The 144,179-nt window shown below is 37.0% G+C and overlaps 2 protein-coding genes and 1 pseudogene across 2 annotated transcripts; 2 read left to right on the top strand and 1 right to left on the bottom strand.

Moving 5' to 3' along the window:
• Positions 1-34,040: 34,040 nt before the first annotated feature.
• PSMD14 (proteasome 26S subunit, non-ATPase 14) lies at positions 34,041-129,081 on the top strand. The gene is made up of 12 exons (XM_030852629.3): positions 34,041-34,383; positions 40,757-40,885; positions 43,156-43,207; positions 88,310-88,381; positions 88,597-88,716; positions 91,262-91,332; positions 92,324-92,474; positions 106,256-106,363; positions 113,028-113,102; positions 116,282-116,407; positions 126,168-126,230; positions 128,669-129,081. Exons 3-12 carry the CDS (start codon positions 43,160-43,162, stop codon positions 128,765-128,767), a joined length of 933 nt encoding a protein of 310 aa, XP_030708489.1. The 5' UTR covers positions 34,041-34,383; positions 40,757-40,885; positions 43,156-43,159; the 3' UTR covers positions 128,768-129,081.
• LOC115851021 (AP-3 complex subunit sigma-1 pseudogene) lies at positions 44,691-45,872 on the bottom strand (annotated as a pseudogene).
• Positions 129,082-133,220: 4,139 nt separating the features above from the next.
• Positions 133,221-143,218, top strand: TBR1 (T-box brain transcription factor 1). Its single transcript, XM_030849778.2, has 6 exons — positions 133,221-134,613; positions 135,175-135,329; positions 135,684-135,805; positions 136,436-136,594; positions 137,553-137,614; positions 140,675-143,218. Exons 1-6 carry the CDS (start codon positions 133,922-133,924, stop codon positions 141,528-141,530), a joined length of 2,046 nt encoding a protein of 681 aa, XP_030705638.1. The 5' UTR covers positions 133,221-133,921; the 3' UTR covers positions 141,531-143,218.
• Positions 143,219-144,179: the final 961 nt, after the last annotated feature.

Below are 144,179 nucleotides of genomic sequence, written 5' to 3'. Positions count from 1 at the left end.
ATACGTATACATATATCCCCATATCCTCTCCCTCTTGCATCTCCCTCCCACCCTCCCTATCCCACCCCTCTAGGTGGTCACAGAGCACCGAGCTGATCTCCCTGTGCTATGCGGCTGCTTCCCACTAGCTATCTATTTTACATTTGGTAGTGTATGTATGTCCATGCCACTCTCTCACTTCATCCCAGCTTACCCTTCCCCCTCCCTGTGTCCTCAAGGCCATTCTCTAGGAGGCATTGGATTATTTTACCCAACACTTTTTGCCGTGACCAACACACGGTTACTTTCTGTACTAGACTGTTACATGCCTTTCATGGTCTAATTTTATAGGTTCTGAGGAATGGGACTTCCACTACTTTCCTGGGAAGACAGTTCTCCAGTGCAGTCCCTCTAATTATTTAAGGTAGGTCTTCATTTCTTTAAAAGAGCCGAGTTATTCAAGTTGGAAAAGCAGCTACTACGTAAGCAGCCTGACTTAAACTGACAAAAGCAAGGAAATTCTGGATCCATAATTCACCTTCCACCCCTTGACCTCGCAAGCCGCCATATTAGTGTGATCACACCAAAATACCAGCTTGTGTTTACAGTTTCATTCCTCCTGATGGCGGACGGGCGCGTGTACACGAGCACTCGCTCTGTGTGCACTGAATAGGATCACGATCCGGAGAGCTGAAAATGTAAACACAAGCTGGTATTATGGTGTGACTGGCGGTTTGTGGTTCTTTGTTTGAATACTTTAAAAATGGGCACCCTGGCAAGAACAAAAGAGGCAGAAAGCAGAACTGCTCTGAAATGTCTTCTCTCATCTTTGTCCCTCCTCAGGTACACCCAAAATAACTTATCCACTTGACGGGGTCTCCAGCAACCATTTGTTTTTGCCTAGTTGGCTACACTTCAACGCAACAGTTTTGTTTTCAAAGCCAGGCCGTTCATTCTTTGCCTTTCGTAATTTTAAATTAGCTTCTGAGTATTTGCAAGCACTATACTTCTGTAGTCATTCTTTGCATCAAAATCTTCCACGTGGCAATTTCATGGCAAGGTTTGATGGGTTTAAGCAAGAACCTAAATGTCTTCTGTGGCCTTGTTTTCGTATGTGCAAATCAGCAGTGGTTCTTTTACCTCAAATGAGGATTGGCATCAACATAACCCTATCAGACAACATATCTACCTACTGTTCTTGCTTATGCTACTTTAGTCATTGATTTTGAAGTGCAGAAGTTGACCTTAAGAGAAATGTAAAGGGTAGAAAAAAACCCAAAATTATAAACTTTATTTTAGCATAACATCTACTTGCATTGGTGGACCTTTAGTTTTCTCTGCAGTCTTTGTCATTTCTCCATTTTTACACTAAATATGTTCAATCATTGGCTCTCCGCTGTGCACTTTGATTCTGAAATAGATTTACTTGTGGGATGAAGAGATGATCGTATCATTTCAGAGAGAAAATTAAGACATATAAAGAAGGAAGGCTGAAAAAAACTCATTTCCTGAAAAATGTCAAGGTAGCTCATGATATGCTTGGTAAAGTACACTATCTTGTTTTTTAAAAAACAAAACTTTCTCTTTGGAATTAGGTATACCATCACTACCAAAAATCGGTAAGCAAAGGAACAGTGGATAGTGTGGCAGGTCCCTTTTCTTAAATAAAAATTACAAAATCTGATTTTACACCTATTGATGCAGCATTCGCCACTGTAAACTTATTTCTGACAACTGTTTCTTTTGGAATCTAATAAGTAATTGAAAAACAAAAGTGATTTTCTCAATATAATCGAAAGGCAGTTAATGCAAAGACGTAAACACAAACGACTCATGGTTGTAGACAGTTTTGATGTAGACTGCAATACTTAATAAAAGAATAAGAGGGATCCTAGCTTGGGATTTTTAATGAAATGCCACTCAAATGGAAGCAAGTGATTTCAGAAGTGTTGTCAGTCACTTTAGACTGAAAAGAAATAATAAGAAATAGCTTTTAAGATATCAAATAATTTGCACTCAAATACTGTACTATAGCACCTTGCCTTTGAATAAGCCAACAATTTGCCTTGTTTGTTTAAAACTTATTGTATTTGATCACTTCACGAAACTGCACAACTTGACTGACCTTTGCCATCTTGTATCTTTCTTATCTCTCTCCATGTGAGAATGCTCACCAAGAGCGCTTGCAAGCATTCCACAAATTATAACAAGTGAACCATCTACATATACACCAATACTGACAGATCTGGATCATCTTATTTTCACCTGATATATGTTCAGGCTCAATTGAAAACTAAATTATGGAATGAATAGATATACTGGAAGAGTGAGTTTGGCCTTATCTTACACATATGTTTTGAGAACAGCTGTATGAAGCTATTTTGGAGGTTCAATATCTATGGTAATATGTTCAGATATACAAATAATTAATGTACAAAGCATTGACATTTTCACAGATTTTATCCCCAATATCATATAATTTCATATCTTGTGAGCTGTATTTCATATTCTGGAGGGAAAAGTCTGTGCTACAGGATTTCATAGCTTTAAACTTGAGCTTTTAGTTTTATAGTTTTTTTTTAATTCTTTTTTTCAAATATACGATTGTAATTTACAGAAAGTTCAAAACGTCTTTGAGCCTGTAAACATTCTTATTACTCCTCATAATTTGTGTTGGCCCATCTACTTGCTAATGCGATCACTTTCCTTAGCTACCTCATGCTACTAGTATCTGTTGATAGTAAATACAAACAAACGCAGCCTTTAGGTTAGAAGGCCTTTGGCAAATTTATCTTGTGGAAGCCAGCTAAGGAAGGGAAAATGGGGGTCAGAAAAGCTGCAGCAATGGTCCAATTCTGTATCTGTAGCAATAAGGGTTAAAAAAAAAAACAGGATGGATGGTTGAAGATGGATGGTGGTCATGACTGTTCAACAACGTGAATGTACTTAATGCTACTGAACTCTACACTTAAAAATGGCTAAAATGGTGAATTTTATATTGTGTATTTTACCACAATAAAAAAGTAGAGGTTAAAATTGACTCTAATGAGAAATTAGGGACTGACTCTAAGAACCTACTTGCCCAATAAAAAAGCAATTTTACTGCGGAAAAGACATATGAAAGCAGGAAAACCAAACTTTTCGTTCCCATTCATTGTAGCAAACACTTAAGAATTCTTTGCCATTGGAGTTTATTCAAACACAAATTATCATGTAAAATAGCCAAAAGTTGATATTAAAGTAAGACAAAGTTTATCAAATATTCTTTAGTCCCTATTCTATATTTTTTACAACTGGCCATCTTTTTTTTCCAGGTTATTTTATTTTATTTATTTATTTTTTGTGTGCGGTACGCGGGCCTCTCACTGTTGTGGCCTCTCCCGTTGTAGAGCACAGGCTCCGGATGCGCAGGCTCAGCGGCCATGGCTCACGGGCCCAGCCGCTGCGCAGCATGTGGGATCTTCCCGGACCGGGGCATGAACCCGTGTCCCCTGCATGGCAGGCGGACTCTCAACCACTGCGCCACCAGCGAAGCCCTCCAGGTTATTTTTTTAAAGCCCATGCACATAAGCATATAACTTATCTGTATGACTATTTATAAAAATGAAAAGGAATGAAGTTAAAAAAAGTGAAAAATAACACTGCCTTAAATACTAATGAATTTTAAGTAGTTGAAATATTTAAAAGTAAACTATAAGTCATACTGTAGGGCCTACTTTCCTAACTTTTAATAGATTTCTAAAAAAAATTCAAACCTTGAAGTGCATGCAATTAGAAACCTGCAACAGTGAGGCTAGGCTTAGTCACAGTACTATTTCAATGCAAACTGCTTCTATTTTTGGTGTCCTACAGAGAAATAGAATTAGAATGTTCTAACCTCTGCTCATTCTGTAGGTGAGAGTATAAAGCTGACTGCTTAGAAAATTGGGGTGGGGGGAGTCCTTTCTAACCAATTCTTTCTCATGTTTTATGTATTAGGTGATTGTTTTACTATGATGTGGACGATTAAGGACAAACGATTAATTTTGCATGCATAATCAACTCCAAACTCTCCTGGACAGATTGCCATGAATATGGCCTATCTATGAACATCAGAACATGGTTGATTCTTCATATTTGTACTATCCTGCTGTTTTTTTGCCCTGCTGTATGGTTTTTAAGGCTAAAACAGAGCAGTGTTACATAAATTTATAGAATCTTAGGGTTGGATGAATTTCAAATTCATCCAGTTCAAGCACCCAGAGAGTTCACGCACTCTCTTCAAGTACTTACACAGCCTTAGCATTAATAATTCTAGTGATGGTAATGCTTACTTCCACTGGAGCATATATAATTGAGAGCAGGAAAACTAAGAAGTCAGGAATAAATTACAATTTCTTCATCTGTAGAAGATATATACAACTGAGGATTAAATGAAATAACCTATATGATCAGGCCTAGCACAGTGCTAGAAATATAATACATACTAAAAAATAGTTATATTTAAATTTATTTATATCACTACTCTTTATGTTTCAAGTGTCTAGTGCTTGGTAATGTCACATAATTTGGGGGGGGTGGTACCTGGTTGTCTGTTATTATGTTAGGGTCACTGAAGTGTCATTAGACTAATATTATGATATAGAACCAGGTCACAATTTTTTTAACATGAGAAAACTAAAGATACTTCTACTATACACTGGATTCTTGTTGTGTTAGGGTAATGGCTGTGTCATGTTATATTTACATAAATATTTACCTGTTCACTTAATTTACCTTACCACTCACTCACTAATGCTAAAATTTCATCATGAGATTTCAAGTTCACCAGAAATTTTATAATAGCCTCCATAATGCTTTTCTTCACAAATACAAGGTTGTTTTTTTTGCTTCATTCACGTCTTGACTGACTAGATATTGAGGAGTACAAAAACCTACTAACTTCTACATCTAAAATATCTCAGATGTCTGTTTCTTAATTTTATATTCAGATATTTTAAAAACCCACAAAACTGCCCTCTGGTAAAATTGCATTCAACTACCTATTATCGTCTTTGAGCTATGTTTTTATTATTTTTTTAAAAATTTATTTATTTTATTTATTTATTTTTTGGCTGTGTTGGGTCTTCATTGCTGCGCGCGGGCTTTCTCTAGTGGTGGTGAGTGGGGGCTACTCTTCGTTGCAGTGCGCGGGCTTCTCATTGCGGTGGCTTCTTTTGTTGCCGAGCACAGGCTCCAGGCGTGCGGGCCTCAGTAGTTATGGCTCGCACGCAGGCTCTAGAGCGCAGGCTCAGTAGTTGTGGCGCATGGGCTTAGTTGCTCTGCGGTATGTGGGATCTTCCCGGACCAGGGCTCGAACCCGTGTCCCCTGCATTGGCAGGTGGATTCCTAACCACTGGGTCACCCCCTTGCTATGTTTTTAAATGTTCCTAAAATTTTCTAGTTCTATGATTATGATTATTATTATTAAAGCAATCTAGGTATAAGCAGTTTGTTGACGATAAATTAATTTAAATTATGAATATGTAACCTAAAATTTCTTAAGTAATTAGCAGCTCTGGTTTACCTGAAAGATACAGTTATCAGGAGCATGTAGTTTAATATCAGCACATCTCTAATATCGATGTTATTTAAAGCCATACATTAAGAGTCATAAGCATCTGTAGTGACAGAAGAAGCATGCAACAAAGTACTGAAAAACTGGAATAGAATTAATTGGTTTTGGTCTACCCACTTCAAATTAGAAAATAGCAACAGAAAAAAAAATTAAACACTAAATGTATTCGTTAGGCAGGATCAGCAATCATGCTGCCCACACATGATCTGCAATTAATTTGTAAATAAGAAGATTCATCACCTGGAGGATAATAAACTCTAGTTTTATGGCCCAAAACACTAGAGTAAAAACCACTAATGAATGTATTATATAAACACAGGGGCAAGAATGTACATTGGTTGAGCAAGTGAGGATAACAAGGACACTTTGTTTTGTTATTAAAGTAGGACCAAAAGATACATGACACATATCTGGAGATTTTTCTGAAGTGTTAACACTGCTCAAAACAGGGTCACTTAAGAGACATGGAAAAGTGTTACTACAAGGTAAGAAGGGAAAGAGTTGATTTTTAGAAAGAGCATTTTTTAAAAAAGTAAAGATCAGTGTTTAAAATACCCTGAGATCATTACGTTAATATTAATTACTTTTTCATAACTGCATATTAGAAAGTCTTACTAATAAATAATAATCTGAAGTGATTCTAGTTTAGATCTTAGTTTAGATTTTAGCTTAGATTTAGTTTAGATCTTCAAATGTGACTTGGACTATGAAGAGATGTCTTCAAACACTATTTATTGAGAAAATAAGTATTAAATGGAAATTCCAGTATTGCCCTATTTTGGAAGAGGCTTTGATGTGAAAACTAATTTCCTTCCTGTAAGTTACAATTGTATAACACACCTTAATTTTGAATGCAAAATAAAACACTCAAGATTACATCCATTCAAATGAGAATTTCTTCTTTAGTGCCAGCTGAGAACTCTGAAAAACACAGAGCGGTAAAAGAATCAGTTGGGATGTTTATTTAAAATACAGAGTCCTGGTCTCCACCTCATACCAACTGAAATACGATCTCTGGAAGTGGGGACTTGGAATCTGTGTACAATCGTAGCAAAATCTCTAGTTGATTCTGATGCATACTAAAGTTTAAGAATGACTTTATTGTTAGTAAATATTTATTATCATCAAATATTTCCTTTTCATAAACAAGATTATTTTTTCAATAGGCATATGAAAATACTTTTCCAAATAGTAAAAACTAGACCTGAAATTACTTTTATGAAATAAGTTCTCAGACCTGGAGTCACCTTAATGGGATCAATAATATTATTAGTGCTAAAATTAAAAGGAGAAAGAAGTCAAGGGAAGTGTTATTATAGTAAATAGCATTCAAATTTTTGAATGCTCTACAACTCAACTATTAGTTATAAATATAATCAATATATTAAGATATATCACTTATTAACCTGCTTCAACTATCAAAACATCTCAGTACTCAAAACAGATGTCATAGACTATTCAAAATAGATGCCGTAAAACATACTAAGGTCTATGTAATTCATCAATAGCATTTATATTTGACCCAATTCTAATAATTTTATCTATCTGGTTTATTTGATCATAAAACATTAGCTATATTTCAAAACAAAGTTTGAGGAAAGGAGACACTTGCTGCTAGCAATTACTTTTAAGAAGTAGTATCTGGAATAAAGAAGACTAAAAGGCTTATTAAAAATTAAGCCCACCAAATACCAGACTATACAAAAATACTGTGAAAAATGATCTCAAAAAGTATAGTTATCTGAGACCATTTAATATAGGGTTAAAACTAGAATAATCTGTATATGCTTGTGTAGTACTGTAACTGATGTTTATGATGATCACTGTCAATCATCAGGAAACAGCTTTATATGTTCTAGTTTAAGAAAGGAGAGAAATGTATAGCCCATTTTAGAAAGATTTTAATCTGGGTTGTTTAAAATGAACAATTCTTTAAATCTTAGATGAATTTCACCTAACATGAAAATTCACTAGTGGGATTTACCTCAAAGGAAGACAAGGTTTTTTCCAAATAGTTAAACTTAAAGAATAGATATTGTTACTTAGACATAGGCGCCATCTAGTGGCAAAAGACGGTAGTTTCAGGGTAATTGTTTTGTCATTGGATTAGGACAATATGGAACTGGCTACATATACAGGTTTTGTTAAAGGTTTAAAAAATGTCTTAAATTGTGGAGATTAAACTGAAAATTATTTATTTAATTTCAAAAGAATTCAGACTAGTGAAATCACGGAGTCAGGAAGAGGTTGAAGATGATGAAAGTCGTGTCAACATAAACAGTAAAGATATAGGAATATAAAATGGAAAATCAACACAAATAGAGTTTAAGAAAAAACTTTATTGAATATTGATTATAGATATATTATTTATTATATATATACATTTTATGAAAAATGGTCTTCTTACATTCCGAGCTCTTTTTAAAAATTATTAATATGGAGTGGAATTCTCTTTTCTCTGATGAAAGTGGTTACAAGCAGCATCATTATACATTCCAAAATTAGCCCATTGTGAGGAAAACTGGATTTTCTGATTAATTATAATTAACCAACAAATATTTATTAAATAGGTATTCTACATAACTAAACACGATCTGGGGAATTAATGAGATTGAAAAAATATATAGCCTCTGTTTATAATCTAACAAAATACAGCTGAAATGACAAGAGATTAATTACAACAGCAAATATTTAGTAGGGAAATTAATTTTTAAAAGGCATTTAAAACCTGTAACCACTGTACAATCAAAGTTCAAGAAAGGGCATACCTGCTTTTTCTGGTGCTTTGTGCCAGCCCAAGAGAGAACATCTCTATTAAAAGTTTATTGTGTGTGTTCATTACTTGGTCTGACATATATTTCTATAATTTCTTCTACTGGTATGTTCAAACGTAAATACTATATTCTCTTCTATAAAGAATTAATAATGCCAATTAAGTGAAACCATATATAATATTTCCTGGCTATGGTAGATATACAGTTCCTTTAATTCTTTGACACTTTAATACAGATAGGCAAGGCTAGTTGATAGTAAAAACTGAACAAGTACTGAAAGGAAATGTTTTACATGGGGTATGATTAGACAAGGAAAGATTTAAGAAGTTTTGAGTAAGATCTAGAACAGAGTGATAAGTAAAAAATGACAAAGAGGGAGCAAAAAGGCATATGAACTAGGAGCATAAAATTGAAAGTTAATATGATGTATTGACGTAGAGGTGCATGTAGATGTAGAGGTCAATGGGGAAAGTAAAAAGAAATAAAACAAGAATGTCATTAGGGTCATGGGAATTCTGTCTTAAAGACTTACTTTATATGATAGGCAGTAGGGGAAACTGTGCTGGATATTAGGGTTATAAAGACTGATAAGATTAGGTCTCTGTACTGAAAGAGCACATAATAAACTAAACGTTTGCTGGGTATCCAAAATTATTTTGAATTTTATTCAGTTTATTCATAAACATATCCATTTGATGTTTTTATTTCTCGTGTTAATTTTTAGATTCTCGTGCAGTAATCACAGGGAAAGTGTGTGTAGTTCTTTCGGTTGAATATCCCAGGGTGGTCCCTAATGTCAGCGCATTTTTCCTGATCCTTATAACTTTCAAGATGCAGTTTGACCATGAACGTACTCCTTAGATGTCATTGTTTTTTGGGTTTTTTTTTTGCGGCACGTGGGCCTCTCACTGTTGTGGCCTCTCCCGTTGCGGAGCACAGGCTCCGGACGCGCAGGCTCAGCAGCCATGGCTCACGGGCCCAGCCGCTCTGCGGCATGTGGGATCCTCCCGGATCGGGGCACGAACCGTGTCCCCTGCAGGCGGACTCTCAACCACTGCGCCACCAGGGAAGCCCCAGATGTCATTGTTAATTCAGTATCCTACAGCAAGATATGCAATGACTTGATGAGGCTTGTGCTGGATATTTTCTGCTCTTCATCCTCTTCACCCTGCTCTCTGCCCTGGGAGACAGGCTCCTGAGGACTGAATCATCTGGAAGCCCGTCTTAGTCTGAGAATGCCTGGATTCCCCTAAGGCCATAGCTCCTGTCTGGTGGCTCCTCCCCACAGCTAAAGCTCTCAGCTCAGCTCTGGTTACTACCACCTCCCTCCCTTCCCCTCAAGTTTAGGGAGAGTAATGGCTTCATGTTGGCAGGTGCTTCAATCGAGTGCCTTTAAACTGGCCCACGTCTCTAATTAAACTGTCGTTTAATGATATCTTTTGAATGTGTCTCTGTTTCCTGCTGGGATTCTGACTGGTATAAGGCTTCTAGTCAGAGTCCCAGCAAGAAGATTATAAAAAAGGAATATACACTAAGCGGAAGAGACTAGGCAGAAGAGGCTAGGTTTATGTTGTGGTAACGAACAAGAACTAAAATCTTGGTGGTTTCACACATAAAATATTACTTCTCTGTCACTCATAGATCACTCTCATTGACGCAGTTCTTCAGGGCAGCTGTCATTCGTGTGTCACGTAGCAATCTCATCTTCTCTGATTTTCTGGCTCCAACTTCTTACCACAAGACATCCACATTTGCCGCTGCAGGGGAAAAGGGAACTGGAAAATTGCACGGTGGCTTTTTACTGCCTCAGCCCAGAAGCAAAACACATCACTTCTCTTAGTCTATTGACCGGAAGTATCAGATTGTCCTGGCCAACTCCTACAGGGCTGGGAACTATGGTCTTCTGCGAGCTCAGGAAGGAAAAAGGACATTGAATACCTGCCACTGCGGTATAATAAGCAATATATTTGGCCTTTGTCCATGGTTCCTGGCACAAGATTCCTAAAACCCATGTAATTTTCTGAGTGCTAGGAGTGACCTTTGTCATTCATCATAAGCCCCTTTTGGTCACACTTGAGTTTATGCCAATGAGATAACTTAGAGTAGGTCCCTAGATAGCCTCAGGATGGGACTGGTCACCAGAAAGGCCAAGTGATTAGAGGGTAGGAACTTTCACCCCCATGCACTGACCCCCAGGGAGGGGAGAGGGGCTGGATATTGAGCTCTTTAAAACTCCTGAACAATGAGGTTCAGGGAGCTTCCAGATCGATGAACAGATTAAGGTGCTGGGAGGGTGGCATACCTGGAGAGGGCATGGAAGCTCTGGGCCCTCCCTACCCTATGTACATCATCTGCCTGTTCTTTTGTATCCTTCATAATAAACTGGAATAATAAGCATATCATTTTCTTGAGTTCTGTGAGTCATTGTAGCAAATTATCAAACTTTGGAGGAAGAAGTGGTTATAGGAACCCTGGAATTTGTAGCCAAGTTAGAAGTATAGATAACCTGAGAACCTGGTATTGGGCCTGATGTGAGTGAGGGCAGTCTTATGAGACTTAGCAGTCTTATGAGACTGAGCCCTTAAACCTGTGAAGTCTGACACTAACTCTGGGTAGTTAGTATCAGAATAGGATTGAATTATAGGACACCCAGATGGTGTCAGAGAATCAGAGAGTTGGAGAAGTAGTGTTGGAAAGACTAAATGTAGACATTAAGTTAAATAGTCATGTTAAAATTTAAGGGTAGCAACTAAAAAAAGATAAAATATCATGTACAAACTAGGTCAATTGATTTATAGGTCATTTGCAATAACTATAATAATAATAATTAACAAACACGTAATGTTTACCAAGTGCGTTACAAATATTAAGTCATTTAATCCTCACAACAAGCCTATTTAACAAGTAGCATAATTGTCCCCATTCTGGCTCTAGAATTCATGCTCTCAACCACTAATGCTAATGTTTTATATATGTCTTTATTTGATTACAATTGCAATAGATGTCAACATATTTTACACAGGCGACAAAGAATAGTAAATGTGGCATGAAAAGATATACAAAATGCTAACAATTGGTATATGAAACTGTAAGTCTTCATAGTTTAAAAAAAAAAAAGGCAACCAATTGTTCTTGGCAATCGGTGGAGGATGGAGAGAGCTAGAAGCATCCCTAAAACTAAAGTACTGGATAATAGAAATAGATTTGATGATATGTGAGAACTTATCACAGGAGAAGGGTGGCACTTCAAATCAGTAGGATAAAGACAAATTACTTAATAAACAGAGGAACAATTAGGTAGTAATCCTGAGAAATGAGAATTTAGAGACCTACTTTACTCCATACACAAAAATGAAATCCAGATAGATGAACAATTTAAATGTAAAAGTCTCTGAAGAAGGAAGATATGATTGTTTAAAATTTTTTTATGCTGTGAAATCCTTTTCTGAGTATATGCAGCCCAGAAGCAAAAGCAAAGTCAGCAAACTTTTCTTGAAAGTTTTATACAGCGAAAAATATAAATCTGCAGAGGGCTCCAGGTTTTCCCACCCACCACAACAGAGCAGTTCTGCATTTATCTGTTTTATATATTGGTGCTCCATGTAAGGTTCCATCTGACAAAATGTTCTATTGCTAGAATAAGAAAAAGAAGAGGAAGAAGCTGAAAACCAGTCTCTAGTTGTGCACACTGAGGCCCAGAGCAGTTAAAGTCTCACAAAGTTAGCAGCATAATCTGGTCTAGACTTGGGCTGTTTTGTTGTTTGTTTTGTTTTCTTCTTTTTGCTATCCTTCTGTTAAGATTAACGAAACACTATATAGCCATGGAAATAAATTCTCTTTTGCAGTAATTAAATAGCCTATTGACTTTTTCCTTTCTTTAAAAATAAATTTATTTATTTATTTTTGGCTGCGTTGGGTCTTCGTTGCTGCACGCAGCCTTTCTCTAGTTGCGGGGAGCAGGGGCTACTTTTTGTTGCGGTGCCAGCTTCTCATTGTGGTGGCTTCTCTTGTTGCGGAGCACAGACTCTAGGCGCGCAGACTTCAGTAGTTGTGGCTCATGGGCTTAGTTGCTCCGCAGCATGTGGGATCTTCCTGGACCAGGGCTTGAACACGTATCCCCTGCATTGGCAGGAGGATTCCCTGTGCCAGCAGTGAAGCCCCTATTGACTTTTTCAGTTTGTTTAGTTCGTAGTAGTTTTGACTAGTTTTGAATCTTTCGCATGTGTCCCATTATTGATTATTTAATTACTTATTAGCACTGTCTAATAAGTAATTAAATAATCTAAAAATTATGCAGATTAGAAAAAATTGAATAGACTTTTCAAAGAAATATATAAAGTGCTTGTTCCAAACAATGAAAAATTGATTAAAACTGCCTTAAAACCCCTTTTATGGTGTAAGCAAAATCCTGTGGACTCTGTTAAGGTTATCTTTTTCCTGTGCAGTTGTCAAGTGCGCGAGAGAACTACCTGTGATTATTTGGAGTTTATCTTCCTAACAAATGCACTTCATTACAAAAAAATTCATTAGAAACACTTACAACCTAATGAAATTGGCATAATGCCAAATGTCCAAAGTATCTTATTATAAAAAGGTGTCACCTTCAAGGCAATTCCACAGCACAGATACCATGGTTAGTATTACAACTCCAGCAAGCTTTTTTTTTTTTCAGCAAGCTTTTTTTACATGCTAGTCTCATAAAATTACTTCATATAAATACATATAAAATAGAATTTATATTGATATATATGTATATATATATATGATTTGATGTGTTGCATGTGAATATTATTTTCAAAATTTTTTTGGTCAGAATGATTAATAGTTCACTTGTAAGTATTGATAGTCCAATCATGTTTTGAAGCATAAAATTAAAAGTTATCTCTCAGTAAGGAAAAATAATCTGCCTTTATTTAATTCTTAATCAAATTATTTGCACTCTCAAAATTACCACTTTTGAAACTTGCACTCAATGGCTGAGGTTTATTTAGAATGTTACCATCTACCTATAGAGAATTCTTGTCATTTGTGAATGAATATTAAATCCTTTTCATGAATGAGCTCATTTTCACCCGAATTGTTTGAAATTCATCTATTACACTAACATTTTAAAGCATTAAGGTTATTGCTTAATTTATTAAATACACAATAATTATAGAAAGCTATCACAAAATGCTAAGAAAACTAATATAAAGATTAATAGGATTTATAGTGAACTAATCTGCAAGTCAAATAAGTTCATTATGAAAATAGTTATACTCTAATAAAAGGACTCTTTATAGTACCAATTAATATCATCCAACAAAGATTATCTTGTATAAGCTACCTCATTAGAGGCTAAGAAAGCTTTTGAAGTGTAAATGGAGCTATATTTTCTCATATTTAACACATTTTTAATTTAATTATCCTATTTATAGGTGGATCAAGTTTATTTTATAAAAAGTTCAGAGCTTTATGTAAGTCCTAACCAACAATTCACTAATATTTTTACTCTTAAAATAGGAGCTAAGTGTCAGTTTCGGGATTTTATAAAATTAAGAAAAAATTTTTTTTCTAATTCTTAAGAATAGAATGAATTTTATGCAAACAATATTCTGCACATTGGAACAAATAACAAATGACAATACTATGCTTCTTGAATCCTGGGATAGAAAAGTGGTTGAGTCTTTAGTAGTGATCTGATATAGCCAATTGCCTTAAGCGAGAATACACATATATAGTGTCAAAAAAAGGTCATAATCTAGAGATACTAAGCCATTAAGGTCTTCACTCTTCTACTGTATTTTGGGCACTCTGTACCCTAACAATTTTAGGAGAGGAACTTTAGTTTCTTTCATTTACCAGCTCCCCAAGTAGTAAATGGAAGATAGGACATTATCAGTCAAAACATTGGGTACCTCCCTGTGCATCTTATTTTAAAGCTCTCAAGAACTTGAAATATTTGATACTATCCTTACAGATGATAAAGCCTTCTTTGATTATGGCTAATAAAGCTGTTCAAAATTGTCATTCTATGTCTTATATGGAATAGAGAACATTCAATATTTTTCTCAAAATAACATTCAATTGAATTCATCCGTTAGTTTTATTTTCTAGGTTAAAAACCCCAAATTACTCTCATCTTTATTCACTCATTTTTCTATTATTAAAACAATTATTATTGTTGTTTGTTCTTTTTCTTAAAATGTGAATAAAAGCTAGATATAGGATTCTAAAAGGGGCCTAGTCAATGCCAAAAATAGGAAGAAATTACTTCTGTGCACGTGCTTATTTGAACAAGAATGGGGAGGGGAGTTTAAGAAGTATATAAATGAAAAAGATGGAAGTTTTGGTGAGTTTCATAACTGTAGGTAGATGTAAGGAGCGAGCAATACATCCTAAGCACTGAATGTGCCCATGAAAATGGCCAGAAGTAGAACATTGTGTGGAAAGGGGCAGCTGAGAGAAAACATGATGAAGATGAATCCACCAAAATGGAAATTAAATTTTTGAAGATTAAAATTAAGTTTATTATTTATCAGCCATTATACATTATGAATCAGCTTTTAACTGGATTACCATAGTCATTTTTCCTGAGTATACTGGCAGAATTACATTACATGCCAGTTTCAACATCATTGGAAAAAGTCAAAATTTGGGAATATTTATACAAAGTTAATAACACAAAACAAGATAGGACATGAAAACTTTGAAGTAAAAAACAATGAAGAGATTTAAAAAATTGACCCGGGACTATGTAAAACCATTAAAAGGGGGTCAGGTAGTTTGGATAATGGTTTTAAGGATTTTCTTGGGGGCATTTGTGTTGGGCATTTGAAGTATGATAAGCAGGATTCTATTTATTTATTTATTTATTTATTTTTTCTTGCTACAAAGTGAAAGGTGCAGACTCTGGAGATATTGTGAAATAGTGCTCACTAGATATTTAAATTTGAAATTCTTATAGACTAAATTCTATGCAAAATAACTCAATGTCATGCTAAATTTTAAAATAGATCATTTGCTTACACTTGTGTATTCAGCTTATAGACCACCATGGCTATTCTAAATATACTATTCTGAAACTAGAGCTTTTTCTTATAATTAATACTATCTATCACTTGAATTTGGGATTATTAGAAGTAAATTATTTTTTATTTATTTATTTATTTGGCTGTGCTGGGTCTTAGTTGCAGCACACGGGACCTTTTAGTTGAGGCACGCAGGACGTTTTAGTTGCGGCACGCAGGATCTAGTTCCCTGACTAGGAATCGAACTCGGGCCCCTGCATTGGGAGCACAGAGTCTTAACCCCTGGACCACCAGGGAAGTCCCAATGTTAAGGTATCCTAAAGCCAAAGTATTTGAGAATAAGAGAGAAGGTGTGAATCACTAGATAAGAATGACCTGGGCTTGAAACTTGGGTTCTCTAAATTCCATGCTCATCATTTGAAAAGTGATGGTGTTGAACTTTTGATAATATCTAAAGTTCTTTTAATTATATGGTTAACTATTTACTTGTTAACTCTTTGCTTGAGATAGTTGAAGCTCAATTTCGTTCTAAGGCCCTAAGTATACAGTGATAATCAAAACGGATATAGTCCCTGTCTTATAGAGCTTGGGGCTGAGTGGATAAGAAAAGCTGACATTCTTTATACAGGCCCAGTACTGTGCTAAGTGCATCATATGCACTATTTCATTTAGTCACATAATCCTACCAGATTGTTACTATTTTGATTTTACAGATAAGAGATCTGAAATTTACAGAGATTAGGTGACTTGCCCAAGGTAAGTAAGAGGTGGAACTAGGATTTGATTCTAGAACTGTCGAATACCACAGGCTGGATTATTGGAGTTGTATATTAAGTCTTAGAGTCAGGTAGTTTAAGTCCTTTACCTTTTTTTTTTTTTTCAAAGTTGTTCTGGTTATTTTAAGTGCTTTGCATTTCCATATGAATTTTATTTTTTTATTTTAATTTTTTAATAAATTTATTTATTTTATTTATTTATTTTTGGCTGTGTTGGGTCTTCGTCACCGTGCGTGGGCTTTCTCTAGTTGCGGCAAGCGGGGGCTAGTCTTCGTTGCGGTGCGCGGGCTTCTCATTGCGGTGGCTTCTCTTGCTGCGGAGCACCGGCTCTAGGCGCATGGGCTTCAGTAGTTGCAGCACGCGGGCTCAGTAGTTGTGGCTCACGGGCTCTAGAGCGCAGGTTCAATAGTTGTGGTGCACGGGCTTAGTTGCTCCACCTCTTGTGGGATCCTCCCGGTCCAAGGATCGAACCCGTGTCCCCTGCATTGGCAGGTGGATTCTCAGCCACTGTGCCACCAGGGAAGCACCTCCATATGAATTTTAGAATCAGCTTGGGGAGAATTGATATCCCAGCATTAAATCTGCTCAGTTACTTAGAAGTACTTTGATCCTTTGGACCTACTTTTAGTGTATGGTTAATTATTCCCCATTACTGAAGCATACCATTCTTGGTGCTCTTACTGATGCTGCTTTAATTATGAGGTTTTTTCCAAGTCTAGCTCTTGGGAACAGGCATTATTATTGGCCCTTACGAACGGGTCACCCTTCCTTCTAATGCTTTCACATGGTTCTTTCCCGAGCCACACGCATGCACTGATCTCCAATCAACTGAATATTCAGGACAGTCTCTCTGTAGATCTCTGGTGTTCTCCCTGTGCATCTCTCTCTCCTTTCTGGTTCTCTGCCCTGTTAACTCTAACAGCCTGGTTTCTCCAGACTCCCACACCTGTCTCTTCAATTCAGGTAGGCCTCTGGGTTCTGCCTACGTTCTCCCTTCCTGTGCTGAGGCTTGGAAATTTTCTCCGGACGGTAAGCTGGAACAACTGGGGGAACTAGAGGGCTCCCTTCACTTGTTTTCCATCTCTCAGGGTTCATTGTCTTTTGTTGCTTGATGTCCATTGTCTTAAGTTCCATTGTTTCCTTCCTTCCCACTAGAGATGATAGTCTCTTTAGCCAAGTGTAAACAAAAGTGATATGTGTAAGTTCTCATTCAAGCTCTTAACCAAAAGCTGCTTGCCCCCCTAATTCCTCTTTCCCCTTCCCACATGCTGTAATATGAGAGGATGGCGGCACAGCTGGGTAGAAGGACCCCAGGCTTCTCAGAATCTCATGGAGCAGTGCCACTCTGACCCCCTCACCACCTTGATCTTCATGTGAGATAGAAAGAAATGTTATAACCTGTTTAAGCCATTACTATTTTGGCCTTTGCTAAAGCAACTAATATATTAACCAATACAGCCAAGGAAAGTAAATAACTTGCCACGTTCACACACATAGGAAGTAATGCAGTCAATTTATAAACCCAGATTTGTCTGTGATCATAATCATTGTCCAGTGTTTCCCAAATTTTGGTCATTTACGTGCCTTTTTCACAATTTTTCCCATCCACTTACTATTTGCGTTATTGTTTACTTAATATTTTCCTTAAAGAGGTGCTTTTAAAAGAAACTGAGTGTTATCTTAAGCAATAATAGCCATTAAATTAAAGGTCTGATATGCTGTTTATATATTTTTCTAGTATACATTAAAATAAGTACATACCTATTAATGTAAAAAATGTCCACAGACTGTCCAAAATCATCTTGGGTACCACCTGTGGTATTGCTGATAAACGATGAGAAATACACTGTATTTTGATTTTACCTCTCAGTCACTTTTTTTTTTTTAATTAATTTATTTATTTATTTTTGGCTGTGTTGGGTCTTCGTTTCTGTGCGAGGGCTTTCTCTAGTGCGGCGAGCGGGAGCCACTCTTCATCACGGTGCATGGGCCTCTCACTGTCGCGGCCTTCTCTTGTTGCAGAGCACAGGCTCCAGACGCGCAGGCTCAGTGGCTGTGGCGCACGGGCTTAGTTGCTCCGCGGCATGTGGGATCTTCCCAAACCAGGGCTCGAACCCGTGTCCCCTGCATTGGCAGGCAGATTCTCAAGTACTGCACCACCAGGCAAGCCCTACCTCTCAGTCACTTTAAACAACGAGTAGGTAGATCACAATGAGTAGAAAGATCAGCCTCATCTGGGGGTCTTTATTACACTACACACTTCCCTCATTCTATCCCCAAAATTTGAGTTTCCAGGATAGTTGTTAACCAATTTCCTATGCTACTTGCAATTATAATGAACAGACCTATAACTTTTCAAGTTTCACTGTTGGGTGTAGCCTCCTTGGAGCAGCATTCCAATCTCAGTGGACTGCTAAACCCATATATCTGCCTGGCTTAGAAAGGAGGTAGTCACATACAGTCTAAAGTATCATAGAAATCTTATATTATATTTGTTTCTACTTTAGAAAAATAAAATGATAACATAGAAGGAAATCACATTAGTTGCACATCAGTTGCTTTTCCACCAAAAAAATAAATCACTGGTTACTGTGAATTTGACCCTGCTACTTACTAGCTACATGACCTTTCCCATGCAGGGTACCCTCTTTGGGTTTCATTTTACTGAAGTGCAAAATGAAGAGTTTGAAAGTATGCAAAACAATAAGAAGAAGAAGAACTTCACAGTAAAGAATGTGACAGTCATGAATTGGCACTTCAGAAAAGAGTAAATATAAATGGACAACAAACATTTGAAAGATGTTCAACCTTATTAGTAATCAGGAACATGCAAATTAAAGCAAAGTGATATATCATTTTATTCTCATTAGATTGACAAAAATTAAGAAGTCCAACAAAATTAAATGAGAGTGATGATTTAGAGCAACAAGAAAGTTTGAACATTATATTGGATTACAATTTGGTATTATCAAGTAAAATTGACAACATGCATGCCTTAGAACCCATCAATTTTACTTCTAGGTAGATACTCTTGAGAATCTCTTGGTCAGATAGACCAGGGAATACATAGAATGTTTGTAGCAGTGTTGTTCATAATAGCAAAAAACTGAAAACAAAAAACTGGAAACGACCCAAATGTCCATCAACTGGAGAATGGATAAATAGTGATATAGTCATACAACAATGAAAAACCTGGAGAAGAGATATGTTCAGACAACAGAAGTTTGCAAGTCTTCAGAATGTACATGGTAATTAAAATTTTCAGCCTGAATAAAATCATATATAAAGCCCTATAGAATGAAAAGAGAAATGGGTGGAGAATGGCAGAGGAAAAGGGATCAACAAATTCTCTTTTCAAAAGGCAGAGGAAACAAAGGCATATAAAACCTTTGTTTTAATTCTCATCTAATACCAATTTCCTTTTCCCATTATAGATTGTAATGCTATTTTCTGTGTCTTCCATATAGTTTCGTTCATTAGAAACTTCTTTTATTGTGCAAAATTATTTTGTAATATAAATAATTACCCATTAAAAAAACATATATATATATATATATATTTTGGCCCAGCAGCACAGCTTGTGGAATCTTAGTTTCCCCACCAGGGATTGAACCCGGGGCCCCTGCAGTGGAAGCATGGAGTTCTAACCACTGGACCGCCGGGGAATTCTCTCTCTCTTTTTTTAAATCTTTAGAATATACTGGGTTTCTGAACTTAAGGCACATCAGTTTGGAATCATTTGAGTTACTCTGTATATTTTACTTACTTTGCTAGAATACAGTAAATTAAATTTTAGAGGCCTCTTGGAAACAGAGGTTATGCTTTTTTTACCCAGGAGTAACTTGAATATAGATTCTGGATTCTGATTTATCCTCTTTTTTTTTTTTTTTTTTTTGCGGTACGCGGGCCTCTCACTGCTGCGGCCTCTCCCGTTGCGGAGCACAGGCTCCGGACGCGCAGGCTCAGCGGCCATGGCTCACGGGCCCAGCCGCTCCACGGCATGTGGGATCTTCCCGAACCGGGGCACGAACCCGCGTCCCCTGCATCGGCAGGCGGACTCTCAACCACTGCGCCACCAGGGAAGCCCTATTCTCTTTTTTTTTTTTAATAATGTGGTAACATGCCCATTACTTTTTTTTTTGGCTGCGTTTGGTCTTCATTGCTGTGCACAGGCTTTCTCTAGTTGCAGTGAGTAGGGGCTGATCTTTGTTGCAGAGGGCAGACTTCTCATTGTGGTACCTACTCTGTTCGTGGAGCACGGGCTCTAGGTGCGCAGGCTTCAGTAGTTGTGATGCATGGGCTCAGTAGTTGTGGTGCATGGGCTTATCTTCCTGGACCAGGGATTGAACCCGTGTCCCCTGCATTGGCAGGCAGATTCTTAACCACTCCACAACCAGGGAAGTCCCTGATTTATCCTCTTTATGGCATCTTTTCTTTATAGATGCTAAAAAAATTCTTTGTTGAATTATTTGCTCAAAGAGCAATAAGGAAATTACTTGAGAAAATTAAATTTTATTGACACCAAGGATACTTAGGCCACATCACCAAAAAAAATTTATGGCAATATCAGTAGTGCCTTTTAAATTAAATGACAAATTGGAAGTGTTTAACAACATATGGTCCCTTTTTCTTGACATATATGATTAAGAATATATCTTTTTATCAAAATGTAAAATACCATCTGGCAGAAGTAACGATTATCCTATTGGCTTTATACATTAAATTAAATCACTGTACTTTAAAAAGTAAATATTTTCCTATTTTTCTTTTTTCTTGTACTAGATCTATATTTATAATATTCAAAAACTGCATAATTCAAAAACTATAAGTAGGTATAACAATTAAAACTGATTTTGAACAGAAAACAATGTGTTTCTTAAATTTTTTCCAAACACTTCTTTAAAATTCAAATGGCAATAGCTGTTTTCTAATATTCATAATTATAAAGTTAGGCTATCTGAAAACCTACTGTTATAATTTCTTGTTAGACACATAGTTAGACATTGTATGAATGGAGTTATATGTATATGCATGGATTGCTCTTTACAAAAAGGAAGGGATTTTTATAATAAGGTTGATGCATTTTGAACAGGTATGTATTCATGCTAATTGCCAGAGTTATTCATTCATTTGACGAACCTGTCAGGTTCAGAAGATACCAAATGAGCAGGAAAGTTTCTCTCTGACACATGTATATTATGTATTTAATAAGGTGAACTTTTTGGCAACTTATGATTTTAGGAAACATATCAAACAATTCACAATTCTGTGCATATAGTGTTCTCCAAAGCCACATTGGGACTAACCCAAACAATGAATGTTTTAGATATTAGATGTAATATTCATATCAGGTATGTGGCCTGAATTCTATAAATTTTGTTGTTTGTTTAACTTTAAAGAAGTGATTATTTCAAGAGGGACTGTATCTGCATTTTAAATGTTTCTGATCCTTTTGAGTATTCTTAGTAAGCAAAGTACTTGAACAAATATTACTCCAATATTCAACAACAATTTTTAGCACCTGCTATGGCTAGGCCGTATCCACTGCTCTCAAGAAGCTTAACATTTAGATGCAAAGGCAGACAAGTAAAACAGGGATGATAGAGTAGGATTGTAGGGTAAGCAACATGACTAGTATTAACACTCCAAAACACTGGGGTACAGTGTGTGGATGGGAGACGGAAGGAAGTACATTTCAGACAGGAGTCATACTTTGATATGACTAAGGAAAGTAATAAACTAACAAATGTGAGGATTTTTTTCTTCTTTTAAATCAACTACATGGTAGTATAAATTATATACAATAAAATGTACCTGTTTTAACTGTACAGTTTGATGAATTTTGATAAATCACAATAAAGAAATAGAACATTTCTGACAATCCAAAAAGTTCTTTCCCACCCCATGCAGTCAATCCTCCCACATAACTCCACTTTGAACCGCCAAGATAATCACTGACCTGCTTTCCATAACTATTATATATATTTGATTTCATTTGTTTAGAATTTCATTAAAATGGTATTATACAGTATGTACTCTTTTGTATCTCACTTCTTTTCATCAGCATGATGTTTTTGCCATTGTTTTTGTTTTTTTTTTTTTTTTTTGCGGTACGCGGGCCTCTCACTGCCGTAGTCTCTCCCGTTGCGGAGCACAGGCTCCGGACGCGCAGGCTCAGCGGCCATGGCCCACGGGCCCAGCCACTCCGCGGCACGTGGGATCCTCCCGGACCGGGGCACGAACCCGTGTCCCCTGCATCGGCAGGCGGACCCTCAACCACTGTGCCAGCAGGGAAGCCCCAGCATGATGTTTTTGAAAGTCATCCATGTTGTTGCATATATAAGTAGTTTCCTATTTATTGCTGAGCGTTATTTCATTGTAGGGACATACCACACTTTACCCATTTATCAGTTGGGAAACATTTGGATTAATTCCACTTTGGGGCTATTGTTAATAAAGCTACTATGAGCTATCATGTTTAAGTCTTGGTGTGGACATATGTTGTTTTTTTGTTTTTGCTGTACGCGGGCCTCTCACTGTTGTGGCCTCTCCCGTTGCGGAGCACAGGCTCCGGAAGCACAGGCTCAGCGGCCATGGCTCACGGGCTCCGCGGCATGTGGGATCTTCCCAGACCGGGGCACAAACCTGTGTCCCCTGCATCGGCAGGCGGACTCTCAACCCCTGCGCCACCAGGGAAGCCCATGGACATATGTTTTATTTACTTTTGGTAAATATATAAAGTGGAATTACTGGGTCAAATGGCAATTTTATTATTATTATTACTATTATTATTATTATTATTTTGGCCGTGACGTGTGGCTTATGGGATCTTAGTTCCCTGATCAAGGATTGAACCTGAGCTATGACAGTGAAATTGCCGAATCCTAACCACTGGACCACGAGGTAATACCCTGGTAACTGTATTTTCTTTTTTGAATTTTATTTTATTTATTTTTCATATATCAGGTTCTTATTAGATATCTATTTATGTATATTAGTGTATATATGTCAATACCAATCTCCCAATTCATCCCACCACCACCACCCCCCGCCACTTTCCCCCCTTGGTGTCCATATGTTTGTTTTCTACACCTGTGTCTCTATTTCTGCCCTGCAAACCGGTTCATCTGTACCATTTTTCTAGGTTCCACATATATATGTTAATATACAATATTTGTTTTTCTCTTTCTGACTTACTTCACTCTGTGTGACAGACTCTAGATCCATCCACACCTCTACAAATGACCCAATTTTGTTCCTTTTTATGGCTGAGTAATATTCCATCGTATGTATGTACAACATCTTTTTTACCCATTCGTCTGTCGATGGACATTTAGGTTGCTTCCATGACCTAGATATTGTAAATAGTGATGCAATGAACATTGGGGTGCATGTGTCTTTTTGAATTATGGTTTTCTCTGGGTATATGCCCAGTAGTGGGATTGCTGGGTCATATGGTAATTCTATTTTTAGTTTTTTAAGGAACCTCCATACTGTTCTCCATAGTGGTTGTATCAATTTACATTCCCACCAACAGTGCAAGAAGGTTCCCTTTTCTCCACACCTTCTCCAGCATTTGTTGTTTGTAGATTTTCTGATGATGCCTATTCTAACTGGTGTGAGGTGATACCTCATTGTAGTTTTGATTTGCATTTCTCTAATAACTAGTGATGTTGAGCAGCTTTTCATATGCTTCTTGGCCATCTGTATGTCTTCTTTGGAGAAATGTCTGTTTAGGTCTTCTGCCCATTTTTTGATTGGGTTGTTTGTTTTTTTTAATATTGAGCTGCATGAGCTGTTTATATATTTTGGATATTAATCCTTTGTCCATTGATTTTTTTGCAAATATTTTCTCCCATTCTGAGGGTTGTCTTTTCATCTTGTTTGTAGTTTCCTTTGCTTTGCAAAAGATTTTAAGTTTCATTAGGTCCCATTTGTTTATTTTTGGTTTTATTTCCATTAATCTAAGAGGTGGATCAAAAAAGATCTTGCTGTGATTTATGTCAGAGTGTTCTTCCTATGTTTTCCTCTAAGAGTTTTATAGTGAGTGGTTTTACATTTAGGTCTCTAATCCATTTTGAATTTCTTTTTGTATATGGTGTTAGGGAGTGTTCTAATTTCATTCATTTACATGTAGCTGTCCAGTTTTCCCAGCACCACTTATTGAAGAGACTGTCTTTTCTCCATTGTATATCCTTGCCTCATTTTTTAGATTAGTTGACCATAGGTGCGTGGGTTTATCTCTGGCTTTTCTACCCTGTTCCAGTGATCTGTATTTCTGTTTTTGTGCCAGTACCATATTGTCTTGATTACTGTAGCTTTATAGTACAGTCTGCAGTCAGGGAGTCTGATTCCTCCAGCTCTGTTTTTTTCCCTCAAGACTGCTTTGGCTATCCAGGGTCTTTTGTGTCTCCATACAAATTTTAAGATTTTTTTTTTGTTCTAGTTCTGTTAAAAATGCACTGGTAATTTGATAGGGATTGAATTGAATCTGTAGATTGCTTTGGGTAGTATAGACATTTTCACAATATTGATTCTTCCAATCCAAGGACGTGGTATATCTCTCCATCTGTTTGTGTCATCTTTGATTTCTTTCATCAGTGTTTCATAGTTTTCTGAGTACAGGTCTTTTACCTCCTTAGGTTTATTCCTAGGTATTGTATTCTTTTTGTTGCAATGGTGAATGGGATTGTTTCCTTAATTTCTCTTTCTGATCTTTTGTTGTAATTGTATAGGAATGCAAGAGATTTCTGTGCATTAATTTTGTATCCTGCAACTTTACCAAATTCATTGATTAGGTCTAGTAGTTTTCTGGTGGCATCTTTAGGATTCTCTATGTATAGAATCGTGTCATCTGCAAACAGTGACAGCTTTACTTCTTATTTTCCACTTTGTATTCCTTTTATTTCTTTTTCTTCTCAGATTGCCACGGCTAGGACTTCTAAAACTATGTTGAAAAATGGTGGCGAGAGTGGACATCCTTATCTTGTTCCTGATCTTAGAGGAAATGCTTTCAGTGTTTCACCATTGAGAATGATATTTGCTATGAGTTTGTCATATATGGCCTTTATTATGTTCAGGTAGGTTCCCTCTATACCCACTTTCTGGAGAGTTTTTATCATAAATGATGTTGAATTTTTTCAAAAGCTTTTTCTGCATCTATTGAGATGATCATATGGTTTTTATTCTTCAATTTGTTAATATGGTGTATCACATTGATTGATTTGCTTATATTGAAGAATCCTTGCATCCCTGGGATAAATCCCACTTGATCATGGTATATGATCCTTTTAATGTGTTGTTGGATTCTGTTTGCTAGTATTTTGTTGAGGATTTTTGCATCTATGTTCATCAGTGATATTGGCCTGTAATTTTCTTTTTTTGTAGTATCTTTGTCTGGTTCTGGTATCAGGGTGATGGTGCCCTCATAGAATGGGTTTGGGAGTGTTCCTTCCTCTGCAATTTTTTGGAAGAGTTTGAAAAGGATGGGTGTTAGCTCTTCTCTAAATATTTGATAGAATTCACCTGTGAAGCCATCTGGCCCTGGTCTTTTGTTTGTTGGAAGATTTTAATCACAAGTTTCAATTTCATTACTTGTTATTGGTCTGATCATATTTTCTATTTCTTCCTGGTTCAGTTTTGGAAGGTTATATCTTTCTAAGAATTTGTCCATTTCTTCCAGGTTGTCCATTTTATTGGCATAGCGTTGCTTATAGTAGTCTCTTATGATGCTTTGTATTTCTGTGGTGTCCGTTGTAACTTCTTGTTTTTCATTTCTAATTTTATTGATTTGAGTCCTCTCCCTCTTTTTCTTGATGAGTTTGGCTAAAGGTTTATCAATTTTGTTTATTTTCTCAAAGAACCAGCTTTTAGTTTTAATGATCTTTGCTATTGTTTTCTTTGTTTCTATTTCATTTATTTCTGCTCTAATTGTAATGATTTCTTTCCTTCTACTAACTTTGGGTTTTGTTTGTTTTTCTTTCTCTAGTTCCTTTCGGTGTAAGGTTAGATTGTTTATTTGAGATTTTTCTTGTTTCTTGAGGTAGCATTGTATTGCTGTAAACTTCCTTCTTAGAACTGCTTTTGCTGCATCCCATAGGTTTTGGATCATCGTGTTTTCGTTGTGATTTGTCTCTAGGTATTTTTTGATTTCCTCTTTGGTTTCTTCAGTGATCTCTTGGTTATTTAGTAACGTGTTGTTTAGCCTCCATATTTTTGTGCTTTTACGTTTTTTTCTCCTGTAATTGATTTCTAATCTTGTAGCATTGTGGTCGGAAAAGTTGGTTGATATGATTTCAATTTTCTTAAATTTACCGAGGCTTGATTTGTGACCCAAGATGTGATCTATCTGGAGGATGTTCTGTGTGCATTTGGGAAGAAAGTGTAATCTGCTGTTTTTGGATGGAATGTCCTGTAAATATCAATCAAATCTATCTGGTCTATTGTGTCATTTAAAGCTTGTGTTTCCTTATTAATTTTCTGTCTGAATGATCTGTCCATTGGTTAAGTGAGGTGTTAAAGTCCCCCACTATTATTGTGTTACTGCCGATTCCCTCTTTTATAGCTGTTAGCCGTTTCCTTATGTATTGAGGTGCTCCTATGTTGGGTGCATATTATTTATAATTGTTATATCTTCTTCTTGGATTGATCCCTTGATCATTATGTAGTGTCCTTCTATGTCTCTTGTTACATTCTCTATTTTAAAGTCTATTTTATCTGATATGAGTATTGCTACTCCAGCTTTCTTTTGGTTTCCATTTGTATGGAGTATATTTTTCCATCCCCTCACTTTCAGTTTGTATATGTCCCTAGGTCTGAAGTGGGTCACTTGTAGACAGCATATATATTGGTCTTATTTTTGTATCCATTCATCGAGCCTGTGTCTTTTCATTGGTGCATTTAATCCATTCATGTTTAAGATAATTATCAAAATGTATGTTCCTATTACCATTTTCTTAATTGTTATGGGTTTGTTTTTGTAGGTCATTTTCTTCTCTTGTGTTTCCCACATAGAGAAGTTCCTTTAGCATTTGTTGTAGAGCTGGTTTGGTGGTGCTGAATTCTCTTAGCTTTTGCTTGTCTGTAAAGCTTTCGATTTCTCCATCGAATCTGAATGAGATCCTTGCCGGGTACTGTAATCTTGGTGTGGGTTCTTCCCTTTCATCATTTAAAATATATTGTGCCACTCCTTTCGGGCTTGTAGATTTTCTGCTGAGAATTCAGCTGTTAACCTCATGGGAGTTCCCTTGTATATTATTTGTTGTTTTTCCCTTGTTGCTTTCAATAATTTTTCTTTGTCTTTTTTTTTTTTTTTTTTTTTGCGGTACGTGGGCCTCTCACTGTTGTGGCCTTGCCCGTTGCGGAGCACAGGCTCCAGACGTGCAGGATCAGCAGCCATGGCTCACGGGCCTAGCTGCTCCAAAGCACATGGGATCTTCCTGGACTGGGGCACGAACCCGTGTCCCTGGCATCGGCAGGCGGACTCTCAACCACTGCGCCACCAGGGAAGCCCCTTTGTCTTTAATTTTTGTCAGTTTAATTACTATGTGTCTTGGGGTGTTTCTCCTTGGGCTTATGCTGCCTGGGACTCTCTGTGCTCCTGGACTTGGGTGGCTATTTCCTTTCCCATGTTAGGGAAGTTTTCGACTATAATCTCTTCAAATATTTTCTCGGGTCCTTTCTCTCTCTCTTCTCCTTCTGGGACCCCTATAATGCTAATGTTGTTGCATTTAATGTTTTCCCAGAGGTCTCTTAGGCTGTCTTCATTTCTTTTTATTCTTTTTTCTTAATTTTGTTCAGCAGCAGTGAATTCCACCATTCTGTCTTCCAGGTCACTTTTCTGTTCTTTTGCCTCAGTTTTTCTGCTATTGATTCCTTCTAGTGTATTTTTTATTTCAGTTTTTGAATTGTTAATCTCTGTTTGTTTGTTTTTTAATTCTTCTAGGTGTTTGTTCTTTAATTATTCTAGGTCTTTGTTAAACACTTCTTGCATCTTCTCAATCTTTGCCTCCATTCTTTTTCCAAGGTCCTAGATCATCTTCACTATCATTATTCTGAATTCTTTTTCTGGAAGGTTGTCTATGTCCACTTCATTTAGTTTTTTTTCTGGGGTTTTATCATGTTCCTTCATCTGGTACATAGTCCTCTGCCTGTTCATTTTGTCTGTCTTTTGGTGAATGTGGTTTCCCTACCACATCCTGCAGGATTGTAGTTCTTCTTGCTTCTGCTGTCTGCCTTCTGGTGGATGAGGCTATCTAAGAGGCTTGTGCAAGCTTCCTGATGGGAGGGAGTGGTAGTGGGTAGAGCTGGGTGTTGCTCTGGTGAACAGAGCTCACTAATACTTTAATCCGCTTGTCTGCTGATTGGTGGGGCTGGATTCCCTCCCTGTTGATTGTTTGGCCTGAGGTGGCCCAGCACTGGAGCCTACCTGGCTGTCTGGTGGGGCGAATGGCAGACTCTGGGAGGGCTCACACCAAGGAGTACTTCCCAGAACTTCCGCTGCCAGTGTCCCCATCCCCACGGTGGGCCCCAGCCACCCCCCGCCTCTGCAGGAGACCCGCCAACACCAGCAGGTAGGTCTGGTTCAGTCTCTTATGGGGTCACTGCTCCTTTCCCTGGGTGCTGATGCACACAGTACTTTGTGTGTGCCCTCCAAGAGTGGAGTCTCTGTTTCCCCCAGTCCTATTGAAGTCCTGCAATCAAATCCTGCTAGCCTTCAAAGTCTGATTCTCTAGGAATTTCTCCTCCCGTTGCCGGACCCCCAGGTTGGGAAGCCTGATGTGGGGCTCAGAACCTTCATTCCAGTGGGTGGATTTCTGTGGTACAAGTGTTCTCCAGTTTGTGAGTCACCCACCCAGCAGTCATGGGATTTGATTTTATTGTGATTGTGCCCCTCCTACTGTCTCATTGCAGCTTCTCCTTTGTCTTTGGATGTGGGGTATCTTTTTGGTGAGTTCCAGTGTCTTCGTGTCAATGACTGTTCAGCAGTTAGTTGTGATTCTGGTGGTCTTGCAAGAGGGAGTGAGCGCATGTCCTTCTACTTCACCATCTTGAACCAATGTCCCTGGTAATTGTATTTTTAACTTTATTATTTAAAAATGCCAGAACAGGGCTTCCCTGGTGGTGCAGTGGTTGAGAGTCCGCCTGCCGATGCAGGGGACGCAGGTTCGTACCCCGGTCCGGGAAGATCCCACATGCTGCGGAGCGGCTGGGCCCGTGAGCCATGGCCGCTGAGCCTGCGCGTCCGGAGCCTGTGCTCCGCAACGGGAGAGGCCACAGCAGTGAGAGGCCTGCGTACCGCCAAAAAAAAAAAAAAAAAAAAAATGCCAGAACAATTTTCAAAGTGGTCATACCATTTTAGTTACTGTTTGCATGGCATATATATTTTTCATCCTTATAGTTTCAAAATATTTGTGTCTTTAAATCTAAAATGTGTCTCTTGTAGATTGCATATAGTTGGGTTTTCTTTTTAACCCATTCTGTGAATCTCTGGCTTTTTTTTTTTTTTTTTTTGCGGTATGCAGGCCTCTCACTGCTGTGGCCTCTCCCGTTGCGGAGCACAGGCTCCGGAAGCACAGGCTCAGCGGCCATGGCTCACGGGCCCAGCCTCTCTGCGGCATGTGGGATCTTCCCGGACCGGGGCACGAACCCATGTCCCCTGCATCGGCAGGCAGACTCTCAACCACTGCGCCACCAGGGAAGCCCAATCTCTGCCTTTTAATTGGAATATTTAATTCATTTACATTTATTTATTTATTTATTTGCCACACTGCTTGACTTGTGTGATTTTAGTTTCCCTACCAGGGATTGAACCTGGGCCCTTGGCAGTGACGGCACACGGGGTCCTAACCACTGGACTGCCAGGGAATTCCCTAATCCATTTACATTTAATGTAATTACTGATAAGGTAGTATTTAAACCTGCCATTTTGCTATTTGCTTTCTAAATGTCGTATGTTTTTCTGTTCTTCTATTTCTCTATTACTGCTGCCTTTTGTGTTAAATATCTATTATATTTTCTAGTGTACCATTTTAATTACCTTGTTATTTCTTTTATTATATATTTTTTGATTATTTTCTTAGTGGTTGCTCTGGGGATTACAATTACCAATGTAGAACAACATAGCTTGGATTAATACTAATTTAATTTCAATAGTATACAAAGCTTTGCTACTATATAGCTTCATTCCCTCCCCCACCTTTATGCTACAGTTGTGATACAAATTAGATCTGTATACATAATATGTCTATCAACACAGACTTATAATTATTGCTTTATGCAGCTGTATTTTAAGTCAAATAGGAGAAAGAAGGATTATGAACAAAAAATATATTTATACTGTCTTTTATAATTACTTATATAGTTACCTTTACAAGTTTCCTTTATTCCTTCATGTGGATTTGAGTTATTTTCTAGTTTCTTTTCATTTCAGCCTGAAGGACTCCCTTTAGAATTTCTTGTATGGCAAGTTTCCCAGTGACAAATTCTCTTTATTTTTGTTCATGCATATATTTTGGAATGTACTAATTTCTCCTTCATTTTTGAAGGACAGCTTTCCTAGGTATAGAATTCTTGGTTACCAGTGTTTTTCTTTCAGCATTTTGAATATGTCATCTTACTGTTTTCTGCTTCCATAGCTTTGGTTGTGAATCTTATTTAGGATTATGTGATGAGTAGCTTCTCTCTTGACACTTTTTTTTTTTTTTTTTTTTTTTTGCGGTATGTGAGCCTCTCACTGTTGTGGCCTCTCCTGTTGCGGAGCACAGGCTCCGGATGCGCAGGCTCAACGGCCATGGCTCACGGGCCCAGCCGCTCCGCAGCATGTGGGATCTTCCCGGACCGGGGCACGAACCCATGTCCCCTGCATCGGCAGGCGGACTCTCAACCACTGCGGCACCAGGGAAGCCCTCTCGACACTTTTAAGATTCTCTTCTTGACTTTGGCTTTCAACAGGTTAATTATAATGTGTCCAGGTGTGTATTTCTTTGAGTTTATACCACTTGGAATTTATTAAGCTTCTTAGATGTGTGGATTAATGTTTTTCATCAAATTTGGGAAGTTTTTGACCATTATTCCTTCAAATATTCCTTTCCTTTTATATTTCTCCTCTCTAGAACTCCAGTTATACATGGTATGCTTGATTGTGTGTGACAGCCCTCTGGGGCTCTGTTCATGCATATTTATTCTTTTTCTTTTTTTCTGGTACCCAGACTGGATAATCTCAAGTGACATATATTCAAATTTGCTGGTTCTTTCTTCTGTTAGCTCAAGTCTGCTGTTGAGCCCTTTTTTTTTTTTTTTTTTTTTTTGAGAGTTATGTTTTATTTGGCAGGAATTTTTAAGGCTTCCAGCCCAGGAGGTAGCATCTCAAGTACCCCTGAGAGAACTGCTCTGAGGCGGCGAGGAGGGAGCTAGGATATATAGGAGTTTTGGAACAAAGGGCAGGTAGTTGGAACATCAAAAGATTACTGTTAATTAAATAAAACCAGGTATCCCAAGTTAAGGAAGCACTTTTCTATGTATGGGAAGATGCAGGAGTCTAGGTTCACTGAAATCATTCCTTTGATATGTACCTCAGTTATCTGGGGTCAGTATCCTGTGTTTTCATATCCTCAGTTTCCTCAAGGTGTTGAGCCCTTCTTATTTTTCACTTCAGTTATTATACTTTTCAACTCCAGAATTTTTGTTTCTTTTTTTTTCAAAACAATTTCTTTATTAATGTTACTTATTTGGTGAAACATTCTCATCATACTTTCCTTTAGTTCTTTAGACATGGTTTCCTTTAGCTTTGTGAACATATTTAAAATATCTTAAAGTCTTTATGTAATATGTGCTTCCTCAGAAATATTTTCTATTGATTGCTTTTTCTCCTGTGTACAGGCCATACATACATTCTTATTTCTTTGCATGTATCATCCTTTTAAACTTTTGTATTTTGAAAACTGGACATTTTGAATAATACAGTGTGGCCACTCTGGAAATCATATTCTACCCTCTCCCCAGGGTTTTTGCTGTTTTTCTTTGTTGTAGTTATTGTTGATTTAGTGAATTTTCTGAATTCATTCCTTAAAGTCTGTGTTCTTTGTTGTGCATAACCACTGATGTCTTTGCTCAGTTAGCTTAGTGGTCATCTGATGACTGGACAGGGATTTCCTTAAATGTCTTCAACCAATACGTTTCCTAGTCTTTGTGGAGGGGCTTAGTATGTGTGTTGGGGTGTGACTTCAACAATCAGCCAGGGAGTATACAACTCTATTTTTGTATTCATTTCTTGCTTGTGTAGAGCCTCAAGGTTAGCCAGAGGTGAGAGCTTAGAGCCTTCTCAGGTCTTTCCTGAGCATTCACACAGCCCTAGCCATTCACACAATCCTAAGCATGCATATTACTTGGATTCCCTGAAATATGTCAGAGTTTTTCAAAGTCCCTATGGACATCACATTCCCCAGCTAAATAGTATGGCTGGAGCAACGGTGCTTCAAACAAAGATGAGAGGTTTTTTTTTTTTTGGTACGCGAGCCTCTCACTGTTGTGGTCTCTCCCGTTGCGGAGCACAGGCTCCGGACGCGCAGGTTCAGCGGCCATGGCTCACAGGCCCAGCCGCTCCGCGGCATGTGGGATCTTCCCGTACCGGGGCACGAACCCGTGTCTCCTGCATCGGCAGGCGGACTCTCAACCATTGCGCCACCAGGGAAGCTCAAAGATGAGAAATTTTTGACCTCTGTATTGGATGAGGAGCCACTGGTGAAATTTTAAGCAAAGAAGGAGCACAACTGTATTTGTATAGCAGAAAGAACCTTTGCCAATGAAGCGGAGAATGAATTATGGGCAGACAGACTGGAGGCAGAGAGATCAAGGAGATTAATGCAGTATTTTAGGAAAAGAGTAATGAAGGCTTGAGTTAAGGTTGGAATACAGAGAAAGGAGAAAGAGGAGTGGTGGATTGGAAAATCTGTTTACAGATTAGACCCTTCGTGATTTCCAGGGTGTTTCATTGGGAGGCCAGTGCGAACAGGTAAATCAGAGGTAAGGTCTGTCTATTCTCAGATCTGATGAGGGAAATTAAGTGGAGGATGGGGTCATCTACCAAAAAAAAAAAAAAAAAAAAGGGAGGAGGCACAGGTTTGAGAGAAAACATAAAGACAGGGATCCAAATATAATTAACATTACCTGTGATTGAAATAATTTATGTATTTTTTAGATAAAGATCTTTGAGTGGGAAATTCTGTGTAATTGTGCCACTCAAACAGTTTTGGATTCAGATGCCACAATCCTTCCTTTCCCTCCATCCAGTAGATTCATCACCATTTTTGATTTAGGAATGCTTTAAAGATTCTAGTCATTTGGAACGTATCTGACAAAGTGAGAGGGACTTGGTAAACGTGCTGCCCTAAACAGAAATGTGATATAAACTTGTCAATAGTTATTTCTTGGGCGGTTTTGCTCTCTGAAAACCTAGCAGATAATGGGTGAAACGTTATTGGTGATGATAATTACCTGGAGAAACGTGAGTATATGATTTCTTAAACCTTGTAAATTAAATTGGGCTTAAAATAGATGGTTTTACCACTAGGGAAATGGTTGTTTTCCTTGAAATTCAACCTTTGCAAATTGGTAAAGACAAGAAGGTGGGTAGACTGCACTATGGAAAAGAACATCCGACCGATTTCCACTCTTTTCACACCTCTCCCTTTTTTTCTTTTGCTTCTCAGATGACCAAGTTAATCTTAGTCCAAGTGAACCTTTTAGTTTTGACGTAGGGCCGCGGTGAACACTAAAACGAAGAAGGGTTCCGGTCTTCGCGTTCCTGCAGTTTCATCTCGGCGCCAGCCGGGCGCACAGAACTGGGGAGGGAGAGGTGCGGGCAGAGAAGGGAGGATGTCGGAGAGGCGGGAGCGGCCCTAGCGCTAACTTCCGCCCCACCCTCCAAGCCGGGACGCCTGAAGCTCGCGGCCCGCGTTGTCTGTCCCGGGCGCTCCTCCTGGGACGCCCGCTCGACTCCCGAGTCGTCTTCAATTGGCCGTCGGGGAAACGGAAGCCGAAGCGGCGCAGTGAACCCGGAAGTGCTTCGCGGCGGAGGCCTGGGCGACTCTTTTGAATGGAATCGGGCTGATTCATCGCAGGTTCGCGGAGCCAGAGCTCGGCCGAGTCGGAGCTTGCTGGTGTTGCTGTCGCTCTCGCCGCCGCCGCTGCGTCACCGCCGCTGGAAGACAAGGGTCCAGACCGCGGCCTCCTGCTCCGCCCGCCTTCAGGTAAGACGGGGAACGCAGGCCCCAGAGGTCCGCGGAGGCAGCCGCGCTAGGCCGCTGCCAGCGCCTTGCTTTCCTGAGTCACGTTGCTCAGCCTAGTTTCCACTGGGGTCCCGGGCGGTGAGGGTGGAGTCCAGCTCCCTTCGTCCTACACGCTGTCTCCCTGGGTCTCTGACTAAGTTAGGTCTGGATGTGGTCTCCTTCCTCCAAGCGTTTCTGCTCCGCTGAATTCACCACATCTTGGGAGCCTCTCCTCTCTATTCAGAGAGGACCCTTAGTTTTGGCTTCTGTTTGTCTGTGTTCTGTTGAAACTTACCCCTGTGTTGAAAAACTTCCCGCCAGACAGGAAACAAGGGCGAGAGAATAAAATTAACTTTCCCGTTGAATGTATGTTTGCTTTATCACTTGTGTTAACCTTAGGCCTTGACCCCTTTTCTCATAGTGTTAGGTTTTCAACTGCCTTCAAAACCAAACAAAACCCCAGAGGTGCATTGTTTTTTAACCTTGAAACTCTTTAAAACAAAGTATGGTTATTCCTGCTCTGCCTTTTAACTTAACTTTCAGTTTGTCCCACTTGAGTAGTTGTTGATGAATTGATTACATTTCCTGTTTTCAGTAAAGTAGAAATCTGCTACTGTGTGTTACATCTTGGAACTTAATTTTCCTGGGGGCACTACTTTGTGTCAGGCAAAGAAGAAAAATGTAAATTTCTCGAAAGAGTTTGAATATAAACCTAGTGACCTAAGGAAAAATTCTTGAAATTAAAATGGTATCCAAAAGTTGGGAAAGGCAAGGAAGAGGCTTTAAAAATTAGCAAGAAATGTACTTCTAGAGTGAAAATCATTTTTTTCATTGCTCACAAAAGTATTTAGTGCTGCTGACTTAATGTTTGTGAGTAAGCAAGACGATAGCCACTGATAATGTTGAAATAAAAAAGAACTGAATACAGTTATAGTGGAGATGATTAATATAATGGTGGCCTTCTAGTCTTGTCCTATAAAGCTAGCAACTGGCTCATTTGAAGTTTAAATTATGTTTCTTTTAAACATATAAATTTAAATGGGTTATTGTGCATTTGAAGAGATTAAGATACATGGTGGCTCAGAATTAACTACAAGATGTGTTTAGTGAAGTGGTATTTAGTGAGAAGCCTGAATATTGTCTTGAATTCGTCCCAGGACAGAATTGCATCTGGCCAACAGAAGAAAATTTTGAAGTCATGATCTTTCAATGAAGCCTCACCTGTTGAGTTTGGGAGATTTTTTTTTTCCCCCCCAAGGGTCTTGATAAATATTATATTGCTGTTTTAATTGAAAAGCTGGATTTTTAACCTGTTTGACATGGGTTTATTCTATTTTTATACTTGTCTGTAACCCTTGTGTTTAATATCTAATTTCAGAACCCATGTTTGAAAATCAATAACAAGGAGCAATTGTGCTTCTATTTAATTGTTTTAAATTTTATAGCAATGTTTGTTTCATAAGTCATTGTCTACCTGTGAAAGCCTTACCTGAATACTTGTGATTTAGTACTCATGAACTTGTCATATACCCGGTTTGTTGCACTCATTTGACACTCATTCTGTTTTATGGTATTTTGGTGTCCCCATCTGTAAAGTGAGAATTGGATTAAATAATCTTTCCTGGCTCTAAGATAAATAACAATAACAACAGTTACTGAGTACCTATGAATGTTTCAGGCACTATATGTACCTATAGTACCTATAAGTACCTATGAATGTTTCAGGCACTAATGTTTCAGGCTTTGCATTTTTTTCTTACAACAGACTTGCAAGGAAGATATTATTCTCATTTTATAGATGAAGTCTAGAGGCTAAGAGAAGGTAACTTGTTCACATCATATAGAGGGTAGGTGATGAAGCCAGGATTCAAATCTAGGTCTGATTGCCTCCAGAGCTTTTCTGGCTCAATACTACTATTCTTTCACTTTATGTTTTTTCTATGGGATTATATCATGCCTCCCCAGGTAGATTGTAAATTCTTTCAGTGAAAGTCACTAAATTCCTTAGTGGCTCTGTTTCCGTATCACCTTATAAACAAGATAGTATTTAATAAATATTTTGCTTCAGTGCTGTAATTAAGAGCTAGCACAAGAAGATATTCATGATAATTCCATCCTCACTGTTCTAAACAGGGGGAATCTTACTTTCAAAACCTTATTTATATAATTAAGTTTAACGTTGACTCTTTCCATTTTTTCCACTGAAGAAAGCCCTTAAGAAAGTGAGAGAAAGAAGTTCCTAATTACTTTCCACAAATCAGACAGTAGAGGAATTAGAAATACAGTGAGATCACAAATATGGAGTAGTTAAAGGATTTAGCATCAATCTGAGAAGTAATAGTATATAACTGCAGCATGGGTTGAGGAGTAAAAAATGAAAAATGAGCTAGGAAACAGTAGAAAAACCTGAACAGATAAGGGCTTCATGATTTTGTTAGCTCAGTTGTGAGATGAAGAAGTGGAAAATCATCAGCCCTTTTTTTTTTACCAATTAGGATTCTAAACATTATGTATGACATATTAGGCATAAACACTTTATTCATATTATCTCATAATGTTTTAGTTAATCATATCATGAATAAGCTGTTGAGTCCTCTGCTTTTTGATAGGTGTAAAAACTTGGTTTAGATCCACAGACCTTTTGCATTGCTTTTATTTCTAAGCACTGGAAGTATTCTTTTATGTTCTAGTGTAACACTTTTAATTTTTATGAACCCCTTTGCGAAGTTCTGCAAAATGCAAGTCCCTCTTCTCCAGTGTGATTCATTTAGTACTGTGAAATATGCCATGTTTTGAAATTCACTAAATGGCAAACTCTATGGGAAGAAGAACCCATGCTGGATGAACTGTAGCTATGCTCAGGATGGTGGTGCTGATGACAGCAGCTAGCATTCATTGTTTACTTGCTATGTGCCATCATTGTTTACTTGCTATGTGCCAAGCCTTGTGTTAAATGTTGTTTATGTTCATTATCTTATTTAATTATCTAAACACCTCTATGAGGTGGATACTATCATTATCCCTATTTTGCAGATGAGGAAACTGAGCCTGAGAGAGGAAACTGACCCAAGGATACAGAGCTAAAACGTGTTAGAGCCAGTATTTGAATCCTGGCACTTAGATTGCAGACTCATAGCTCTTAACCTCATATAGCAAGAAAAACAGTCATCACCATTTACCATCTGGGCCAGTAGACCTTTTAAAATTTCTTACACCTTTAAGTCATTTGAAGGTGTATGTACCTGAAATGGACAACATTGTTGGAATGTAATTAACTGCTCGTCATCCATCATGCATGAACCTGGAACATACCCATCTTATAAAGATCAGTTCCACATTTTAAATATGTCTCTAATAGGCCCCAGCTTATCTTTTCTTTTGGTTCTACTTGCACTCGCAATACTTTGTATGTGTGTTAAAATATGCCTATCATAAAATTTACCATTTTAACCATTTTTAGCCATACAGTTCAGTGGCATTAAGTTCATTCACATTGTTGTGCAATCATCACTACCATCCATCTCCAGACCTTTTTCATCTTCCCTGATGCAGTACTTTTTAAAACAAGCTTATAATTTTGTTGAAGTGGAGATGTCCATCATCTTTGCTTATAAAACATTTTTATTTTTAGATTTATAAACACCAATTAGAGTTAATCCAATGATTTTTTAAAATTTCTACATTCTTTTACTCACCTTTGTGTACACTTCAGCATTTATCCACTTATCAACTGTATCAACATCATAAAAGATAACAGAATATGTCATCTCTTTATCAAAACAGGTTCTTGTTGTAAAATAGTGTATAATGAAGTCCTTGTTGAATACTAACTGGATGAGAATGTCTTATTTCCTTTCTGGTCTTAGAAATATATTGTTCAACTCATTGATCCTTTAAAAAGTAATTTTTCGAGGTAAAATTCACATAACACAAAATTAACCATTTTAAAGTGAACAGTTCAGTACCATTTAGTACATTCATAATGTTGTGCAACTACCCCCTCTATGTAGTTCCAAAACATTTTCCATTCTTCTAAAGTAAAATCCCTTACCCATTAAGCAGTTTCTCCATTTTATTCCCTCCCTCAGCCCCTGGCAATCACCAACCTGCATTTTGTCTTTGTGGATTTATATATTTTGGATATTTCATGTAAATGGAATCATACACTATGTGACTTTGTGTGCATGGCTTCTTTCACGTAGCATAATGTTTTGACGTTCATCCATGTTGTAACAGTTATCAGTATTTCATTCCTTTTTATAGTTGAATAATATTCCATATGTTCCATTGTATGTATATATAGAATTTGTTTATCCTTACCCCCTTTGATGGACATTTGGGCTGTTTCCACCTTTTGGCTGTTGTGAATAGTTATGCTATAAATATGCATGTACATGTTCTTGTTTTGAATACCTGTTTCAGTTCTTTTGGCTGTATACCTAGGAGTAGAATTTCTGGGTCATGTGGTAATTCTGTGTTGAGCTTTGTGAAGAGCTCTCAAACTGTTTCCAACAGTCATTAATTTTTAAGTTTGAGAAAATTGATACAGGATATTGTCAGTGGTCTGAGATTTTGTTTATATTAGTGGTTCTGAACTGGGATGATTTTGCCCTTCTAGGGGACATTTGGCAATGTCTGGAGACATTTTTTTAAAATTGAAGTATAGTTGATTTACAATATTGTGTTAGTTTCAGGTGTAGAGCAAAGTGATTCAGTTATATAAGTATATTTTTTCAGATTATTTTCCATTATAGGTTATTACAAGGTATTGACTATTGTTCTCTGTGTTATACAGCAAATCCTTATTGCTTATCTATTTTATGTATAGTAGTTTATACTGTTAATCCCATACTCCTAATTTATCCCTCCCCCACAGCCTTTCCCTTTTGGTAACCGTGTTCATTTTCTATGTGAGTCTGTTTCTGTTTTGTACATAGATTTATTTGTATTATTTTTTAGATTCCACATATAAGTGGTATTATATAATTTTTATCTTTCTCTGTCTGACTTCATTTAGTATGATAATCTCTGGGTCCATCTATGTTGCTGCAAATGGCAATGTTTCATTCTTTTTTATAGCTGAGTAATATTCCATTGTGTATATGTACCACATGTTCTTGAACCAGTCGTCTGTTGATGGATACTTGGGTTGCTTCCATGTCTTGGCTATTGTAAATAGTGCTGCTGTGAACATTGTGGTACATGTACCTTTTCTAATTAAGCGTTTTCATCTTTTCCGGATATATGCCCAGGAGTGGGATTGCTGGATCATATGGTAGTTTTATTTTTAGTTTTTTAAGAAACCTCCATATCGTTTTCCATAACAGCTGTACCAGTTTACATTCCCACCAACAGGGTAGGAGGGTTCCCTCTTCGGAGACAGTTTTGATTATCACAGCTGGTGGCATCCAGTGCGTAGAGGCCAGGGATGCTGCTAAACATCCTATAATGCCCAAGACAACCCCCTACAATAAGAAATTATTTGGTTCTGAATGTCAGTAGTGCCAAAGAAACCTTGGCTTATGTCAATTTTGTTATCATTAGAGTGCTGTTACTTGTTTCTTTACATTCACCTTGTGATTCTCTAATAATTGTGAAACTTTTTTTCTCTGTCAGTTTTCTCTTTGCCATTATGGGAGGAAAATGAAGAATTCTGAATTCTCAACTGTGTTCAATGAAAGCTAAAAAAAAGACTACAAAGATGATGTCTCCAGTCTTTTATATCTTTTTGAAAGATGAAGCAGTGCTTTGGGCAGCACAATAAAAACTGAAGGATGATGCAATGGCTGTAATGTATTTCACTATTGCATCATTTGGGATGATTGTTACCATTCTTCCATTTTCTTATTATTTTAGTCTTTTTTGGCATAGTTGGGAATAACTGATTAAGACATGACAGAGTAATTCCTAGGATAATGAAATAACAAACCTTAAAGATATAGGAAAATTAACCACTTAGATTCCATAATATGTTATAGATTTCTAACAATGTACAATGAACCTATATGGTAATTACTCAATAGAATGAATTTTGTTCTATTTAAAAAATGAATAAATCTTCTTTGTTCTTTAAAACACGTCTAGAAAGACTGAAAGTCATGAAATGTCAGTCTACATATAATTAGAACAGCTCAAAAAAGAAACTTTAGAAACAAAATTTGGATACAGGGGCAATCACTATGCTCTGTAGCTCCCTTGGATGGTATTTCATTCTGTACTCTCAGGAAATGGTAATTAAAAATCAATTTTGATTTCTATTTTGTTTTTAGGAATTTTGCTTCTTTTAAAGCTCTTGGTATATTTCCCTCCTTAGGTCTCAAAATAATTACATCTTATTTTATTTACTTTTTTTTAGGAGAGAAAAAAAATAAAAACTTGGGAAAAACTGTACCTGCCAGCATTAGCAAGAGCTTGAGTTAAGAAGAAATTTGTCAAACTCAACAAATTGAAGCTTAACATCACAAGAGTTGTAGTTACTGACCAGGTGAGCATTAAGAATATATTTTACTTTTATCTATCCTTACAGGATATGTCATAAAGATGTTACGAAAATGTATCAGTTTTAGCACACATGAAAAGCCCAGATTGAGGGGCTCATGAAAGTCATTTAGATAACTAGCAGTTTTGTCCTTGTCTGCTTTCTAGAAACTTTTTTTAAAGTAGTATGACTTAGAACATTTATCGATGTATTTCATTCCAAATGTTAGTATTTTATTAAACCTTATTATCTTAAAATATTTAGTTTGTTAAATTTTTTCCTGTTTGCTGAGACATCTAATTTTGTTAAAAACACAAATTTGACCTGCCAGATTTTCTTTCCCTCTGCTCCTCACATTGCTCATGTATATTCACAGCATCTGGAGTCTATGTAAAGTCATCAGAAACAACACAGGGGGAATAGATAAACTGAACACAGCTGGGAATTGACTTTGGCCTGGAATATATAGAATGTCTAAAGTTTTTTTTTCCCATTTGTTCTTTATGTTTGTAAGCTTGAACTAGGCCAAAAGAATTTTTTTGAAGGGGGTAATATATTGTAGAGGAATAAACGTATTTTATATTTTAAAATACACAGGGTTTTGTTTTGTTTTCCGTCTACAGCCTTTAAAAAGTGATATGTATCAATGCCATATTTGAGTTGAGGAATTTTAATGAGAATTTGATGGAGATTTTATTTGTAAATATTGCTATTAGGAAGGTGAGTTAAGGTTATAAAGTGGAAATTTTGTTTAGACTATCCAGTTTTCTTATATGCCTTTTCATTTTTTAAAATGAGTTTATCTGTTGTCAGTCTCACAAACTTGTGGAGTGAAACAAGCCAGACAACATATATTATTTTGTTTACATAAAATTCAAAAGCAACAGAAGTGATCTGTGCTGTTGGAAGTTGGAATTCTACCTTTGCAGGGTGGTAGAGACTAGGAAGGGGATACGAGAGGTTCTTAGGTGCTGACAGGGTTCTCTTTCTTCATCTTGGTGGTGGTTATGGTGGTGTGTTCACTTTGTACAGGTTCCATGGCTGTATCATTTGTGCACTTTTCTAAATATGGACTTGAATGAAGTTTGCTGTACCAACAGTGTTAAATATTCACAGGATTAAATTGTTTGCAGGATTCAACAAATATAATTAGGCAGTAATGATCATAAGTACATTATTGAAAAGTTTGTATATCTGTTCTAACTAGTAAAACAACATGGACAAATGACTAAAGTAATCTGTTAGCATTTAATTTAGAATATAATTTGTGGTAATACCATTTTCTAAAGCATACACATAGGAAGAAGAGGAATTTTAAGGCATAGTAGCAATTTTTAAGTAGAAAAAAATGCTTCATTGTTTAGAGTATTTAGTTATACTAATATTAATTTTTATAATTTGATTACTCCTTTTTGTGTATTTGTGGCCATACTAGTACCCTTGTTGTTTTTTCCTTTGATTTCTTCTGTGAATTTTTCAAGTTTATAAGAATATCTTCTGTAGTTATTCCAGACATAAAAAACAAATCAGATTGATATTTCAAAGTTAATTCTCTTGGTACTGATTAACTCTAAAATTGTAATTGAGAACAGCAGCCAAATTTCCTTAGTGAAAAAGGTGTATATCTTTACAGTATCTGAAATAAGGCAAACTATCTGTGTGGATTCTAGAACACTATCTTAATGCATTTAATGCAATATTACTTTATATTTCTTTTAGTATAATGAGTTCGTTTTTAAAAAGCCTTTGATGCTAATTCAGAGATCCATAATCTGCTCACAATGTCTTTCACATGTAGTTTTGATGATAACTGACAAGCTGTAAGTTAATTAGCACAGAACTTACTAATGAGGATGTTAAAATTTAATTTAAAAGTGAGGACTTTTATTTGTACACTCTGGACAAATTGAAGGAAATTCAATCATACATATGATAAGCATTTCAGGCACTTTTTCCTCATTCAGGTACTTTATTAGGTAACAATAAGAAAATATAATTAACTTAGTGATAGCAAAGTTTTGAAAGTATGCTAAGATTGCTTGTCTTTAAAACTGGGGATAACCCAAAACCAAAGCAGTAAAATAAGGTCTGTTAATTAGCATGGAAGACAGCTTCTTGAATTAATATGTGGTGTTAATTAACAGGAAGTCTGATGTTGTGTTGTAATTACCACCAATATTTTTGACATACTGAGTGACTGAAGGTGAATTATGTAGATAGCAATTGAGTAAACACTTTTGTGCTTAGGAACGTTTTTCTTTGTTTCTGTTTTCTAGAAATATGGACAGACTGCTTAGACTTGGAGGAGGTATGCCTGGACTGGGCCAGGTTAGTATATAGACTCTACGTGTTTCTTTGTGTATAAACTATAAGCCTTTCACTAGTTATCCAAAGAGAAAAAAGTCAGTCCCAAGAAAATCGCCTCACAGATAACCTTATGGTAAGAAGCTTCCCTTACTGCTGGTTACTGTATTCCAACACTAAATAACTTGTGGAGAAAATGTTCTATTTTCTTAATTTAATTTTCTCCCAGGAATAAGAATTTTCTCTATTTGCTTTGATTTAAAGTTTTGGGATATGCGAGATTATCAAACTTGCCTATTGGTTAAAAAAAAAAGACTCAAAGTATCTTATTTCTGGGTTTACAATGTAGACTTTAAAAGTAACACATGAAAAAGTAAACATGGCATACTCTTGGCAAGATCCAGAAAACCCATAGAATGTTTGTATGTACAGTCTTAACACTGATAAATTCCTTCTAGTAATTATGATACATGGATGAATTAATAAGTAATACCTCTCTTTTCTTTAAATTTGGCATATATGGTTCCTTTTTACATTCTTATTAAAATTAAGTGAATTTTCAGTTGTTTTAATATTATCATCTGTCTTGTTCCATACTGTTGGGGCAAATGGCCTCCAGATAGATTTCTATCTCAGGATATTCTATCTGCTTTCAGCTAAAGAAGAAATTTCTGCCTCTTTTGAATTCTACACTGATTATCTTTCCAGTCCAACATTTACAAAAGAGATGACTATGTTAGACTTGAATGTATTTTATGTCCAAATTTTGGGACTATTTTTATAACCCTCCTTAAGAACCCTTTTAGTTGTCAGCTGTTTCCTATTTCCATATCACTGTCAATGACTTTGTCTTCCTTTATTCAAAGTAGTCTAATATTTTGACTATTAAGAAATAGTTTTGTTTGAGATTTCATGAAATTTTCAATGTTTTGTAGGTTCTTTTACAAGGGTCTATCATGGTTTATGACTAATAAACCTTTTCCTTTTAGAAAGTTGAAATCATGTGATCCTATATTGCATCATTGCACAGACTTCAGTTATTTTTCGTTTGCTTTTGTTAGTTTTTTTTTAAAACAGTGAGGTTCATTTATTTATTTATTTATTGGCTGCGTTGGGTCTTCGTTGCTGCACGTGGGCTTTCCCTAGTTATGGTGAGCGAGGGCTAGTCTTCATTGCGACACGTCGGCTTCTCATTGCGGTGGCTTCTCTTGTTGCAGAGCATGGGTTCTAGGTGTGCGGGCTTCAGTAGTTGTGCCGTGTGGGCCCAGTAGTTGCGGCGCGCGGGCTCAGTAGTTTGGCTCGCAGGCTCGAGAGCGCAGGCTCAGTAGTTGTGGCGCACAGGCTTAGTTGCTCCGCGGCATGTGGGATCTTCCCTGACCAGGGATTGAACCCATGTCCCCTGCATTGGCAGGCAGATTCTTTTTTTTTTTTTTTTTAACAGTGATAAAATATATTTTTATTTACTTCGTTGAGTCAGAGGGTCATAAAAAAATTATTGCTAAAGTAGATACCAGGCAAACAGAATGGTGCTTTAGAAGTCCATTTACCTTGGAGTTTATTTAAACTAAGAGAAAAAGGTCATAATGTTTTCATGCAATACATACTTCGTTCTTTAAATAACAATTCTGACAAATAACAGAAAGAATTAAGGAATGCTGTATTTGTGATCCATACAAAACACCAACATTTTGGGTTATACATAATTTAAAGAAATGTCCCAAACACTTTTCAAAATACTGTAGTAGCCAATACATAGAGGCATGCCTTAGGTGGCCATAGGAATGCAGTTTAGAAAACAAAGAAAAAAATCACACTGTAACTACTCAATTCTTCAAAATCACTGAACAAGAAAAGCAACAATGAACTTCCATACTGATTTTACATAACTTCTATACAGTACCTTGACTTAAATCCAAGAGCAAAAGTTAAGCCTCTCCTCCTCTATTTTTGGTAAACAACTGCATGGTAAACTTAGATGACATTTCCCCCGGATTTTACCTGAGAGTGGCCTTTTAAATTTTTTATTTAAAAGAGGGCAGGTTTGGCACTTTTATACTGATGTCACCAATGTTAATATTTCTTGGGATCTCAGGAAGATTCATATTCTTTACAGCTGATACAGCACGGGCTGGAGCTCCCGCTAAGCCAGCCTCAGATTTCTCCAGTTTATTTTGTGCATCAATTTGTGTAACAATCTCATTCATGTTGGTCTCCAATACCATTCCCCCCATCACCATTTCTGCAAGAATATTGTGAACGTTGTCTACATGGAAAATTAAATCCAGTTCACAGACGTTTTCAAAACACTTGTCTAATGTTTCCACAAATACTTGAATTAGATCTAAAATGCCAAGTTCACTTTCTGAAGAATCCACACAGAAGACAAAATATAATGTTGCATAATGTCTATAAATCAGTTTGTTGTCAGATCCTCCAATTAATAATCCTCCTTCTAGGAAATTACAAACATTTTCATCTCTCTTAGATACCAAATGGAATGTCTCCCTGATGATTTGCTGTTGTGTATCTTCACTGTAGGGCTGGTAGAACTTGGAGAGCCGCGGCTTCCCGTGGTTGTTAAAGATGAGGATCGCCTTGATCATGGCTGAGCCGGGCCGACCGGGTGGGAGCTGGGGGCCAGGGCGGGGGCGGGCGCGCGAGACTCGCCTCGGGATCTCGCTGGTGATCCTTCCCCACCCGCCCCCTCGGCAGGCAGATTCTTAACCACTGTGCCACCAGGGAAGCCCCTACTTTTGTTAGTTTTGAATATTTCTCATGTTCCTTTGCTGTAAGCGTGTTTCTTCATGATTCTTCATTTTTGTAAGATCTGTGTAATACATTCTCTTAAGAGGCCTAAGCCTCTCTGAACTTGACCCTTCTAAAACTGCTTCCATACATTTACAAACATTCTAGGTAGCATCTACAATTTCCCTAATTCATTCTGAAATTAGCAATAACAATGTGTAGGCATATAAAAGTGTCAGAAGTGAACTGAGGTGGTATGTAGATACTGCACATTTACCTGCAAATTACAGGTAAAGATGTTGCCTTAGTAGAATTCTTAAGGGGAGTTGCATCAAATTTAAATACCAAAATAACTTTTTCCTTAAGTAGTAGATGCAATAAATTATATATCGATGCCAGAAATCCATGCTGGGAAATTGTTGGACATGAAATAATGGGTTGACTGACCACCAATTGAGTTACATCATATCTCAATGACCGCTGCAAACCTTTGCATTGAGTGGAAAACTAAGTGTTGGTTCAATAACCTGTCCTTGGTTTTGGATAATTTAATCAACACATATCCCCCCTCAGTTTGTATTCTATTTGAACTTAAAAATGTGGTGCCTGAGAATCTGATATTTCATGTGTTTCATCTTCCTGATTAGATGACAGACTCTCAAGAGAGTGATTTATGGGGTTCTTATTTCTGTGTTACCTCCTTTATCAAATACTAGGTGTTCAATGATTACATTTTTTCTTAAAAGTTAATTTACTCTTGTTCTAGACTAATATGACAAACGGATATGATGTTGCTTCTAAAACATGAGATATTAAGTGTATTATTTTTTAATAAACAGGAAAAAAGTTAAGTGTATTGTTTATTTTTTAATTTTTTTTGGCTGCGTCGCACGGCATGCGGGATCTTAGTTCCCCAACCAGGGATCGAACCTGCACCCCTGTGGTGGAAGTGGGGAGTCTTAACCACTGGACCACCAGGGAAGTCCCGAGTGTATTTATTTTTAATAAAAAGTCAAAGACCTTTGGATTGATAATAGCTACTCTTTCCATTAGATAATGCGTAGCAGCCAATAAAAGTAGAAAGGATGGGTTTCCCTGGTGGCGCAGTGGTTGAGAGTCCGCCTGCCGATGCAGGGGACGCAGGTTCGTGCCCCGGTCCGGGAGGATCCCACATGCCGCGGAGCGGCTGGACCTGTGAACCATGGCCGCTGAACCTGTGCGTCCGGAGCCTGTGCTCCGCAGTGGGAGAGGCCACAACAGTGAGAGGCCCGCGTACCGCAAAAAAAAAAAAAAGTAGAAAGGAGATAGAAGTTGTTTTACCCCTCCAAAAATCAATGGGAAATGTTACTATCTTACCATATAATATAAAAGTCAGAATTTCCTCATAAATAGGGGCAGGTTACTTGCTGTTAACTTTGCAGATGTCTCTTTTAAAACATGGGAATAGTAGCAGAACAGGGTTTTCCATCCATTCTACTGACTCAACTTTCTTTGACTAGAAATGACCTTTCTCTTTTCCATGGCTAATGCTTTGACTTATTCTCTGATCCCATCCTCTCTTGAAACCTTGCTCATCTCCACTGACCCCTTCCTCTGCCTACAAAGATGTTTAAGTGTCCTGTATCCCCAAAACAACAAAACTTCACTGCATTCTGCCATTAAACGTTTTCTTCCATTTATTTCAAGAATTCCTGAAATAATAGCTTATACTCACATATTCTACCTCCTTACCTCCATTGACTCTCATGAGATTATATTCTGGCCTCCTTCTTCATTACTGTACTGGAATTGTTCAAATTGCCAAGTCTATTGGCTTACTTTTAGTTCTTTTTTCACGAGACTTTAATATATCACACTGTTCACAATGTCTTTTTTAAGAATTTTTCTTCCTTTAACTTTATCATGGTACTTTTTCCTAGTTCTTCATTATGGTATGCATACCTATAAAACAACTTAAAGTTTTTCTTAAATATTACATTTTTAAATGTTAATACGTGAACAGTAGCAGGCTAAAATCATTAAATCTGTCTACAATCCCCTACTTCAATATAACTTATCAGTAGTGAAGCAGAAACAGATGTTTTATTAGAACTATTAAAATTTGTAAACAAATAGCTTTTATTTCAAATGTGTGTTTTTATTTACTTTGCTAAAGTGCTTATGAACTTGAAATTACTGAAAGATGTGAGATGATTGTATTAAAAGTATTTACTGCTGTAATTTGACTGCTCAGTTGTCTTCATAACTATCCCAACTTAGGTCTTGGCAACTAAACTATTTCCAAAAGTAGTCAAGACTAAGCCCAACAGATGGGCCTAACCAAAGCATAGTCTGCAGCATCTAAAAGTGTTTTTTTTTTAAATAGTTTAATGATAGTTATTTTATTTATTTATATTTTGGCCATGCCACATGACTTGGGGGATCTTAGTTCCCCAACCAGGATTCCAACCCATGTTCCCTGAAGTGGAAGCTTGGAGTCCTGACCAATGGACCGCTAGGGAATTCCATCTAAAAGTTTTTGTTTAAGTCTCTTGGTCCATTTTAGCTTTAGAAAGAGTCAAGATAAGCTTAAAAGTAAATGAGGGCTTCCCTGGTGGCGCAGTGGTTGAGAGTCTGCCTGCCAATGCAGGGGACACGGGTTTGTGCCCCAGTCCGGGAAGATCCCACATGCCGCAGAGCGGCTGGGCCCATGAGCCATGGCCACTGGGCCTGCGCGTCCGGAGCCTGTGCTCCGCAACGGGAGAGGCCACAACAGTGAGAGGCCTACGTACTGCAAAAAAAAAAAAAAAAAAAAAAGTAAATGAAACTTAAGTAAAATGTCAATGACATTTATTATCTCGTCTTGTATTTACATTCTTTAGGCCAGTATTTTGAGTTTTCATGTGTTGGGTGTTATGCTATAGGGAATACCAAGGTAAACAAGAACATTGTTACTTAATCTAGGGACCTAACATTCTAGTAGACATACAGCAGTTATGTTTCAAGTGCCTGGCACATATTAACTCTTCGAATTAGCGAATACCAGTGCTTATTGTAAATAATGTGATTTGTAGAGGATGTGGTACTTAATTTTTTTTCCCAAAAAAGGAAAGTGAGACTGAGTTGAGGAAATGATGCTTGAGCTAAATTTTGGAATGTAGCCAACATATATTGAGAAAGGCCTGGAGAACAGGTGATGTGAGGGGAAAAATGGGAAAAGAATCTGGTAAGGGAGTTTGGAGTAGATTATAAAAGGTACTGAATGCCATTTTTAGTGATTTTTACTTTTTCCCTAGTAGATGTACTTTAATGAAGACTTTTTAAGCAAAGCTGTGGGATAACTGAATCTGTGTTTTTGAAAAGTAATTCTAGTGGTAGTTTGAAGAATAGGTAGGAGGAAAGAGTTTGAAGGTAAAGTCATCAGTTATATGAATATTTTTGTCTTTTAATCTTCTAGGTACATAGTAGGGTTACACTTTTCCATCTTTTTTTGTGGGTGTGTATGGTACGCGGGCCTCTCACTGCTGTGGCCTCTCCTGTTGCGGAGAACAGGCTCCGGACGCGCAGGCTCAGCGGCCATGGCCCACAGGCCCAGCCGCTCTGCGGCATGTGGGATCCTCCCGGACCGGGGCATGAACCCGTGTCCCCTGCATCGGCAGGCAGACTCTCAACCACTGCGCCACCAGGGAAGCCCTTTTCCATCATTTTTGAACTTAGCCTGCTCATGATTTTGCTTTGGCCAATGGAGTGTGAGTTGGAAATTAACAGGTCACTTTTAGGTGGAAGCTTTAAGAATCAGTGTGTGATTTGCCTGCCCTGGTAATCAAGGAAGCATGGAAATGGAATCTCTCTTAACTGAGAGAGAGTGACATACAACCTGCAAGTCAGAAATCCTATGATTTTTGTGCGAAATTCCCTAATTTTTTTAGTCTCTAGTTTTTAAGAAACATGATATAGACCAAACTAAGCACAAACCAAAAACATATTTGTTGCCTATAAGTTATCAGATTGTACCTTTCTAACGCAGACCTCAGTAAATTTCAGATGCAAAAATAAGGGAAAATACTGTAGGTGAGTGGTCAGAGAAGGCTTTCTGAAAGTGGTGAGATGTAAGCTACATTTTGAAGGATTATTTCAGGTCGCTAGACTTAAAAAAAATAACTTCATGAATTGGATATGATCTATTTTATTTGTTATAACTCCCAAATTCACACAGTATACAGATTTTATATTTATAACCAATAACTGTTTTTTTGGTTTTTGTTATGTGTCTTGGAATAGAAATGTTCTTTCAGTTATCTGTCTTTCAGATTTTGGTCTAACATTTTATAGAAAGAATTAATTTAACATAGTAATGGGGGGAAATGCCTGGAATAAATGAAGAAATAATAAACTTTCATGAATGATGAGTCTCAATATCACATGCCAGTTATCTTCAGTTAATCATAAATTCAATACAGTTCCAATAAAAATATCAACCAGAATTTTCATGGAATTAGAAAACTGATTCTAAAATTCATATAGGAGAAAAAAATCCAAGAACAGCAAATAAATTCTTAGAAAGGAAAAAGAAACTGCTCTACCAAATATCAAAATATATTTTAATGCTGTGTGACTCAAATAGTGTTATATTGGTATAGAAACAGTCAGGTAGATCAGCATAATCAGATACAAAGTCCAGAAACAGACTCATGCATATATGGGAGCTTGATTTATAATAGAGATGGTATTAAAAATTAGTGGGGAAGGAGAGGCCTGTTCATTAAATGATGCTGAAGCAAGTGGCTTTCTATATGGGGGGAAAAATAATATTAGATTCTTACATTATTCTGTACACAAAAGTGTATATCAGATGTATTGAAGACCTACCTGTCAAGATTAAACTTTATAATTTTGGAAGACACACCTATTAGGATGCCTATTATCCAAAAATATGTAGCAAATAAACAACTGTTGGTGAGCGTGTAGAGAAATCCTTGTGCATTGCTGGTAGGAATGTAAAATTGTGTGATCTCTGTGGAAAATGGTATGGCGGTTCCTCAAAAAGTTAAACAATTGCCATATGATCCAGCGATTCCATGTCTAGGTATATACCCCAAAGAACTGAAATTAGGGAGTCAGGTATTTGTACAGACATTTCATAGCAGCATTATTTGCAATAGCCAAAAAGTGGAAGCAACTTGTATTTATTGATGGTTGAGTGGATAAACAAAATGTGGTGTATTAATACTGTGGAATATTATTCAGCCTTAAAAAGGAAGTTCTGACACATGCTATGACATTGATGAACCTTGAAGACATTATACTGAATGAAATTAGCCAGTCAGAAAAGGACAAATATTTTATGATTCCACTTAAATGAGTTACTAGAGTAGTCTGATTCATAGAGACAAAAAGTAGAATGGTGGTTGCCAGGAGTTGGGGGTTGTAGTGGAATGGGGAGTTGGTGTTTAATGGTACAGAGTTTCACTTCGGGAAGATGAAAGTTCTGTAGATAGTTAGTGCTGATGATTGCACAACAATGTGAATGTACTTAATGCCACAGAATTGTACACTTAAATATGGTAAATTTTATGTTATGTATATTTTACCACATTAAGAAATTCAATTACCATATCTTTATAATGAGAGTAACAATATCTACTTCAGATAGTTCTTATAAGGATTAAATAAACTAACCCGTGACCATGTCAGACATACAGTACATAGCCCCAAAAAATGTTTTTTGGAAGAAAATTTCGTCCTTTATGACCTCAAAATAGGAAAGCAGAACTCAAAAGAGAAGATTAGTAATTTGACTGCCTCAATACATTACTAACTCTTGTCCTAACAAAGACAATATAAACAAACTTAAAAGACAAGTAGTAGAGCAAGAGGAGATATTTGTGACACGTCCATCCACAACACATTTAGTGGAACCATAAATCAGTAACACAAAAAAGACCCATGGGAAAAAAGATCATGAAATGATAATCTGTAGAACAAGATTTGCCAATGAACATGAAAAGATGGTCAACCTCACTGTATATCAGGGAAATGAAAAGTAAAACAAGTATTAGATTGTTTTTTTAAACAAAAGTATGTTGTTTTAAGTGTTAATGAAGACTTGGGGAAGCAAGAATTCTCATGGAAGCCTTTTTCCTTAGGGTTGGTGTGGGTGTGGCAGTTTGGATTATTGAAAAATTGCAAAGTACTTAAGTGTCTATCTGTGCCAAAATGCATTATGATGGAATATTATGCAGCAGTTAAAATGAACGAGATTCTATATCTCAATATGCGTAATAGACCTTACAAACATATTAAGAGAAAATTTCAGGTTGTAGATATATACATACAATATGAAAGCATTAATGCTAATTTTAAAAACATAGAATAACTTTTTTTTAAGGGCATGTAACTTTAGTAAAAGTATTACAAGTTCTATAGCAGCACTGTCCAATAGAACTTTATGCTGTGAAGGAAATGTTCTATATCTCTGCTAATACAATAGCTATTAGCCACATGTGGCTATTAAGCCTTTGAAATGTGACTAGAACAAGTGAAAAACTGAATTTTAAATTTTATTTAATTTTAATTAACTTAAATTTTATAGCCACATGTAGCTGTTGAGTCCATGATAATGTGCCTAGTGTGACTGAAGAACTGAATTTTTAATTTTACTTAAACTTAAATAGTCACATGTAGATAGTGGCTACCATATTGTATAACACATGCCCAGATAACTCATACCAAATGCATGAGAAGGGAGGGAGACAAAAGGAATTTCCACTTCATAAATAATGTTCTCTCTTTTTAATAAACAAACACAAAAATTAAAGCAAAAGAACAAGTCAGTGAATAGCATTAAATAACATTTTCCTTTGGTAAAAACTTTTTTTAAAAAGCTGCCAAGTAAAACATAATCAGAAATTCATTTTATTTTTCAGTACTTTTTTTCATGCCTTACTTAGACATTCCATATTCTCCTTGGAGTTGAAGAGGGTAACACTATAGCAGTTGCCAGAGACTAGATCATAGAGGGCCTTGTAGAAAATTCTCTTCCAAGTGAGTTGGGAGGTTGTTAGAGATTTTTGAGGAAAGGAGTTATGCTCATCATACTTCCATTTTTAAAGAACCTGGATACTCTGGAGATGAGACTTAGGAATGGAAGCGGAGACATGAAGCTACTACGGTACTGTTTTAAAATAAATTACAGATTATGACTCATTTTTATTGTGTATTTATCTACTGGAGAGATTCTGGTGTGGCTTCAGCCACATTTGAAATAAAACCTTTATTTACTGCTGGTGCAGTAGCATGAAAATGAGCAGGTGTTTACAAAAGGCTTTTTATGAGTTCTCTTTATGTTCCTGAGCTCTTTAACCTGTCTGTATTGACAGTTTTTATATACTGATGGGTGCTTCTGGTTACCTTTTTCCCCCCTTTGATTCTTTGAGTATCCTGATGTGATCCTCTGAACATTTACAAAGAGCCTTTCTAAACACTGTTAGATTAATTTGGCCATTTTTGTTCCTATTGAGAAATAGGGAAGGGTCAAGAAATTTTAATTCTTTTATTTCTTTGCTTAACTACAAGTAAATAGTGATTTTGCTTTAGAAACAAAGGAAAAATACGAAATGCTTTTAATTTTTTTTCATTTGCTGCTCTTGTCATGTAATAATTTTATTATTTAAAAAAGTATAGTTCCTAATTATTCTATTCATATACTTGAGCTGATGCTTCTACTGTAGAAAATCAGAAAGAGGTCAGGTCAAAAACATGCTAATTAGAGCATATTCTTTCTAGGTGTCATTGTAGTATAATTCTTCTGAATAGTTATTAAACCCCATGAAAAATGTGCTCCTGAGGAGTCTCAAATCTGTTCTTGAGAGTTCTCAAGTAAAAGGGAAACAAAACAGATATCTGGTGGGTGCACTATAGTTAATCTGTGTTCTTTTGTTTGAACATTCTAGTTGTGACTGGGCTTTCAAGGGAAAAGGTGTTTGACACTTGTGAATGTTAAATTCTGTCTTGATATGAAATTACCGTAAATGACTTTGCTTGAATTCTTTAGAACATAAGGGGAGCAGTGACGTGTTTTCAATCATAGTGAAATTGTCTTCCAGAATTAATCCCATTCTGATGAAATAGAAAATCAAAATCATGAGGAAAAATGAAATGTTAAGATTTTAAAATTAAAGTCAAGGATATGATGGATCCATGACAACTGATACTGCTTTTGGTAGAAAGGGTATATGGGGTGAGAAACAAGAAAAGATACCTCTGTCTAATATAGGAAACGGAGATGTTACAGCATAATCTTAATACTCCAAATGTATGGGATGTTATGGTCATAAAAATCGAATTTATGTCTTTTCCTTCCCTACCCTCAACATTGTTTTACTTGTTTGATTTACTGGTAACCATTCTCATTTGGTACACTGATCTTTGGGTTTCCTATCTTAAACTTGTGTTACATAGTTTCTAATTTTTCAGTTCATATGATCATTTGGACAGTTCTTTAGGTTATCGTACTCACTTGAAATGTGGACAGACATGGCCAGTGTTCTCTCCCACAACATACATTCAAGGTGGTTCTTTGTGGAATATTTTCTGGGTTGAGCATCCTGGAAGCATGCCACGAGAGCAGGGCAATGGTCTCTAGTGGGCAGCCTCCCAGTGCTGCTTTTCAAACTGTTGCCAGTGATTTCACAGGCTCTTCCTTCCAGGAGACTGAATGAATGCCTGTGTTGGGCACAATGGGAAGGCTTAGGGACAATAAAGAGTTAAGTAATGACTATGATAGTTATACTTTTCTCCCATTCATTGTATATTCATTTCCTCTGTTTTTACTTGATTACATATTCTTACCTGCCTGTGGTATCTCTCTGTTAACTATTAGTTCTTTGTTACCTAGTGTTGTAAACACAAGAGCCTGAGTAATTAGAAGCAAAATGCTTATCAAAAGTAATAGTAGAATGACAAAACCTAGTTTTGGAAAAGCACCCCTTTCTGTTATATAGAAAAGGTATTCTTTTACATCATGGGAAACTACTTATTTTATTACCTAGTAAAATACATTTTTGTTACCATTATATTGCTGTATCACTATAGGGAGTTAATTTTGATTTTACTTTAGCTTATAACTAGTTCCACAGTTTCTGGCTACTGTTTCCTTCCCACTTGCAGGTTCTGGTTACTATATGCATTTCCTAGTTTCTATTTTATAGGCTAACTGAGGTCTTCAAATATTTTATAGCTCAGTCTTTCTACAAGGATCTTCCTGGGGATTTCCTTGGCATCTATGAAAATTGTAGCAATATAGGGAGATAGCCAGATACTCTAAATAGGGAATGTAAGTTTCAGTGGGATCTGGAGCAAATGTATGGATCTGTAAAGATTTTTCTGCGGTACGCAGAATTTTTTCAGAAAGATTTTTCTGCGGTACGCGGGCCTCTCACTGCCGTGGCCTTTCCCGTTGTGGAGCACAGGCTCCGGACGCGCAGGCTCAGCGGCCATGGCTCACGGGCCCAGCCGCTCCGCAGCATGTGGGATCTTCCCGGACCGGGGCACGAACCCGTGTCCCCTGCATCGGCAGGCGGACTCTCAACCACTGCGCCACCAGGGAAGCCCAGAACTCACATATTTTGACAGTTGTATCAGGATTCCCCTCTAGAATTTGTAGCAGTGGTGTGGAGAAAGGGATGAGAGCCAAATGGACGAATGCTGAGGGCTCCCATGTTTTAATGTGAGATGTTCTATGTATATAATCTCCTCGTTTAATCCTCACAACAATCCTATATGGGTAGGGATAATTATTTCCATATTATAGGGTCAAGTCACGGAACTAACAAGAAGTGGAGCTAGAGTTGGAACACAAGTCCTGATGCCAAAGCCTATCTACATCAACATGTCCTCAGGTAGATAATATCTATAATAATGTTGTCACTGGCTACTTGCTTCATAAATTAAAAAACCTTAAACAGTCTGGAATTTTTACTGCAAAATGTAGGTGAAGAGAAGATTCTTGCTTTACAATTCTTTAGGAAACCTAAAATATTTGAGAGGATTTTTCTTCATTATGACGTGTAATACTTGGCCAATGTTTTTAAAATATTTAAGGAATGAGTAAATATTTCATTCATTTTATTCCCTGTGACAATGTATATCTTGACATATTGATGAAGACAGAGGAAACAAATAGTACAACTTTTTAAAGAAGGTTTATATTTCTTACTCCTTTTAGTTTATAAAGCATTTTCATTACTGTTCATAAACTGATTAGTGCTCTAAACTAATTGTCAAAATGTGTGGTTTCATTAAAAAAATTATTTCTGGAAAGAGGCTTCTATTATTAAGCTAATTTGAATGACCAATCTTGTTGTACCTTGACTTGTAATAATGAAAGAAGAGGTACAGAGAGCTGTTTTATTTGAATAATAGACTTGCCAATTAGCCATCAAGTGCTTCCATCTGTGAAATTGTTGATCAGATGGGTTAGCTGGGATGTTTCCAGACTAGGGCATCATAAATGGCACTTGAAAACTGTCACTTTGATGATGAGGTTTCAAGTATTACACTGCTTGATGCTGTGGAACCTTTTTTTCCTTTTGCAGTACCATGTTTTTTTAGAACATACTGATCCCACTTATGAATTCTGTGGCATCAAGAGAACTTGGGAGACCTGCCACTGATGTAAAGTTCTGCCTAATCTGCTGCTCTGGTCTGTGCTGAGATTAAACCAGAGTATTAACAGCTTCTTTCATGGCCTTCACAGTAATGTTGGTTGATGATCTGACTGGCACAGGCAGGCAATGCTCATTACCTGTGGGCCATGGAACTGGCACATGTTGGCAAGTTTCTTTGCACTTTCCCATTAATATAAACTCAGTTTCAAGTGCCTTACTCCCTTAAGTAAATGGATAATAGTCTAAGCTATGTAAGTGTTGAGGTTTCTATGTAGCAATTGTATAAAGTGAATTTAACATCTGCACTATACATTTTTAAGGATTTAAGTTACATATTGGTAATTATTACATTAAAAAATTTAATAACAACTTGGAAATATAAATTTCTGGAAATAATTGTCATATGTCCTTCTTCACAATACTATATCTTTCTTGCTTGGTCTTATATTTTATAGGATGATTTCTTTAGTAAGTTGACTTCCTTGAATGCTTGTGGATATGATTAGCTATTGGAGTCCCTGAATGACATTCCTGTCTGTTAGGCCTGTATCATGCTTTTCTTTTCCCATAAACCCAGATTCCTGAAATTTGGGCAGGCTTCCTGGTCACCAGTCTGTGTGGGGACAAATTCACGTCCTTGTCACTTTGTGGACACCAGCTTGCCCTTCTGTCTGCCCTGGCACAGATCTCTGACCTGCCTAAACTCATTGTGAAAGGCAGTATGTTTTGGGCAATGCTGAAAGAAAGGCACGCTCTGGAGCTAGACCAGATGTAAACGGTGGCTGAGCTCCATGGAAGAGGAAGAGAATGAGAATGCTGTGTCAGCATGAAGGAAAGTGAGTGGTTTGTGATCTTGTTCCTATTCATTTTTCTTCCAGGGTAGATTTTCATAAATTTGAACCATCCTCAGGTCCTTCAGCCTCCCGGAGTGGACCATCTATCCCCCAATGAGAGAAAAGTATCAATGCAAATGTTTTGTTGTTTGTTATTTGGGAGTATCTGACCACTGTGCCTTTTTTGTTCTCAAAGGTTTGGCTGTTCCCTCTCCTAGGCAAAAATGTCCGGTAGTTAGTGAATAACATTGATCAGGCAACAGGTTTCTGTTTTACAGGTGAGGAAATTGAGGCATATAGCAATTCACTTGTTCAGTGTACTATATCGTTTGAAGAAATATGACATTTGGCAAAAAAAAAGTGACTTCAAAGCAGAACTGAAAGGCTGTTGCTTTTAAGTGCTCCTCTGTAGAGCAGTAAATGGAAGTATAAGAAGAGAGATGTGACAGTGTGACCTGTGCCTTTCTTCCCAAAAGAATAGAACTTTCCCCTGTGCCTTTTGACCACAGTTACTCTTTCATACCTTGTAAGCATTTTTTTCCTGATGTTTTTTCTGTCCCTGTTCCATAATTCCTCAGAAATAGCAACTTGGTAATCTTTTGCATGGTGTCCCAAATAATATTGTGAATAGATAAATGCTTAATGAAGTTAGGGTAGTGGGCAAGAGTATTTCTAAGAAGTCTTGGAGAGGTGATTTCTGTCCCTTACCCTCTAGCTGTTATGCTTTAGAACTTCTGAGCCTTTTATGCTTCTAAGAGCATAAATCAAGGAGTTTTTCTGAGAACCAAACAAGACAGTTTTTAAAAAAGGTAAATAGTTGTTTTAAAATAGGTGGTATATGACATGTTACAGAGTTAAGAAATTAACTGTGCGTATGTTGAATGTGTCCTTGCTGTTTCTGTCCCCTTCCCTAGAAACACCTGTTATCAGTTTCTTTCTGTTCTTCCAAAGATATTCTATATCAATGCTGTCTGATAGAACATTCCGTGAGGGTAGAAATGTATTATAGCTAGGTGCCTAATATGGTAGCCACTAGCCATGTAGCTATCAAGCCCTTAAAGTGTGGGTGGTATGACTGAAGAACTAAATGTTTAAATTTAATTTTAAATAGTTTAAGTAGCTGCATGTGGCCAATGCTACTATATTAGACAGTGCAGTATACATACTTAATAGTATATTCTGGAGATTGTCCTATTGCATACTTATACATATAAAGCTGCCTCATTTTCTTTAAATGATTGTTTGCTATTCCTTTTTATGGGTGAACCATGATTTATTTAACCAGTCCTCTGTCAGTAATGCTTAGGTTGTTTTCTATCTTAATGTTTTCACAAGGATATTTACTACAACATTGGCAGCTTTGAATTTAGGCTTCACCACTTACCTTGATCACCTTGGACACATTAGTTGATTTTGAGCCTCAGCTTGCTCATTTATACAGTAGGCGCAGTAGTATCCACTTCATGGGATTATGTGATTATTAGAAGTAATTTATGTAAAAGACTCAAGAATGGTCTAGGAGCTCAAATTAGGTGTAGTAGATAATAGCTTTACTGTTACTTATTATTTTAATAATGAGACCATAACAACCCCATTGGCTGATGTTTAGTGTTGAATTGTGGCAGAAAATTGAGAAAGCTTTGCTTAGCCCATTTTAGGTTTGTAAGTATAGACAGTCTCTACCTTTTATTCACTTGACTTCTCTGAATTGTACATAGCCATCTGTAGATTACTCTTCATATGCTAATTTAGAACTTTTGTATATCAAGTGGCAAAATTGTACATTTAAAGCTCTTACATGGTGCCTTGCCTGTCAGCCAATGGTTAAATTTAAGCAAGATCACTGTCTTAATACAACATTGCTTGTGTTTGGATATTTTATGGTATATTTGAATATTGATGGAAAACAGGAAATTAAAGATGCTTATACTATTTAGAAGCAGCCATAAAATTATATGGATTATGGAAGTATATTATGAGTTTAGATATCAGTTTTTTCTTTAGTATTTTCAGTGATGTTGCTTATAAATAAAACCCTTAGAATTTTATTGAAAAAGTAAACTTTTTGCATTGTGATTCCTTGACCACAGGTGATTTTTTCATTCTTAATACTCTGGCAACTATTAATAAACTTGTTTTAAGTTTTCCTTGACTTCACTCTTCATAAACATTAAGATCTGTTAACAACACCTTTGCACTTCATGTGAATGGTTTTCTTATTCAAAGTTATTTAAAGAAAAGTTAGATTAATTTTTTAAAGGCAGTAATCAAAATTTTCACAAGTATACAGATTAAGAACCAATTTCAAGCATGTTCTGTGTCTGTGTATACTACGAAGGAAATGTGCTGGCGGGTTTTTGTTGTTTTTAATCTGAGTACCTAAATGGCATGTTTGTGAGTGAAACTCAGTTAAAGGAAAAACAAAGTATTAGCCTTTTTCTATCTAAATTTAGTATTTATTTCTAAAGCATATATATATTATATTGAAATTAGAATGGCTAGTTTGTTTGTTTGTTTTTTTGCGGTACGCGGGCCTCTCACTGTTTTGGCCTCTCCTGTTGCGGAGCACAGGCTCCAGACGCGCAGGCTCAGCGGCCATGGCTCACGGGCCCAGCCGCTCCGCGGCATGTGGGATCTTCCCAGACCAGGGCACGAACCTGTGTCCCCTGCATTGGCAGGCGGACTCTCAACCACTGCGCCACCGGGGAAGCCCAGAATTGCTAGTTTTTGATAGACATCAGTAATTTAAGTATTAAAAGTTTATCGTTAAAAGTAGTAGGTGGAGTGATAGCAGCTGTGTGCCAGGCACTGTATTATTTGCAGTACATATGTTGATACCACTTAATCCTCATAGTAACCAGTACTGTGGGTATGATTAGCCCCATTTCACAACGGAAAGTGAGCCTTAGCTTTAAGCTGTGTAGTGAGGATTCAGCCTCACGTTTAATTTTTCTGATTTCGAAATATCTATGCTGTTTACAATATTTTAGTTTGGGAGGGAGTTTTATCAAATTGTTGATAAGCATCATCATCTTCCTTATATACTGACTTTATAGGAATTGCCCAGTTCAAATGGTTATTCTTTGTTCATGGTGATGGTCTCAGGGCTGCCTGTGCAGATGATTTTGAGCAGTAAGTAATAATATTTTTCAGTGTGTAAACAGTAAGGTACATTTGTGTTAATTGAAATGATGCACTGAATCAAAGGGATTAGACTGTGGGTCAGGAGATTTGGTTCTGACGTGTAGATTGCACAGTTGTTTAAATTATCTGTGTTTATTTTCCTGTCTGTTCCTATCTGTATGTTCAATAAAAGTGTGATTATACTTCTTTGACTACTTCGTTGTTTTATGGATCAATAAAAAAACGATGAGAGGATTTAAAAATGTTTTGCAAAGTCATACAGCACTCAACGAATACTTTAAAATATTGGCTGTCTCCAAGCACATAACGTTGTGGTGAGTTGTCAAGCCTTGATGAAGCATCCCTAAACTAGATTGTCTCCTAAGACCATAATTTCTCTTAACTTTTGGAGCTGTCTTTGGAACTACAAATTATGAGATAGGAGGTTTGGAAACTGCAGAGAGAAAGGGGAGTCAGAGAGGGAGAGAGAGGGGGAGTGTGTGTGTGTGTGTGTGTGTGTGTGTGTGTGTGTGTGTGTGTGTAAGTAAACACAGGTGCTGTAAACCAATTACATTGTAGGTGGAATCGGGAGTTGATTTTTTTTTTTTGAAAGATAGGAAAACTGCTCTTAAAAAGTTTTAATTGGGCATCTTTGAATGAATGCTATTTTTGCCATGATGCCGGAATTTGCTGAATTGCTATGACAGATCGTATTATCTACCCTATTTGTAGGCCTTTTTTCAATTTTATGCTTACAAAAGAGATTTATTTTGTAGTCACTATTTTTGAGAAAGATCACAAGAGGAGGTACTTGGGCATTAAATAACTTTACAATATTCTTGAGTTATAAGAAGTTAGGATAGAAATATTTATAAGCCTTTTATTTTTGTTTTATTTTTAATAGCTTTATTGAGATATAATTGGCAGCCACTAAACTATACATACTTAAAGTACATAATTTGATAAGTTTTGACATGTATACATACACCTATGAAACTGTCACTACAATCATCATGGTGAACATCCATCTCCCCCTCTCCCCCAGATTTATTTATGCCATTTCGTAGGCCCTCTCCTTTCACTCTTCCTCATTCCTCAGGCAACACCTCATCTGCCTTTATACATTAGTTTTCATTTTCTAGACTGTTAAACAAATGGAATTTACAGTAGATTTTCTTTTTCGTCTGGCTTTCATTACTATATTTCAAGATTCTTCTCTGAGTGTTTATCAGTAGCTCGTTCCCTTTTATTACTAAGTAGTATTTCATTGGCTGGATATACCACACTTAGTTTATCCATTCACCTATTCATAAATATTTTAGTGTTTTCTGGTTTGGGGCTATTACAAATAAAGCTGCTGTGAACACTCTGTACGTGTTTTATTTCTCTTGGGTAAATACCTAGAAGTGGAATGGCTGGATTATATGGTAGGTGTGTGTTTAACTTACTAAAATAAAAAACTGCCAAACTTCTCAAAAATGATTTACTGTTCTACATTCCCACTAGCAGTGTGAGAGTTCCAGTTCCTGCACATCCTGGCTAACACTTGGTGCATGGTATGGTTAATTTTTAAAATTTTAGCCATTCTAAAAGGTAGTGGTATCTGATTATACTTATAGTTTGCATTTTCTTAATGACTTATGATGCTGAACATTTTTTCATGTGGTAATTTGACATTTATATATCTTTTTTAGTGAGGTCTTTATTAAAGTCTGCTGCCCAGTTTTTACTGGGCTGTTTTATTAATGAGTTTTGTGAGTTCTTTATCTATTCTAGATATAAGTCGTTTTTCGAATACGTGATTGCAGATATCTTCTCCCAGTCTATGGCTTATTTTTTTATTCTGTTAGTGTTTTTCAAAGAGTGGTGTTCTGGGCTTCCCTGGTGGCGCAGTGGTTGAGCGTCCGCCTGCCGATGCAGGGGACACGAGTTCGTGCCCTGGTCCGGGAGGATCCCACATGCCACAGAGCAGCTGGGCCTGTGAGCCATGGCCGCTGAGCCTGCGCGTGCAGAGCCTGTGCTCCGCAACGGGAGAGGCCACAACAGTGAGAGGCCTGCGTACTGCAAAAAAAAAAAAAAAAAAAAGAGTGGTGTTCTTAATTTTGGAGTCTAGTTTATAAGATTTTTCTGTTATAAATTATACTTTGGTGTTATATCAAAGAGATTTATGCCAACCCAAGGTCACAAAGATATTCACTTATGTTTTCTTCTAGAAGTTTTATAGTTTAACATTTTATATTTAGTTCTGTGATCCATTTTGGATTAATTTTTATATATGATGCAAGATATGGATCATGTTCAGTTTTTAAAACTTTTTGCATGTGAATATCAAATTGTTACAGCATCAGTTGTTGATTATTTTTTTCTCTACCTTTGCATTTGTACCTTTGTTGGAAATCAGTTGTCCCTAATTGTATGGCTTTATTTCTGGAGTCTCTATTCTGTCCCATTATCTATTTATTTATCTTTTTAAGCCAGTACTGCACTGTCTTGAATACTGCAGCTCTATAACACGTGTTGAAATCAGGTTGTGTTAGTCCTCCAGTTGTTGTTTAACAGCATTGTTTTGGCCATTCTAGGTCCTTTGCATCTTCATATATGGTTAAAAATTAGGTATGTCAATTTCAGTAAATAAAAATCTGCTGGGGTTTTGGCTGTTGGTATATCAGACCTACACATCAATTTGAAGAGTATTGACATCTTAACTATATTGTGTCTTCCAACCCATGAACATAGTATATCTCTCTATTTATTTAGATTTTCTTTAATTTTTCTAAGTAATTTTTTGTAGTTTTCAGTGTACAGAATTTTTATATCCTGTCATGTTTATGTCTAAGTATTTCATATTTTTGATGCTATTATAAGCAGTATTTTTATTTCATTGATTATCTTGTCTGTGAAAAAGACAGTTTTAGGGGACTTCTCTGGTGGCACAGTGGTTAAGAATCCGTCTGCCAGTGCAGGGGACACGGGTTCGAGCTCTGGTCCAGGAAGATCCCACGTGCTGTGGAGCAACTAAGCCCATGCACCACAACTACTGAGCCTGCGCTCTAGAGCCTGCGAGCCACAACTACTGAAGCCCATGAGCCTAGAGCCCGTGCTCTGCAACTAGAGAAGCCACCGCAAGGAGAAGCTCACACACTGCAACGAAGAGTAGCCCCCGCTGTCTGCAGCTAGAGAAAGCCCACGCTCAGCAACAAAGACCCAATGCAGCCAAAAATTATTTTTTTTATTGAAATTTAGACTCAATGTGAGTGAATTAGTATATATAAAAAAAGGACAGTTATACTTTTTCCTTTCTAATCTGGATGCCTTTTATCTCTTGCTTTATTAAATTGACTGTAAATGTCAGTAAAATGTTGAATAGAAGTGGTAAAAGTCATTCCTATCGTGTTCCTGATCTTAGGGGGAAAGCATTTATTTCACTATCAAATATGATATTAGCTGTATGTTTTTTAATAGATGTTCTTTATCAGGTTACAGAAGTTCTCTACTATTTTTACTTTGTCAGAGTTTTCATCAGGAATGGATGTTGGATTTTGTCAAGTCTCTTTTCTGCATCTTTTGAGATGATCGTGTTTTGACCCTTTATCATTATATAGTGACCTTCTTTAGCCCTTGTAATGTTTTTTGCCATGAAATTGATAGCATCCTAGCTTTCTTTTGATTACTATTAATGTGGTGTATCTTTTCCTATCTTTTTCATGTTAATATATTTGGGTCTTTATTACTTCCTATTTGAAGTAACTTTCTTGTAGGCACTATATAGTTAGGTCTTGTTTGTTTTTAATCCACTCTGATAATCTTGGCTTTTTAATTGAAATTTTAAGATTATTTACATTTAATGCAATTATTGATATGATTAAGTTTCAATCTATTATATTGCTGTTTACTTAGTATTTTTCTCATTTGTTCTTTTGTTGCTTTTTCCTTTTCTACCTCTTTCATGTAATATTATATTACTTCACATGTAATATTATATTACTTCACTTGAATGTTAAAATAGTATATTTTGTATCTCCTCTGGTATGGTAGTGTTGCTATAATTTTTAGTCTCACCTGTTACAAAATTTGTAGTATGTTTTTATTATTTTTGTCTGAGTAGTCTTTTTTTTTTGGTGACGGTGGTAAAATATACATAACAAAATTTGCCAGTTTAACCATTCTTAAGTGTACAGTTCAGTGGCTTTAGGTACATTCACATTGTTGTGCACTTAACACCACCATTCATCTCCAAAAGTTTTTCATCTTCCCTGTACCTATTATTAAACAATAATTCCTCATTCCCCTCTCCTCCAGCCCCTGGCAACCACCATTATACTTTCTGTTTCTATGAATCTAACTACTCTAGGTACCTCATATAAGTGGAATTATAGAATATTTGCTGATTTGTGACTGTCTTATTTTACTTAGCATAATGTCTTCAGGGTTCATCTATGTTGTATCATGTGTCAAAATTTCCTTCCTTCTTCCCTCTCTCCCTCCCACCCTCCCTCTCTCCCTTCCACCCTCCCTCCCTCCCTCCCTCCCTTCCTTCCTTCCTTCCTTCCTTCATTTATGGTTGTGTTGGGTCTTTGTTGTTGCCAGGCTTTCTCTAGTTGTGGCGAGCAGGGGCTACTCTTCATTGCAGTGGGTGGGCTTCTCATTGTGGTGGCTTCTCTTGTTGCGGAGCATGGGCTCTAGGGCATGCGGGCTCAGTAGTTCTGGCTCGCGGGCTCTAGAGCTCAGGCTCAGTAGTTGCGGCGCACGGGCTTAGTTGCTCCGTGGCATGTGGGATCTTCCCAGACCAGGGCTTGAACCCGTGTCCCCTGCATTGGCAGGCGGATTCTTAACCACTGCACCACCAGGGAAGTCCCTCCTTCCTTTTTAAGGCTGAATAATACTCCATGTACGATATACCACGTTTTGTTTATTCATCTGATGATGGACATTTGGGTTGTTTCAACCTTTTGGCTATTGTGAATAATGCTTCTGTGAACATTGGTATACAAATATCTGTTCTAATCACTGTGTTAAATTCTTTTGGGTATATACCCAGAAGTGGATTTGCTGGATCATATGTTAACTCTATTTTTAAGTTTTTAAGGAACTGCCATACTGTTTTTCATAGCAGTGCATTATCTTTTAGAGATTTAAATAATAAGAAAAAATCATATATTTACCTATGTAGTTATCATTTCCTGTGTTCTTTCTTTTGTGTGGATCTATATTTTTATCTCGTATTATTTTCCCTTTGCCTGAAGGACATAACATTTTTTGTAATGCAGGTCTGCTGCCCATTAAAAAAATTGGACTATTTTTCTTTTAATATTGAGCTGTAGAAGTTCTTTATATACTGTGGACTCAAGCCTCCTTATATGATTTGCAAATATTTTCTTCCAGTCTGTGGGCTCTCTTTTCACTTTCTTGATGGTGATCAGCCTTCTCTTTTATGATGTGTGTTTGTTTTTTTTCCCTTTGGCCGCACAGTGCGGCATGCCGGATCTTAGTTCCCTGACCAGGGATCGAACCTGCATCCTCTGCAGTGGAAGCACAGCGTTTTAACCACTGGACCTCCAGAGAAGTCCTATAACTTGTGCTTTTGATGTTGTACTAAGAAATCATTGTTTAGCCAGAGTTCATGAAGATTTACTCCTTTGTTTTCTTTCAGGAGTTTTATGATTTTAACTCTTGCATTTAGTTCTGTGATCCACTTTGTACTTGATGTGAGGTCATGCTTTTGCATGTAGATATCTAGTTGTCTCAGCACTATCTGTTGAAAAGACTCTTCTTTCTCCATTGAATTGTCTTGGCTCCTTTATCAAAGATTTATTGACCATAAATGTTGGGATTTATTTCTGAACTTTCAAAGCTGTTTCATTGATCTCAGTATCTCCCCTTATTGTTCTGTAATACTTTAAAATTTTTTCTCTTTATCACTGGTTTTTAGTTATGCTATGCAGTGACATAGTTTTCTTCATATTTCTTGTGCTTGTGGTTTGTTGACCTTCCCATATCTGTAGATTTATTATTTTCATCAAGTTTCAACAGATTTAGAAATTATTTTTTAAAATATTTTTTCTGTCCTCCTACCACCTTTCCCACCCTTTCAAGGATCCCAATGACATGTATATTTTTCTTACAGTAGTTGTCCCTGCTGATGGCTCTGTTAATTTTTTTCCAGTGTCTTTGGTCTCTGTGTTTCATTTCCTTTTGCTGTGTCTTCAAGTTCACTCAGTTTTTTCTTGTGCAGTGTTTGATCTTTCATTAAACCTATCCAATATATTTTTCATCTTACAGCATTTTTTTCTATCTTTTGGCCACCCATGGACACCCTAGAGATAGAGCTCCCCCAAGCCCCTCTAAATTCACTGCATATTTTATCCTGTTGCCACTGATGTATTGTGACATTCATCATAAGAAGTTTCATTTGGGTCATTTTTATGTGTTTCATGTCTTAACTTTTTGACAGTTATAATAAGATTTTAATGTCCTTGTCTGTTAATTTTAACATCTATGTTGGTTCCAGATTGGTTTCAATTAATTGATTTATCTCCTCATTGTGGGTCATATTTTCTTACTCTTTTGCATGCCTGGTAATTGTTTTTACTAGTGGCTGACATTGTGAGTTTTACTTTGTATGTTGGCTGTTTTTTATTTTTATAGAATATTCTTGATACTTGTTATGGGGTGCAGTTAAATTACTTGGAACCTGTTTGAATCTTTCTATTTTGCTTTTAAAATTTGTTAGGTGAGACTGGAACAGTGCTTAGTCTTGGGCTTATTATTTTACACTACTGAGGCAAGACCTTTCTGTCTAATCAACGCCTTGTGCATTTTAAAGTTTGGCTGATGGGAAAAGCATTATTACCAGTGCTATGTGAGAGGTAGGTACTCCTCCCTCTAATCTTTTTGGGTGTTCTTAACACGGCCTTAAGTAGTTTCCTCATATACCTGCACTGATTAGTACTCAGTTGAATATTCAAGGAGGACCCTCAGAAGATCCCAAGGTTTTTCTCCCTTTGCAGCTATTTTCTCTCGGGTAGTCTGTCCTGATAACTGTAGCTGCTTTGGTCTCCCAGTAATCTCAGCTCTTAACATCTCAATTTAGAGAGTCCAGTAGTCTTTGCCTGGTTTCCTTCCCCCTGCACCGCAGCCTGGAAACTGTCTCAAGGCAATAAGCCAAGTAGTAGCAGGGTTCACCTCCTTTGTTTCCAGGTTCTCAGAGATCACTGTCTTTTGTTGCCTGATCAGTGTCTTGCAAGCTATTGTTTTATATAGTTTTATCTTTTTTATTTTCTGGTGAGAACGTAAACTTAGTCCCTGTTGCTCTATCTTGGACATAAGCAGATGTCTTTTTTACTTACTTTTTAATAAGAAAAATTTGTGTGGGACTAGATATTCTAGATGGATTCTCTTTTCTAGTGGAACTTTAGAGAGATCAGTATTAAAATTGTACTTAGATTTTTTTTTTTTTTTTGCAGTATGCGGGCCTCTCACTGTTGTGGCCTCTCCCGTTGCGAAGCACAGGCTCCGGACGCGCAGGCCCAGCGGCCATGGCTCACGGGCGCAGCCGCTCCACGGCATGTGGGATCTTCCCGGACCGGGGCATGAACCCGCGTCCCCTGCATTAGCAGGAAGATTCTTAACCACTGCGCCACCAGGGAAGCCCCTGTACTTAGATTTTAAGAAAATATGCTGACATTGAACAGTTAATTGAAACCAAATTAACAGAAAGTGCTGTTCTTTCGTAGCATTCAGAGGTAGTAAATAAACAAGATAGGTTATTGCTTTATGGACACATAAAATTTAATGTGTAAGGCAGGATTTCTTAAACAGGATAGATAGCACAAATACTAACGGGATAGATTGATAATTTTACATTGAAATTTAAAATTCGTTTTCCTTTATAAACGTGATTATAAAATAAATAGTTAATATTTGTGGAACACTTAGATGTGCCAGGCACTGTTCTAAGTACTTTAAATATATTAACTCATGCAGTCTTTGAACAACTATATGAAGTTGTGTTATTGCTAAGAGTCCTCATTTTTTCACATAAAACTGAGGCATGAAGAAATGTAAAAAGCAAAGCGGGGAGCCGCAGATTGGGAAAGATATATCTAACATGTAATGGACAAAGCACTAGTCATCAGTATATGTATTTTGCTTCTACAAATCAATAAGAAAAAGGCATACATTTTTAAATGGGCAAAAGATAGGAACATTAAAAGAAGAAACACAAATGGTTTATAAACATGTATAAGCTAGTGGTAGTGTACAGCCACCTTGTACATTTTGGTAAAATCTAGTAACGATGAAGATTTGCTTATCCTGGGCTTCCCTGATGGCACGGTGGTTGAGAGTCCGCCTGCCGATGCAGGGGACACGGGTTCGTGCCCCGGTCCAGGAAGATCCCATATGCCATGGAGTGGCTGGACCCGTGAGCCATGGCTGCTGAGCCTGCGCGTCCGGAGCCTGTGCTCCGCAACGGGAGAGGCCACAACAGTGAGAGGCCCGCGTATCGCAAAAAAAAAAAAAAAAAAAAAAAAAAAAAAAAAAAAAAAAAAAAAAATTTGCTTATCCTACACCCTAGGAGATCTTTTCCTAATTATATTCCCTAGGGAAAGTCTCCCACATGGATGCAAGAACATTCACAACAGCATTGTTTATAACCCTTCAGTACTCCTTTCTTAAAGGGCTGGATAGTAAATATTTTAGACTTGTGGACCAAATGGTTTCTGTTGCAACCACTCAATTTCACTCTGCCATTGCAGTGTTAAAGCAGCCATACATACATAATACAAAATGAATGTGCCTGGCTGTGTTCCAATAAAACTTCATTTTTCAAAAACAGTCAGCTGGTTCTCCCACAGGCCCTAGTTTGCTGATCTCTAGTTTATAATATCAAAAAATTGAAAACAACCTAATTGTCCATCAGTAGGAGAATGTGTACATAACTTTGCTTAACAGTGGACTTTTGTAAAGTAGGTGATCTACACATATCAGCGTGATTAATCCGTACTAACATACTGGAGGAAAAAAGCAAGTGGAGGAATAATACATTCTAAGTTTTAATATACAATTTAAAAACATACAAATACTATAAAATATATTACCTGCATGTACTTACATAGTGAAAGTATGAGGAAATGCATGATATCACCAAAAATTAGAATAGTGGGTACAACAGGGGGTATGGAGAAGATGCAGTCAATCAAGGAGGATGACACAGGAGCTTCAGCCTAACTTTTGGTGATGTTTTATTTCATAAGCTGTTTAGTGAGAGTATTATTTATTAGGTCTTTTGTGTCTCTTAAATATTTTATAATGAAGTTTAAAAGAAACAAAGTTTAAAAGAAATTAACAGTGGTTAGTTTGAAAAAAACATTTGTTGTTTGCTCTGTGGATAGTTGTCACTTGGCTCTCTTTTTCTCCCAACTGCTCACATACCTGCCTCATTGGCCTCTCTGACACCCAGGAAGGCAACTTTCTACTCTTAGGCCTAAAACAGATTAGTTCCCTAAACAATAACCCTTGTGTCCATGCTGCCTAGTTGGTTTACTATCTCAGTCTCTTGTTCTCTAAGTATACTTCAGGCATATTAGTTTCCTTTTCTCTAGCCTCTCATTTATTCAGCCTTTTGGATGTACTTATCCTCCTAGAGAAGGGATCTAAAGTTCTTAACGGAGACCACATAAGCATAGGATTGCCTTTGGCATTTTCATGTGTGCTTGGCTCAGAGAGGCATCAGAATGCCTTGCTTGGCATGTTAGTGGGTGAGATAGTGATCAAAAAATAAAAGCCAAAACTGCATTTATTTATGAAGAAATTGAAGAGTTATTTATTGAGCATCTTTTTGTAATTCCTCAAGTGTCCCATGTCATTCTTCTCATTCATTCATGACTTTGTATAAGGAATTCTCTCTAAATGAATGTCCTTTGCCTCCATTGTTTGTCTGATGAATTACTACTTACTAATTACTATGTCAGTGAGGAAGGCTGGGGTATGCTTTAGCAACAACCCTTAAACTTCAACCGCTTAAAACTACAAAGTTTTCTTTTTTGTTCACGCTTTGTCAGCTGGGTACTATTCTGTGGTGTCATCCTTACTCTGGGACTCAAGCTGATAGAACATCATCACTGAGCACTGGCTCTTAAAAAGCTTTGACCGGGAATGACAGGTCACCTCTGCTTACATCTCATGGGCTAAAGCAAGTCACATGTTCACATCTAACTTCAATCAAGGAGATGCAGTTCTATTATGTTCCGGAGAGAAGGGCTATAGCAGTAATCGTCACCCATGATGTCTCCAAACCTGATTAATCTCTCCTTATTTCATATTTCTGTGACACTGTAAAACCTCTGTATTTCACTGAGTTGAAATGATAATAAAACCCTATAGTAATATTGAATGTGATATGTTTGGCAGTTGGCTGTAGACCTCTGAAATTCCTAGCCAGGTAGCTGGGCAGACTTACCTCAGTCATTTCATTAACCTTGCAATAAGGAAATCTTTGCTTTATAAAGTTTACAACAGTGGTTCTCAACCTTGACTGTACTTTAGAATCACTCACCCCAGAGCAGTTTAAATCAGAGTCTCGGATGGTGGGTCCAGGCATCAGAATTTTTTAAGCTCGCCAGGTGATTCTGAGGAATACACAGGGTTTAAGAACCACTGGCTTCCATGTTCATTGCTTGTTTGCTTTTGGGGGAGGCTCTTTGAAAATAAGGCTTTATTTTTATTATATCCCCAAGGCTTATTCTCTTTCCTATTTTTTTGGTACCAAACCCCTATTACAATTATATATATATATTTTTTATATTTACTTGTATAATTATCTGTCTCCTACATACATTTTAAGGACTAGCACCACGTGTAATTGGTTCATCATATACCTAGTTCATGTCACAGTATGTAGCACATACAGTTTCCCCAAGTCCTTTTCCTTTTTCTCTCCTAGCCATGCCCACAATTTTTGGATTCCCTCTACTCTATATGGTACTTTTTCTTATATAATACATGGTTCCTTGGTCTTCCTCTTCTTTCATTAGATGAGATAAATATCATATTTGAAAAAATATAAAGCAAGATGCACCCAAACAGGCAAGGTTATTAGTGTTCTGTGTTAATACCTCTAGGGCCTGGCTTTTATGGCTGCTTAGTGGCTCTAATAAGCTGGTCACAGTAGCATCCACTTAACCCTAAGCTCCTCTGATCAGTGATCCAACTAGTCTTGAACTCTGTCTTCTCTTCCAGGGATACCCATTGCTTGGATGTCAGGTAATCAGCTTTTTACAAATATTTGTTGAAAAAATATTTTATTTTGAGAACTATATGTTAAAGAGAAATAGCCCTTGGCCTCAAGACTATAAGTCAGATATAATATTTGTAGAACTTCTATAAACCAAAAATATACTACATATTACTATAAGCATTTTGTATGGAAAACACACCATCTTCTCTCTTGTCTTATAACTGTGTATTTCTTTTAAGCATGTCAGAGAACTCCAAACTGTTTGATTTATATTCTGAAGTGCTGGATATTTTTCATAAAAGGCAAAGTGTGGATAAGAAAAAAAATGACCTTTAAAAAAAGTCACATCCTCAGTAAAACACCCATTGAAATGGAAGCAGTATTGACTCATGTTTGGCTTCTTAAGAATCCATGCTTCAGTCAGCCCATTTTATTTTTTAAAAAGCTTTGAATGGTAATGTACAGGATGATTGCTGTTTCATGTCTTTGTGCCTTTAAATGTCAGTTTCTTTCCTTGCCACTCTCCTCTCTTTTTTTTTTTTTTTGCTTGGAAAAGTTATACATATTTTTCAATTCTTAGTATAAGGGATAATTGTATCAAATACATAGCTCTGACTTCTTTGCCCCCTATACATGCTTTTGTGGTGCTTTTATAGTTTTTCTTGCCTGCCTTCTGGTTTGTAAACATTTTGAGGACAGGGGCCTGTTTACCTTTGTATAACCAGTACATGGCAGTGGGCTTTCAGGTCTGTGGTTGTTGAGTGAATAAATAAAAGCATGCATTCTTTGTATATGTGTGTGTACATGACTTTGCATACTATACTTTAAAAGATGAGCTACTTAGTGAATTATGAATGCTTCCCAAAATAACCAGTTTATTTGTGGCTGACTATATTTTACATGTTTTATAATTTAAATACATAAATAGTTGAACAGTATAAAAGGAGAAAGGGCCACCGGTGACTGTAAGAACTTTAAAGTCAAAGCCAACTGTAGTAGGGTCTGTTGTGGAACAGTTCTGATGCCTTAATGTTCTGTTGTAGGACTTTAGAGGTTCTGCTTGATTCCGGGACCCTATTTCCAGTATAAAAGATAGCATGTTTTAGCCACTCCTAAATGTTTGTAGTTACAGCTTCTGAAGTTTGACTAATCGAACCTCTGTGGATGATGCTTCTTTATAACAGAGGTAGTTAAACACTGCTTGTTCCTCTCTCATTGCTGTGGGGCAGAGTGAAAGTCACCCAGAGTGGGAGACAGTAGGTCCTTCTTCTGGTAAGACAGATTTCACAAAAATGTCTGAAGTGGTTGGTGCTTATGGCATTTTTTACACACACACATACACACGCATTTTCAAGTAGGTGAAAATGTTTCAAAATGAATATCAAGGGTGGTCTTAAAGAGAAAGAAATAGCACAGCTGGGCATTGTTCACTAGGCCGCCAGCCCCTATGTTATTTTGATCAGGTGTCTTTTTAACCAAGTAATGGTGTCATCTCCCCTTCTCCCCGACTGTTACCTTGCCTTACCCCACTGCCTGTTCCCCACTGAAATTTTTATATTCTCAAAATATTGGCTCCAGGGTGGCCACTTAGGTTTGCTGTATTGGAGGAGCTGAGTAAGCCTAGGGAAAAAAGTCAGTTTTCAGAGAGGAGGAACTGAGTTTGTCATAATTGGAATGCTTGAAAGAAGGAGACGAATGAAAAGAAGGAGGAAAAGAATAAAGAATAGGATGTAGGAATATAGCATGTATGATTTCCATTTTTTGACATCCTCAACCATTAAATTTCCCATTATTATCTAAGCCCTTGCTGATCAAGTTTTTAATAAGCGTATTGTTGGTTATAGTTACTTGAGAGCTCGGCTATGTTACAACAGTGGATGAAATTGTGTCTCTGTTGTCATGCTGGTAATTTTTTTTATTGATTTATCATAAGGCATAATTTTAAGCATTATAGATTTTCTAATGTTTAGTTCTTACTCTGATTTTTTTTTTTTGACTGCATTGGGTCTTCGTTGCTGTGCGTGGGCTTTCTCTAGTTGTGGCAAGAGGGGGCTGCTCTTCGTTGCGATGTGCGGGCTTCTTATTGCAGTGGCTTCTCGTATTGCGGAGCACGGGCTCTAGGCACGCAGGCTTCAGAAGTTGTGGCTCGTGGCTCTAGAGCACAGACTCAGTAGTTGTGGGGCACAGGCTTAGTTGCTCCGTGACATGTGGGATCTTCCTGGACCAGGGCTCGAACCCGTGTCCCCTGCATTAGCAGGCGGATTCTTAACCACTGCGCCACCAGGGAAGTCCTCTGATAATATTTTTATTAAAGGAAATACTTCCAAGATTACTTAGTGATGAAAGATGTAGCATATGTATGTTAATTTTTTAAATTGTAATATTTAGAATGTTATTTATATAGTTGAGTTTTAAATATCTATAATGCTTATTATATGAGAATATTAGTATTTATAAATAAGGTATTTCAAAAGTAATGCATCATTATTTTAACATTTCTATTCTTATTCTTCTTTCCTTCTTTTTGTCTCTTTTTTTTTTTTTTTTAAAGAATTAATGTGCCATCTGGAAACCTCTGAAATCATGCTATAAAAGGGATTTTGGCTTTTTGGCAACCAGTCATCAGGATATGCTGTGACTGTGCACCTTATCAGAATAATGAAACTTAATTAGAAAGGTGTTTATCTCATATATGTTCCAAAACATTTTCATAATGGGGATTCTTGTATGGACATTGTGGAAATAAAAAAATTATTACTACTCTATCCCAAGGTTAAGGTGGTTAAGTTATCATCATGAGATAGTCCTTGGATCTTAAACAGAAATGTAAATCAAAACCTATGTGGCTAAATGGTTCTGAGCTATTTTTAAACACTATATCCTATTTCTTTTTTCAGTGTTAAAATAAGAATACATTTAGTTTATATGTTTTTCAGAGGGGAGAGTTGCAGTATTACCATGCAATTAGCTTGCTCTGTTCTTCTCTTCTGGAATAATGTAGTCATTGGAACTGTCAGCCAAAGGACCTTTTTTTGGAACTTTTTTTTTTAACTCTAAAAAGTAACAAGTTTTTAAAATTAACTGAGAGAAAACAGCTGAAAGCATGCATTGAAAGGGTTAAGTCCACATGAAAGAATTCATTTCCACTTTAATGACCTAGCCTTGCTGGGTTAGGACTATGGGGAACATGCTTCTGACTTGTACTCCTATTGCCAATTAACACCTCCTATAACAGGTTGCCTCAGCTAGTCATTGAAGCTCAGACAGTAGAAATAGTTTACATGCAGCTTGTTTTTCACACTAGTTGTTTAATACTCACAAAATTAAAGTATTAAAAGGTTGTTTCTTACCTTGCTGGGTTAGAGATAAACAATACAGTGATAGTTATTTGTGAATGTTTGAATTTGCTTATTTTCTGTTCAGGTTTTTTTTCCTCTTCAGGGGTTATTAACTGAGGAAACTGAAGGTGGTGGTTTCATCAGATTTTAAATTTTTTGACAGAATTTGTCGAGGGTTATGTTGCATACCATAAATTAAGAATTATTTTCTGTCAGCTTTCCAATATATGTTTAGGTTTTATTTTGTTTTTAAAAACATAGTCACCTTCATTTGTTGATAAAACTTGCTTTCTCTTTGTTGAAAAATATTTTAACAGACCTCTAAAAATAATTCTATAATGCAGGACCAAATACCTTAAAACAGCCATTATAAAAATAAATAAGTCCAGATAATATTTTAATCCTAGAACAACTTTTTAATAAATTTTGAAATGCTTTATGTCATTTCCTAAGGTAACTTTATATTTTTGGGTTTTTTTGGAGTGTTGCAGTTCAGTGATACTACTTATTTTATGTTTCTTTTTAAGTGACACTTTGGTTCATGTTTAATCAGCAGGTACTTTAATAACATTATAAAATTGGCTAAATAATTGATACCAGTTCACACTAAGAGAAAGGTGGAGTAATATAACTAATAGTGTTAACATATTTGTTAAAAGGCCTGAGTAGGTAACACTTTGAGGCATTAGTTTTTATCCTGTTATAATGGCAAATGCCTTTTTTTTTTTTTAACACTTAGTCAACAAGGGCTGCCCAAGTAAAAGTCACAGCCTTTTATGCTGGATCAGATTTTAACCTTCTAAATGGGGGGGAAAAACCCACAAAAACACAAAAAAACAACTCATGTCTCATTTAATTTTACCACATTTAAAATTTGTGGACCTGGATGATAATTTCTGTTTTACTAAATGTGACAGATAAAACTCATTGTACAGAGGTAAGTTTGATGGCCTTGTGGGGTCCCTAATAGGTATTATATCACTGGTTAGGTAGATTTTCATGTATGTATAAAGGTCAGTCACACTGCTTGTGCCTATGGCTCACCTATTTTACCCTGCAGTTCTGTTAGATAGCTAACTTATACTCTTAGTCAGTTTAAAGGTATGGATTCCCCCCTACCTCATTTTAAACAAACTTATTTTAAAGAGTTAGGCACTTACTTAAGTGATTTCAAAGTTGTGCCTGTAGGATTTGAGCATTGTGGATTTATATAGCAAAAGTAATTATTTCAGTTTCTTATTTGTATGAGGGGTATGTGCATTTTAGTTCCATGTTTTTTTACAGAAATATATAACTAAATCATATTCTAATTTTCAAATTGTTACATTCATTTAAGTTTTAACAGTAGACTATAAAGTTGTAGAACATTCATATATTTCTTATTTTACTTATTTGTTGTCAGTGATGTGTGTGTGTGCTTTTTGTGAAATACAGACCAGTTTTCTTTAGTTTTTTATTTTATTTTTTCTTTTGCGTAATACCACTTTAGTTATAAAAGTACCTTCAGTTATTCTCATAGTTGTTTTTAAAGAACCTTGGAGTTTAAGTTACATCATGTTCAATCTTTAAAAAAAAATGACTTTCTGTACTTGTTTATTATGGTGGTTAGATAGTTGTTATAAGGTCAATAGAGTTAACTTGAATAGTTCAAACACGATGTAAGTTGGTAGTTTTAGAGTTATGCTGTTGATTAAACATCAGAAACATTTTCTTCATTGTTTATTTTTTAGAATAATAACAGCCTAAGCCAATTTTTGAAATTCAAAAAATATTTGGGCCCAGGTTTTCATTTGATTTATATCACTGTATAGTTTTTTACTTTAGTTTACCCAGCATTTAGCTTAGTTTCTTTTTTCTTTAGTTTCTTAAACATAATAAATTCTCAATAAATGAAAGGTATTTGAAAGTAATTCAAATTCTGTACATTTATTCAAATTTTTTTCATCCTGTGAATGGAACACATGTAATTTGTCATTGTATGTGATCACCATATGCCCATTTTAGTTGAATGTAAACATAGACTAACAGTAGTTGATTTAAATCTAACATTAAAGTTTGTATCACTTTCTACTTGTGAAATCTTTTGTTTCTCATTAAAGTCATAGGATTATAAATATGAGACATGAGGGCAGGGGTAAAGGGACGTGGAAACTTTCTGTGGGTGAGGAATAAAAACCATCCTATATCTCTTTTCCTGGGTGGCACCTCCCAATCCTGGAAGTCCCTTTCTGTGCCCATTACCACTTCATTACCCTGAGTGCTCCTACTCTGTACATTTCTCCTCCTTGAATCCCCTGACTCACACGTGTTTTTTCTTAAGTTATTTAACATTTGATATAGAGCTATACCTCGACATCTTTATTTGCCTAGGGTATAGCCATCTTGCACCTCAAGTATCTTGAAAATTCTTACTTGATATCTCTGCTTCTGTAATGAACTAGTGTCCTACTTTTGTTGTTGTGCATATTTACTGAGTTCTTTAAAATACATTAAAGTGATACTCAAATAATTTGGTGTGCTGACATATGTACAACCATGATTTAATTGTTTGAATAAGGTGATATGTTTGTGAACTGTGCTTGCCTTATTATTTTTCTATCATTTGTATGCTGTGATTAAAAAAAAAAGCCGCAAATGTTGTGTAACTTGTTTCCTACAGTATATTTTAATAAAAAGGCATATTTTTGTTTTCACAGTAGTGTACATACTATGTTATAAGTAAATTCAGTAGTGCCTTTTGGTCAGCCAAGCCCCCTGTGCCCATCTAGACTTCAGAAAATAAAGGGAGGCCCAGAAGTGTTCCCCGTTCTTAGTGGGCATACTAACTGCTTTTAGGTAGGAAGAGCATCCCAAGACTTATTTCCATTTTCTTTAGTAGGAAATGGCTCCAGGTGGAAGAGGATTCTAAAATTGTAAACAATGGAAAGGAACTAAGCTTCCAGAATAAAAGTATATTTGGGCATATGAAAAAGGGATGGTATGCTGTAGTGGAAAGGCCACATGGCTAGAAGTCAGAGACTGCATTTCAGTCCTGATGATCTGTGCCAATGTGTGTTTTGTCTGCCTTTCCATTTACATTATAAGCTTCTTGAAGCCTTCATTTAACCATACAGCTGTAGTACTAGGCACATGGTAAATACTTAAATATTATTTGGAGCCTGGGCTTGATCTCTGCCTCGCATTTGAAAAATGATAAATTTTTTCAGAGCCTGAAAAAGAAAGTCCAGATTTTCTCTGAGAAGACCATGTGGACCATGGAATGAATCGGAAAACTTCAGGTTAAACAAAGACAAACAGATTTTTTCCACTCCAGGATTTTTCTTAGAGCCTCTAATATTCTAACATACAACATAAATTTGGGGGGTAGGTTAGATATTCATTATATCCCAAACTTACTTAACTAGGAGTGAACTCTATGGATGGTATTTTCTTGAAACTCTTTCCCCAAAAATGAGTATTTTAAAAATCTCTGTCACACTGCAGAATAACAAAGAATTGATAAAACTTGGTGATATATTGACTATAAGGACTGAAGGAGAGTAAATGAAAATTTTGCCTAGGTTTCTAGTTTGAGACTCAAGATAATTATAAGTTGGGAAGGTTAGTTTGTAGAGAAACATGGTGAGTTTGATTTTTGAAGATGTTTAATTTGAGATGTCTCCCTTAGGAAATAATATGATGATTGGTAGTATTACTAAGTGAGGAGGGAACCCTTAAAAAAATATCATCTGATTTAATTAGTCATCAAATATTTGAACCCCTCTGTAACATTTTCCCCAATATGAACCACTTATGTATGCATAACTCCAGTTACAGGGGACTCATTAACTGGAGCTCTTCTTTAGATAGCTTGGACCAATACAAGATTTTTCTTATATTGAAGCCAAATTCAATCTCCCCATAGCTTCATTCCATTAGTCCATAGTTCTACAAATTATATAGTCTAAATCAGTGGTTCTCAAATTTTAGCAAGCATCAGAATCACCTGGAGGGCTTTCTAAAAACCAAGATTTCTGGGCTCTGCCCCCAGAATTTCTGATTCAGTAGGAATGTGTGTTTATAACAAATTCCCAGGTGGTGCTGGTGCATCTGGTTTAGGGACTGCACTTTGAGAGCTATTAGTCTGAACTTTGTCTGACAGCTTTTCATATATTTGAAGACAGTTGTTTTGTATCTTGTCTTTTCCAAGCTTTATTAAGTTCTTTGGAATATTTCCTATATATCATGACTTTAAGTCACTTTTCCATACTTGGTAGCTCAGATTCTGAGAGTGAAGAACTCTGGAGTAGAATCCTTTACATACAGTCAGGAGCCAACCATAAAAAGACCTCATGGTTCAGTGCTCTAAAATACTTTGCACTGGTAAATGTTGAAACTTGTGTGGTGTCTTATAGGTTAGTTCCTAATTTACCTCTGTTTGTTATCATGGCCTTCAGGATGGGAGAGGAATCTGCCTCCATGTGAATGTACTTCACAGCCATACTCCTTTTTATTAGCTTTCTTTTTAAATTAAGCGAAGTTTCCTTCAATATTGTAAGTTAAAAATATTCAATATAGCAGCAGGCTAGGGTACTTTTTTTTTTTTTTTGGCGGTACGCGGGCCTCTCACTGTTGTGGCCTCTCCCATTGCGGAGCACAGGCTCCGGACACACAGGCTCAGTGGCCATGGCTCACGGGCCCAGCCGCTCTGCGGCATGTGGGATTCTCCCGGACCAGGGCACGAACCCGTGTCGCCTGCATCGGCAGGCGGACTCTCAACCACTGCGCCACTAGGGAAGCCCAAGCTAGGGTACTTTTAACTTAAGGTAATATTGCTGATTGAGATGGCTAGAGTCATCTGAGATCTCAGAGAAAGGAGCTTTCAACAATATTTTTAAATTATTGGTTGTTATTTGTTCTTAGGTTTATCTGCATTATTAAAAGAAGTATCACGAATATTCTGGTTCAAGCAAACATCACTGTTTATTTACTTAAATAATTTCTAGGAGTGCAAAAGTGGGTTAAAAAGTTTGTACAGTTGTAATGCTCTTGATATACATTGCTCAGTTGCTTTTCTGATAGTTTGTACTAATTCACGTTTCCACCAGTAGTGCTGAGAGTGTCTCTTTTATCACACCCGCTCCAAAATTGGGCATTGTAAAGCTTGTTTGATAGGAAAACAACAGCAACAACAATGTCTTAATGTGTTAATTGGCATTTCTTAATTAAAGGAGGTCAACTAGTGAGGTTGAATATTTTTCATATTTATTTCATTATTTCTTATGTAATTAGTTGCTTTATATTCTTTGCCCATGTTTCCATTAAGATTTTAGTATTTTGTTAACTTGGGTATTGACTTTTTGTCATAAATGGGGCAACTATTTTTTCAGGGTTTTTTTTTTTTCCTTTTAACTTTTTTAGTACAGGTATACCTCATTTTATTGAGCTTCACTTTATTGTGCTTTGCAGATAATTGTGTTTTACAAATTGAAGGTTTGTGGCAACCCTGCATCCAGCAAATCTGTTGGTGCCATTTTTGTAACAGCATTTGCTCACTTTGTGTCTCTGTCATGTTTTGGTAATTCTCAATATTTCAAACCCTCCACCAGCAAAAAGATTATGACTCACTGAAGGCTCAGATGATGGTTAGCATTTTTTTTAGCACTAAAGTATTTTTAAATTAAGGTATGTACATTGTTTTTTTAAACATAATGCTATTGCACAGTTAGTAGACAACAGTATAGTGTAAACATAACTTTTATATGCACTGAGAAACCAAAAAAATTCATGTGACTTTCATTATTGTAATATTCACTATATTGGAGTGGTCTGGAATTGAACTCATAGTATCTCCAAGGTATGCCTGTATTCAGAAATTTTAGATTATATTGTCAGTTTTATATATTTTTTTTGTTCAATTGGGTTTGTAACTAGAATGTATTTCCTCGCCCAGGTCAAATTTATTTATTTAGTTAATTAGTTATACTGAAATATTATCCATTAGTAAACAGTAACTTTCCATACTCCCCTCCATGCAGCCCCTAGCAGCCATCATTATATTTTTCTGTCTTTATGATTTTTGTTTGTTTTGTTTTGTTTTGTTTTGTTTTGTTTTGCGGTACACGGGCCTCTCACTTCTGTAGCCTCTCCCGCCGCGGAGCACAGGCTCCGGATGTGCAGGCCCAGTGGCCATGGCCCATGGGCCCAGCTGCTCCATGGCATGCGGGATCCTCCTGGACCGGGGCATGAACCCGCGTCCCCTGCATCGGCAGGCGGATTCTCAACCACTGCGCCACCAGGGAAGCCCAGTATTGTCTTTTTGGATTGGCTATTTGACTTAGCATAGTGTCCTCAAGGTTCATCCATGTTGTAGCATATTGCAGAATTTCCTTCCTTTTTAAGACTGAATAATATTCCATTGTGTATGTGTATACCACATTTTGCTTATCCATTCATCCATTGGTGGACACTTGGGTTGCTTCTACTTTTTAGCTCTTGTGAGTAACGTTGCTGTGAACATTGGTGTACAGACATCTCTTTGAGAACCTGCTTTCATTTCGGGGGGTTATATACCCAGAAGTTGAATTGCCAGATCTTACAGTATTCAATTTTTAACTTTTTGAGAAACCACCATACTGTTTTTCACAGTGGCTGTACCATTTTATATTCCCACCAGCAGTGCATGAGGTTTTCCATTTCTTCACATCCTTGCCAATACTTGTTTTCTGTTTTGTTTTGTTTTTTATTAGTAGCCATACTAATAGGTGTAAGGTGGTATCTCCTTGTAGTTTTGATTTGCATATCTCTAATGATTAGTGATGTTGAGCATCTTTTCATGTGCTTACTGCCCATTTATATATCTTCTTTGGAGAAATGTCTATTCAAATCCTTTGCCCATTTTAAAATCAGGTTTTTGGTTGTTTTAGGAGTTCGCTATGTATTTTGGATATATAATTTGCAAATATTGTCTTGGCACCCTTGACACTCTTATTAAAAAATAATTTGACCCATATATGCAAGGGTTTATTTCTGAGCTCTCTGTTCAGTTCCATTGGTCTATGTGTCTGTTTTTATGCCAATACCACATTGCTTTGATTACTGTAGCTTTGTAGTAATTTTGAAATCAGGAAGTCTGAGTCCTCCAGTTTTGTTCTTTTTCAAGATTGTTTGGCTGTTCAGGGTCCCTTGAGATTCCATATGAATTTTAGGATGGGTTTTCTATTTTTGCAAAAGTTGTCATTGAAATTTTGACAGAGATTGCTTTGAATCTGTAGATCACTTCGAGTAGTTTTGACATTTGAACAATATTAAGTCTTCCAGTCCATGAACATGAGATGTGTTTCCATTTATTTATGTCTTCTTTAATTTCTTGCAGCATTATTTTGTGGTTTTCATTGTATAAGACTTTCATCTTCTTGGTTAATTCCAAGTATTTTATTCTTTTTGATGCTATTGTAAATGAAATTATTTTTGTAATATCTTTTTCAGATTGTTCATTATTTGTATGTAGAATTGCATGGTTTTTTGAATGTTGTCTTTGTATCCTGCTACTTCACTGAATTCACTTATTAGATCTAATGTCCTTTTTGTGGATTCTTTAGGCTTTTCTTTTTTTTTTTTTTTTTTTTGCGGTACACAGGCCTCTCACTGTTGTGGCCTCTCCTGTTGCGGAGCACAGGCTCCAGACACGCAGGCTCAGTGGCCATGGCTCACGGGCCCAGCCGCTCCCCAGCATGTGGGATCTTCCCGGACTGGGGCACGAACCTGTGTCCCCTGCATCGGCAGGCGGACTCTCAACCACTGCGCCACCAGGGAAGCCCTAGGCTTTTCTTTGTATAAGATCATATCATCTGCAAACAGAGAAATTTTCCTTTCTAACTTGAGTGCCTTTTATTTCTCTTTCTTGCCTAATTGCTCTGGCTAGAACTTCCGGTACTATGTTGGATAGATGTGGTGAAAGCAGGCATCCTTGCCTTGTTCCCCATCTTAGAGGAAATGCTTTCAGTCTTTCACCAACATGGGACATTATGTTCACTGTGGATGTTTCATCTATGGCTTTTATTATGTTGAGGTAGTTTTCTTCTATACCTAGTTTGTTGAGTGTTTTTTTCATGAAAGAGTTGAATTTTGTCAAATGCTTCTTCTGCATCAATTGAGATGATCATGTGGGGTTTTTTTCCCCCTTCATTCTGTTGATGTGGTGTATTACATTGGCCAGTTTTTGTTTGTTGAACCATCCTTGCATTGCAAGTTTTAATCCCACTCAGTCATGTGTATAGATAGTCCTTTGAATATGCTGCTGAGTTCTGTTTGTTAGTATTTTGTAAGGATTTTTGCATCGATGTTCATAAGAGATACTGGTCTGTCTGTAGTTTTCTTTTCTTGTAGTGTCTTTGGTTTTGGTATCAGGGTAATGCTGGCTGGCCTCATAGAATGAATTAGGAGGTGTTCCCTTCACCAATATTTTTATCATGGTTTTGGTTATGATTTGATTTTTTTTTTAATGTAAATCATTGATCTATCTGGGTAGTGATAATGTGACATGGAGAAACAAATTTAGTTTTAAATGTTTTCCATACTGAACAGTTAAAAAAGGAAAGATAAAGTAGAATATGTTCGATTCTATGGTAATAACTTTGAATCTAAATGAAACGAAACTTTCTGGAACAATATAATATTCCATCTAGTTTCAAGACAGGTAACCTGAATTTATTAATACCACTGCAGATGTTATAAAAATTAGCTCCAAAATCAGCGTCAGAGCCAAATGTTTCATTAGTGAACTTGTCCAAATTTAAATCTGAAGGCATAGATAATTTAGTATATATACATTGTATTATAACATAGAAAATGGGAAGTTGTAAAACTTTCCAATTCATTTTATACATCTAGCATAATGATATCAAAACCTGACAAATTTAACAGAAAAAAAGAAAATGTCAGGTCAGTCTCACTCATAATAATATATATAGTAATATAAATAAAAATTAAATATAAATATATTTTAAATTTTAGTATAAAAATAGTAAATTAAACTTGAACAATTTATCCTGGAAAGGTGGTTTAATACTAGGAAATCTATTAATGTAACACATCACTGAAGAAAGGCAAGGTAAGTAAAATACAGTGGCCATTGTGGCTTCTTTTGCAAAAAGAAATAGCTGTGTCACTGACAAATCTCACCAATCCTTTTGTTTTGTTTTAATTCTTATTTGTAAGCAGCATATACATGAATTTCCATTTTAAACCCATTATAGAAGGCCTTTAACAGGGGACCTTACCTCATTTATACCTCATTTATATTTTTTCATTTCATTTTCATTTCATATTTTTTATTGTCAGTGTTGTGTTAGCTTTTTCTTCTTCAGAGATTTGGTAAGGTGTATATTCAGTTTTAATGTTTATTGTGGTTACTTTAAATTTGTTCAAAAGACTCTCAAATCCATATTTCTGTAATAGTCTAAGTCAACACTTAAACAGATCTCTTTTTTCCCCTCCTATATGTCAAACAGAGAGTTTTGTATACTTCATTTCTCTCCATTGCCCTATATAGTTATTGGGTGAGATCTGTGGTTTTGAACCCTGGTTATTTATGTTATTTAGCTCTCTCTGTTTTTAACTGCTTTCAGTGGTCTTAACAAATTGTTTTGTATAATGGCTTTTCCATTTTTAATTTTCTATTTTTGATTTGTGGAGTCTCAACTGGATCATTTATTCAAAAAGTTCTTTGAAGGAAGATACATGGAATCATATTTTCTGAGCCCTTGTGTATATAGTAATATATTTGTGGGCCTTCAGACTTTTTTTTTTCATAGAGTGTAATGTTTTTGACTCCACAGGGTATCTCTCTTAAAAGTCTGAAACTTTGTTTCATTGTTTTCTGCCATTTAATGTTGCAAAGAAATTCAAAGTCAACTGAGGTGCATTTTTTTCTTCAGGTTATGTAGTTTTTCTATTTGTATGGTTTTAGAAATTTTGCTTTATTCATGTAGTTAAGATTTACCTAAGACTTTACAATGTATATAACACTTTTCTTCATTGATTATTGCCTGACATTTAGTGATGCAAAAGTTGAATTGTTTTTCATTCAAGAAAGTTTTCTTCAGCTTTGTCTTATTGATGCTTTCCATTTCTTATTTTATTTTATTCTTAGGATCAACTGTATTTCTTAGCTTACATCTCCTTCCTTTCTCCTCTAGTATTATATTTTTAATAGTTTTCATCTGTAACTTTTTTACTCTACCTTCTAAGACATCTTCAAAAGTTTATGTTCTGTATCACTGAATTAAACTTGTCATAGTGTTATTTTTACCCTTGTTTACTCCAGTGTAACTTTAATTCTTAACTGTTTTTCATCTTTTCATCTATTTCAAAGATAAGAAATCGTCTTGTATTCTGCTGGTGCCAAATAGTTTTCCAGAATTTTGTATATGATTCCTATTTTTAAATGACTTTCCTCTCTTTGAATTATCTGAATGCTATTCCTCAGGAGTGTTTGCTGAAAGGCAATGTATGTAAATTGTACATTGCTCCACAGTTTTCTCAACTCAGGTCATCTTTGATCTACAGCTGTACTGGCTCTTACATAACTGTTTTAGCTCAGTTTCCAGGATATTTAATGGGGTTTTCTTCATTGCCTGGTTGTGTGCTATTCTGAACAGGTGAGCACGATGATAGAAAAATGATAGCATCTGCTCCAGAGGTCCTTAACACATGTTCCATAGACAGTGTTTTACATGGGTTACTCTTTTTTTTTTTTTCTTTAGGTTGCAGTTCATTGCTACAAACCCTTCTCTACTTCTTGTCAAGTTGTTTTCTGGGAAATTTATTCTAACTAGATCAAGAAACAGTAGTAATAGAGTGAGAAGGGTAACAGGAAATATCACTGGCTGCTGTCTCAAAAAACAATAGAGAGGCCAGCTACATGGTTTTCTGTTAGTATGTTTCTGAACCAGAAGAACATAGTGAGAGAGGAGCTAGCGATCTTTGTACTTGCTTGCATATGGCTTGTTCTCTCTCCCAGGGTAACTGGTGGGTATTTTCCCTTCCTGTTCCATTGGCTTGCACTACCTTAACTTGTTCATTCTTTTTTTCCAACCAATACTTAGTGAGTTCTGTGTGCCAGGCACTTTGCTAGGTACTGGATATATATAATGCTGAACAAAACAGTGTTTCTTCTTTCATTGATGGCAGAAATAGCTTTTGAACTCTGTCAGTAATGCATTTTGGCAGAAATAGTTTTTGAACTTTGTCAGTAATGCATTTTGGTGATGATGTGATGTTTTATTTCCCTATTCTTATTTTTTCTTAGTAAGTATTTCCTGGCACATTGAGAAAGGCTGTATTAATAACTCTAGCCTAGATATCAGTTTTAACTTTTGTCATGGGCATTTTTTAAGTTGTTCTGAATTAGGAAATAACTTCTATGAATACAGTGTTCATTATCCTGACCTTAGGGTATTATTTCCCCAAAAACATCTTGTGACAACTAATTTACTATTTCTTCTCTTTTTTCTTAAACTTTTTTAACTTTCTTAATTAGATGAATAAAATTGTCATATCAACAAAATTATCTTGTTTTATGTGGTGACCTCAACAAATGTTTTGGCATGATAGCACTTTAGCTTACCTTAGAATTTTCATATCTATTTGAAAGGCAAGCAGCAAAGCTGCATTAGGTGATAACAATGAAGAATTCGTTCCTTTTTAAAATATGTTATCTGCCATGTATTTTTAAACATAAAATTTGAAGGATTGAAGGATTTTATTTTTCTCACCACTTTGTATATAAGGAAATAGAGGTAGTTTTTGTATGTGATGCTTATATTTAGAGAAAACTTATTCTAGAACTTTTCATACTCAGTGCTTCCCGTAAGTATTATGAGCTTTTAAACAAAACAAAACATCACAGAATTTGGCATATAAATAGACAAGAAGCACAAAGTACACACAGACCTATAAGTGTGAAATGTAATGAGTAAAGCAATTTTTTAATTTTAGTAATAAGCAAATCCATGAAAGCAAGATAGAATATTGACTTACAATTTAGATAGCTAACGTGTTCATTATGTAATTGTAATAGAGTTATTGTTGAGGAAAGGGAACTTTAAGCAAAACAGGACCTGGCAAGTAAAAGTCACATCTCTCAGGCTTCCCTGGTGGCGCAGTGGCTGAGAGTCCGCCTGCAGATGCAGCGGACGCGGATTTGTCCCCCGGTCCGGGAGGATCCCACATGCCGCGGAGCTGCTGGGCCCGTGAGCCATGGCCGCTGAGCCTGCAGCGTCCGGAGCCTGTGCTCTGCAACGGGAGAGGCCACAGCAGTGAGAGGCCTGCGTACCGGGAAAAAAAAAAAAAAAAGTCACTTCTCATTTTAGTTTCCCAGGACTGCTCAGTATTAAAAAACAAGAAGCTTTCCATGTGCACTGATTGGGGCAGAATTAAATTTATAAGATTGTAGTCATCTTGAGGGTAAGGACTATATCTAAATTACTTTGTGTGGCAGAATGTTACACTAAATAGTGGTTTGGTGATTTTGATGAAGAAGATAGAATCCTTAGGGGGAAACATAGTATCTTCTTAGGCTGTAATAAGATTAATAGTAATATTTGTTTTAAAGGTAGTTGTCAGGATTTGGAAGTATTTTCATGTTAGCTATACCAGTCTCAACCAGTTTGTTCACATCTGGGGCAGTTGTGTTAAATTTGATGTTGTATAGGGGAGGGGAACAACTTCATCAGGTGAAGTGAAGAGCATGTTGTTCACAGCTCTTTCACCTAGGGATTAGAAGTCTTCTCCGCCCCTCACCGCCCCCCCCCCCATACCTAAGTTTCTGCAGAGATCCCATAGCCCTAATCTACATGCTGTCTTTAGCTGAAAATTAGGCTCAGAGAATTTACTGTTCGTGTTGGTCCTTCAGTTAATCAGTTTACATTCACGTTGGGGTAAGAAACATAGCTAATTGGTGCATTATAGTTATTTTGTAGTGGAGGTAAATTAGCATCGCTGAAAGATTCAAGCATTCTGTCCATTGGACACTTACCTGAGTACTAAGTTTGATGTTTTCTACAGGTTTGATATTTACAAGCTTGTTTTGATTGTGTTGTAGCTGAATACTTACCATGTTTCCCCTAAACTCTTTTAAAACAATCATGTTTAAATAACTTGTAACTTTAATTTTAAACTCATAAGTTCTTTGTATTTATAATGATTTGTATGCTTGTTTCTAGGGCCCACCTACAGATGCTCCTGCAGTGGACACAGCAGAACAAGTCTATATCTCTTCCCTGGCACTGTTAAAAGTAAGTGTTGAATGGAGTTACTTGCTTCAGAGAGTTCAGCTGCTTTCTCTCTTTTACTTCGGAATATTTTTCACGTTAACCCTCTCACACATAAGCTGTTGTTTTAGGTGCATGTGTTTTATTTCCACTGAAACACAATTAAGTTATTAATATTAAAAAGGGGGGTGGGTCCAAAGATCTCAAAGCTTTGTGTCTATATATCTTCCTCTTTACAGATGTTAAAACATGGTCGTGCTGGGGTTCCAATGGAAGTTATGGGTCTGATGCTTGGAGAATTTGTTGATGATTACACCGTCAGAGTGATTGACGTGTTTGCTATGCCACAGTCAGGAACAGTGAGTACTTTTTTGGTTGCCTGATGCAAGTAAACGTGTTTCTTTTTTCTTTTCCTGTGTAAATTAACTCTCATCATATTGTAATTTTCTCTTTCTGATAGAAAAATTCATTATAAGATTAATGATAGAAATTTTTAGACTGTATTGAATCAAATCATTGATCTTTTAAATGCATTATGAATTCCCTGTAGATCCACAAATTGAGTGATGCTAACATTTAATCCCTTTACTTGTTCTTTCAGCTTTAACTAGCATAGTGTACCGGATTTATAAGTTAGTTACCTTAAAATAGTAGGTTACTAGTTTGATTAGTTTGAACACTTGGTTCAAAAGATTTCAGAGACACTCCTTTTTTACGCGGGCCTCCCACTGTTGTGGCCTCTCCCGTCGCGGAGCACAGGTTCCGGACGCGCAGGCTCAGCGGCCATGGCTCACGGGCCCAGCCACTCCGTGGCATGTGGGATCTTCCCGGACCGGGGCACGAACCGGCGTCCCCTGCGTCGGCAGGCGGACTCTCAACGACTGCGCCACCAGGGAAGCCCCCAGAGACACTCTTAATTAGAGTTTCAACTCACCTACATTATCTAGTCCTCATGTTTTGTTTTTATTGTTTTGAAATATCACCCTTTTTAAAATGTTCTGTGTATGGTGATAAATGACTCTTAAGCTTTTCCTATTCAAAATGTTAAGTTTAAAAAAAAAACAAAAAACCATGTCAAACTTTAGTTCTTTTTGCCTTTTTCGCATGGTAATTTGTTAATAGACGAACCATACTGCATACACATTTTGAAAGTCCTCTACTTTAATGCATTTAAAATGCATTGTTCTTTGTGGGAGTTTGTTGTTTTGTTTTGTTTTGTTTAATGCATTGAACTTGTAGATAGGTGTGTATTTAGATTTTTTTTAATAGCCAAAAAACAATAACCATTTACTTACCTTCCGAAAAATAACACATATATCCTTCTCATCTACTTGCCTAAGAAAATATAATATGTATATTTGTCTGATGAATGTCCTTATGTGGATATCCATTGTAGTAAAGGGTTCTTAAGTTTTAATATCGTTTATTTCCTTGTACTACAAGTGCTTGTTTGACAATATAAAATAGAATATTTGATCCCCATGTTCATTCTCTGTAGTAGAGTGGGAAAGTTTTTCTTCTAGCCCAAGAGTTAGCAGACTTTTTCTGTAAAGACATATATCTCTGTCTCATATTCTTGTTTTGTTTTTTTTTTAAACCACCCTTTAAAAATGTTAAAAAACATTCTTAGGCTGTAGGCAGTAGATTGCATACCCCTGTTCTTGAGGATGCACTCTCAATTAGAATTCAAAATACTGTTTATTTTGGTGGGAAGAAGTGCTTATGTTAACTGGTTTGTTTAGGTAGATTAGACTTAAATTCCTGATGTTAGAGGAAAACCTTGAGGGAGCTATAATGGCAATGATCTATCACTGGAGAGATAATATGAATGCCTTTAATTCTTCCATGTCCTAAAATTTTCTTTTGGTTGAACTAGCAAAATAATGCAGCATTTAAAAGACTTGGTTGCAGATTGCCTCTTGTGGGGAATATTTTGAGAATGCTGTTATATTTGAGGTAATATTCAAATGTATATATTTCCCTCCAATTGCCTAATCTACCAAGTAGTCCTAACTAAAGCACTGAACATCCTCCCCTCCCAACTCAGCCAACCAAAAAACAAATAAAAACAACTCTGGGAAACTATTAAATTATTTTCCTTCCTCAAGGTGTTTATATTACTGAAGAAAAAAAAACCAACTTGAACTGTTGATTATTATAATAGCACAATATTTGTAGAACTTCAGATGAGGTGGAAGAGGCCTAGTGCTTATCAGTTATCAGAGGATGACGTTAGGAAGTATGCTTGCCTAGACTGATCTAACCAAAAAATAGTTGGTTCACTTATTTGGTATTTCTGGTGTGTGTATATATATACACACACACATTAGTCATGGCCATAAACTCTTTTTTTTGTTTGTTTGTTTTTTTTTTTTTTGGTACGTGGGCCTCTCACTGTTGTGGCCTCTCCCGTTGCGGAGCACACGCTCCGGACGTGCGGGCTCAGCAGCCATGGTTCACGGGCCCCGCCGCTCCACGGCATATGGGATCTTCCCGGGCCGGGGCACGAACCCGTGTCCCCTGCATTGGCAGGCGGACCCTCAACCACTGCGCCACCAGGGAAGCCCCCATAAACTCTTTTAAAGGAGCCTAAAAACTATCTATCTTAACTCAAAAAAAAAAAAAAGAAAAAAACTATCTTAACTCATTAGCTAACAGCAGTATGGTACTTGGCAATTTTTTGGTTTTCTTGGTACTTGGCAATTTAAAAAGTTTTATTGATGTATGGTTTATAATTGAATGACATGAGTGGGTATCAAATATGGATATCAAAACCTATTAACTTATTTTGGTATCCCAAAATAATATACACAGGTTTTTAGGCAGTAGCTTTTTGTTCATTTATCTTATAATTTTTTTCTCATTGTTATAGAAGCTAATCGTTTTGCTTTCTTTCTAAATCAGGGTGTCAGTGTGGAGGCAGTCGATCCAGTGTTCCAAGCCAAGATGTTGGATATGTTGAAGCAGACAGGAAGGTAAGTATTTCAAATGATCATATAATGGAATTATGGGAAATATTTTCAGAAATGTATCTCAGAATTTTACATGTTCGTGAATATCATTCTTAGGGGAAAAAAGCCACGTAATTAATGTAAAAGTATCACTGTCAGTGCTCTGCACCACCTATCTAGTATCTCTTTCCTCTAGAATCATAGAAATTTGCCAGTTAGGAAACTGCCTCATGTTAAAATTCTCAACTGTTACATAGTAAATTTGGACTGTAGCTTCCCACCGTTTAGCATATGGAGTTACTCTCTAGTCACTTATAATTGAAAGAGCTTGTATGTTCCAAAATTTGAGAGTTGCAGCTAAATAAAATTCTGAATATTTAATTATATTTGTAGTCATATTGAGTTTTAAAGACAGGGAAAGTACAATCCAAATATTGTTCAAGTTTTTTACCCCAGATTAAATCTCTCAATAGTTGTCATTCTCTTGCTCAAATTCTTCTACTGTGGAAAAAACTTCAAAATTAATGTTAGCAAAAGGCTCAGCAGCTGAGCAGAACAGTGCAAATTGGTTTTTGACTGAGTTCCTAGTTCTACTGCTGGTTTAATTGATATTTAATCCTTTCACAACAGTGGATCCTGGTGTCCATTGTTAAAAATGTACTCTGCCTGGAAAATCCAACTCCCAGAGCTAAGGAGTTAAAGAGTAGATATTTACTTGAATGCTGAAAGGGTAAAAACTGGCTCTGAGAAAGTGTGGTAACAAGGTGAAAAACTGAAAGCCTTATCTACCACTGCTAATGTGCATCTCTTAATGATAGCACTCCTTTGTCACACTTTTTCATTTCCATGTTTTCTGGATAATATGGTATATGAATTCAGTGTTTCTAATGGTGCTTTTTCACACCTGTGTGTTTTTCATGTCTTCTTAATTTATACCCTGTTAGTGTGTTGTTTCTTTTCTATCATAAATGTATTACTTATTCTGTTCTGAACGGCTGAATGCCCTCTGTTTCAGGCCTGAGATGGTTGTTGGTTGGTATCACAGTCACCCTGGCTTTGGTTGTTGGCTTTCTGGTGTGGATATCAACACTCAGCAGAGCTTTGAAGCCTTGTCGGAAAGAGCTGTGGCAGTGGTTGTGGATCCCATTCAGAGTGTAAAAGGAAAGGTAGAGTGGATTCTATCTTTATTAGCATCTCCTGCCACATTCTATTTACAGATACATCACATAAAAATCTATTTTGTTTAAAGCATGATTCTTAATTACACAAAAATACCAACCAAACAAAAAACTGTACCAGTTAATAAATGTGTCTTGGTATTATCATTAGCAATTTACCTATTTAGAGATTTGTTTCTACTTTAATTAGTCTAATTATAAATGTTTATCTTTAATTTTTATTTCATAGATTTAGGAATGTTAATCATACTGAAAGCCTTCTATACACATTTTATAAATATTTTAATAAACATTGCTGTACCTTCTTTTATTTTAAAATGGTGAATTTGGGATTGGCACATTTAAAAAATCTAAAGAGCTCTGTTTGCAGACATTGTGCAGGACATATTCTGCAGTTGTAGGTTCCAAATATTTTAGACAGTGAAAACTTGACCCAAACATTTGGTATCAACCGTTTGCATTTTTGGAGTGAGGACACAGATGAATGATTAGATATGCTAAATGATTCTGAAAAGAGATTAACTTGCAAAGCATATTGGGTTATAGTTGTTCTTTGTTGAAATCTTTTGTTCATGTTTAGTTCTTTTTTCCTTCTTTTTTTTCTTTTTTTCTTTCTTTCTTTCTAGCCCCATATGCCATTTTCCTATTTCCTGCCTCATGACAGCAGGGAGCAGCTCTATTATCACCTTCACAGAGCTGTCTGCAAATGTGAGAGGCAATTCGATTTTGCTCAACCACAGGGAGAGTGGATTAGAAAAACTACAGAACATACAGAAATTGGCTAGGTGGTTACTGCTTTAAAATACTGCTGAGGTGTCTTGTTTGAGCATGTACGTCCATTGTAGTGTAGAATAATTGCTAAAATACAATCACAATACATTTATGGAATCCTTTTTATGGAGCTTTTACAAATAATTTTTGGAGCACTTAAAAATAAATATTAGCTTATCAGACCTGGAGTTTGATAGTATTGCAGATTACATTTACATCTGCTCACCAGCTCAGACAAACTAAATATGGCTGTTTAAACATGGAGTTTTTATCTGTCATGAATTTGAACACTTTCTGACATTATATTATTGTGATGAATAAAAATTGAGGTCTTTTCTAAATCATGATCCTATTAGATGTGATTTAGCTTTTTAGAGGTAGAAACTAGCCACAAAAACAATAATAATAGAAACTGATAATACTAGGCAGTTCTGAATGGATAACTTCTGAGGCTTGCTATATAACTATATTTCAATTTATTCACTTTCTTTTTTACTAAGTGTATTGTTATTTAACTGATATAGATAAAAGGAGTTGAAAATCTTTGACATTTGTTAGTTTTATGGATTAAAGTACAGTATAATATTTAAGTTTAATTCTCTGATAATTAAGATACCTTATAAAAAAGTAACCCATAAGTAACTCATTTAAGTAATAATTATTATTTTAGAAATATAATAGAATTATCTGATTAAATTCCCATGCCACAATATATGCTACTAATAATTGAAGCTTAGTTTTAAACATAATTAGAATTCTGTTTTGTAGTTTTAGTGTGATTTTTTAGGATACTTAACTCATGTGATGGTGGCTGCTTTGAAAAGGAAAATATAAACTTAAATACAATGAAAGAAAGCATTTTCAAAATAGAATGTAAATAAATGAATATGTGTTTTGGTTATCTTGTTTATAGTATTTTAAATGGCAGTTTTAGTTTCCAAACCTGGTTTAGGTATTATATAACTGTGGAGTTTGCATTGTTTGTTTCTAATTAACCATGATTCAAAGAATGCATTTCATTAAAAAATATACTTGCATCACATGACTCTGTTGTCATGTGGTAAAGTGTAGTATTTAAAAATATATATCAAAAATTACTTTAGGAAATTACATGTATCGCTGTCTAGTTTTATGTCATGAAAAAAATTATTTGGAAAAAATTTAGTATAAGCATCTATCACTGATGATTCGCATCACTTGTTGTACCTAACGAGATTCATACAATTATATCACCTCAAATAAGGATCTATTTTTTTGTCAATAATGTAACTTCATTTATAAGGTGTCTGAGTTTGGTTATAATTTATAGTTCTCTCAGTGTCTCAAAACTGAATTAAATTAGATGTTAGTAAGTCCATGGCCAGAGTGTTCTAGTTAAATCATTATACTTAAGAATATAAACTTACAAGAAAATGAAGAATAACATAGGACTCTCCCTTCCCCTTCCCTGCACATGATTTATCAAAGCTGTCAAAATATTTAGCAAGGCAATGATTAGATCAAGAGTTAAATGACAATCTATATATAAAGGATTTAAGTGGGTGTCTGTTCTTTTAATACCTCTTTCCTGTATATTTTTGTATTTTCATTTTTGTAAGTCCCAGTATTATCTCTGTTTTTTTGAGTGATTAGGTAAAAATGGATTCTTTCTTTGTAATCTCAATTGATTCAAACTGGTTGATTTCCTTTTATAGTGACTTGACTTTATCTTTATGGAATTATTGCTATGTGCCAGGTATTACGGCAATAATCATTTGAACTTGTCTCATTTATTCTTTTGGATAATTCTGGAAATAGGTTCTATTATTCCATTTGTCAATGAAAGGGTATAAAAATTTAGGGTCAAAAAGATTACTTTGCCCAAAATCATACTATTGTGTATTAAGCAGCAGAACAAGGATACAAATCTAGGTCTATAAAATTTCAGAACTCAAGCTGTTTACTGGCTCTTTAATATTAGACAGTTATGAACAATGTAATTAGAATAACTAGGAATGGAAAATGAGTACCATAGTCATTGCAGGGCCTTCTCTTAATTTACGTGTTTAGATATCATTCCCTTCAACATAAGTCAAGAGGAAGGAGCTGCAGTTTCTCAGAGTTCTCGAGAGTTCTGTGTACTATTTTTAGTAGGTATTATATATTAATTGATTTTCTCATATAGTATTTTTCTATTAATTAAAAACAGTTTAGACAGACTCATGTCTGTCAGCTTTTGTGACATCCCTAGGACCAAACATTGAGACCAACATAAAAAATAAAATGTACTATATGATAAAGAATCCATATCACTCTGTATATCACATAATCTTGGAAATGTTTAAAAATGATACAGGCGAAAAATCAATGATAATAACATTTGTAATTTAAATGGAGTTTAAGCTTATAGAAATTACCAGCGAGCTCCACTCAAAACTTACCAGTGAAATAGTTTTTAAGATTCTGTTTTAGTTTACTTGTAAAGAAAACACGTATTAAAATATTTTAAACTTCAGTTCTCAAGTGGTATGGTGGCAACCTCTTGCTTAATGTTTTGTTATCTTGTATATTCAGCCTACAGCTGGACTTAATCCAGCAACAAATTTAGAAGTAAATTCAACTTGTAATATGACTATACTTCTTCATTAAGGCAAAAAGAACAGTCACTTTGTGCAAAGTCATAAAACTAGCCTACAACCATGACTACTTTTGAGAACTAATTTTCTTGTCAGGATTCCTGTCAGTAAAATGTTCACATGTTACCTGCTAACTCCAAACAATCTTTGTGTCTGTTCTCTATTTTGAAAATACAATCACTAAAACCCCTTTATCTCAAATAAATCTTCACACTGGCTGGACTTTCTTGAAGATTTTTTATTTACTTTGATTGGAAATACTCAATGGGCTTCTGAAAATGTGGTGTTTAGTTTCAGATCAACTCATCATCAGGTATTTCTTAAGTACAGCTGATATGCCTGTATGCTAATGGGGATACAAATTAAATAAAAAATGGTCTTAGTCTTTTTGAGAAGATAAGTCATATACATTTAGTGTCACTAGTGAGCCAGATAACATTCTGCTAGTTATGTGTTGGTAATCCTACACTGCATACTGATATAATACAAATTATACTGGTACTGCTTTGTTTCTGTAACTAAGTATTAAATTGGTTGCTAGTGACAAATGATTCAACAAATACTTATTTAGAACCTTTTATGTGTCAATATGCAATAAAATAGTACTTGTATAGCAAACATAGTAAATGCAGATTAAAAGTAGGCAGAAATCAGTGTAGACTGCATAAAGTAAATGAAGTTTGGACTGAATTTTAAGGACATCACTCTGTTATTGTTGTCTTTTAATCAGCGTTTTACAGAAAAGGTAGGGCTCTGAAGAGTAACTACAAAATATAGGAGGAAAGAATTAGGGAATGTATGTTATAGGAGCTTACCTTTTATTTTCAGATATCTAGAAGGTCATGTGTTTTTCAAGGTAAGGGGGAAAATATTTTACTTATCCAAGAAATTTTGTATTCGAAAGTTTTAAGATGGTGACAATTTTAAACTATTCCACTAATAGTTTTGTTTTAGCATTTTCTTATTGCTATTAAAAATTATATACCATAAAGGCTGGGCATAAAGTAAAGAGCACAGGCTTTGGGATCAGGCCTGTATTAGAATCCAATTTTTATCTCTTCTTTATAGCATGACCTTGAGCAACTTACCTAATCTTGAGCTTTCTCATCTATTAAACAGGGATTTTAGTAACTATCTCATAGTATTACATTATGAATATTATAAAGTGATATATGTAATCATTACAGTGCACATGCATATAGAAGGTGTGCAATAAATATCACTTTATTATTCTGAAGATTAAAATAATTGATACTTAACAGGAAAAACAACTAGCATATTTAAAAAAATAGAACGTGAGCATTTCTGAAAATGTTAAGAACAAGTCTATAAATTAATTACTAACTTGCTCACTTTAGGAAGATGAAGGTAATAATTACAAAAGAAATGAAAACTTTCCCGTTTATATTTTGTATGTTCAGACTAATTTAGGAACACTCTTCTGATTCAGCTGATTTTTTTATTGAGCACTTACTGTTTTTCCAACATATTTCTCTGGGGCATGCTGATGAAAAAGAAAATGAATATATTACTTTAAAATTCTGGCCTTTGAAATGATTGATGTGATTAAAACCATTTTGTGTTTCATTCACCTGTCTGTATGTTGTCTCTCTCACAAGATTGGAGCTTCTTTTAAGGGAGAAATGTTTCCATATCTTGGAATTGATGCAGTGTCTGCAAAAAGTAGTTTTTTTAAAATAAATGTATATAAGGTAAAATCAGGAATGAATGTTTCAGTGGTCAGCTAGCTGTTACCAATTCAGACTTTTAGCATATAAGAAAACTGCAACTAATTTTGTGAGGTTAAGTAATTTGTATACATTAGCGGTGATCACTTATTAAATGAGTGAAACATGAGATTGACAAGGTCAGTGAGCCAGTTTGTTCATAGACATTAACCTTGATGAATCCGAGCCTTGTGTAATCAGAGTTAGAGTTCAAGTTTATCATGTCATTTGTCTTCCAAAGGTAGTGAAAGGTATTTAGAATAGCTGTCATTCATAAGATTTTCTGTTGATCAGTATCCCATAAAGGTTAATTAGGGCTGAATAATTCTTATCTCAAATTGTATATATACACATACCTTTCCTTTGCCTAGTTTTTCAGACTGAAAGAGAAAAATAGAAAATAGGACACATAAAAATTCTATTTCCATTCCTAATATAGCTCTGTGAGCATACTCATCCAACTCTTGGAACAAGGTTAGTTACTATATTATCTTTTGTTTGTGTCCTGTTTTTTACTCCTAGTATCAATTTGAAGTTTTATAACACTCTTAGACAATCTGTGAGGATGTCCAAGAAAATATTTTAGGTGCTAATGTGCATGTACTATTCCTGATAGACTTAATAGTCTTAAATTATAACATTAATTTAGCTGATAAATCAGAAATTGTCAGCTAAGAATTTTAAAGCAATTTTATGTTTAAAATTCTAAGAAGCATAAATCTGATATAGAACTAACAGTTCTTAGTTTTGTTCTTTTAATTTAGAGCTTCTGTATTAGTAATATAATTTCTGAGCTAATTTATTATTGTTTAGTAATTGCTATGCATTTGAGTGATAGACATCGGCTTCAAATTAGTTTGAATTCAGCTGTTTCTGTAAAGATATAGGAAAACCTTTAAAACAATGTCCCATTATCTATAAGAATATTATTTATTGACTCTTTTGCCTCTTGAATGCTTTTCTTTCCCCAATCTAACGATCCCTGGTCATTCATTCAACAGACATTTATTGATCATTACTGTGTGCCAGGCATACAGTGGACACACAGGAGAGTAAGATCTACTCCCTGTCCTTAATGCCAGTGTTGTACCGGAAAATGGAAACTATGACTTTGTATAAAAGGCCTTTGCGTAGCTCATGTATATTAATTGTTTAAGATCATATTCAAATGATTTGACATTAACCCTTGTTAATTGTGAGGATGTTTCTGGGCCTGGGACTTAGTTTTGGCGGATTTAGTCTGTTGTTATCACTAATTTCCTGAAGAGGGTAGAATTGATTATGGTGGTGAATTTTCTTCTAAGTCATAGTTGATTATTATTCTAATAATCAGTAATTATTCTTAGACTAGTAGTAAGCTTTTCAGTAGATGCCCACTGCCACTTTTTACATGCCAGATAGCTTTTCTGTATACAGTTTTTATTCCTAATTAAACACAAGTCAGTGCTTTGTGATGTTTGAGTGTTTCATGAATTCAAAACTGAGCGGTGGTAAGGAAATGGGAAGTATATATTTTGTAAAGCTAGTGATTAGATTTTTATAGATAATGAATTTGTGGGGGCATTCAGTGGTAAAACTTTATATAAAACGGTAACCAAAGGGACTTCACTGGCTGCCTAGAGGTTAAGACTCCGTGCTTCCACTGCAGGAGGTGTGGGTTAGATCCCTGGTCAGGGAACTAAGATCCCATATGCAGCGCAGTGTGGCCCAGAAAACCCCCCAAAAAACGTAACCAAAAATGCTTTCTTGGAGCTTTTCATTTTAATAGATATTTATTCTGCACCATATTAGGTGCCCCAGGTACTCTGCTGGGGAATGTATATTCAGTGGTGAATAAGACACAAACCTTGCTGTGAAGTAACTGAATCTAAGAGTGATCTTTTCTTGCATTTGTGTTAGGATAACTGTTACATCAAATAGCTTGGTGATGAAGAGTACTGGCTTTGGCATGCTGTGTATGTACAAATGATAGTGGTATCACTTACCTGGTTGTCATCTCATTTAATGTATTCAAGTCCTCGGAACCTCAGTTTCCTTATCCATAAATTGAGAATATTAATACCTACCTCTTGATTGTTGAGTATTAGACAATATAATTTCTATATGATATTTTAACAAGCCCAATAAAAATATGTAAAAGTGATAACATAGCAAAGTAATTGACCTTTGCATATTTTTCCTACAAAAAGGACTATATTTTTTGAGAGATGGCAGTCTGAAGGATATATTTGTATTTTTCTTTGAAGGTGATGTTAAAGCACAAGAAATGTATGTTAAGTCTTTTATTTCCCTTATCCCCTCCTTACTGCCTTTCTAACATGGGTGAGCCCTAGCCCTTAATCTCTAGAGCCTTTTATTCCTTTACTTTATGTGGGACTGTCAATAAGCATACCAATTGTGTTGATTTCATTTGTCTACTAGAGGGGAATCTGAAGTCACTTGCTCATTTTATGTTGGCTGACAGAGTAGCCACCAGATAGCATTGGTACTCTGAGTTGGTTATCTGACCAGTGACCCAGAGATGCTAGTATCTTGTAGCTCATTAATAGTCCCTGAAGAGTTCAGTTTTTAAGTTCACTGTTTATTCATCACCTATAATTCTAGAAATACCTATCATAGAGGAGTATCAAAATTCTAGGCATATTGTCATTTTTTAAAGAGATAATATTCAGTATAGCTGTTACATTTTTTCTTTATTTTATTTAGGAATTTTCCTAGGGAAATATGTCTTTAAACGTCTCTCCCTAATTTCCTGTTGGTATTTTCATATGCCAAATGTCTGTGGATACCAAATTTATAATTCTGATTTGATTTTGAGGGTGGCTTTTTTCTAACTTTAACATTGTATTGCAGTAGCAGTATTCTGCTTAGTTTACTGGTCAGGTTGAGTGCTACAAGAAGCAAACGCCAAAATGGGATTCAATCTGTCTGACCGTGTGGAAGGAGAAAGAGAAAGTAGGATTGGGTAGGAAGAGCGTCAGACTGCAGCATGTTCCTAAGAAAGTTTCAGCCAGGCTGTTGGGGAGTCCTTGAGACAGTTGTCCTTTAGAAGAAGCCCTTATTTGGCAGGAATGGCTAGGTTTGTAGTACCCCTGCTGTGCTCAGACATTGGCTGGGAGTAGCCCAAGGGAGGTTTGACCTGGGGTGAACCCCCAGAGGATCCAAAAGTGTAGCGTCTGGAGTTTGTGAGTCAGCTATGCTCTCTACAGTAGGTTCTATTGAAAGGAGATCTGAGCTAGGCAAGTCCATGAGCACCATAGTTAAAAACACTGAGAACTATAGTGGTAGGTACACACATATTATTTCATTTAATCTTATCATTAAATGGTGTCATTCATGAGCAAATGGAGACATTGAGAAGTTAAATAACAGTTATCTTAGCTCAATAACTAGCAAGTGTTAGAACCAGAATTCTAACTTAGGCAGGCTTCTGACTGCAGAGTGTCTTAAGCATTTAAATACCTATACCATACTGAGTACATGCATACACTGTAAAAATTTTGCTAAATTTATTTTATGACATAACTATATTCTTTTTAGAAAGTTTCATGAATCTAAAAATGTTTAATTACCTTTCACCATACTAGTTTTTAGAGATCGATTTGTTTTTATTAAAGTATATATATCCAAAACGGTGGCTTTACTGTTTGCATTTTGATGCATGTCTTCACTTGTCAAAAAAAGTACGTTATGCTAGTTATACTCCATCCCCTTTTCTCCCAGTATATTGAAGTTGTACTACAGATCTCTAGCTACAATAAGCAATTCTCCAAGGATGAAGAAAGAAAATGTACATACACATAGGAATTTCTTTTCCAGAGCTAAAATTGACATTTTATAAATAATTTCCATGTTGCAAAGTTGAGACTAAGAAATCACAGCAATTCAGTGATATGCATTTGGCATGAGTCAGTTTTAGTTCTTAGTGCTTTTCATTGGAAATGGCATAAAAAGTAAGATTTCTTTGAATTTTTTATGCCGTGGGCTTACAAGAGACATAAGATGTTTTTCTCTTATAGATGCCTGGCAGTGCACGGCAGCAGAAGTAACGAACTGGTCACAAACCCCAGCAGTACTTCCCAGGTCACATGCACCCTTAATTTTTAAAGAATCTAGAAACAACCTAAGCAGTTGATAACAGGTCATTTCTGGGTGATAAAGGGTATTTGATTTCCACACCTAGCATTTTTATAGTCATTTAGAGACTTATTTATGGTGGTGGGTTTATATGTGTTTAAATATGTAACCTAACTGGTCACTGAATTGTAACTCTTTTCTTTTCTTGATGTTTGACATTGATTTTGAGGTCTGAATTTTTTTTTTCAAGCTTTTTTTCTTCCAGCTCATTTTATATATAAACACTTCCCATAGTCATTGACTTCAATATAAGGGCAGCTGGGAATGCCAAAGGCAGCTACTGTTAAACAAAAAAGGAGAGGGGGGTGGGGAGGGAGATAAATTGTGAAGTACAGTATCTACTGCCAGAAGTGCTTGTGCATTTTTCTTTCAAACAGCTTTGAATTAAATTAATTTTACAAGCTTTACTTAAAAATGAGTCTCCTTTGAATGTAAAAATTGGGAACCATACATTGGTGCTTTAGAAATTTAGTCTAGTCTTTCAGTGACCTAGCAGTTGATATGAAAACATGAATTTAAAAATAAATAGCATATTGGATAAACTGTACCATACTCATGAAAGAAGCCAAAAAATTATGGATTAAACTGAATTTGAAAATAATTACAGTTTTGTGTCCTAAACCAGATTCGTTGTTAAAATGAAATGATAGGTCTTTGACCCTTGGGTGTGCTTGGAATAAATGTGGAACACAGTATTGTTTTTAAAACTATTTTGCTTTTATAAGCTAAGACAGATGTACAAAAAAGATGCAGTTTTTATTTTGTATTGGCAGCTTCCAAATATTTAGTATCTATTTCCAAGAATTGCAATTAGTAAAGCAACCATGGTACTGAAATCTGCACATCCCACAAGCTAATTATATTTGCAAGGTCAGAGTGAATACATATTTTCAGAAAAATAAAGGGTTATATAAATATGTGTCTTCTACTTGGCTGTTATATCACAGTTTGTTGATCTGGGGTATAATGTGTACAATTCACAAATTTGTCTGATAACAGAAAGTGGTGTGTGATTGTGTTTATTTTACTAACCAGTATATTCACAGCAATCACTTCCAAATATCTCTCCAGTAAAGATGTGTTAATTACAAAACAGACAAGGTCTTCTATTATATTAAAGCTACTAACAAGAAGACAGCAGGAATCACACATGTAAATAGCATCATCAACCCCTATTTTAGTCCTCTGTTTTGATCTGTGAGTTGCGCATAGACCAAAGGTGCTATTAAAGACTGAGTGTATGAAATAGGCAGCATTATATGAACAAAATTTATTCAACAAGAAAACAGACCTTTAACATGAATTTAACAAGCCTGAGAAATTATAAACTATCATATGCTGCAGATTCATGCAGTGATAATAAACAAAAAAGGAAAGTAAGAGGTTTCCCTAAGCTAGCCAAACTGCTAATGGTTTTGTTATAAGCTGTCTACTGTTGCAGTGACCTCTGAAAAGTCTCAAGGCACTTGTACCAGAAAAAATTAAATGGTCAGGCCAGTGAATGGAGATTCAATGTGGTGCGTAGGACTGCAGCATGGAAAGGAATTATAAAAGTCTAGCTTCATATTCCTGAAAATATTTGTCATACTTTAGCTTGGAAGTTTTTGTTAGTACATATTAAGGGGTAGGTTTTGTGCAAAGTTTTTTGGCTAAATTACTTTTTGGATTTATAACCTTATAAGACATAAGCTGAACTGGTTTAATGTATATATACTTTAAAACAAACCATTTAGAAAATTCATATAGCCCCCAAAAATGAATTTTTCCCCTGCCCCCCTCCCATAACTTAATTAATCCTTGGGGGTTCTTTGTTCAGTCTATTGTATCTAAGATTTCTGTTCTCATCCATGGAGTGACCACTTTGCTGTCATTCTGTTGCATCATGCTGTAAATACATAAACATGGAGAAACGCCTTCAGCCTATACACACCTCCAAGTGCTCACCAAGGCTTTTTCTTGAATCTTACTATGGCATAATTAACACCTTCTTCACCCATTGCTCATTAGTGCACTGGACATTAAAGAGTCTATTTTGATAGGTTGCTCTAAAGGAGAAACCCACTTATTCTCACAGCACAAAAAGCAATTATAAAATTGTACAGAAATTAAAATGTAGACTATATTGCCATATTTATATTTTTATTGTGTACTAAATCTAATTTTGGTCTGCAGGTTGTTGAACATGTTAGTTTCCTTAAGACAGTTGCTATAGTGATGGCAGCAAATTCCTTTAATCTTGGTGTAAAGTGTTCATTTTCTATTGGCTTTCATATTGCTACTGAGAAATCGTCATTCTAAACATTCCATTTCATTTAGGCCATCATTTACTAGTTGAACAGTATATTAAATTCTTGAATTTTTCTCTTAATTTTAAATAGAATTAAAATTTCTAAATTGCAGACTGTTTTTAATTGATCATGATATCTCTTTAGCTGGTATTTTTATTTCCCTTTTATGAAGTTTCACACCTGTTTATAATATTCCAGAGAAATATTACAGAGATTTTTTTTGTGTGTAAAATAGCTGGTCTCCTGTTCTAGTTTGGAAGCATTCAGTATAAAAAAGATATTTTGTGATATATTGTGGAATTTTCATAGTTTTGTAGAAGTGTTCTTTTTCTACAAATGATACAGAAATCTTTAAATGGAATCCAAGTATTCTAAAAACAACTGGACCAAAATGATGCTTTGCTCTTAAATATTTACTGCTATTGGTTAGGGAAGCAATTCTTAATTTTGTATTTATTTAAGTTGTACATCTGTCTATCAAAATGGTCTCTTTTCTCTTCTTTAGCCTACATTTTATCTTATTTTTATGTGCTTTTTAGTAGAAAATTTTACTTCTATATGTTTTTAAACAGTTGTTTGAAATTATTTATGATAATATCTGATTAAAGCATGTTTGATAGTAGTACTTATTACTTTATGAAAATGATTAGAAAAAAGTTTAAGTATAAGCAAGAGATATAAACCTAGGCCATATTTATTTATACATAATTGTGAAAGTTAAGTCTGGATTACAGTTACTGTATAAAAAGAAAAAAGTTTTCACAAACTATTAAATCATGCATGTTCTGGGGATACTTGGTTTTATTTTAAGGCAAGAGGAATCTTTGGGGAAATTCAAACTGTTAGAAATAAAAGCAAAATTCAAAGTTTTGGGGCGGCGGGGGGGGAATTACCAGAGTAGATGGAGGCCTTAGATTGAGTCACTTGTCATAGTGCTTTGGTGTAAGTTCGTATTCATTAGTACCGTTGACCCTTCATGGCAGCTTTTTAGAAAGGGTGATTTTTCCTTTCTTTCTTTCTTTAAATCTTATTCTTTAGCATATAGCATTTAGTAATACTTACTACAGATTTTTCAGACTTGATTAGATTCCAGTTGGTTTATTTTGGAAATAAATTTTTTTTAATCCCTTAGTATCCTCAAACTATAATTATACAAATGAGAAAGTCTAGCAGACAATAGATTTTAAAACATTGATAAATCTCAGTTGTTTAGCACTTTTAAAGGCAAATCTAGAAATAACTGTATTACCCTGCTTTAAGATATTTTTATGTGAAGAATGTATTGAGTTTATTCTCTAGGTAATTGATTTACATTCCCTGGAAGAGGCATCTGTCTTAAGATCCCCAGTTCTTTACATAAAACTTAACAACATTTAAAAGCTTTAACAAGTTCTTTCAAATCCATGATAATGAACAGAGAAAAGCATTCGGATAGTATGTGATTCTTGTTCAATCTCTTAATATATGAGCTAAAAGATGATTTGTATCATGTAAGAATTTGAAGTGTTTCTCTACAGAAATATTGAGTACACCTAGGAAAAAGAGGATACCTATTGTTATTTCTTTACTATGAACTTAGGGCTGTATCATTCTGTACCATGTTCCTGGCTTAAAGCACGGATGACCTTGGTTTTCTTGTATTGTGCCTCGTATTCTTGACAGTGGCTTGGACATTTAAGGCCATCAGACAAGGTACAAAGTCTTTTATAGTCACAAGAAGTAAAAGGTATCTGACTAGAAGAGAATACGTGGAGCAAGTGCCTTGCTGGTTGTAATTTTGTTGTCATTTCAAGTACTGTGGTAGTATAATTGATGTGACAGGGCTGGGCTTTAGATGTGGTCCCTTAGCTTGTGCTCACTTTCAGTTTTAGTTTCTCTTTGTCATTCATTTTGATTAGGTAAAATTTAGGTGACAGACATATGCGCACCAATGAAGGCTGTTTGGTGTAAGTTTAGTAATGACGTATTTCAATAATAAAGATGCAAAGTTAATATTTTCCTTTACTGCTTCATGAAAATTGCAATAATTGGTGTCACCTTACATTACAAGATAGAGTGTGGTGTGCTGATGGTGCAGTCAGCAGGAGGTTCTTTTTTATTAATATTATAATTAAATGATTTTCTGGAAATAGGCCAGAAACAGATGCAAGTTGATCATGCCTTGTCCAGTGTTGCTTGGCACCATCACTTGCTTTTTAAAAAAGAGATGACCTGACACCTTGTTTTTACAGGTTGTTATTGATGCCTTCAGATTGATCAATGCTAATATGATGGTCTTAGGACATGAACCAAGACAAACAACCTCAAATCTGGGTCACCTAAACAAGCCATCTATCCAGGTAATACCTGTATTTGATAATGTGTTAAAACTGTTTTACATTTTAAAAGCCTGTTATAAATGACCATTTTAAGATCCAGTACTTAGCATTTTAATTTGTTTTGCAATTAATTTTTCTTGTGCTTTAAAAGGAGATTATGGAAATAGTGTTGCAAAAGTTAGATTTGCTCACATATGAGTTTGCTTTCAGTGAAGTCTTTAAACTTTCCTAACATAGTTTGAGGACACCCTTTTGGGGGGCATAGTAGAGCCTTAATCTTGAGAGTACCTTACAGCTTTGCACGGTTAACACTGTAGTAAAGGACTGATAGGGGTTTTAGGTGGAGTGCGTTAGGTATCATGGTATCATTATTGGTTTGGTTAGTAGACATTTCTTATAGTAGTAAATAATGGTAAATTATTGTATACTTTAAGAGGTCCCCAGAAGCAGTTCCTAAATAGTACTTAAATATTTTTACCTTTTTCTTTTTTCTTTTTTTGCCTTAATCCCTACTTTTAAAACAAATCATATAAAACACAACTACATATTTCTTTTGATTAGAGTTTATATCTTGTTCTTTCTAGTGATGTCAACCACCATTATTACAGTTATTCAGACACTTAATATCCTCCTGAGTGATTAATGTTTTCTTTGTATCATCCACATGCTTCATTGTTTTTACACAGATCTTTATTGTCTGCAAAAATTATTTTAAATGTGTTTTTAAATGCACCACAACCTGTGTCTATATAGTTAATTGCTTCTCTGAAGATTAATTAAAAGGACAGAAATACCGTGTTTGGTTAAATAGAACACATAGGACAGAGACATTATAGTAGCTATTGCTGCTCCCCTTCTGAAACCTTGCTCTGTCATATGATTGTCTCTGGGGAGTTGTGGCTTTGACAGTTAAACTAAGCTTGGTTATACTTTGATAACTTTATACTTTTAGATGCTTACTTTTTCAGCAGTCACTCATCTGAAATCTTCATCAAAGTGAAAAAGTTCTTTCAAAGGATTGAGGTGTGTTCCTTTTGAAAAAATTACTTAGAAGCCAGGGAAAACTGCAAAGTATAGTGAGTATGATGAAATAAGCTACTAGTGTTTTTGATTGGGTACAGACAAGCCCATGCTTGCATGTTCCAAGAGAATATATTATTGGACCTGTTTAGCCTGTGATAATGACCTTTCTTATAACCCCCATAGCATCATACTGCTTCATTATTTTTTTGCAAATATTATTTTTTTTGTTAAGTAGCATCTCACAGTCTAAGATCATTGTGATTACTGCATGGTGTGTTTCTGCCAGAAGTTTTTACTAATTGCAAGTCAACAGCCACCTGTTGCAGATTTCATCTTTTAAATTTAAACACTGGTTTTTAACCTTAAAATTTGAGTTAATTAAATAATTAAAATCTGTTTCTTTCTACATCAGTCCAGTTTGTATTTTTACCTTATAGTCTGTAATTTAAGGTGAACCTTATGAAGCAGGTTCCAAACCAAAGTTAAAAGGACCTGTGTATATAACAGCTACAGCGTCATTGTTTTCCATTTCATTTTAGTTTGTTTTGGCTTCCAATTAAAATGTATATATATTTATTTCACAGTTTTTATAGCGTCCATCAGGAAAACATCTATCTGGGTGCTTTACAGTTTTGAGACAATTCCAATACTGAAACACTCAAATGGGATCAAGCCAAAAAGTGACGGAACAAAGGCACACCTTAAAACAATTTCTTAGTTTTCTAAGACAAGCTAGAAAGAAAGCATCCCAGAAGAACTTGAAGTGAATGGTGATATTCATAATAGAGTTTTAAGATGTGTTAGCAGAATCTTTACCTCAGGGATCAGAAGCCTTTCAGAAAGGCCGTGCCTTTTATTTTGAAGGAAAGTTAGTTTGTATTTAGAGGGATCTTATTCCTAAACCAGCTTATTACTGGTAGGAATAGGAACCTAACAGGTACCATCAGCACTCATGTGGGTGGTTACTAATGCTTTTCTAACACTGATTTTTTTTTACTATCATACTTAAAGTAGGAGGGGAAATATTAGGGTTATACTGTAGACTACTATTTAATATATTGAAGAAAGTTCAAAATATGTTAAGAAAAAGATTATAAAATCACATATGCAAGTTCTCCTTTTTGAAAATATATATTTTATAAACTGTGCCTATATATTTACAATATGATATTAGTATTGATTACCTTTAGGTTGTAGGGTTGTTGAATTTTTTTTCTTGTTTTTCCTTCTCTATATTTCTTAAACTTTCTACAATGAAACATATATTGCTTTTAGAAAATGTTATTTTTAAAGGACTAATAACAATGTTGAAGTATCTGCCACAAGACAATCTAATAGACAAAGTTTATGTGAACTTTCATGTTTTAAATGAGAAGTTATTAATAATCCTGATAGAGAGGGAAGAGTATAATGCCTGTACTGTAGACTTTTCTATTAATATATGTGACTTTGTATTATTTTGTTCTTGGAACATTTGACCATTATTGTCAAATGTATAGAATTGAGAGTTAGCAAGCATTTATTTTAGTAACTAAAAATGTAAAACTATTCCACTAAAAATTGTTCAACAACATTTCAGATGCTTAAGGGCCACAGTGTATATGAAGACTGGTTGTCAACTGAATGGAAATTTAGTAGCTGTTGATGCATAGATGCATTATACTAGGGTTATGAACCTCTAAGTGTAGCCCTGAGTACAACTGCATTGTCTAACACAGTTAAACTATTTGAAAAACATTGTTTTCGGTAGTTGTTAAACAGTTATAAAATAGTTGTACTAGAAGGAACCATTGTGATGATTTTGTAGGTGAGGAAACTGAGGCCCAGCAAGTTTGTGATTTGCCTAGCTTATCCACTGAGTTACTGTAGGAACTAGTACATAACCAGAGTTCCTCATTCTTTTATACTATATTTGGAAGTTTCATTAATTCATTAATTTTGGCATAGATAATGTATATATACAGCTCAAAATTCAAAAGGTATGAAAAGGTATTTAGCAAAAATTCTTTTCTTCTTTTGCCATTTGTGACCCAGTTCTCCACCCTAAAGGTAACAAAGTACATGTTTTGTTTCTTTCCAGAGCTATTATATTTATATAAAGAAAGATTCATTTTAAAGTATGATTTACTGGATTATATTTAGTACCACATTTTCAGTTTATCAATGTAAAATAATTTAAGGCAAACATATATCTTTAGATCTAAGTAAATATGCCTTTTTTAAGAGCATGAAACTTTTTTAACCTATCAAGAACCTATAAATAGGTTATTACATAGTTCATAAGCTGTGTATTTTATAATATGCCTGCTTTTCCACAGCAGTGAGCAAATGGAGTTATAACTTCTAACCTCTTCTCAGTAGTCTGGACAATGCCAGTGAAGTATTATTTCACCGTAATGATTATTTGTGTGCTTTTCTTTGAATTTGTCATACCAACAAAATTATAAAGCTCTACTCTAAAGATTAGCTTAAAGAAACATAGAAATAACCTGGAAGTTAATCAGTGGGATCTCAAAACTCTGCTTTGTCTAGTTCCTCCTCCAAACCACTCTTTGTCTAGAATAAATAGCATCTTAGACTGATAGTACCAACCTAGGAAGAACTTCCTACTTTGAAAGGTTGGCAGCCTTTGAGCAAAGAAAACAAGGGTCAGGATATCCAAGAAGCAAATAAGCTAAGTCCTGTTCGTAATTCCAAAAAGTATTGTCCCAGAAACAGTGCTCTAAAAGGTGGCTAGCTTCCCAGGTCAGTCACTGAAATATTATTTAGCCCACAATATAAACACTATAGAATAGAACCATGCTTTCTATGAGAAACTGTTGCAGATTTCAAATAATTAATGAATGAGCTTCAGGACAATATCCTGTTTTAATGAAGAATTGCCTGAATTTTCCTAAATTCATCATATGTTTGTTAGGTGTAAATTTAAAAGTTAAGTATTGATGTTTTGAGAAATTTCCTGATTATGTAACTTCTTTGTCTGCCTGACATACTATGGCATTTGCTAGTATGTTATGTTTAATTTGCAATTTGACCCTGTCAAAAGGCTAGTCTCCCCCTTGGTAAAGCTAATCTTATATTTGGTGTATGCTGTCACAACTTGTAATTCAATGTCAACTAGAATGGGGAATTTGAGGTAATTTGTTTTTCACTGAGCTAAATAAAAGAGCCTGTGCCTTTGGGTTTATATGGAAGGAGGACTGTACATGGCCAGTTTACCTATGATTTGGGATGAATGTACTTGGGGGCACACAGCAAGTGAGTAAGTGAAATTGGGAAATGCCTTGAGGATATCATTTGATTTAAATTTATATTTGTTTTATTATTGTCCCTGCTAATCTTTCATGCTGCCTGTTAGTTGTACTACTTTCATCTAAATAATGTAATTGAAAATCAAGTAGGTAGTGCCTTCAAGTTCCAAACTGTATATTTCAGCAGTACAGTTAATCTCCAAAATGTGGACCTATCTGTGTGCCCATTTGTCTGACTTCTGTATCTCTTGGCCATACCTGTTATTAGCTTTATGGCCACTATGTAGAATTATATAGTTGAAGCACTGCATAAAGGTGATTGGATGAGAGGGCAGTTGGCACCTGAAATCTAGCCTAAACTTTGCTCTCCAGCCAGGCTGAGTTTGCTTGGAGCACTGGGCACCTTTTTCTAATTCTTCCACCCAGAGGATGCACTTCCTAATTTGCATAAAGGTGAGTACAGATTAAGGGAGGCACTGATTAGCTCCACTTTTTGATTCACACAGTACAGCATATCTAGGCACTGAAATTTAATTCACTATTCCTGATTATTATTGAAATGAATAAGGATTTAATAGATACTCCTAGTACTTTAATTTCATATAGCAACCATTTTTTTATAGCAGATGTTAGGAATATAAGAATGGATTGTTGGGCTTCCCTGGTGGCGCAGTGGTTGAGAGTCTGCCTGCCGATGCAGGGGACACGGGTTCGTGCCCCAATCCGGGAAGATCCCACATGCCGCGGAGCAGCTAGGCCCGTGAGCCATGGCCGTGGGGCCTGTGCTCCGCAACAGGAGAGGCAACAGCAGTGAGAGGCCCGTGTACCACACACACAAAAAAAACAAAAACAAAACAAAACAAAAAAGAATGGATTGTTATAGTATATACCTAAAATGGGTTAGTATTTGGTGGAGCGATTTTTGCTAGCAAAGTTTAAAAATAAGACTATGCTTTGTTTTCATTCTGATCCCTGACGTACAAAGACTTAATTTAAGAATTTCCTAAGATACATTGTAGCATAGTATGATAGAAAAAAACATGGGCTTTGGAGTCAGAAAAACTTGGGTTCAAATCTCAGCTTTGCATTTTATTAGGTATAAACTAGGACAAATTGAGATTTGTGTCTTATTTCCTCATCTGTCAAAATACAAATGGAACCAACCTACCTTACTGGGTTGTTGTGAAGATTAGAAGACTTATTGTGTAAAGCAGGTGCAGGTGCTCATCAAATGTTTCCTTTCCACCCCTTCTTCTACCTCAACACCTTAAGACTACATTGTAAAAATCCAGTTATTAGTGTGGTGGTTGTTTTAGTTAGCTTTATCTTTAGATTCCTGAGAGTTAGCCCCAAAGCCCTTTTTGTTTTTGTACTTGAAGATATGTCCAGGGTGTATTTCTGTACTTTAATGTCTTAGAAGGCTGACAGAGGGGTCCACAGAAACTGTTCTGGACCTCATTTGAACCTATGTAGCTAGAGTTAGACATTTGTGCAGCTGTGAATGGATTACAGCACATGCAGGATTATTGTTTCTTAATAAAGCCATGCCATTAGCTTCAGTTTTTATGATGATTTGACTGTTTGTCTTGGTGATCAAGTACAGTGGAAAAATTTCTGCTTAGTGAGGTTGCCTGAGACTGGACCCACTAAAAAACAAACTCCATTTCGTTAATTTGGAGACATATGCAGACACAGTTATTTTTTTATTTTATTTTTTTTTTGCGGTATGCAGACCTCTCACTGTTGTGGCCTCTCCCGTTGCGGAGCACAGGCTCCGGATGCGCAGGCTCAGCGGCCACGGCCCACGGGCCCAGCCACTCTGCGGCATGTGGGATCCTCCCAGACCAGGGCACAAACCCGTGTCCCCTGCATCGGCAGGCGGGCCCTCAACCACTGCGCCACTGGGGAAGCCCAGACACAGTTATTTTTAATATGTTAGAACTGAATTAAGAAAAACGGAAACTCCAGATTAATGTTGTGGGTGAAGGAATAATTATATTATTATGTCTTTTTAGGCTTTTCTTTTGAAATAAGAAAGAGCCCCCTATGTAGATAATCATAAAATCAGACTTAATAAATTATGTATTATTTATAAATTATGAATAATTAGTTTATAGGTTAGATTATGATGAGGTCAAATCATATCTCTGACTCTGAGCAAGGCTACTAAAACTGTTGAATTTGTGCGGCTCTATGTCATGTTTTAAAGAATGTGTGCCCTGTACCTCTAAACCTCACTTCTAAACTCGTAGCTGAGAAAAAAATAGTTTAATATTTACTTAGGATAAAAAGCTATTTTTAGAAGATGGTAAAGGTATTGTCTACAGGATATGTCAACAGTTTCAAAGAGTTGTATTTATTTTATTAGATGAAAAATACTAATTTGTCCTTCTAATCATTTATCTATATAGGCGTTAATTCATGGACTAAACAGACATTATTACTCCATTACTATTAACTATCGGAAAAATGAACTGGAACAGAAGGTAAGCTTAAATTTTTATCTTAGAGGTGGAAAAAAATCTATTTCAAACAATTTAAACTATTACCTGGTATATTTGAATTTAAATTGTTGACCTCTTTCATTGATGCGTTAAAATATTTTTTCATTCCTGATGAACTGTAGCATAAAATAAAGGAATATTTTATTGGACAAATTGAGAGACATTTTACCTTATTGGTAGGCGCTAAAACAGGAGAGGAGGCAGGAAACAAACATTCCAGTTTGGTTTTATGATAAATTATAAAAATCTTTCTTCTAGTTCTGCGATTTTTCTGATTAATTTATCTTCTCTAATAAAATGGCCTTTTGTTACTAAATTGCTAAATAAATAGCTTTCCAGATTTGAAAGGAATAAATTAGATTGTAATTGTGTAGTGCTTTTTAAAAAAAGTACCATGGTTACTTAGGATAAACTAAAGGTGAGTCAAAAGGGAAATGCATTTTAAGGGTTTTCAGATATTTAGATCTAAATTTTTATACCTTTTTATAGTAATCAAATTTGATGACTTTAAAAATTACCTAGCGTCTTGGTAGATTAGCATTCTTTAGTTTCTACTATTTTAGGATTATCTCAAGAACAGTTTTTCTCTCAACTAATTGGAAATATTTAAGTCTGCCTACTGCTTTTTGAAATTACAATCTGAACTGCTTTTTTTCTTTATTATTACAATTAGTCATCCTCCAAATAAGCTTCTTGTATTTCTTGTATTTCTCTCTGAGAAAGACTTTAAAAATTTGAAAGAACATGAGTACTATTGACAGCCCCTAAGTTTTGATTTCTACATGCATGCTGAAGTCCAAGCATAAGTAATCAGTAGTAAACAAGACCTTTCTTACTAGTTGAAAGTGTTCCCCACAAAGTCACCCTAGAAGGGATTCTAGTGATGGTGTATGGGAGTGGAGTTAGAGGCCTCTCCATACTACTCCCTCTTTCAACCAGATCATCTCCATTTTCAGTCTTATTTATATATTGTGGGCAGAATATGCTGTATAAGATTTTCTGAAGTTTGATAAACAATTGTTTTAAAAGTTCAAAGCCACCAGTAAACTCACTCAAAGGTCCTAGGTGCTTGAGCATGACTTTGAGTGAGGGGCTGCAGGGGACCAGTTCTTCCTTGACCTGAGGGGAGACACAGAGCCATAGTTCTTCCTTCTGCTTGCTTTTGTCCCAAAGTTCATATCACCTGTGGTAGATTTAGTTGATAGCTTGAAGTACATTTTCAACACTTATTTTAATTTTATGTAGAATAGGTACAGGCTGTGGGATAAAAGGGTACCACTCAGACATAAACTGAAAAATTCATTCAGATATATAAATGTTTTATCAGTCTGACACCCAACTATTTGGAAATATCCATCTAATTACATCAAATTTTCTTTTTCTTTTTTTCCTTTATGGTACCCCATGAACTTAGCCACCATCCTTGGTATAAAAAACACACATATAAATACTTACATAAATTAATTAATATTTTGTTTATGTTCCTAGTATAGCTCAGTTCAGGTGCTTTCTTGATACTCAAAGCCCTGCCTTTACTCTTATCTCACCAACCTGTATACTTAACTCCAAGTGTTACCTGAGGGGCCCAATCCAATCTTTGTCCAGGCATGGTAGAATTATTCTTCTGCTCTGTGGGAACTTTCTTTGTTTGCTTCTGAAGTGTAGAAAAATCCAATTCTCAACACTTAATTATAGGTAGCTTTATAGCATAGGTAGTTGCAGCAAAATTTCCTGAGGATGTATTTTCTAAAACACTGTCACTGGCGAAGATGGGAAGCAATCCAAGAAATTCGGGTTACATGTGCAGGAGTTTTCCAGTTTTTTTCCAAACTACTCTTGCTTCCATGGGCCCTAGGAGGGGCATGGAGGAATATGGATCTTTTGTGTCTTGAAAATTCTCATAGGTGATTTTGACATGCAGCTTATTCTCCAGCATAAGGAAAACTTTGTACCACTTTTAGCTGCAAATCTCTAAACAAATAATTGTTCTAAACTAAACTCATACACTTCCGACTATGTCTTTAGATCCTCATAGCTTGTGGATCTCACTTAAAGTATACTGGTTCTCATAGCAAAAGAACAATAGTCATTCTGTAGGTACCGTTTTTTTTTTCACATTGCATAATTTTATCAGTCGTTTAGAAAACTCTTCTTATTCAATGATTATCCTCAACTGAAGGACATTATAGAGTAGGACTTTTAAGAAAAACTGTCTTAAGACTCTGAACTTGAAAACTTACGAACTTCGAAGAATATGTATTCAGAATTAGGAGTCCAGTTTGAGAAATAATGAACTAAAGTGTTTAGTTCCATGATCACTACTAATAGGGTCTGATCCCAGTTTGCTGATGTGATTGCAAAGTGGATGGATCTGTGATTTCCTTCCCAGTTTTACGACTTTTCATTCTGGTATAAAGAAGTTCAAAAATTTTAAATTATAGATGGAGTATTAGAATTTGAAGAAAATTTAAAGATTATCTAATACAAGCCTTCAGTTCATAGATATGTAAACAGGGACTCAGAAAGATTGACACAGTCATTCAGTAAATGGAGGCATTTACCTCCTTATCTCAGCATTTGAGAGCAGGGCTATATGAACTATTAGAAATCCTGTGTGTAACATAGTAGTTTCATTCATTCAACATATGCTTATTTAGTATTTGCTATGATTAGATCTAGATTCTAGAATCTAGACCTTGGTAATCTTGAAATAAACAGAGCAGAGTCCTTGCCTTGATTTCTCTTTAATGGGAGAGAAATGCACTAAACAAGAAAACAAAAATTTCAGCTGTTTATAGTGTTATAAAAATAATAAAGCAAGTTAAGGAAAGAAAGATGTTTAGATAGTATGGGGTGGCTTTATTATATAGTGGTGAGGAATGGCAGCTATATCTAAGGAAGTGAGAAGTGTAAGCCATAGAAAGATAAGAAAAATAGCCTTTGAGGCAAAGGGACAGCAAATGCAAAGGCCATGAGTTGGAGTATTCCTTAGATTTTATTAATATAAATTTAGAAGGATACTTATTAGAGTTTATTTAAATTAATAAAATTAAACTTAAATTCATTAATTCCAAAAGTTGTTTGTAAAGTTGTTTCTCAAGACAAATAAAGGAAATTTTCTCAATACAGGAAAATAATTAATTTTTCTTTATATTTTTTAGATGTTGTTAAATTTGCATAAGAAGAGTTGGATGGAAGGTTTGACACTTCAGGACTACAGTGAACACTGTAAACACAATGAATCAGTGGTAAAAGAGATGTTGGAATTAGCCAAAAATTACAATAAGGTAAAAACTTACTTTCAACATTTATTTCTTATAATCTTTGGAATATATATGATTAGATATCAGGCATTGTATAAATATAAATAGTTAAGAGTAGAGTGGCCTATTTTGTAGACCAGATAGTAAATATTTTAGGCTTTATAAGCCATCCAGTCTGTTGCAGCTACTCAACCCTGCTGTTATAGTGTAAAAGTAGCCACAGACAATACATAAAGGGAGGGATGAGTGAGGCTATGTCCTAGTAAAACATTATTTACTAAAACAGGGAGTTGGCTAGATTTGACCCGTGGCTTATAGTTTGCCAACCCCTGTTGTAAATAGCTTTACAATTGAAATCTCTTCATTATTCAGAGGACTTTTTCTTGGAAGGGAAGGAGGAACAAGGAGATGTGAACAACAACAGCATTTAATACTTGATAACATATAACTTATTTTATGAACTCTGTTTTTCATTTAATACGTATTTATTGAAAACCTGCTATGTGCCAGGTGCTGGGGATATGGTAAAAAAATAAGACCTATCCTCATGGAATTTATTTTCTGGTAGGGGAAACAGAAAGTAAACAAATAAACACAACATAATACATTGTAATTAGTGCTGTGAAGACAATAAACAGGATGATGTAAAGAGTAGCAAAGGGAGACCACTTCATATGAGGATGTAAAAAAGTTACATTTTTCACAATCTCCTGAAAATATTTATTGTATGCTAAAGTATATGTGGCTATGATAACATTTTGTTTATAGATTTATGTTCTTTTACAATTCTGAAATTAAGAGAATACTTGACCAAGACTAAAATGTATCTTCTGTATTGTATCAGTTTCCTAGCATTGCAATCACAAACTACCATATAATGGGTGACTTAAAACAACAAATTTATTCCCTCACAATTCTGAAGCTAGAAGTCCAAAATCAAGGTACTGATAGGGCCATGCCCCCTGTGAAGCTTCTAGTGGGGAGCATCCTTCTTTTTTTTTCTAGCTTCTCTTGGTCCCCAGGCATTCCTTGGCTTGTGGCAGCATAACTCTAATCTCTAACCAGGGTTATGACTTCAATGTATCCTTTTAGGGGGGACATGATTCAATTCATAACATGTATTTTTCAACTTTTTTGACCAAAACCCATATAAAGAATAGATTTTACATTTGACCCAGTACCTGCAAATGTATATGTATGTGTGTATATATATTGCAACAAAAGTTTTATGAAGCAATATTTACCCTTATTACAAGTGGTTATATTCTATTTTCTTTCTCATTTGACTCAATTTCATACTGTTTCAGTTATATACATACATATTATATACATCGACATATAGTTTGCAACCTATTAATGGGTTGAAAACCTGCAATTTGTAAAACATATACATACTATACAGTGTTATGCTTACAGATACTTATCAAATATCTTCTGTACAATTTGCAGTGGAAAACAGGGATCCTTCCTTCATTTTTAGGAAAACAGGGGCATTAAGAAAAGTTCATAACCAGAGTACTTGACCAAAATTCGTGTGTTTGATAACACCTTAGTATTCAGATTGTCCACAGACCAGCTGCATCAGTATCACTTGGGATCTTGTTAGAAATGCAGGTGTTTGACCTGCTAAATCAGAATCAACATTTTAACAAGATTTCCAAGAGATTTGTATACTCATTCAAGTTAGAAGTTAGAGAACACTGCCATAGAGAAGTCCATGTGAAGTCCTGTAGAAGTTCAAAGGCTTTTGCTTTCAGCTGGTACAGACCCAGGATGATGTCTTTAGAGAATAACATTTGAACTGGACCTTAAAGCATGAATAAGATTTGGACGTACAAAGGAATGTTACCCTAGGCCAACTGAACATCATGAGCAAGACTAGGAGACAGAAAAGCAAGGGCATCTTTAGGAAACTGTGTTTGGCTAGAGTACATGAGAAGGGTGTACATAAAAGGGTGAATAGTGGGGAATAAAGATTTTTAAAGTTACTGAAGTCAAGTAACAGAGTTTGGAGAATCATGATAGAGTTATTTTTGATCAGGGGCATGGTATACCCAGAACCTGACTTTAGAAACATAATTTGACAAGGCTATAGAAGAAAGAGTGTTGTAAGAGGAGATTTGAAATGGAGATTCTATATTTAGGAGGAGCTTGCTATTACCCAGACAAAAGGTACTAAGTGTGTGAATTACTGTAGTGGCAGTGGGAAGGGAGGTATCAATAGACTAATAAAATAAAACATGGTGCCAGTTGGATAGATAAAGTAAAAGAAGAAGGAATCAAAGATGAGTTAAATGTCTCCTGCCTAGGTGACCAGAAGTATGTTGGTACCATTAACATTTCCAATTTAAGTAGAAGTAGAAAGATTGAGAAAGAAGATAAAGAGATTAAACAAGCAGGGAATTCCCTGGCGGTCCAGTGGTTAGGACTCTGCACTTGCACTGCCGAGGGTGCAGGTTCAACCCCTGGTCAGGGTACTAAGATCCCACAAATCATGGCTCGGCCAAAAAAAAAAAAAAAAAAGTTTAAACAAGCAGTTTACTATGTGGGACTAAAAATTAATGGTGGGGGCTAGAGCTTTTGGAGACAGTTAAAGTTGATATTGGTTGGCACACACCAAAAAAGTAATATTTTACTTTTTAAATTAAACACATCTTACAAAATAAATATTAACCAAGAGACGGTGTATAAGATTTGCCAAGTGTTAACAACAAGCCTTTTGAGAGAATTGAACTTTGAAAAAATGTTGATGGGCCCATACAAGCTAAATTCCAGCAGAATTAGGTTTGGCTTTGAAGAGCATGCCCTGATTTATATGTAGTGTTCCAGCTGGAAATTCCCATTGCTTCTAGATTGTAGGGAAAATATATATATATATTTAATCTTTCTAGTGTATGTTTTCATGCTGTGGAGATTAAAGAGAAAACAATAGTTCATCCTATTTAAAACAGTTAACCTTTTATAAATTAACCTTTAAAGAAATTTAAGTTATTATTCAGCGGACTGTAGGAATGGTTTTCATTTCTCTGTAACATTACAAGTTTAAGTAAATTCTTATTGGTACTACTGCCAGGAAATAACCTATTTATGGTTACTGCTGCCCATCCACAGAAGTTTTTGCTATTTTACAGTTTTAAAAAATCTCTGAAGTACTCAAAAATTTGTAAGGTTTGGTTATAAAGTGAAAACAATGTATAAGCTGTGATACGAAGGAGTCCAAATTTGGGGCTGTAATTCCCTCTGTGATTGAAAGAGAATGTGGTGGAGTTTTTAGTAACACTTAAAATATAAAAAGAAAGGCCCATACAACCAGTTCTTCATAGTATTCTTTTTAATTGGTTGGTGTTTTAAACTAAGGTAATTACTGTTACGTGCCAGTTAGCTCCTAAAGTGAAAGAAGGTTAGAAAATAATTAAATTCCTTTGTACCAACTTTTTGATTTCAAGTCTGAAGTCCACGCAGACGTTCTGCTTGATTATTAGTCATTGATTTCTCTAGTTACTGAACTTTAGCACCCACAACTCTTTTATTCCAAATCTCCTAGTTTATTCGTGCCAAGATGTATCAGTATTTTAATATTGATAACATTTGATTGGATATTTGTAAATGAATCTGCCAGTGAAAAAATGAATTGTAAAAGACTTTTTTAAGAATAGCATAGACACATAAAAGTTTGCTTTGTTTTCAAGCATGTAGCCCTATAAATTCAGAGATCTGACAGTTTACTTTTCAGGTAGAAAAACTGCCTACTTAGGAACCTGAAAGAAGGTTTGGATGCAACTTTTATGTAATTACATACAAAATATGTAATTATATGATTACATTTGGTTTATCAAAGTAGCTGTATTAAATAAGAAGGTCTTGTTTTGTGCTAGTGCAATAAGATAAGAAAAACAAAATAAGATATAAATATTGGGAAACCAGGCCAGATTATCATTATTTAAGTATGATAGGATATGTTTGCAATCAAGCATAGAAATACATGAAACTAAACTAGAATACTATTAGAACTATTATGATTGAGAATTATGTAGCCATGCAGTTACATAGGCTGAAACCAGTTGAAAAATATAAAAGGCAGGGCTTCCCTGGTGGCGCAGTGGTTGAGAGTCCACCTGCTGATGCAGGGGACGCGGGTTCATGCCCCAGTCCGGGAAGATCCCACATGCCGCGGAGCGGCTGGGCCCACGAGCCATGGCCGCTGAGCCTGCGCGTCCGGAGCCTGTGCTCCACAACAGGAGAGGCCACAACAGTGAGAGGCCCGCGTACCACAAAAAAAAAAAAAAAAATGTATATATATGTGTATATATATATATATATAAAAAAGGCAAATCAGTTTACAGAAGCATCCAAAATTACAAAGTATTTAGGAATAACTACCATAAAAAATGTAAATGTATAAATATGTATATATGACTTCTTTGAAAAATGCTAAAAACATTGTGAATAAATTCCCATTTCCAAAAGGAAGACTTAGTATTTGTAAAGCTGTGGTCAAGCTTCCCAAAGGTTACTTTAGTGCTAGTAAGAATATCAGTGCTTTTAAATTTTGATAACTTGACAGTAAAATTTACCTGCAATAAAAATAACATTTATTAAATGCTTATTAGGAGTCAGACTGGCAGAAAATATTTGTACCTATAACCCAGAAAAGGCTAGTATCCAAAAAGTACATAACAGACAAAGAATTCCTATAAAATATAAAGAAAGGATAATAAATTGGACAACAGAGCTGGAAAATTCACTGAAGATGAATGGCATATAAACATGAAAAAGAATTCAGTCTTATTAAGTATTCAAAGAAAAAAGTTAAAAGTATAAGATTTTTTTTTCTTTTCAAATTAAAAAAAATGGTTTGGGAGAATGCGCCACTAGTGGGAAAATAAAAAAGTGATATATGACATTTTTGAAGGCCATCTCCCATTTTATCTTTAAATTTTAAGTGCATATAACTCTTTAAGCCAACGTGTTCTCTTTTAAGGATTTATTATGAAGAATGAAATTCTACAAGTACCAACTTAGAGAAATATTTAAAACTTGATGTTATGTGTATAAAATGAAATTGTGTAACAATATGAAAAGTCCCTACTATGTTACCTTCCCTCCATTTTTCAATGATACCTCTTTGTCTCACATATATCTCAACGTATTATGCTGTTAACAGTGTCACCTCTCAGGTGGAAGGTAGGGGAATTTTATACTTTATGTAAATCCTGGATTCTTTTTAGTTTTTGCACTAAGCAGGTGTTATTTATATCTATTGTGTTAGCTTGAGGTAGCAATGGCTTAAAGAGGATAGGAATGTACATCTCTTGCAATTCAAGTCCATGTGAAACTTTGAAGTTATTACATTTACATACCCAGATATCTCCATCTTTTGCTCCACTTTCCTTGTATTGGCTTCCATCGTTTAGATCTCCTCATGATTCATGGTGATTGCTAAAGCTTTAGCCATCCCATCTGAGTTCCAAGCAACAGGAAGAAATGCAAGGGCAAAAGAGAGAGACCTCTCAACTAAATCAATTCCTGTTCAGGATCCTTCCTATAAGTCCCACCCAGCACTTCTGATTATATCTCATTGGCAGAACTTAATCAAGTGGACATACTTTGCTTTGAGAAAGGCTATATAGTCTTTTACCTGGGAGCATTACTGCCTTTAATAAAATTAGAGCTATATTATAAAAGAAGATGTGTATTAGGTAGGCAACTAGCAGTAGACTCTGCCATAGAAAGTTTTTTCAACAGTCTAAACTGCAGTTTCTATTATACATACACACACTTGTATGGGCACACACATGATGTTTATTTTATATCTCTATTTTATATAATTATATTTTAAAATTGGATTCCTTATAATATTTTTAGAAGGAATTTACGTATTCTGGGTCACTTAATAAATCATGGATTTGGCTTTATTCAGGATGTGTCATTAAAAAGTAATGATTTCCCGAATTGCCATGAATGTTGCTTTGAGGTCTTTGGAGATAGATAAGACTGTATTTAAGTCACAGTTTCATTGCTTATTGGCTGTGTGGCTATATTGTCCCCATCATTAGTTGGGCACACTCCTTTTTTGTATATTTCATATTGCATTATAATTTGAGATTTACTGGCAGGTAAAGTAAAACCCAAATGCAAGCTTCTTGAAGAGCAAGAACTGTCTTACTCATAGTGAGTACTTAGTAGTTATTTACTGAATGTATAAAATGAGGAAAATTCTACTGTTGAGGACATACATAGAATGTACTAGAGCGTTATAAGCACTTTCAAAAGGAGAGTTAGAAAAAAAATTTATAGTAGAAGTATTGCTGGAATTAACATATAGGAGATAGTGCCTAATTTCTTTATGTAAAATGTAGATTACTTCACTGGGATGTTTTAAGGATTCAGTAAATTAATATGTACATGTTAATGTTTAATTACTAATGGTTGTAGGGAACCCACTTTTTTGTTCTCCATATTCACACCTGTAATACTTTCTCATATAGTTTTCTAATTGTTTCATGTTTGTTAATTTTGCTTTCCCAAGTATGTTTTATAAAAGCCATTTCTTTAAACTTATTCTCTATCCCCATAACCCATAGTGTGATTTTCAGTTATATAGTCAATGCATTGACTTTTTATGAAAATCAAGAAAGAACTAAAATGCCTATATTACATTCACTAGCAGTTTATGCAGAGATTGTTTAATGGTGAAAAAATATACCATATAGGTGATTTTACAAAGCATGTGCTTAAATGGAAGCATGGCATGTTAAGAGTGAACACTGCAAACATATCAAAGGGAAAAAACGAAGCCCAAGGAATGGAATAGATATGACATATAAAGTGAAATAAGAGACATGGTGTCATGAAAGCAGAGGTTAAAGGATTAGAAGAGAAAAGGGGTATTGGAAAAGGTGTTCAGAAAGTTCAAGTAAACTGAGTCCATTGGAATTTGCCAGGTGGAGATCCTTAAAAGAGTACTCATGAAGTGCTAAGGGTCCAATCCATGTTTGTTAGAAGGTAAATAAAATGGTAGAATTTGAAACACAGATTTTCCATTTGAGAAATTTGACTCTTACCAGGAAAAAGATAATGAGGTTAATGGCTTTAGTAAAAGCCTCTTTAAGATGGGGGGTACATCTGAGGGGATTATGATAACACAACAGACCAAATTCCAGGAATTTCTTAGAACTGTGCAGACCGTGCATGATGGGATAGCCATCTGGGGGTCTTTGTTGATAAACTGTTAAAAACGTTTCTAGTGTGAATAGCCACAAACATTTTCAGTGCTTTTTTGTTGGTTGAGTAAACCGAAGAGCACGAATGCAAAAGCAAAATTTGATGCCAAATCACAGAAGTTGCCATAAACACAGAAGTTCCCCTAGTAAGGACACTGCCTGTGCCTGAATTTCATTTGTTTCTGCTGCTACCATTTCTTAATTTTTCCTGGTGACTAGCCAGATTAGAGCTATGAATGAAGGCAAACTGGTCTTGCTCAGATGATAGATGAGATAAAGGTAACTTAGGTAGCTGGAGAAAATATTTAGGGGTTTAATGTGATGATCTGGTCTATCTCAGAGTGTAAGAGATGTGCTTACTCTTTTGTCATGGGGGTTTGCAACCTTAGTATATGCCTAAATCTACAGCTGCTCCTCATTTTCCAGATGGCATCTATGGCTGGGAGTACTTTTTACCATCTGCACTTCTCAAAGAGTTTGTGAACTCTCTCTTTTAATTATAGGAAATGGGAAAACTAATTGGTAAAGTGGTTAAATGATATAAAAGATTTTTTAAATTGAGTTAGAGCTTTTTATATTCTGTTTAACCTTTCAAATAAGATCAATGCTTTAAGTGCTTTTTTACTTTCATCTTTGCATGTCTGCCATCTTTGATATTTGCAACACTCCAAAATACTCCATAATAACTATTTTGTACATGGATTGGTATTTTGAGCCAAATTCCAAAACCCTTACCTCCTTCCAGTACCGTAAAGTACTATTGTTGGCGTGTGCATAGAACTAACACTGAATGGATATAGAGTACAGACTTAACGTGAATTGTTCCATTTATCTAATATGTTTTCAGGTTGGTAAGGTATAGTGTCATGATTTGTAAAAGTAATTTAGAAAGACAAACTTTTTATGCGTTGCCAGTGTTTCTGTATATGTAAAACAGTGAGATAGTAGGAGAAGCAATTTTCCAGTTAGAAGATACTTTTTTTAACTAGCTGCGAATAATAGGAGTGACATCTGACTCTGAAAATGAATATATTCTCTGTCTAGGGAATTCTAGATTTGGAGTGTTATTAACTTATTTTCCCCTTTTTAGTTTTATGAGTCATAAATGTATTTCCTAATGATGTGTTGTAAATAAGTATCCTATAATAATCAGTAGATGCAATACTTATTCACTGTCTTTTCTCTTTAGGCAGATTCTACTGCGGAAAATTCTCCAGATAGTTTGTCCGTTTATAAAATTAGATACTTGCCATCTTTGCTCATTTTCAAGTTCTCTGTTTACAAAACTATTAAGAAGGTGTGAAATGCAGCCAAACTTCCCAGTTTATGGGAAATGTCTGATGATTGCATTTCCTACGTGTTCATTGTTCACACATGAAGAAATTTGGCAGCTGCGAGATGATTAAGTTTAGAGTATCCAAATCTAACCCTCACTGGGATTTTGGTTTCCTGCTTTCTGCCCCTGTTTTCTCACTCCCTTTGTAACCATATTAAGTGCTATGGTATTACTTCTTAAGATTGGTGATACTTAAATTTTCTTCATTTTCCATTTATCAAATGCTGTGGATAAATCATAGACCAGGAGTTCACCTGATGCAGGGCCCTAGCTTCAGGCAGTACCATACCCAAAACTGTTACGAAGGAGGTTGCTTAAACTTAGAATTCTCAATAAAGAGGTTACACAGTGGTGCATTATTAGGGTAGAGGGCAATATTGGTAGCTAATCTAAATGCTGTAATTACTTCAAAATTATTCTGCTAGAAAATTTATGGTCATACGCATAAAAGTTTGTAGCTGGCTTTGAAAATAGTAGAAAGTGGTTTGTATATATGGTTTGGTTGAATTAATTTTTATTTGATTTGGCATTTATTTCAAGTAATTTTTTTGATGTTGAAAACTTCAGATTACTCTATTTCTTCATGATTATTAAAGATCATTCATGTGGAGAACTGAGAATTTTTTCTGAGTATATCTATTACTTTTACAGATTCAAATATGTGAAGGTATTAAGGGATTACACTATATGATTTGTTAGCTGTGGATCAAAAGTCAGTAGCAGGTCCTTTGATCCTAAGTGTTACTGATAGTTAGATACTGGGTATGCACAGTTTGGTTGACAAGAAAAAGGTGACAAAGATAATAGGAAGTTGGGGGAGAGCCATAGTGAAAGTAGGAAAAGAAAAAGGAGACAGAATGGGAGTAGTTAGTACCCCAGTGCCACAAGCAGCTCCCTTAGGGTCTTCCATCCTCCAGTTTAGCCATCCCTCAGATAATTCCATAACAGTTTTCAAATGGTTACCACTTCCATTTGGTGGTCCAATTGGATATTTTCAATGTCTTTTACAAATTTCTTAAGTCTGTTTTCAAAATGATGATGGTTATAGTTTTTATTACCCTGAAGGCTGTTCTGAAGATTAGCAGAATTACTTTTTTGTGCAATAAATTACTTGAATAAAAGGTTCTGTGAATGAAAATTATGATCATCATTATCTGATGATTATTCAGCAGTGGGAAAAGTACATTTAGAATTTGAAACTCTGTCCTTTGTGTTTCATTCACAGGCTGTAGAAGAAGAAGATAAGATGACACCTGAACAGCTGGCAATAAAGAATGTTGGCAAGCAGGTGAGGTGTACTGTAATAGGTTATGCATTCACATAATAACATGCTCTTGTAGAGTTAAAAGTATTTTGGAGCCTGTGTGATTTTTTTTCCCTGTCTGTTCACTGTACATTTTTCTTCTGTCATGTAAATGTGATGCTAATTTTAAAGGTCCCTGAATTATTTGATGTCAGATTCTTTTTGCCATCTATAGAGAAGTAAATCACAAATATACCTGTGAGATACTATCTTTAGTGAAAACAATTTTGTAGAAATAAAGTAGGAAACTTGTGTCCTGAGTTGATTTTCCAAGCACTATTTTTACTTGAAATAATATTGTCCATGAAGATAATAGAATGATAGGTTTATTTCATATGTAACAGTTTTAAAAATGATATAGTTTATCAATATGTAGGCTTCAATATATAGGTAATATTCCTGAGAAAGCTTAGAGCCCTGTTGGATTCTACTGAGTGAAGGGAAAGGGTTTTAAGTATTTGCTCTTTCACTTTTCCCAAGATGAAATATATATTTTAGTTCCTATTTTTCTGAAGGTTGGGGGGAACACAGCAACCAATTAAAAGAATCTACAGATTAATTAGACTGTTTTTTAAAGAATGTTGATTACATTTTTTCATTTCATGGAACATGGTTATCATATTGCTGATGTTGGCAGAATCTTGATATTTCAGATGCAAGACACTAAGCTGTCTTTGCTTTCAGCCATCCTACCATATGCTCTGATCCCATCACATCTCACAAGCTATGTAGGTTTGGGCCAGGACCATTCTTGGATGGGAAATCTCTAAGAATCACCCAGCTGCCACAAGAAGTAATGTAGATAACTGAGGGAAGTGTGTTACCAATTCACCGCAAAACCAGTTATTCCAATAGAGCAGTAGGGGCAAGGGTCTGACTTAAGTATCATAATTGGTGAAGTCAAATCTCACTGCATTCTGAATATTACAGTTTCATTAACAAGAGGAACCCTCCAAAACCGAAAATGAGGTATAATTCATCTTATTCTCTCATCCTGTGTGATACAGTCACCCTTGTTGTCTTTTCCCACTACTTATTTTAGTCTAATATGTAATATTAGATCACCAACTTGGAGCCTAGCATTCAGTAACTATTTTTTGAATAAATGACTCTGATGCTATAGTTTCTTGATGTAGATTCTATTTAACAGTTAGCAGCAAAGAAATTAAAAGTGAAACTGAAAATATATATAATTGGCAAAGTTTAATAATCATCAGAATCATTTTTTAAAAATATAGTACTTCACTAGTTTGGCCTCCTTTGTGGCAAAAGCAAAACTGCCTATGATGGAATCAGACCAATATCTTTTTCTCCTGCCGGTCTTTCTTAGTCTCTGTCACCTAAAATGTCCTAAGGCTTATTTCTGAAATAAAGAAAATTTAGTGTTGTGGTCTAGTTATTTGAAATTATTTGTAGCGTGTTGTATCTCTGGGTATTTTAAAGAAATCAAGCGTATTGAAATTGTAGTTTAGAAAAGAACAGCCAAGAAGTAATTTCAGTGGTGAACATTTGTTTAAAGTTAGGAGTCTTGGTATTTTAGCAAAATACATATAAGAAAATAATGGTTTAGTTGAAAGTTTTTTATTGTGTGCAGTATCTATCCTTTATTTCAAAGCTTTCAAATTTAGCTGAAATATTTCAATCAGCTCAGCCTTATACATAAATGTATATTAAGCATTTAAACTTAACCTCCTTTATTACAATGCAATTTTAAGTCTTGTTTTTAACTCAGATGTTTCAAATACAGATTTGATCAGGTTTAAATTAATGGATTGTACCTATATTCTTTTCTGTGATACATTTTTTCAAAATAGCTACACGAAATATCCTTAACATTTTAGAATTGATCCAAATTGTATTTAAATTTTTAAATTACTAACAGTGACTTTTGATCCAAGAATATTTCCTGAATCATTTAAAGCACTATTCCTGAAATATTAAAATTACATAGGAATTAAATTAAAATTACAGAGAAAGTGATGAGAATTCACATTGAACTCTTTCCTTTTGGTATGTCTGCTTTGAGTAAAGTACCCCCTCAGACATTCAGTATATATGAATGGCAGAAAGTATACACACATAATCAGGCTTATACACACAGATAAAATGCTTATGCTTTTTTAAAAAAATCAGATGATTTCGGATTTGTATAGAATTCCTTGTGACTATCATTTCTGCTGCAGAGTCATAACATCGATTGTGTAAATCGGTCTTTATTTTATCAGCTCCTTAACATTTTAACAGATTTAGAAATCCTGAAAATGTAACAATATATAGGGAAAGTTAAATTGTAAAATATATATAAATTTAGTTTTGGCTTTCTTTACCAATTTCATCAGCTACTGAAAAAAAATCTAAATAATTCATCTACCAGTAATATGGTTCTTTTTTCTTTTTCTTTCCTTATTCCTTTTTTCTTTTAGGACCCCAAACGTCATTTGGAGGAACATGTGGATGTACTTATGACTTCAAATATTGTCCAGTGTTTAGCAGCTATGTTGGATACTGTTGTATTTAAATAAAGCAATGCAAAAAGCTCTAGTGATACTTTCAGTGTATAGTCCTCTTGTTCCTAATGCTCAAAATCAAGGGACCTCTGAAGGTGTATTTGGTTAAATGTAAGACATCTGGCATCATTTGCAGCACTGTAACACCTTCAGTCTCCGTTGTGCAATTACTTCTGTTTCTTTAGTCAGGGTCTTTGCAGATTCCAAAGTTGTATAAGAATACATCAAAGTGGACAAATTTTGTTAAGATCCCATTTAATATTTGAAGAAATCAGTAACACAAATATATTTTGATTGTTGCTTACAAAATAAAATACATTTACAGTCTATGTCTCCTGAGGTCTTTTTGGCACTGGGTGGAATTGACAGAATAACATTTGACAGTGCACTGGAAATCTCACACAAAGATATGTTTTCCTTTGTAATTTAAGATAACACATAAAACATCAGTGTGATAACAAAACTTCACAAATGTAAAATGACTGCCATTAAAGAGTGGCTACCTCATTAGTGAGTAACCCAGAAAAATGTTGACATATTTTATTAAAAATATTTGTCACAAGTTAATATTGAATACTCAATATCTTGTTAACAGATTATACTTTCAGTATTTCAGAGGGGTACATATAAGGAGAAAAGGGAGGCAGTTTAAATTTAGACTTTGATGATTTTTTTTTTTTTTAAAGAGTACATTCCACCAACAGTGTTGCGATTGTCTGGGAATTGCCTGCTGCAAAACTTCACTAGACTTCCAGCTGAAACAGCCATAGAAGGTGTGCAGTGTCCTCAAAGCAAAACGAGAAACGTAGCCATAATGTGAATTGAATATCATGAGCACATAAGCAGTAATTTTGTTACTGTTTTCTCTCATCTTTCTTAAATTAACTTAGAAGTACCCAGTTTTCTGATAAAGACAAAAATTTGACTAATGGCAGTTTTCATAGATGACCTCGTCCCTCAACCTGTTTCTAACCTGATGTACATAAGTACTCACACATGGTACAGCACCATACTGGGTACACCAAAGAATGTGCAAAACGCATGGAGACAAAGATTTAATTGTCTCTCTCTTTGTGAAAAATGGTAAGAATGTTTCTAAGGCTTCATTAAAGAGGGAATTTACTTGGGGATTTAGAATTGAGCTTCAGCCTCTGATAGAGTAGTATGAATAATGTGGTGAACCAAATTACTCTCCTATTTGAATAATTCTAGGCTGTTCTTGGTTGCCTAATGAAAAGTTACCAGAAACTAAAAGTGGAAGTGGCTTAAATTCCCACTATGTTTCACAGTCTCTGTTTTTGGTGGAATAAGGTATTCTGAGCATTTCTTGATTGTCCTGTGGTTTCTTCTTTTAAATATAGTGATGGTATATTTTATATAGGACTTGTAATATGTATTAATTGTTGGGATTATAACAGCTAACCATTTACAATTAAAATATGAGTTGAAGTTTGTAGAAATTTTCCTTTTGCCTGATTTAAACTTGTGTGCAAGTGTTCCGGGTTTTTTTAATACATGATTTTCCCCTTTACATAAATCAGGTTCTGTGACTTCTTCACAGATAGTGTGAAAAGCTAGTCAAGATTATTTTTGTACAATATGTCCAAAGAAGAAGGCCTCAGTAATACAAGGGTTATTCTCAACATTGCATTGGAAACTACTTTTTTTTTTTTTCTTTCTTTCACTTTAGTCCCCTGAAAAATAGCTCCTGAGTGAGTAAAGTGACTGAGAAGGCTTACACAAGGCCTGCCTTTTGCTCTTCTTGTTTGATCACCTCATCTTCCGGGACTTCCCACAGTCACATACCATGTTCTCCCACTTGGTTCATGTTGGAGACGTTCCCAATTTCAAAACCTTACCAGAATCCCTCCTAGCAAAAACCTACAGTTTTGTGGACTTGGAGTCAATCAGAATGAGGATGTCTTAAGAAGGCTCAGTGAACACCTTTCTCTTGGAATGCACAGCTATTTTAGCAGCAGCCTGATAACCCAGGCCGAGGCAGGCACTGAAACAACTTATTTAATCACAAGCTCAATAAGCCACTTCAGGGGGTGTGTGTGTGTGTGTGTGTGTGTTTATGTGAGCATCTTTACCGGTCTCTGCAGCACTAAAGCAGCACTAGAACCAAAACTCTTGCCTCTAATACAGAGATGTTCCCGCTTTCCACTTAGCCTAGTGTGGGGGCATCAAAAGCTCCAGCCTCACTATTCAGTGCCATCTGCCTGTACCAGGAGCACCTGAGTCTTCCGGGAGCTCATTAGAAATACAGGCCTGCTGAATCCGAATCAAGAATCCTGGTGTGGTGCATAAGCACTTCTAAAGTTTGAGAAGACCAGCTCTATGGAAGTATGATTCAAGAGCTGATGTGCTGATTCTGAGAAAAGCCTGTTTTCCTTCTTGAGCATATATGTTAAAGACGTAGCCTGTATGTGAGGAATCACTGAATTCAGTACTGGTAATCTAAGTGAGAATGCACATTTATCTCCTAATCCAATTCCTTAGAAACTCTGAGGAGGAGGCACTCTCCCTTTCCTCTACTTTAACAGTCATTTTTAGCATTCTTCATTTTTTAAAAAGCCAGTTCAGGGTACCGGGAATAACAAAACCCGAAAAAGAATCCAGGTAGAGTCTCTCCTTTCTGCGACACACTGAAGGCTCTGTCCCACCGAGGAGGGGGTGGAGAGGCATTCGGGGACAAAGAAGTGAATGATTGAAAAAGGGGAAAGCAAGAGTAGCCAAAACCAGGCCAAAGGCTCTCGGGAGAAATGGTGGTGAAAGGTAAAAGGCAAAGAAAACCAAGCGTCCAATAATGTCATAGCTGCTGTCCCCTCCCCCCACACCCCAACGCCTCAACAGTTAAGGCCCTGCTTGTTAGTGAAGCTTCCTGGCCACGAGCTGAGATTTGCTTTCGAAAGGAAAATGGGGTCTGGCTGTATTTTTTTTTTCCCAGTCCGGGACATCTGGGCACCAACCCTTCCGGCCCTGGGCCGCGCTCGCCGGGCCTTGCCACGCCTGGTGCCCTCTGCGGCCAAGGCGCCCGCCCGCCTCGGGGGCGCAGTCCGGGCTCAGCGCTGGCCGCTCAGCCCCCAGAGGCGGCGCTCTCAAAATGCGCCCGCCTAGGCGCAGGTCGAGTCGGGTTAGACCCTCTCTGCAAAGCGCCAGACCCACCCAATGTCCCCGGCGCCGCTCTCCCTCAGGGAGCGGCCGGGCCCGAGGAAGGCAGATGCACTCTCTCGGAGGAAGGTACGAGCTCCACCGGGCGGAGGCGCCCAGGCCGAGCCTCCGGCAGGGAAAGTGTGTGTGCCCCCGGGGTCCGCGCCAGCTGCCGCTCGCCCCGCGCTCCCCGGGTCTGTGGGCGGCTCCCTCTCGGGACCGCCAGGGTGCTGGGGAGCCTACGGGGACCTTAGACAATGGAGCCAGAGCGGGGCGGCTGGCCTGGGGCCGAGCGCCGGGCGCGGGGGTGGCTTCTCTCGCCGCCTGCCCCCGCAGTGCCCCGCGTGGAGCCGGCCCGCCAGTCAGCCAGCTCGCGGGGCCGAGCTGAGCTCCGGCGCTGCGCTCCTCCTCCTAATTCCCGCGCGGCTCGGCGTCCCGGGAAAGCCACAGGAGGGCAGGTTGGCGGGTGCCGGCCACGGGAAGCAGCGTAGAGCGGTGAAGCCTCTTGGCCCTCGGGTTCGGGCGGAGGGCTGGGCTCCTCTGTAGACCCAGTACTGGGAGATTTCTTCCTACACCTCGGTGCTGCTTTGGGCCTCGTGCTATTGATTTGTGCCAACATCCTTTTAAACTGGTTCTTTTCTCTATTCCTCTTTAGATTCTTTCTCATTTTAAAATTACTGGCATGGATTCTTTTTCTCCCCTCCAGATTATAAAAACATTAAACACACACACACACACACACACACACACACACACACACACAGAGTCTTCCGTAACGATCACTGCGTTGACACCACTTCCACTCTGTCTCCCCAGATCAACGCTTCTAGGGAACCCATTTGCGCGAGGACCCGGCCCTCTCTTTTCCTGGCGAGGCTTTTGAACCTGTCGCCAAGGCCGTACCTCAGAGAGAAGGAAGTGCAGTGGCATGCGAGGCATGCATGGCGCCTGCCCCCAGTTAGATGCTCTTCAGATAATCTGCAACCAAGCTCGCTGATAAAATATTTAGGGAAGACCTCGTAAACATCACAGCAACTACATTAAGGCACTTCAGCCCGACAGCTTATGATTATTTCAAAACTTAAAAAGGAGATCATTGATTGTCACTGTTTCTGTGCTCAACCAAGAAACCGAACCTTCCCGAGGTGGGTGGATGGGGGGGCTGAGTTGCTTGCCTTTCTCCCCCACTACTCCCCCTTCCCGCTCTCTCTCATGGAGGTGGCTCTCAGCAGCAGTGATTTATTTATGTATGTATGTAGTTTAAAAGGTGTGCGTTGGTGGGGGTGTTCGTGGAGGACACACAGGACCTGCTCACAAAGGACTGGGTCAGGTGTCTTGTGCTTCTGTATTAACTGGAAAAGACAGACTCTGGAACTTTTACAGGGCGAGAAGAGGCCACCGGCTCGCGCTTTGTATACTTTGCACTTGAAATCGTTACATTCAACTGAATATTTGGCTCATTCAGATCCGAAAAATCTCCTAGCATCGTTGAATTCCCTCCTCCGCCCCTCAGCTCCAAAGGAGGGAGGTGGGGGGAGAAGGTAGGAAAATGTTTAGTAAATTGCACATCTTTGAATCTTCCTAAAGCAGTGGTCACAAAGCTTAAAGGTGACACAACAGTGCTCACGTAAAACTAACACACGTTCCCCATCCCACCCCCAAGCCAACAATAAAATCATCCCCTTCAGTTTGCCATGATCGCAGCGACCAGGAGCCAGGTGATTATCCTAATTAATGTCTATCTAATTAAATTACTGTCAGCAGTTAACCAATGGCAGGAGCCGTTTCATCGGCTGCACAAGCAGCAAGATCAAAAGTGAGCCTTTTCTGATTGCTGCATAGTGTCAATTGGCCAATCTCTTCTCCCAGGGAAAAAAAAAGTAAATCAAACCTTTGAGAAGCATTTGCTGGTTGAAGTGCTTTCTGTCTAGTGAGGGGGTCTGTGGATTTCTAGTTTATGATAAATAGGACTTTAAAAACCAGGGACAGGAGGGTGAGTGTTCAGGTTCCAGAGCTATGCAGCTGGAGCACTGCCTTTCTCCTTCTATCATGCTCTCCAAGAAATTTCTCAATGTGAGCAGCAGCTACCCACATTCAGGCGGATCTGAGCTCGTCTTGCACGATCATCCCATTATCTCGACCACTGACAACCTGGAGAGAAGTTCACCTCTGAAAAAAATTACCAGGGGGATGACGAATCAGTCAGATACAGACAATTTTCCTGACTCCAAGGACTCACCAGGGGACGTCCAGAGAAGTAAACTCTCTCCTGTCTTGGACGGGGTCTCTGAGCTTCGTCACAGTTTCGATGGCTCTGCTGCAGATCGCTACCTCCTCTCTCAGTCCAGCCAGCCACAGTCCGCGGCCACTGCTCCCAGTGCCATGTTCCCGTACGCCGGGCAGCACGGACCTGCGCACCCCGCCTTCTCCATCGGCAGCCCAAGCCGCTACATGGCCCACCACCCGGTCATCACCAACGGAGCCTACAACAGCCTCCTGTCCAACTCCTCACCGCAGGGCTACCCCACCGCCGGCTACCCCTACCCACAGCAGTACGGCCACTCCTACCAAGGAGCCCCGTTCTACCAGTTCTCCTCCACGCAGCCCGGGCTGGTGCCCGGCAAAGCGCAGGTGTACCTGTGCAACAGGCCCCTTTGGCTGAAATTTCACCGGCACCAAACGGAGATGATCATCACCAAACAGGGCAGGTAATGCTACGTTCTTGGCTGCCGCTGCTCCAGGCGCGGTCCGGGGGCAAGTGCACCCGGCTTGTGACCGCCGCGGCAGCGAAGATTCGGGGTCGGGAGCAGAGTGGAAGGCGCTCTGGCGCGTCCTAGAGTTGGCTGGTGTTGGAAAAACGGAAAGTGGAAGGTCTAGCCACCGCGGTGATGTCGGGGAGGGGGGTCCCGCTCTAGAAAGGTGGTCGGAGAGCCAGTCAGTGGCCGGAGAAAGGAGAGCGAGAGAGAGGGGGAGAGCCCTGGCCGGTGGCCGGGAGATGGGAGGGACGCATCAACGCCCGATGCACCGACAGGTGGAGATTCGGGTCGCCAATCTCGCTTTTCAGCTGGGCAGTGCTACCTGCCGACTCCCCGACTTCAGCCCCACTTCTTTTCCTCCGCCACCACCCCTTTTCCAACCCAGCAAACATTCGCTCATTGACGCTGAGAGAACAAGTTTTGCTTTGCTATCTGGCGCCTCGCTTCTTGCATTTAATCTTTAACATTTATGTTTTTCCCCCTTGTTTTCTCCCCCCTTCCTAATTTAAATAGGCGCATGTTTCCTTTTTTAAGTTTTAACATTTCTGGTCTCGATCCCACGGCTCATTACAATATTTTTGTGGATGTGATTTTGGCGGATCCCAATCACTGGAGGTTTCAAGGAGGCAAATGGGTTCCTTGCGGCAAAGCGGACACCAATGTGCAAGGCAAGTCCTTCCAATTAACACGTTTTCCTGACACTTATTTAGGTGAGAATGATTAATTAAAGCCTTTGTGGACTGGCTCGAGCGACTTTTAAAACGATCGGCCAATGACTTCTAAAAGCAAACGAGGGGGATAGGGGGACAGACTGAGCCGCGAGAAGGGGGAGGATTATGCAAAAGCAATTTTAATCATCCCAGTTAATAGGAAGAAAGCACGGCCTAAAAAGCCCTAGCTAATGGGCCTCACAGTGGAATAAGGGGTGTGCGTATGTGTATATGTGTGTGTGTCCTACGTGGTGAGGAGTTAAGACTGGGCAGTGCCCGGGGCACATGTAAACAACTTGTTTCTTTCTCTAGGAAATCGGGTCTATATGCATCCGGATTCCCCCAACACGGGGGCTCACTGGATGCGTCAAGAAATCTCTTTTGGAAAATTAAAACTTACAAACAACAAAGGAGCTTCAAACAACAATGGGCAGGTCAGTGGCTCAAGCGCTCATTTCTCTCTCTCCCTCTCTTTCTCTCTCTCTCTCTCTCTCTCTCTCTCTCTCTCACACACACACACACACACACACACACACTCACTTATACATACTCGTCCCTCCCTAAGATCCAGTTCATCACTTTAAACCAACATGAGAAACTGGACACGTTTCTTTGCTTCATTAAAAAGACTTCTAAAAAATTCTATTTCCATCCTCCGAAATTATATTAAACAATCTACAAAGTTGTTCTTCTCCCCCCCTCTCGCCCAATTCCCGAGTTCCCAACCTTCCCAAGTACAAATACTTGGTTGATTTTGAGAAGGAAACGCGCAGGATCTGCAGGTTGTGAAAATCTTTGTTTCTCCTTAAAGGAGGACAGGGAGAAGGGCCCTGAGGATCGGGCGGTCGGGTTTGGTTTTCCTCCCGTGCTCGGGCGATCCGTGCTCCCGGGCAGCGAGGGCTGGTCTGCCCCCGCCAGCCAGTCACCAGCCGGGCGAGGCCCGCTATCAGTTACTAGGGGCGGCGGGCTCCTTGCAGCCTCCGCGCGGCGGGCGGCGCAGAGCCCCGCGCACGCCGGCTGCGTTAACGCGCCGCCCGGCGCTCCCCTTTCTCTCCGCCGGACAGATGGTGGTTTTGCAGTCCTTGCACAAGTACCAGCCCCGCCTGCATGTGGTGGAAGTGAACGAGGACGGCACGGAGGACACCAGCCAGCCCGGCCGCGTGCAGACATTCACTTTTCCCGAGACTCAGTTCATCGCCGTCACCGCCTACCAGAACACCGATGTAAGGAGGCCTGGGGGCTGGGCGCGCGGCGGTCGGCACCGGCTTCTCCAGGCCCGCGCCGCTACCCCCGGCCATCCCCCGCTCTGGCACTAACGTCAGCCGCAGCTGGCTCTGCTGCGCCTTTTAGGCGTAGGGCTAGGGGCCTGCTGGGCACCTTCCCTAAACACCTAGCCGGTGGGAAAACGCTTCCTATTCGTCTCCGTCGCGGGTCACCCGGGCCACCTTTAAGGTGACCAGAATTTCTCGGGCCTCTTGGGAATTTTTATTTAGTTTTCAAGTATCACTTTCTGGGTGATCAAAAGAAACCCACATTCATATATTTAAAACCTACAATAAATTACTGGGGGCTACGAAGTGAGTTTTCTAGCAGTTTGAACTTAAGCATTTGCAAGTTTGCAGAAACTTATTTTACTACTGTTGATTTGACTACTAGAATTGATGGTGTTTTTTAAAAACTTAAATGAAAATATTAGAAGTTAAAAATATGCGTTTATTTTAAATCAAAACTGATTTTAAGATGCAGCTTGTGGGTTCTTCAAGTTGTGTATCAAAAGCGACCGATTTTAAAAAATATGATGAAACATTTAAGATACGCAACATTTTTTAGTGATGAATTCAAGTGCCCCTTAAAGATTTTTGCCTGAGTAAGGGCATTATGTAACAAGCATTTAAAAAAAATGAGCATTTGAACCAATTTAGAACACATGGGAGAGCTAATTGAAAGCAATTCTTTAGTTTTAGTCACCATTAATTTAAACATGTTCCTCATAACTTTCATCATACTTTCTTTTTTTTCCTTTCCACCCATTCCCTCAAATTTTTCAATTAGGGAAACTTTGCTATTTAATGAAATTGTGGGCCGTAAGCCCCTGTAAAAAGCGGCAGATGACATATCCTTAAACACCCAATCCTCTGTATAGAATGTAAAATCGTATTAATCTTTTTTTCTCTTTTCCAGATTACACAACTGAAAATAGATCACAACCCCTTTGCAAAAGGATTTCGGGATAATTATGACACGTAAGTAGTTTTGCACTTTCTCAAATTTGTGGAATTGGGCTTTAGGTCAAAGGTGCATTGCTTTGTACAAGGCTTTTGGAAGCTAGAAAGTGTGAAGACAGGGTTGTTTTCGAGGTTTTCCTTTCCTTTTTGTCGGCTCCCCTTCTCTCTGGTGACCTGGCTTAGTACTTCTGTGGTTTTGGTGAAAGGTTTCCTCTGCCTATTTTTAGCTTTTGCGTGAATTACAAAGTTGTTGGCGGGGCTCGGGGACTGGCTGGCTGGGGAAGCCGCCCTGGTTCCCGGGTGCGCGAGTTGTATGTGGCACTGCAGATGCTCAGCTCAGATTGTCTGTGTCTGAAACCACCCGAGTCTGCCTGAAAGTGCATGTGGCTCTGGCAGTTGTTACAGTCTCCTTGGCATATGTGACTTTTATTTACCCATTTCCAAGTTTTGTGTAATAGCTTTTCCTGTGCAAGTTTACTATGGACTGAATAAAAATGTGCACCCACTACAGGCAAGTTCACGAGCACAGCCGATATTGCAGTCACTTCAGGCTTTGGGAAGGACCCAGGTTCTGTTGCTGTGTATTATTTATGCTTCGAAAGAAAAATATTTCCTCTTATCGTTTTTATCTAGGTGCGTTTTAATTAAATGTGTTGGTTCCCTTTTCTCCAGGCATCACTTACCTACTCCATGTCTTTTCTATCAAAATGCTGTCCTCTGGGGGCAACAGTAGGTGTAAACTGAATACTTCCTGGGCTTGTTCTAGCGTTCTTCCTCAGAGCCCAGGTATAGTGCCTAGGAGTTCAGATGGAGTTATATAGCAAAATCTAAATCTGGATTATGGTGATCCCTTCACTTTTTTCTGACCATAGAAGGGAAGAATACATACATTTTAATTTCATGGCTTGCATTAAGTGCTTGGGATAGAACTACAAAGTTGAATCTGTCTTTGACTAGGAATAGATTAAATTTGTGGAGGAGACAAGTGGCTATCTCCAGGTAGATACCGAACTTCCCTCCTGATATTTTTATAACAAATTGAAAAGACAGTCATGGATGGTACTGCCTGTAACTGCCATGTGCATCCCTCAAAAGTGGTCCAAAGGAAGCAAGCCTCATCAGTATGATTCCCCAGGAAAAAAAAACTTGGCTACTCTAGTCCTTCCTCACAATCTAAAAAAGGTGGGCTCAGCACAGTGGAAAGTGTGTGGCCCATGAGACCAGAGATATTGGTCTCTGTACTAGGGGGTCTTGTAGATTTTGAGCTTTTAATTCTGCTGTGAACATCTGTTCCAAAGCATTTATTTTGCACAAATCAATTCAGTAATCCCAAGTGGGTTGGGACCTGGATGGGCATATAAACTGTATCTTTTGCAGATTGTTGTTTTTTTTTTTCTTTTTAAAATATTGTGGTGGTAAACAGAGAAGGTATTTGCACCTTGCTGGTTATGTTCCCTTCCTGCCTCCCTCTACTTGTTCTTATTTGAGGCTGGACTTAAATTTCAGGAGGGAAATTTTGTGCAGTAAGCAAACTGCACCTGAGCAGCCACAGCATGACACTCACTTGCCCCTCTTCTGGCTGACTTCTGTTGGAAAAAAACACTCCATTTGGTTCTTAAATCACTATATATTTCTCATAAAATGCTTCTTTAACTGTACAAGTGGTTATCTTAGACATTTATGGGTTAGAGAAGAGTAGAATGGTTTATGACACTCCCTTTCCACTGTTAATGTCGGTTATTTGGGCCTGGCTCCCTTTTGGAGAAACAGGGAGAGCAATGAAGAGTTCAGGGGGGCCAGGGGGTTTGCTTGGCCACTCACCAGGGAATCTCCTCCCCAAAGGATTGAGGTCTGACAAGACTGAGGCTCTCTTTCAAAACAGTCTGTTGATTAAAGATTAAAACATTTATGTGTGAGCTAAATAAAAAGGGAGGCATGTGTGTATGTGTATGAGAAAATACTTCGACCAATCTTGATCCAATCTCTGGTTCCTTCTCAATTCGAATGGGATTTTCTAGGCCCAGGGCCTAGAGCTAATCTTTGACTATTTTCTTTAAGGTAATTCTTAGTAACACAATTACTGTATGGGGTTGGGCAAGTTATTTAACTTCCCTTTGCCTCAGTTTCTTCACCTGTAAAGTGGGATAATAATGGTACCTAACTTGGAAAATTGTTGTGATGGTTAAATAAATTACTGTCTGTACAGTCCTAGACAAGGGTGCCTGGTACACATAATCAAGTTGTATAAGGATGAGCTATTATTAGTGGGAGACTGCTTGGCGGAGGTTGATAACTGTACTTCAAGAGTTTGCCCCCCAAGTTGTTGTTGCTGTTGTTTTTAACCAGTAACAGATCAAAAGCTGGGGAAAGAAGGTCAGAGTAAAGAATGCTTTTTCTCTGCAAAAGAATTTTACTGATTGATGACTTTGTTTCCAAGTAGTAATTCTAGTTTGTATTAGTGGTCGGGAGCTGGGGGTTGAAAGATCACACGGGGAAAACAAGACAGTAAGTCCTGCGGAGGCTTGCAGCAGTAACCCTCCCGGGTCTCAGCAGACTGGCGAAAACCAGTCCGATGCTTGTCAGTACCTGGGGGGCCCGCGCGTGTGTCAAATGGAGGAAAGCGGTCTTAAAAGGGTGGAAGTGGGTGACTTGTTTAGAAATTTCGCTCAGAAACTCTCACCGAAGAAGAAAGGCCCACTGGGCAAATAACACCTTAGTTCCTGGGTAAATCTGCCATAATGTGTACACATACAGTGGAGAAGGGGGATGAGAATCCCTTGCTGTGCTCCTCTCTCGGGCCCCCTGTGCACCTGGTGAGAGAACGCAAGAGAGGAGGGAAGCCTTCTTCTTCACCTGTATCATTTTTAGGTCCCTGAATAGACAGATTGATTCCTTTATAATTTCACGATTTATTTTGGAGAGGATGCAGGTCTGTGACCTTTTGTCTGTCTCCATCCTGGACGGCGGCAGGTTACACGTGGAGATGGTGTGGGTGGGCAACCAGGGGTGGCCTTCCCTTTTGCCCCCCGAAGGGACCTGGCGCCACCCTTCGGTTCTCTCTCTCTCCCTCCCTCGCAGGATCTACACTGGCTGCGACATGGACCGCCTGACCCCCTCGCCCAACGACTCCCCGCGCTCGCAGATCGTGCCCGGGGCCCGCTACGCCATGGCCGGCTCTTTCCTGCAGGACCAGTTCGTGAGCAACTACGCCAAGGCCCGCTTCCACCCGGGCGCGGGCGCGGGCCCCGGGCCGGGCACGGACCGCAGCGTGCCGCACACCAACGGGCTGCTGTCGCCTCAGCAGGCCGAGGACCCGGGCGCGCCGTCGCCGCAGCGCTGGTTTGTGACGCCGGCCAACAACCGGCTGGACTTCGCCGCCTCGGCCTACGACACGGCCACGGACTTCGCGGGCAACGCGGCCACGCTGCTCTCGTACGCGGCGGCCGGCGTGAAGGCGCTGCCGCTGCAGGCGGCCGGCTGCACGGGCCGCCCGCTCGGCTACTACGCCGACCCGTCGGGCTGGGGCGCGCGCAGCCCCCCGCAGTACTGCGGCGCCAAGTCGGGCTCGGTGCTGCCCTGCTGGCCCAACAGCGCCGCGGCCGCCGCGCGTATGGCCGGCGCCAACCCCTACCTGGGCGAGGAGGCCGAGGGCTTGGCCGCCGAGCGCTCGCCGCTGCCGCCCGGCGCCGAGGACGCCAAGCCCAAGGACCTGTCCGACTCCAGCTGGATCGAGACGCCCTCCTCCATCAAGTCCATCGACTCGAGCGACTCGGGGATTTACGAGCAGGCCAAACGGAGGCGGATCTCGCCCGCTGACACGCCCGTGTCCGAGAGCTCGTCCCCGCTCAAGAGCGAGGTGCTGGCCCAGCGGGACTGCGAGAAGAACTGCGCCAAGGACATAGGCGGCTACTACGGCTTCTACTCGCACAGCTAGGCCGCCCCTGCCCGCCTCGGCCCCGCGCCCCGCCGCGGCCGGGCCCCCGCCAGCCCCTCGCGCCTCTCCCCCTGCGCCTCCTGCCCACGCCCCACTCGCGCGCCCCCTCAGTTTGTTTGACCCTCGAACACCGTCTGCAGCGGCTTAGTACAGGTCTCCGAGTGTAATTTTAACCTTTTCTTTCTTTCTTTTTTTTTTTTTTGCACAGCAGTTTCCGCAATTAGCGCACCGACCTTCAACTTGGCTGTAAACCTTTTGGTTTTCCTACTTCCGAACCTTCTGTGAAGTTATCCTCCCAACAATTCCCCTTCCCCTCGTCTTTTTCTCACCCTCTCCTTCCCTTTCTGGTAATGAAACTCTTCACCTTTAGGAGACCTGGGCAGTCCTGTCAGGCAGCAGCTATTCCGACCCGCCAAATCTCGGCCTCCCCATTAACCGTAGGATGTTGACTCTAGAACCTGGACCCCCCAGCGCGTCCTTTCTTATCCCCGAGTGGATGGATGGATGGATGGTAGGGATGTTAATAATTTTAGTGGAGCAAAGCCTGTGAAATGACTGTATATAGTGTTAATTTACTGTAACGAATGGCTAGTTTTTATTCTCATCGTCAAGGCACAAAACCAGTTCATGCTTAACCTTCTCGTTCATTTCTTTTCCTTTCTTTGCCTTTTTCTCCACCCCCCTCCCCTTTAACATTTTTTCTGGTGGGATAATTAACAATATTCTAAGAGGCTCTGAAAACTTGAAACTTGAAAAACTAGATAATGATGGGTTTCTCACTTCTCCTCAATCCGTTGCATGAAATAATTACTCTGCCCTACTGCACACAAATAGCTAAGGAGAATCTGACCAAACACCTGTAAAGGATAGGTGTCTTTTCATAGGCAAGTCGATTAAGTGGCATGATGCCTGCAAAGCAAAGCTAACTGGAATTATATGTTTTTTACCCCTTACTTTTAAATAGAATAGCTCGACATCAGCAATATTATTTTGCCTTATTTGTTTTTCCCCAAGTGCCAAATCCATTACTGGTCTGTGCAGGTGCCACATATGCTGACAAACTGTTTCTGAGTATCTTTTCAGTTCCCCCCTCCACCTTTATATGCTGTAAATCTTTGTAATGAATATTCTACTAATGATATAGATGACTGAATTGTTGGTAACTATAGTGTAGTCTAGTGAAGATGAATTGTGTGAGTTGTATATTTTACTGCATTTTAGTTTTGAAAATGATTTCCCCGACACCTAGAAACAGCTGCAATTTGACTTCCTTGGGAAAACACTAGCATTAATGCAAGTAAGACTGTTTTTCCCCCTCCCACTAAGTCTTGTTATATTTGATAAGGAGCACTAATCCCCCTGAAAATAGATTAGTAGGATTTCTAATGTTGTGTAGCAAACCTATACTTTTTTTTGTATTTTAAAATTAATGTGAAATATGCATCATACACAATATTCAATCTAGATTCAGTCCATTGGGGGGATTTTTTTTCCTGATAGGAATTCAGGGTCTAAACGTGTGTATATTTTGGCTCTTCTGTAAATCTAATGTTGTGATTTTTATATTTGTTTCGTTTTGTCTGTGAACTGAATAATTTATACAAGTACACACTCCATTGAGAAACGTTTTGTTTTTTGCTCGTTTGTATCGTCTGTGTATAACAAGTAAAATAAATCTGGTAAAATGCTATGGTGTTTGAAAGCAGTTTACAGTTTGAAAATAATTTAATTGTAGATGATTATTTTTAAGGGTTAAGGAAGAATAGCCTGTCCCTACTCCAATATGGGGCAGTCTGTTTAGTGGAAACTGCCTCCCGTTTTCTTCTTAAATTTGTTTTATAGCACTACCAGTAATTACTTTTTTTCCTCTTATTTACAACTACTTAGTTCCCTGTGAGTCGTTTTACTTTGTTGCACTTTTTCTTTTTTTCAGGAAAATGTAGACACTTCCTTATATCTTTAAGTAGGAAATAACGTGAGCAGGAAAAGGAGGGTCTTTAATACGAAATTTAGAATTTCTTTAAATTTCACAAAGTCAGGAGGGAGGCTTTGGGCAAGAAAAGGGTGTGATTTAAATGCTTGTCAAAATAGGCTGTTGACCGCAGCTCTAGGCAGATGTCGAAAATTCCGGTCCTTAAATACGAGGCCTTGGAGTTGAGTGGTGAATCCGTAAATGAATACACAGGATGGCCTACATTTCTTGAGTGGATTGTTTTGGGGGGATTTGGGAGGGGTTGGAGGGGGGGAAGGACTCATAGAGCAAACTCGTGAAAGGTCGGTATTTAACCACTGAGCTTAAAACTTGCTTTAGGAGATATCTGGGGGGCACCACTCCCGTCTTTTCTACAACGGAACTCCTGTGCCAGTCCTGCCCAAGCCAGATCCCCATCCCTTGAGAAAAAAAATACAGAAATGTGGATATTCCAGCTGGGGGGTCGCTGCGTCTTAGTCAAGGTGTCCGCAGAGCTCTGCCTTTACCTCCTGGAGAAGCGATTTTTGTACTTTTGTGTCCAGAGAAACGAGATCCAAGAAAGAGGTGGAGAATGGTTCAACTTTCTTGCTTAGTCTGGGCCAGTCTCAGGTTATGGGACGAAATTTACCACCACCCAGAGACGGTCGTGTATCCCCTTTGCAATTTGACAGATGCAA

Source organism: Globicephala melas, chromosome 7 (genome assembly GCF_963455315.2).
Source record: "Globicephala melas chromosome 7, mGloMel1.2, whole genome shotgun sequence".
Lineage (NCBI taxonomy): Eukaryota > Metazoa > Chordata > Mammalia > Artiodactyla > Delphinidae > Globicephala > Globicephala melas.
The sequence above is the reverse complement of the archived record's forward strand: the minus strand, read 5'-3'. Positions and strand labels throughout refer to the sequence as shown.

Coding starts and splice junctions, on each gene's coding strand:
- PSMD14 (XM_030852629.3), top strand. CDS start 43,160: ATGGACAGACTGCTTAGACTTGGAGGAGGTATGCCTGGACTGGGCCAG. Junction 88,717..91,261: donor CTATGCCACAGTCAGGAACA/GTGAGTACTTTT, acceptor TTTCTAAATCAG/GGTGTCAGTGTGGAGGCAGT. Junction 91,333..92,323: donor ATGTTGAAGCAGACAGGAAG/GTAAGTATTTCA, acceptor CCTCTGTTTCAG/GCCTGAGATGGTTGTTGGTT.
- TBR1 (XM_030849778.2), top strand. CDS start 133,922: ATGCAGCTGGAGCACTGCCTTTCTCCTTCTATCATGCTCTCCAAGAAA. Junction 135,330..135,683: donor AGCGGACACCAATGTGCAAG/GCAAGTCCTTCC, acceptor TTCTTTCTCTAG/GAAATCGGGTCTATATGCAT. Junction 137,615..140,674: donor TTTCGGGATAATTATGACAC/GTAAGTAGTTTT, acceptor CCTCCCTCGCAG/GATCTACACTGGCTGCGACA.